Source organism: Lepus europaeus, chromosome 9, assembly GCF_033115175.1.
Source record: "Lepus europaeus isolate LE1 chromosome 9, mLepTim1.pri, whole genome shotgun sequence".
Lineage (NCBI taxonomy): Eukaryota > Metazoa > Chordata > Mammalia > Lagomorpha > Leporidae > Lepus > Lepus europaeus.
In genome coordinates this window covers 68,700,081-68,813,883 of record NC_084835.1, presented here as the reverse complement: position 1 = coordinate 68,813,883, position 113,803 = coordinate 68,700,081, and the positions used below count along the sequence as shown (strand labels likewise).

Sequence of the window (113,803 nt, the reverse complement as noted above, 5' to 3'; positions counted from 1 at the left end):
CAAATCTAACTGGAGTGAGGTGAACCCTCACTGTGGTTTTGATCTGCATTTGCCTGATGGCTAGGGATCCTGAGCATTTTTTCATGTGTTTGTTGGCCATTTGGATTTCCTTTTTTGAAAAAATGTCTGTTAAGGTCCTTGGCCCATCTTTTTATTGGGTTGTTTGTTTTGATTCTGTGGTGTTTCTTGATCATTTTATAGATTCTAGTTGTTAATCCTTTATCTGTTGTGTAGTTTGCGAATAACGTCTCCTATTCTGTTGGTTGCCTCTTCACTTTCCTGACTGTTTCCTTTGCTGTAAAGAAACTTTTCAATTTGAGGTAATCCCATTTGTTTATTTTATCCTTGATTACCTGTGCCTCTGGGGTCTTCTCCAGGAATTCTTCGCTTTCAACATCCTTCTAATACGATATTTGGGTTATGTCATCAATAGTGTTTAGTTACAGCCATGTAAACAGTGTTCAATGATGAGGCACATAGGAAGTGAGTACTTTTCCTTCTCTATATTTTCTGTTTAAATTTCATTTAGTTTTTGTTGTACCTTTCATTAATTTAACTGTGGCCTTGCCATTCAATTTCTTTCTTTCTTTCTTTCTTTTTTTTTTAATTTTTGACAGGCAGAGTGGACAGTGAGAGAGAGAGAGACAGAGAGAAAGGTCTTCCTTTGCCGTTGGTTCACCCTCCAATGGCCACTCCTGCTGGCTTGCTGTGGCCGGCGCACCGCGCTGATCCGAAGCCAGGAGCTAGGTACTTATCCTGGTCTCCCATGGGGTGCAGGGCCCAAGCACTTGGGCCATCCTCCACTGCATTCCTGGGCCACAGCAGAGAGCTGGCCTGGAAGAGGGGCAACCGGGACAGAATCCGGCGCCCCAACCGGGACTAGAACCTGGTGTGCCGGCGCCACAAGGCGGAGGATTAGCCTATTGAGCTGCGGCGCCGGCCTGCCATTCAATTTCTTTTTTTTTTTTATTATTATTTATTTATTTATTTATTTTTGACAGGCAGAGTGGACAGTGAGAGAGAGAGACAGAGAGAAAGGTCTTCCTTTGCCGTTGGTTCACCCTCTAATGGCCGCCGCGGTAGCGCGCTGCGGCCGGCGCACCGCGCTGTTCCGATGGCAGGAGCCAGGTGCTTCTCCTGGTCTCCCATGGGGTGCAGGGCCCAAGCACTTGGGCCATCCTCCACTGCACTCCCTGGCCACAGCAGAGAGCTGGACTGGAAGAGGGGCAACCGGGACAGGATCGGTGCCCCGACCGGGACTAGAACCCGGTGTGCCGGCGCCGCAAGGCGGAGGATTAGCCTGTTGAGCCACGGCGCCGGCCCTGCCATTCAATTTGTAAATCTCACAAGATGCACTAGGTATTTATATTCCAATCTAATATTGACCCTTAGTAAGTTAACTGGTTTATTTATTTACTTTTTCTGGGAAATTTGTAACATCTTTTTGTCTCCAATTTCCTAATTTTCACAATGATGTACCACTTCAGGGTTTTCCAGAGAAACCAAACCATCTAATATAGGAGTATACAAAGAGATTTAAAAAAAAAAAGTTTTATTTATTTATTTGAAAGGCAAAGTCAGATAGAGGGAGAGACATCGAGAGAGAGGTCTTCCATTCGTTGGTTCACTCCCCAGATGGCCGCAATGGTTGGAGCTGGCCGATCTGGAGCCAGAAGCCAGGAGCTTCTTCCCGGTCTCCCAGGGTGCAATGGCCCAAGGACTTGTGCCATCATGTGCTGTTTTCCGAGGCCCACTAGCAGGGATCTGAAATGGAGCATCCAGGACTTTAACTGGTGTCCATATGGGATGCTGGCACTGCCCAGCCCCCTTGTAGTAGGTTCTTAGGGCATGCAGAAACCATTGAATGGAGACTTTACAGTTTAGGATTTCTGTTGGCCAGATGAGGAGGGGGATAGACTAAGTAACAAACTGTACGTTGTTCACCATCCAAAAACCTGGTATTTGACCACACTGTACAGACCTAGATTAACTTAAAAGTTAAATCCATTTAAATGGAAGAGAGAGACAGACTGATCTCCCACCTGCTGGCTCCCTCCCCAAATGCCTGCAACTGCCAGGGCTGGGCCAGGCTAAAGCTGGGAGCTGGGAACTCAACCCAGGTTTTCCACGTGCGTAGCAGGGACCAAACTACCTGAGTAATCACCATCACCTTTCAGGCTTTGAGCTGGAATTGGGAGTGGGGCAGGGACTCGAACCCTGGCACTCGGACACGGGATTCAGGTATCTCAAGCAGCATCATAACTGCTGCTCCAAACACCAGCCCCTAAATTAATTTTTGGAGGAAATGCCAGCCCCTAGATTAACTTTTTGGGGTTCCTCCTATGCATGAATTTCAAAAATTTTTACAACAAAATAAACCTATATTCCTCAATCTTTAGGCTTTGTTTACTTGAAAGATTTGCTCCATAGATGACTTTGCAATATATTTTTCAAGACATATATTATAGAAATATATTACTGAACATGTGCACAATGGATAATAAGGCTACCCACAGCCTGCTACTTTAGCTGCACGTTACAAAACCCCTTTATAAGTTTTTAGCGTGTGACGTAGAATAGCTATCATGCATTGCATGCTAAGTGTACCAAGTGTCCTCTATACATTTGGTTTCGAACCAATGATGTACATACTACTACCTCCATTTTACAGGTGAAGAAAGCGAGGCTCAGCGGTACCACTCAGCTTTGATCCAAATCACGTCTAGTAAATAAGCACTAATTAAATATACTGAAAAACCGCAATGCTCACTAAATTTTAGTCTCCTCAATAAATTTCCCAAGTCCCATCTCTTCCACTTGGTACATTAACAACAAACCACCGCTTCAAAAAATAAAAGGAAGTAAATCAGTTTTTCCAGAAAAACACAGCCTACAATTACTAGGCTCCCTCTCCACCTGTAGAGGAGGTGGGGGCGGCGCCAAGACCACGCGGCCCGAGTACGCGCGGGGCGTGGCGGGCGTCCAGTGCGCAGGCGCGCACCTGCTCAGGGCGCTCGGGCCACGTGCTGGCCCGCACCTCCTCCTCCCAGCTCCTGCCGCGCTCTCGCCCCGCCTTTCCCTCCCTTCCCCGCCCTTCCTCTCGCCACCCTCCAGGCCCCGCCTCCACCCCGCGCGCGCAGCCTCCACCCCGTAGTCACCCTCTAACCCCTCCGGAGGGCTGCGTGCTGCTGCGTCATCGCCAGTGGCCGGTTTGAATGAGACGCCTCGTCGCAGCGCAGCCGCCGCCGCCGCACCTCTGCCTCGGCCGCCCTCAGAGCCTGCTCGTCCGTCTCCCTTCGCCGCCCTTGCCAGGCCCGGCTCTCCTGCACCGCCGCCTTCTCCCCGCTCCGCCATGCCACTCTACTCTGGTAAGCTTTTCGCCCCGCGCCCGCCCCCCGGCTCGACGCTAGGCCTCCGCGTAGGCCTGGCCTTGCTGAGGCGGGCTCGGGGCGCGGGCCGGGCTGGGTCAGGGTGGGGTGTGCGGGGTGGCCGCGGCGCGGGAGTCGACCTTGACACCTTTCCTTTTGCTTCCCGGGTCGGAGGCCTACCGGCGTGGGAGCGCTTTCGCCCGGGCCCGCGGATGGTTGGGGTGGGAGCGGGAGTGGACATGGGAAGCGGCTCGGAGTCGTGACTCTGCAGAATGGTTTCTGTCGCTGCCCTCGTGGGCTGGGAATGGTGAGGGTGTATGTCCTGGGAGGCCAGGGGTCGAGCTGGAGGTGCGGTGCGATCCGTGTGGGCTGCACTGTGGAGACTTGGAAGGGAGCGCCGAGGGGTGGGGGGACCAGGGTTGCGAGGTTTGCTTTCATCTCTCTTGCGATGGCCCTAGGAGAGCTGTCCTTCGTCCTCGGCTTAGTCCTTGCTACCCCTTATGTAGCAGTTTCAATTCTATCCCGTGGCGGGTTGCAAACCTCACTTTGGGCTTCGTTTTCGTTTTATCATCATTGCATTGGACTTCTGTATCCGCAGCTTAGTGTTAGCTTTGGGAGGTAGAGGAATTCGCAGACATTCTGGCGGGCGTCATTGCTTTTTGAGTGGCGTTTGACAGAGTCATTTACTTTATGGCAACCTGAGGTAATGGTGAGGGGTCACATTTTTTTCTTAGTTAGGGAACCTGAAATGTGTGTGGTGGCTCCAGTTGGCTAAGATGTATGATTCATTGACCACCTCCTGACTCTTCACTCTGTCCTAATTTCTGTATTGAATATTCTGCGTTTTCAAATAATGATATGAATCAAAAGGAAGGTGCGTTCTTGATGGACTCGAATCTCGAATTTGATGCTTTAATGATGATTACCTAAGTAAGTGAGATAGTATGCTAATACTTAAACACACTGGTAGATTCCCACAAAGACAACAAAACCTGCCCCTCTCTTTGTTCCCTTAAGACATCCCACCACTCACCAAAGCTCTGTCTTAAAAAAGTTGAGTTTTTATTTTATGTTTTTAAATATTTTGTTTGTTTATTTGAGAGACAGGCCCCAAATGGCTGCAGAGGCCAGAGCTGGGCCTATCCAAAGCCAGGAGCTTCTTCAGGTCTCCCATGTGGGTGCAGGGGTACAAACACTTGGTCCATCTTCAGCTGCTTTCCCAGGCCATAGCAGAGAGCTGGCCTGGAAGAGGGGCAACCGGGACAGAATCCGGCGCCCGGACCGGGACTAGAACCCGGTGTGCCGGTGCCGCTAGGTGGAGGATTAGCCTGTTGAGCCACGGCGCCGGCCCGAGTTTTATTTTTAAAAATTTTTATTTGAGCGGCTGGTGCTGTGGCTTAGTGGGTAAATCCATCGCCTCTAGCGCTGGCATCCCATATGGGCACTGGTTCGAGACCCAGCTGCTCCACTTCCGATCCCGCTCTCTGCTATGGCCTAGGAAAGCAGCAGAAGATGGCCCAAGTCCATGGGCCCTTGCACCCACAAGAGAGACCGAGAGGAAGCACCTGGCTTCTAGCTTCAGATTGGCGCAGCTCTGGCTCTGGCCATTGTGAGCAACTGCGGAGTGAACCAGCAGATGGAAGACCTCTCTCTGTGTCTCTCCTTCTTTCTGTGTGTAACTCTGACTTTCAAGTAAATAAATAAACCTTCAAAAAATTTTTTTATTTGAAAGAGAGATCCGTTGGTTCATTCTCCAAATGACTAAAACAGCCTAGTTTTTGGCCAGGCCAAAGCCAGGGGACGAGAACTCAGTATGGGTCTCCCACATGGGCAGCAAGGACCCAACTACTTGAGGCATCACTTGCTGCCTCCCAGGAAATGAATTGACAGGAAACTGAAATCAGGAGCCAGCCTGGGACTTGAACCCAGGCCCCTTTATAAGGGAAGCGGGTGACCCATGCAGCATCTTAAACGCTATGCCAGATGCATATCTGAGTTCATTTTATCAGATCTTCCTCATCTCCAAAATGAAGGAATTTAAGTAGCTTTCCAAGGTCCCTTCCTTTGACATCTCCATATTGAGAATGTTTATTTTCAGGATCAGCAAAAAGCCCTGTATTAAAATGAAAAGAAATTTTAAGTATCACTTTGTAAGTTTGAGTAAAAAATTAAATATCTAGATTCTTTAATAGTTGAGGGTAAGTACAGTAAAAATTATTGAACACTTACAACAGTGTGTTTGGCAGAGAGGTAGAGTTTTGTTTTAGTCTTCATCATAATCCTGTGATAACTGAGAAGGTTCATTTTTTATGGATAAGCAGAAAGTTTAAGTAGCTTGCCCTTTATGCCACATCTACATTTAGGTGGATTCTCTTTCATTTCAGAATATGGTTTGGCTCAGCTGGTCTTTAGCTTGTCTGTGATTATAGTTGTGCCCCCTTTAAAGCCATTTTCTCTGCTGCAGCTAGAGTGATCCAATGTTCAGATGAGACCAAAGTGGCCTTTGTTTATTTATTTATTTTTTTGACAGGCAGAGTGGACAGTGAGAAAGACAGACAGAGAGAAAGGTCTTCCTTTTTCCGTTGGTTCGCCCCCCAAGTGGCCGCTACGGCCAGCATGCTGTGCTGATCTGAAGCCAGGAGCCAGGTGCTTCTCCTGGTCTCCCATGTGGGTGCGGGACCCAAGCACTTGGGCCATCCTCCACTGCCCTCCCCGGGCCACAGCAGAGAGCTGGCCTGGAAGAGGAGCAACCGGGACAGAATCCGGCGCCTCGACCGGGACTAGAACCCAGTGTGCCAGCACCGCAGGCGGAGGATTAGCCTAGCGAGCCACGGCGCTGGACCAAAGTGGCCTTTGTAAAAAGACTGTTAAAGGATTATACCTTTCCTACAAAACAAAGCCTGCATGTATGAAAGCACTTCAAAGAGTTTGGGGGAAAATGGAATTAAAAGAGAAGTTTAGTGGAAAAACATTTTTTGAGTAGTTTTTTATGACATGTTTTCCATGATTTTTCTGAAGATCTCTCATGTGCATGGATTTTAGAATTTGTTGCACCAACATAAACTTCTAAAATTCCATTTTCCACAAACATTTTGAAGTTCTCTTGTATGTTTTAGCATAACTTGTTGTCTTTGACTTGATTCTTAGCCAGGTACCAGTTTTCACCTGCTTTTTCTTTTTCTTTTTTTAAGGTTAATTTATTTATTTGAGAGGTAGAGTTACAGACAGAGGGAGAGACAGAGACAAAGGTCTTCCATCTGCTGGTTCACTCCTAAATGGCTGCAGTGGCCAGAGCTTGGTTGATCCGAAGACAGGAACCGAGAGCTTCTTCTGGGTCTTCCACGACGGTGCAGGGGCCCAAGCACCTGGGCCATTCCCAACTGTCTTCTCTGGTCATAAGCAGAGAGCTGGATTGGAAGAGGAGTAGTTGGGATTTTAGCTGGCACTTGCAAGGGATGCCGGCGCAGGCTTAGCCTACTATGCCACAGCACCAGGCCCTCTTCTACTGCTTTTCTTTCACTTTGGAAATTACTTCCATCTCAGAACACACCATGCTGCTTTATGCCATTGGATGTTTCTCTTGTCTTCTTTTCCAGGAACACTTTCATTCTCTGATTTATACTTTTCTTTGAGATACAACCCAAAATTGTTATAATTCAAAAGTTAACACTTCTCCGGGAAATCCTTCACTACTCATCAAGCATTCCTCTGTTCTTCTGTAGCCTGTAAAAAACACATATTGCTATTTGTTTTAACTTTTATTCTCCATTTCTCACTTATTAGACCTTAAGTTTACCAGGCATCCCCTGATGCTTGGTACTGTGTCTTTAAATGAATGCCCAGCACATTCATTGAACTGGTAATGCAATCAGGATTCGAAGTTAGGGTCATTTTTTTCAGGTTCTGATTTCAGAAGTTGGAAATAAGACAACTAATTCATGTTAACATTCTTACCTTAAAGATAGATGGTCTAAACTTTTCAGTGGGAACAAGGTATATCTTTGAATTTTATTTGTTTTGTTTATTGTATTCCAAAGTGAGTTATTAGGAGGTAATTGAATTTTTTTTTATTTTGGCAAAACATGCAATAAAATTGACTATTTAAGCCATTTTAAGTGAGAAGTTTTGTGGTATTAAGTATATTCACATGGTTGTATAACCATCATTATGATCTACTTCCAGAACTTTTTCATGTTCCGTGATGTAGGTATATATTTGAATTCTTAATATATTTGAGCACTTCTAGTGGAGGGACAACTTTCTCAGTTCTGCTATACCTACCTTCCAGATCTGTGTTCTTTAACCTCTTATAAATGTTTTATTCTCTCAAAGATTATTTTTCTTCTCTTCAGCTATCTATGTTCTTCTCCCTGTACCCTTCTATTGATTTAAGTGATTCTTTAATTAAACACATAGTGAAGGTTATGAACCTCTTTATTATAGGAATTCAATGTGATCATCATATTTTGCAAAGGTTGTTGGACAGGAATTCAGAAGACTTTGGTTTTTACGAACCATATTTGTGACATTGGGCAAACCAGTCAACCTGTGTTAATTCACTTATTTATCAGGTGAAAAGTTTGATTAGATCTAGTAAAATTTTATAAGAGGCCTGTTGTGTTCATGTCACTCTTGTAGGTGTTGAGGGCATGGAAAATGAAGGACTCATTTAATTGGTAACCCTTTAAAGATCTTTTAAATATGAAGTCTTGTTATTTTGTAAATGAAAAAAACTGTGATTTTGTTTGCAGTTACTGTAAAGTGGGGAAAGGAGAAATTTGGAGGTGTAGAATTGAATACTGATGAACCGCCCATGGTGTTCAAGGCTCAGCTTTTTGCACTGACTGGTGTCCAGCCAGCCAGACAGAGAGTTATGGTGAAAGGAGGAACATTGAAGGTAAAATTTAGTCTACATTTTCATGACTTATTATTATTGTGTAGTTAGAGGAAATATTTAACACCAGAAATTGTGTTTAGTGTTCATGTAGCATTTGAAGTATTTTTTATATGCTGAGAATATACTTGTATGTGCCACAGGGTTAAAACTGTTTTATTCACGTTGGTGTAAGGGAAGAATGTTGGTATCCATCTCAAAACACTATTTTATGAAAATATCATTTAAAATTTTATTTACATTTAAAAAAATTTATTTGAAAGACCAAGAGAGACAAAGACAGACAAGCCCTCCATCTGCTGGTTCACTCCCCAAATGTTTGCAACAGCCACAGCTGAGCCAGGCTGAAAATAGGAACCTGGAACTTAGTCTCGGTCTCCAATGTGGGCGGCAGGAACCCAACTACCTGAGCCATCACCTGCTACTTCCCAAGGTATGCCCCAACAGGAAACTGGAATTAGAAGTGGAGCCATAACTCAGACTCAGGTGCTCTGATACTCATGTGGACATCCTAAACAGCATTTTAAGCACTATACCAAATATGGAAGTCTTTAAAATTATCCCTATTGTTTCACTTTTTTCCTATGAGGATATATTGAATGTATTAAATGTTTTGATTAGTATAAAATCTATTTTTATTTCCTGAGTAATAACTATTACGGTGCTGGGAAAAATTTTTTTTTAAAGGTTTATTTATTTGGGGCCAGTGCTGTGGTGCAATGGGTTAACGCCCTGGCCTGGGGTGCCAGCATCCCATATGGGTGCTGGTTCGAGTCCTGGCTGCTCCACTTCCGATCCAGTTCTCTGCTGTGGCCTGGGAAAGCAGTAGAAGATGGCCTAAGTTCTTGGGCCCCTGCACCCGCATGGGAGACCTGGAAGAATCTCCTGGCTTTGGATTGGCGCAGCTCCAGCCGATAAGGCCAGTTGGGGAGTGAACCAGCGGATGGAAAACCTTTCTCTCTCTCCCTGCCTCTCCCTACCTCTCCCTGCCTCTCCCTGCCTCTTCTCCTCTTTCTCTGTAACTCTTGACTTTCAAGTAAATAAATAAATCTTAAAAAAAAAAGATTTATTTATTTATTTATTTGAAAGTTACATAGAGAGAGGGGGAGAGACAGAGAGAACTTCCATCCACTAGTTCAATCCCCAGATGGCTGCAGTGGCTAGAGCACTGGGCCAGGCAGAAACTGGCGAGCCATCTTCCGCTGCTTTTTCCAGCCATTAGCAGGGAGCCAGATGAGAAGTGGAGCAGTAGACACACAAACTGGTGCCCATATAGGATGCTGGCATTGCAGGTTGTGGCTTTACCCACTATGCCACAATTCTAGCCCCCAATGCTGGAAAATTTTATTTCTTAAAATATGCAACTATATGGGTAATTTTTTTTTATTTGTAAACAAAGCAAAACAAAACTGGGGCTAGTATTGTAGCACAGCAGGTTAAGTTGCCACCTGTGACATTGACATTCCATATGGCTGCCGGTTCAAGTCCTGGCTGCTCCACTTCCAATCTAGCTCCTTGCTACTGTGCCTGGGAAAGCAGTGAAAAATGGCCCAAGTGCTTGGGCCCCTGCATCCTGTGAGAGACCTAGAAAAGGTTTCTGATTCCTGGCTACTAGCTTTGGCCTGGCCCAGGTCTGACAGTTGTAGACACTTGCAGAGTGAACCAGTGGATGGAAGATTTCCCTCCCTCCCCTCCCTCCCTCCCTCCCTCCCTCCTCTCTCTCTCTCTCCCTCCTCTCTCTCTCTTTCACTATGCTTTTCAAATAAATACATTTTATTTAAAAAACCAGGAGAGGGAAGGTAATTTTGCTTCAAGTTTGTTTGGAATGATCACACTGACTATACTTAAGTGTCTAAGCTTACCAATTTCATTGATAAAGGCCAGAAAAAATAATAGAGATGTCTTTCTGTGTTTGTGATATGCAAGTCCACGTTAAAAAAAAAAAGTACTTTATTTAAGGGCTGAATGTGAAATGCTAAAGAGCTGTGGTTAACTTTAGAGATAAGTACTGTCTGCTGTACAGTGAAACACATGTTGGTGAACAGCTTTCTTCACATTGCTGTCTGAGCCTTTGGAGTTTATTGAACTTCATAATCTAGTTTGTGCTAAGCCATGTAGTAGTGGTATATTATGGAGAATTAAAGAAAAATTTTAATTAAATTGACTATAACTACCAATAACTACCATTTGAATATTTGTGCCAGGGTTTTTATTTATTTTCTCAACTGTGTATTTTCCATTTTTTTCCTCTATTTATTTGAAAGAGTTATAGAGAGAGTGTGAGAAACAGATCTTGCATCCACTAGTTTACTCCCCAAGTGGCTACAGTGGCCAAGTTGAGCCAGGCTGAAGCCAGGAGTCAAGAGCTTCATCTAGATCTCTCATGTAGGTGGCAGGGGCCCAACCACTTGGGCCATTTTCACTGCCTTTGCAGGCCATTAGCAGGGAATTGGATTGGAAATGGAGCAGCCAGGACTTGAACCGGCATTCGTATGCGATGCTGGTGTCGTAGGCAATGGCTTTATCTGCTATACCACAATGCCAGCCCCCATTATTATTATTTTAAACATTTATTTGTTCATTTATTCAAAAGGCAGCATTAGAGGAGGGAGGGTGAGAAATCTTCCTTCTGATTCACTTGGCAAATGCTGGAAAGAATTGGGGCTGGGCCAGTCTGAATTTAGTCTGGGTCTCCCACTTTGGTGGCAGGAACTCAAGTACTTAGGACCACCATCTGCGCTTTCCCAGGTTCATTAGCAGGGAGCTATATCAGAATTAGAGTAGCTGAGACTTGAACTGGCACTCAGATATGGATATAGATACCCCAAGCAATGGCTTAACTCACTGTCCCACGACGCCATCCCTATGATATCCAGGTTTTATGAATGAGGAAATTGAGTATCAGAGAGTAACACAGTGAGGCACCAAAAGAGCATGGGATTTACAAATCAAGCAGATCTGAGCGCCATTCCCAACTTTGTGTGACCTCTGCTAAGTCATCTGAGGGAGCATTTTATATTTACATTTCCTTGTGATTAGAGTGGTGTCAGTCCTATGATTAGCGTCTCTAAGCTGAGAAGGCTTTTAGGAAGTTCATGTTCTACTGTGAAGCAGGGTGTCCAAAGAGATAACTAGTGCACCAATGAGGGGAGACAGATATATTGAGCCCCTATGCCTTCTGTGAAATGAAAGTAGTTCTGTGGACCTGACTTTATCCTGTGAAGTAAAGAGCTTAGCTTCAGTTAGTTCAAATATCTGCTGGGCCCAGCATTGTGGTGTAGCAGGTAAAGTCGCTGCCTACGATGCTGGCATCCCATTTTGGTTCGATTCCCAGCTGCTCTGCTTCCGATCTAACTTCCTGCTAATGCACCTGGGGGAGCAGTGGAGGATGGCCCAAGTGCTTGGGCTCCTGCCACCTACATGAGAGACTCAGAAGAAGTTCCTGGCTTTAGCCTGGCCCAGACCTGGCTGTTGTGGCCATTTTGGAGAGTGAACCAGTGAATGGAAGATCTCTAACTCTGGCTCCCTGTCTTTTGTCTCTCTCTCTAACTCTTGACTTTCAAATAAATAAAAAAAATCTTTAAAACAGAATGTGTTATATGATCAGGACATAAAAACAAAATTTTTTTTTAGCGAACACACTGAAGTGAAAGCATTTGTTAATTGCTTTGCTAATTGGGACTTGAGAAGCATTTGTGGACATGCAAGTATTAAGAGTTTGCCTTGGATGGGCTGGTTTGCTGTCCTGGTATAATTTGTAATAGCACTTGCATTCTCAAGAGTTTCCTTGTTTGGATGATAAATCAGGTAGAGTCATCCTAATTAAGTAGATCTAATTTCACAAGTTACTTTTTAAAATTCTTAAGCTAATGAATTAGCTCTGCTAGTTCCAAACATAAAAAAATTAGTATATGTCATTTGTCATCTGTGAAGTGCTTTTTAGTACTTGCTAAAAGTGTTTTTAATACTTAACTATTTTTTAGTGCTTGGTGCTATTGATTTTATTGTCTGAGACTGTGTTGCCATATTCAGTTTAAGCAGTTGTTAGGCTTCTTGACTTTAGGGCTATATGTGCTTAACAAAAAACTGTTTTTGATCATAATGATTATAAATTAAATCAAAATACAGAATAAATTTCTATTTTGAAATAGCTTAATTATTAGATTTTGTTGAGCTTGTACAGAGATGGTTAAATATATTGTTTTTTGCTTGTCTTTGAAATAGGATGATGATTGGGGAAACATCAAAATAAAAAATGTAAGTATTATGGACAATTATATAGCAGTAACCTATTAACTAAATCAAAATAAATTCGATGCCCTTCTTTTTGAATGTGATCCTGTTCTAGCATCATCTGCTGAAAATGCTTTTTCCATAACTTGTTTCTTTCACTGATATAGTTGATTTAAGTTAATATTAGTACCACAAATCTTGATTACTAAAGCTTTATAATGTCTTTAAGATAGTATAAGTTCTTCAACTTTTTTATGAATACTTTAGCTCCTTTGCATTCACTTAAAATTTTAGAATAGCCTGTTGGTTTCTATTTTGTTTGAGATTACACTGAATCTGTGGCTCAGTTTGGGAAGAATGAGCACCATTACAGTATTGAGTACTAAAATCCTTAAGTATGATGTACTATTTCAGTTATTGAGCTCTTTATTTTCTCTTAGCAGAGTTGTAGTTTTCTAGTATGAAAAAGTTAGATTCTCAGTGTTTCTTCTATTTAAAAAACTTTTGCTGTTTATAGGTTCATGGCTAGATTATAAAAGCACATGGAATTTTTTCTAAGCTTATTTTCATCTTGTGGCCTTGCAGTTGGTTCACTAAATAGTTGCACATAATTTTTGGGTGGATTCCATTTAGTTTTATATGTATATAAGCATGTTATATGCAAATAATGACAATTTTATTTCTTTTTTTTTTTTCTAAATTTATTTATTTGACAGAGTTAGACAGTGAGAGAGAGACAGAGACAGAGAGAAAGGTCTTCCTTCCCTTGGTTCACCCGCCAAAATGGCCACTACGGCCAGAGCTACGCTGGTCTGAAGCCAGGAGCCTGGTGCTTCCTCCTGGTCTCCCATGCAGGTGCAGGAGCCCCAGCACTTGGGCCATCCTCCACTGCCCTCCCGGGCCACAGCAGAGAGCTGGACTGGAAGAAGAATAGCTGGGACTAGAACTCGGGGTGCCAGCGCTGCAGGCGGAGGATTAACCAAGTGAACAATGGTGCCAGCCCCGACAATTTTATTTCTTCTCAACTTTTATGATTTCTAATTTTTTAAAGTTTTATTGAGGTAATTTGATAAACAGATGACTTGTAATTTGTGTTGTTAGGACCTCTAATGCAGTGTTAAAGAATGGTAAGAGTGGATGTCATGTTTTTTCCTAGTTTACTAAGATTTAAAATTATGAATGGCTACTCAACTTTGTTTTGTGCTTTTTGTGCTTCTTGTTAAAATGATCATATTTTTCTTTCTTATTATGGTAATGTATTTAGTATCAGTCATTCAATATATATATATTTTAATGGTTAAACTTTGCATTTTGGGATGGGTAGTTCTCAAATTTCTTCATCTTGTGACCTCCTTCTGTGCTTAGAAATTATGATTGACCCTGAAGAGTTTTGTATATGTGGGCCTGATTTATCAGTGTCTACCACATAAGAAATCAGAACATTTTTATTTAAAAACTTTAACAAGTACATTATATTAATTAAATTTTAAAATATTTTCCTGGGCAAAATTAAATTTAGTAAAAAGACTGGCATTTTCCTACATTTTTTATTAGATCTTTGTCTATCTAAATAGGAAATAGTTGAATTTTCATGCTTCTGTTTTCAGCCTGTTGCAGTATGTTCTTTGGGTTGAATTATATGAAGGCCTTATTTTTTTTTTTTTTAAAGATTGATTTTGTTTTTTTGAACAGCAGAGTTAGAGGGAAAAAGAGAGAGGGAGAGAGAGAGAGAGAGAGAGAGAGAAAGAGATACAGAGATCTTCCATCTTTTCTGGTTTGCTCTCCAAATGGCTGCAACAACCAAGTCTGAGCCGGGCAGAAGCTGAAAGTCAGGAACCCCATTCTGGTCTCCCACATGGATGGTAGTGGCACAGTTGCTGGGGCCGTCATCCATTGCCTTCCCAGGTGCATTAGCAGAAAGCTGGATTGGAAGCAGAGCATCCAGGACTTGATCTGGTACTCCAGAATGGGATGCTGGGATCACAAGCAGTGGCTTAACATGCTGTTCCACAATGCCAGCCCCTGTGAAGGAAATCTGATCTCACCTAGTTATATAGATTTTTTTCAAACAAAATTGTGAAAAAGTTATTTTATAGTGCGCCAAAGCTCAACACATGGTATTTTAGTTTCCTTGTAGGGATAGAATCTGAAACTATCGGTGATCTTGTGTACATTTAAATTTATTGTTTTGTGCTTAGAATGAGTCTCATACCCATGTTTGCTTTTGTATTAATCATTCATTTTTTTGTATTGGTGATTCAGGTTAGTTTCCTGCATTATTTAGATCTTACATGTATTGATGCATTTCATTATACAGTGTGAAAAAGTTGCATTCATTAGTATCACTACTGATCTCAACAGAAATATCTTTACTGGAAAGCTGCATAATGACAAAGTTTCTAACTTTTACTTTAAAGTTCTAAATATTTTCAGTTTTCTTTGAAGTGACTTGCCACTGTTTTTATTAATAAAATGTTGGCTAGTTGCCTATCTAAAAAAGCATGATTTATCAGTTATTATAAGTAAAAATGATTTTCTGTTAACAGAATTATCTAGTTCAGTTTGCAGTACAGACATTTGCACAAGTGCTTAAACAAGACAATTTTCATTCTCTGGTTTGCAGCAGAAGTGTTTTATTACTTCTGCTCAGTCCGTAATTTAGAATCTCTAAAGAAATGTATTTGAGGTGCTGGTATTGTGGAACACTTAAGTTGTGGCTTATGATGCTGGCATCCCATATGTCAGTGCCAGTTCAGTTTCCTTTGCTTGCTTCTGATCTAATTTTTGCTTGGGTCCCTATCACCCATGTGGGAGATGTTGCAGGAGTTCCTGGTTTCTACTTTGGCCTGCCCCAGCTCTTACTGTTAGTGTATCACTAGGCATGTTGGGACTGAAACCAGGAGCCAGGAACTCCATTGAGGCGTCCCACGTGGGTTTCAGGGGCCCAGGTTTTTGGGCCACCCTCTGCTGCTTTCTCAGGAAACAGCAACAGTGATTGAATTGGTGCTCCAATAAGGGATGGCAGACTGCTGTGCCACAACGCTGGTCCCCTGTGTTTTTGCTTGTTTGTTCATTTTTGGATGTCTCTTTCTACTTTTTAACTATGTTGAATAAACTCCTGGAAAACTTCATTTTCGTACATACATACTAAATAGCTAGGAATGAAATTAATTGGTCATAATGGTAAGCTTAAGTTAACTTTATAAGAAACTGCCAAACAATTTGCAGAGTGGTCATACCACTCACTTTACATTCCAGTGAGCAGTAATTGAGAAATCTAATTATTCTGCATCATCACCAGCATTCATGAGAATTTAGTGATACTTGTTTTAATTTGCATTTATCTAATTGCTAATGCTGAATGTTATTTCATGAGTTTATTGGGCACTTGTTTATCTTACTATCTATTCAAATTTTGTACCCCTTATAATATTTTTTATTTATTTGAAAGAAAAAATGACAGTGAGAATCTGCTGGTTCAACAGCTGGTGCTGAGTCAGGCTGAAGCCAGGAGCCAAGAACTTAATCTGAGTCTCCCATGTGGGTGGCAGGGACCCAACTCCTTGAAGCATCCATCTCCTGCTGCTTCTCAAGTTGTGCGTTAATAGAGTGCTGGAATCAGGAGCCATGCTGGGACATAAACTTAGGCGCTAAGATTTGGGATACAGGTATCCCAAGTGACATCCACACTGCTACACTGAACCCTGACCCTGAGCCAGTGTTTTTGTTGGGTTATTTGTTTTATTTTAACTAAGTTTTGAATATTCTTTTCACTGGATACAAAAAAGTCCATTTGTGAGGTGTCTGTGCTGTGGATATTTTCTCTTAATCTGTTGCATTTTAGTGTTTATAATTTTGTTAAAAGTTTTGCATGTTTTTTTTAAATATCAATTTTTCTTTTATGGCTTATACTAATTTGTATGAAGTCTTTGCCCATGTCATGGTCACAGGAGACTTTTTTGTGTTCTTTGTGTTTTAGGTTTTTATTTTTTTATTTTTTTTTGAAGATTTATTTGTTTATTGAAAGTCAGAAGTTACACAGAGAGAGGAGAGGCAGAGAGAGAGAGAGGGGTCTTCCATCCGATGGTTCACTCCCCATATGGCCGCAGTGGCTGGAGCTGTGCCGATCTAAAGCCAGCAGCCAGGAGCTTCCTCCAGGTCCCCCACGTGGGTGCAGGGCGCAAGGACTTGGGTCTCCTGTACTGCTTTCCCAGGCCATAGCAGAGAGCTGGATTGGAAGTGGAGCAGTCGGGTCTCGAACCGGTGTCCATATGGGATGCCGGTGCTTCAGGCCAGGGCATTAACTTGCTGAGCAACAGCGCTGGCCTGTGTTTTAGCTTTTATATGTAGATTTATCATCTGTTTAGAGTAGATTCTTAAGTTTGTTGTGAAGAAATGATTCAGGTGTATAAATACCATTTGTTGAAAAGACTCTTTTCCAATTGTACCTCAGCACCCTCATTGAAACTCAAGTGATTGTACACATGTTGGGCTGTTTTGGATTCCCATCCATTGATTTGTCCGAAGATACTTAAAATAATTTGTGAAATATGGATTAGGACAGGTTCGGTGGTGGGTGTTTAGTGCAGTGGTTAAGCTGGTGACTGGGAATACCATATTACAGTGCTTGGGTTCAGATCTCACTGATGCTCCTGATTGTATCTTCCTGCTAATGTGAACCTTGGGAGGAAGAAGGTAAAGGTTCAAGTAGTTGGGTGCCTGCTACCCATACGGGAGAACTGGATTGGGTTTCAGGATCTTGGCTTTGGCTCTAGGTAGAGAATGTTGTGGTCATTTGGGGAGTGAACCATCAAACAGATGATCTCTTTCTCTTTTCTGTATCTCTTTTTGTCTCTCTGCCTTTCAAACAAAGAAACAGCCAAAAAATAAATACATAAAGTGAATAAAAAGTTAGGGGCTGGCATTGTGGCACAGTGGATTAACTTGTCAGTTGTGACGCCAGCATCCCATATTGGAGTGCCGGTTTGAACCCTGGCTGCTCTGTTTCCATTTCAGCTCCCTGCTAATGTACCTGGGAAAGCAGTGGAAGATGGCTTAAGTACTTGGACCCCTGCCACCACTCATGCGGGAGACTTGGATGTAATTTTGGGCTTCTGGCTTCACCTGGACCAGTCCTGCTGTGGTGGGGGCCATTTGGGGAATGAGTCAGCGGATTGATGTGCTCTGTCTTTCTGTTACTCTTCCTTTTAAATAAATAAATAAGTCTAAAATTTTTTTCTTTTATTTTTTATAAAATCTATGCATCTGAGTAGTCCTCAGAGTTTATGGAAGATATATATTATGAAAAAATTATGCATGGGCATGAAATTTTTTGCTCTAAAATAAGCTAGTGTTCTGATTCTGTTTTTGTGAACTTTATGAAGTACCTTGATATATGTATGGTTGCACCAATGTGCACTCTCCACTGTCATTGTTAATCAGGCCGTGAAATCCAGTAGTGTAAGTCCTCCAATGTTTTTTCTTTTTCTTTTTTTCTTTTTTAATAGATTTTATTTATTTAATTGAAAGGCAGAGTTTCAGGGTTGGGGGGAGATAGAAAGGTCTTCCATCTGCTGGTTCACTCCCCAAATGGCCGCAACAGCAGGAGCTGGGCTGATCTAAAGCCAGGAGCCAGTAGCTTCTTCTGGGTCTCCCACACTGGTGCAGGAGCCCAAGCATTGGGCCATCTTCCACTGCCTTCCCAGGTCGCATCAGAGCTGGGTTGGAAGAACAGCAGCTGGGACTAGAACTGGTTCCCATATGGGATGCTGGCACTGTAAGAGAGGTGCTGTACCACAGCACCAGTTTCCAGTGGGAATACTTTTTAAAAACGCTTTTTATTTGAATGACAGAGACGTGGAGAGACCTTCTGTTTGCTGGTTTACTCCCCAATTGCCTGCTATAGCCAAGGCTGGGCCAGGCTGAAGCCAGGAGCCAATCATGTGGGTAGCAGGGACCCAAGTACTTGAGCCATCATTTGTTACCTCCTTGGATGCCTAAACATTAGTAAGAAGTCGAATTGTTTGAACTGTAACCAGGCACTCTAATACATGGGATGCGGGTGTCCCAAGTGGTATGACCTTAATCACTACCACACACTTGCCCTGGTGACAATACTTAGATGTTAGTATCTTTGGGCCTGGTGCTGTGGCATAGTGGGTAAAGCTGCTGCCTGCAGTGCCAGCATTCCACATGGGCTCCGGTTCGAGTCTCGGCTAATCCTCTTCTGATCCAGCTTTCTGCTATGGCCTGGAAAAGCAGTAGAAGATGGCCCAAGTCTTTGGGCTCCCGTGGTCACTTGGCAGACCCGGAAGAAGCTCTTGGCTCTTGGCTTCGGATCGGCACAGTTTTGGCAATTGCAGCCATCTGGGGTGTGAACCAACAGATGGAAGACCTCTCTTTCCCCCTCTGCCTCTGCCTCTCTGTAACTCTGCCTTTCACACAGCGGTGGCTTAACCTGCTACTCTACAGTGCAGCTCCTGTCTTTTTTTCTGTCTAACTGCCTTTCAAGTAAAATAAATATTTAAAACTAAGAGAATAAGGTAATGTTCATTCAGTATTCAATATAACCATTTGTTTAATGTGTATAATTATAAAATCGAGTATTTTGAAATAATTCATGTGTTTGGTGTGTTTTCCAATAATGGAGATTTCAGTTCTCTGAAAATATGTGCAGATGGAAATAGTTGTTAAAGAGTAAGCATTCAGAGAAAGAATTTTATCAGTGATGGATTTATTAATGGAGAAGTGATGCCACTAAATATTCATGAGTAATTCTCTTGCCACTATTGTAGACATCAATTTTTTTTTTTTATTTGACAGGTAGTTACAGACAGTGAGAGAGAGAGAGAAAGGTCTTCTTTCCATTGGTTCACTCTGTAGACATCAATTTTTATAGCACTGTTTAGTTTTTCCTCCCAGCTGTGTTTAGATATAATTTTCATACGATTAAATTCATGTATTATAACGTGTAATTCAAATTTTATGTGACTATAATTTTACATAGTCATGTAGCCACCACAATGAGGATTTAGTAGTTTTATCACTCTCTGTGTTCCTTTGTAAACAGGTGACCCCTTAGCTCCAAGCAACCAACCCCATATTTTAAAAGTTTTTTAAAAAAAAATTTAGTGAAGTAGAGGCAGAGAGAGAGAGATGTCTTCCATCTGCTGGTTCGCTTCCCAAATGGCCGCAACAGCAAGGGCTGGGCCGATCTGAAACCAGGAGCCAGGAGCTTCTTCTGGATCTTCCACATGAGTGCAAGGGGCCCAAGGGCTTGGCCCATCCTCTAATGCTTTCCTAGGCCATCACAGAGAGCCGAATCAGAAGTTTAGCAGCCAAGACTTGAATTGGCACCCATATGGGATTCTGGCACTATATAGGCAGTGGCTTTACCTGCTATGCCACACTGTCAGCCTCTGATTTATAGATTTCTGTAGCCTTCATTGCAATTCGATTTTTTTAAAAATAGAGGTTTATTTATTTATTTGAAAGGCAGAGTTAGAGGGAGAGGCAGAGAGAGAGGTCTTCCATCTGCCAGTTCACTCTTCAAATGGCCACAATGACCAGGGCTGGGCCTGGCTGAAGCCAGGAGCTAGGAGTTTCTTCTGGTTTTCTCATGTGAGTGCAGGGGTTCAAGTACTTGGGCCATATTTTGCTGCTTTCCCAGGTGTATTAGCGTGGAGCTGGATCAGACGTGGAACAGCTGGCAGCTTTACCCACTGCGCCACAGCGCTAGCCCCTACAATTTGATTTTAAAACACTATGATTACCTCTGAAAGAAACCCATTTAAAATCACTTCTTCCCACCTCTAGCCCTGTATAACCACTCCTTCTTTTTGTATAGATTTGTGTTTTTTGGGTGAAAATATAGTCATGGAGTGTATGTTCTTTTGTGTCTCTTTCATTAGATGTAACTATAAGCAATTCTCATGATTTTTACAAAATTACTTTTTTTAAAACAGGGAATGACTATACTGATGATGGGGTCAGCAGATGCTCTTCCTGAAGAACCCTCAGCTAAAACTGTCTTTGTAGAAGATATGACAGAAGAACAGTTAGCATCTGCCGTAAGACATACCATGTTTTATGTTTGAAAAACATTGTAGAAGTAGCAGCTAAATGTTTTGAAGATTTAATCACTGACCCATGTATTTTTTAGTTACTTGTTTTGTTCTTGAAATTAACTTGAGTAAGTTCTTCCATAGTCAGATATCTAATTCATAAAATTAGGTTTTGTGATTTTTTTTTTTTTTTTTTGCTATGGTGCACTTGGATTATTTTTGCTTTCCTAGCTTCCAAGTGAATTTATTTACATTTAACATTAAACATAAGATTGTAATTGAGAGCTATTAAAAGCCTCAAAGCTATGAGATGTTAAAGACTATAATGAATCTTAATTTACAAATGAGGGTTGTTGTATTGTGGTGTGCAGGGCTCCTGGCAAGGCTTATTGCAGATTCTTTCCTCCACTTGTGAAAGAATTCAAAGGTGGAGGCATAAAAGTGTACAGGAAAGCAGGATCTATTTAGAGCAAAGCAGAAGTTAAAAATTCAAAAGCTAAATCAAACCAGTTAGAACAAGCATGAACAAACAGCCATAATCAAAATGGCTCCAAAGAAAAATCCCTCACCAAAGAAGAACTTCTAATATGGAAAAAGCCCTCAAAAAAAGAATGTTTCTCTGTCTACCAGCAAGATTAGGCCTCCCCTTTATATCAACCAGAGGCACTGGGGATGATATCTGGGGTGGAGCCCAATTGAATACTCAAAAGAGGGCAGAGTTTGGGGTAAGGGTTGAGAATTTCCATGCCCTTTCTGGAAATATCCATAGTATCATGGCCTCAGATACATAATGGGGATGAAAGGCCCCCACCATGGTAATTTTATTACTTCATTGTAATGACCTAAAGGTCACGGGAGGATGGGATACATCCTGCAACCATATTGGATATTTCTAGCTAGTGATGGTTCTACATTTGCAGCTTTGTGCATCTTGCAGTTTCTTCTAAACTGAAAAGATAACGGGCTTGGTGGTGCATGGGAAGTAGGCAAAAGAGGGAGGCTTGGATTATACACAGAAAGGGATGAGATTTGGATAGTGCACAGAAGGGTGCATGTCATGCAGGCTACGCCTGATTGTCATATGGGCCAGCCAGGGCTGTCAACCATGGATTATCTGGAGCTGTCAATCAGCGGCCTGCATAGGTTGGCAGAGAGTTGTCCAACTGCAGTTTGGCTGAATCTGTGAGACCTCAGTTCTTTCCCTAGCTACCTACATTCACAATAATAAGATGCACACACTTAATAGAAAATAAAGTCAATGCTTATAATCTGTGTCTGGCAGATAGCATTATTTAAATGTTTACTGTTGTTTTATGAGAAAGCAGTTTCAAATAATAGTTTAAATGCTGGGATGTGTAAATTTTTTTTTTTTTTTTTAAGATTATTTATTTGAAAGGCAGAGTTAGAGAGAGAGAGAGAGGTCTTTTTACAGAGAGAGAGAGGTCTTCCATCTGCTGTTTCACTCTGCAAATGGCTGTAGTGCTTGGAGCTGAGCTGATCTGAGCCCAAGGACTTAGGGGCTATCTTATGTTTCCCCAGGCCATAGCAGAGATCTGGTTCGGAAGTAGAGCAGCCGGGACTCGAAACTGGGGCCTATGGGATGCTGGCACTGCAGGCAGCGACTTTACCCACTACAGCACAGTGACAGCCACTGAGTGTTTAATTCTTAAAACCAATGTGGAAAACACATAAAGCTTATCTGAGTTTAAATACAGATTTGGTTTAGAAACTGGACGACACATATGTGTCAAATATTACTATTATGTTTCAACATCTGACATTTATGTAGTGTCATTTTCTCATTGATTTTTTTTTTGAAGTATTTCTATGCATGTTTTGCTATCCTGTTCTCATAATACATTCACAAAGAAGGCGAGACTGAGATGATATTTCAATATTTTCAAGAAGGGAACTAAAACACAAAATGATTGCCAGCCCGATGCAAGTAAAATTTTTCAAATTTACTTATTTGAGAAACTCTGGATGGAGAGAGGGAGAACAAGCGCCTATGAGTGAAATCTCCCACTTGCTGGCTCACTCCCCAAAATACCAGCAAAATCTGCATTCGAGGCAGGGGCAGGGTAGGCAGGCAATCAACTAGTAAAACATTTTTGATGGAAAATGAAACATTGTTATATCAGGGTAAATGTATACTATCAATTGGTTGGTGCTAGTAAATGGTACTTGATTTTTCTTTTTTAAGAGATTTATTTATTTGAAAGGCAGACTTACAGAGAGCGAGAGAGAGAGTGAGTTAGAGTTCTTCCATCTGCTGGTTCACTCCCCAGATGGCTGCAATCGCCAGAGCTATGCTGATCCGAAGCCAGGAGCCAGGAGCTACTTTCGGGTCTCCCATGAAGGTGCAAAGGGCTCTAGAACTTGGGCTGTCTTTTTTTTTTTTTTGGACAGGCAGAGTGGACAGACAGAGACAGAGAAAAGTCTTCCTTTTCTGTTGGTTCACCCCCCAAATGGCCGCTATGGCCAACATGCTGCACTGCTCCGAAGCCAGGAGCCAGGTGCTTCCTCCTGGTCTCCCATGCGGGTGCAGGGCCCAAGGACTTGGGCCATCCTCCACTGCTCTCCTGGGCCACAGCAAAGATTCTTAAAAAAGTCATAGCAGAGAGCTGAATCAGAAGTGGAGCAGCTGGGAGGCGAACTAGCACCTTTATGGGATGCCAGTGTTGCAGACCGGAGCTTTAACCTGCTGACCCATGGCACCAAAGATACTGTATTTTTTTTTTTTTTTTTTGTGGTACTTGATTCTGAGTGTGAACTTTAGTGATTATACAAGGATATGCCATGTCATTTCATTAAAATGATTTAATTCCCCCCCATCAGATGGAATTACCATGTGGATTGACAAACCTTGGTAACACTTGTTACATGAATGCTACAGTTCAATGTATTCGTTCTGTGCCTGAACTCAAAGATGCCCTTAAAAGGTAAGACTGAAGGGGAGGTGTTTTAAATCTTTAAGTAAGGGAGGTTCATATTTGATGAGTATTTCTTTTTAGCATCTTTATTTAGTTCTGATTCGTTTATCATTCGTTTTAGTCTCTAAAAGTGTTTGGTGGTTTTTTCACAAGGCTGTGTACCCATTACCATAATTTTTATTTTGGAATCTTTCTTCCCCACTAAAAGAGACTTCATACTCATTGATAATCACTCCTTATACCCTTCCACCCATCTCTAACTCTAGGAAACCATTAATCTACATTCTGTCTTATAAATTTGCCCAAAAAGGGCATTTCTTATAAATGGAATCATTCAATATATTTTGTGAATGGCTTCTTTTACTTAGTATCATCTATCTCCCTCATTCCCTCCCTCCCTCCCTCTCTCCCTCCCTCCCTCCCTCTCTCCCTCCCTTCCTGATTTTATTTATTTGAGATGTAGAGTTAGAGAAAAAGGTCTTCCATTTTGCAAGGGCCCAAGACCTTGGGCCATCTTCTGCTGCGTTCCCAGGCCATAGCAGAGAGTTGGATCAGAAGAAGAGCAGCTGGAACTAGAATTGGTGCCCACATGGGATGTCACTGCGGAGGTTTAGCCTACTATGCCACCTTACCGGCCTCTTAGTATAACATTTTCAAGGTTCATTTCTATTGTAGCATGTGATAATTCTTTATTCCGTTTTTGTGAAGGAATAGTATTCCGTGGTACTAATATGCTGCATTTTGTTTATTCATTCAGTCTGTTGATGGTCATTTGAATTACTTCCATTTTCTGGCTGTTAGGAGCAGTGGAGCTATGAATGTGTGTTCACATTTATTTTACGTTTTTAAAGATTTATTTTATTTATTTGAAAGAGTTACAGAGGGGGCCGGCGCTGTGGCTCACTTGGTTAATCCTCCGCCTGCGGCGCACGCCGGCATCCCATATGGGCACTGGGTTCTAGTCCCGCTTGCTCCTCTTCCAGTCTGCCTCTCTGCTGTGGCCCGGGAGAGCAGTGGAGGATGGCCCAAGTGCTTAGGCTCCTGCACCTGCATGGGAGACCAGGAAGAAGCACCTGGCTCCTGACTTCGGATTGGCACAGCACTGGCCATAGCTGCCATTTGGGAAGTGAACCAATGGAAGGAAGACCTTTCTCTCTGTCTCTCTCACTGTCTATAGCTCTACCTATTAAAAAAAAAAAGTTACAGAGAAAGAGAGGTCTTCCATTCACTGGTTCGCTCCCCAAATGACCCAATGATTGGAGCTGAGCCGATCCGAAGCTTAAGAGCCCGGAGCTTCACCTGGGTCTCCGATGTGGGTGTAGAGGCCCAAGGACTTGGGCCATCCTCTGCTGCTTGCCCAGGTGCATTAGCAGGAAGCTGGCTTGGAAGTGGAGCTGCCGGGACTCAAATGGGTGCCCATATGAGACGCAGACATTGCAGGCTAGGGCTTTAACTTTCTGTGCCACAGTGGTGGCCCATGTGTACACATTTTGTGTGGATGAATTATTTTCAGTTCTTTTGATTATGTACCTAGCAATGGATTACTCAGTGAATTTATACTATGTTTAACATTTTAAGGAACTATCAAATTGTTTTTCAAAGTAACTACACCATTTTATATTCTCACCAATGATGTAAGGACCTTTCAGTTTCTCACTTCTGTGCTGATACTTGTTTTTATTTGACTTTGATTATAGTCATCTTAGGCATGTGAAGTGATAATTCATTTTGTTTCTGATTTACATTCCCCTAGTAAATAATGAACATTTTTTCTTATCCTTATTAGCTATTTGTCTTTTAAATGTCTGTTCAAATCTCTTGCCTCTATTTTAGTTGAATGTTTTAAACATGCATTTTGGATGCAAGACCCTTATCAGATAATTTTTAGTTTTTTTTTTTTTTTTTTTTTTTTGCATTTTGTGAGTTGCCAATTCACTTTGATTATCTGTTTGGAGCACAAAAATTCAAAATTTTGATGTACTTAATTTTAGTTTTTTGTTTTGTCACCAGTACTCTTGGTATCATATATAAGGAACCATTGTCTAATTCCATAGCTAATTCTATTGTCTAATTCCAAATCATAGCAATTTACTGTTTTATTATTTTTTGAGAGTTGCATGTTTCCAACTTTTATATTGAGGTCTGTGATCCATTTTCATTTAACTGTTATGTATGGCTGGAGATATGCATTGTACCCCATTATTTTGCCTTTGGATGTCTAGTTCTGCTAGACCATGTGTCGAAGACTGTGCTTTCCCCATTGAATTGATGTTGCACTTCTGTTGAAAGGCAATTGACCATAATGTATTAGTTCATTTCTGGACTCTAGATTCTGTTTCATTTAGAAATAGTGTCTGTCATTATACCAATGAACAGTAGTTTTAAAAAAGAAAACTGGTTTTCCAGGAGCCTGGAACTCAATCCAGCTCTCAAACACTCTGGCCTTCCTAGGATATTAGCAGGGAGCTAGATTGGAAATGGAGCATCCAGGACTGGACCTGGCATATATTTGGGATACCAGTGTTGCAGGCAGTGGCTTACTTGCTGCACCACAGTGCCAGCAGCCCTTGCTGTATGTCTTTATGTGCAGATTCCTAAATCAGTTTCTGAAAGTGAATTTGCTGGGTTAATATGTTAGAGTTAACACTTTTAGCTGTTTAGATATTGTTAATTATTATTCCAAAAGGTAGAAAAATATAAACGTGACATCCTGTACATATTCCTCAAAGTTAATAGGGTAAAGAGCCCCTGATTACTGGTAAGATAGAACTTTGATTACAGATGAATTTATTGGTAATTTGTGTTTCTCTCATGTTAAGAGGTTCTGATCTACCTTTCTTTTTCTTTTTTTTTTTTCTTTTTGACAGGCAGAGTGGACAGTGAGAGAGAGAGAGAGAGAGAAAAACAGAAAGGAAGTCTTTCTTTACCGTTGGTTCACCCTCCAATGTCTGCTGCGGCTGGCGTGCTGCGGCCAGTGCATTGCACTGATCCGAAGCCGGGAGCCAGCTGCTTCTCTTGGTCTCCCATGTGGATGCAGGGCCCAAGCACTTGAGCCATCCTCCACTGCACTCCCAGGCCACAGCAGAGAGCTGGTCTGGAAGAGGGGCAACCAGGGCAGAATCTGGCGCCCCAACTGGGACTAGAACCCGTTGTGCTGGCGCCGCAAGGCGGAGGATTAGCCTATTGAGCTGTGGCGCCGGCCTACCTTTCTTTTTCTTAAGCACCATTTATTGTATAGTCAATAATTTAATTAATTTGAAGTGACAGTTTAGTAAGCATTCTTAAATATTTTTAAAAAATTTTTCTAGGGCCAGTGCCGTGGATCAATAGGCTAATCCTCCGCCTGCGGTGCCGGCACACCAGGTTCCAGTCCCAGTCGGGGCTTCGGATTCTGTCCCGGTTGCCCCTCTTCCAGGCCAGCTCTCTGCTGTGGCCTGGGAGTGCAGTGGAGGATGGCCCAAGTGTTTGGGCCCTGCACCCGCTTGGGAGACCAGGGGAAGCACCTGACTCCTGGCTTCGGATCAGCACGGTGCGCCGGTGGCCATTGGAGGGTGAACCAATGGCAAAGGAAGACCTTTCTCTGTCTCTCTCTCACTGTCCACTCTGGCTGTTAAAAAAAATTTTTTTTCCTATATTTCTGTGTTTTTTTTTTTTTTAATTGAATCTTGTCTTTTAAAAAATTTTAAAAGAGATTTATTTATTTGAAAGAATCACAGAGAGATAGAGGTCTTCCATCTGCTGGTTTACTCCCCAAATGGCTGCAACGGCCGGAGATGAGCCTATTTGAAGCCAGGAGCCAGGATCGTCTTCCTGGTTTCAAATGTGGGTGCAGTGGCCAAGGACTTGGGCCATCCTCTGCTGCTTTCCCAGGGCGCATTAGCAGTGAGCTGGATTGGAAGTGGAGCAGCTGGGAATTGAACTGGTGCCCATATGGGATGCTGGTGCTGCAGGCGGGGGCTTTATCTCACCATGCCATAGCACTGGCCCTTTGTTTTTTTATTTTTAAGAATAAATAACAGTTTTTTTGAGAGGTTGAGTTCCTGACTTCTGGCTCCAACCTGACCTTGCTCAGACTTGGCTTTCATAGGCATTTGGGGAGTGAACCAGCATGAAGGCCTAGCTGTGCCCCTCTGTCTGTGTTCCTGTCTTTGTGTGTCTTGTCCATCTTTCTGCCCATCTCTCTGTCTGACGGTGCCCACTTTAACTCTGTTCTCCTTTCCGCCTTTGTGTTTGCCTCTCAAAATAACAGTTTCATAATGCTTATCTAAGCTTAAGGGTTCAGCCTAGATGTTAATATGTCCATGATGCTTGTCAGAGTAGCTGGGTTCCTTCTCTGACTTCGCTTCCAGTTCCAGCTTCTAGCTGACAGGTACCCTGGTGGGGATGTGGCAGGTGAAGGTTCAAGTACTGTGTTCCTACTACACACATGGGAGATCAGGATTGAATTCTGAGCTCTTGGTTTTGGCCTTGCCCAACCCTGGCTGTTGGAGGCATTTGGAAAATAAGCCAGGGGATGGAGATCTCTGTCTTTGTACTTGCAAACAAAAAGAGAAGTTTATTCTGGTTAAAAAATTTTGAAATGTTTCCAGTTTTTCATAATATGCATTTTTCATGAACTTCTTGAAGAACCCATATTCTCATGAAAATAAGCGATCCATTTGGTCAGTTTTTTTTTTTTTTTTTTTTTTGACAGGCAGAGTGGACAGTGAGAGAGAGAGACAGAGAGAAAGGTCTTCCTTTGCTGTTGGTTCACCCTCCAATGGCCGCTGCAGCCGGCGCGCTGCGGCTGGCGCAATGCGCTGATCTGAAGGCAGGAGCCAGGTACTTATCCTGGTCTCCCATGGGGTGCAGGGCCCAAGCACTTGGGCCATCCTCCACTGCACTCCCTGGCCACAGCAGAGAGCTGGCCTGGAAGAGGGGCAACCAGGACAGAATCTGGCGCCCCGACTGGGATTAGAACCCGGTGTGCTGGCCCCGCAAGGCGGAGGATTAGCCAATTGAGCTGTGGCACCGGCCCATTTGGTCACTTTTGATGTATACAAATCATATGTAATCCATTTTTCTGTCAAAGTATAGAACATTTTCATTGTCCCAGAAAGTTCCTTGTGTCTTTTTGTAGTTAATCCTCATCCCCTTTACCCCGTTCATCAATTTCTGATTTCATGTTGATTTGTACATTCTGAAACTTAACTATAATTATATAGTACATGCTTTTTTTTTGTTTGCTTCTCTGAGCATAAAGTTTTTAGATATTTCTGAGATTGTGTTATTTTTTGTAATTATTGGATATTTTTATTTTTCACTGTATTTTCAGAATTTTTTGTTAGGCATAGGGAACAAGAATTTAATGTAGGCTTCCTCCAAATTCCTTTTCCTTAGCCTTTTTTTCTTTAAATTTTATTTGTTTAATTTTATTTGAAAGGCAGAAACAGATCTTCCATCTATTGGTTTACTCTCCAAATGCATGTAACAGTGAGAGTTGTGCCAGGCTGAAGCCAGGAGCTGGGAAATCAATGTGAATCTCCTATGTGGCTGATGGGACCCAGCTACTTGACCGTGACTATTGTTTTCCTGCATGTTAGCAGGAATAGGGACTTGAACCCAGGCATTCCTGTATGGGATGTGGGCATTCCCAAGCAGTGTCTTAACTGCTACAAAACCCCTACCACAACCTCCCACCCCCTTTTTAAAATGCAAATGATACCTAAAGGAGCAAGACCAGAAGAGAAAAATGGATAGGTGGGAACAACTCTGAGAAATTTGTGGTTGAGGGTGTTATTTATAAGTCTGTTTTGCTGATTTCTTCACATTTGAGTTTCAGAATGAATTGCGTCCTATTTAATTCTGCCTTAATGTTCCTAGGTATGCAGGTGCCTTGAGAGCTTCAGGGGAAATGGCTTCAGCACAGTATATTACTGCAGGTCAGTATGATAGATATACTAGTTTTGGCTAGTATTGGTGTTTCATAAATGTTATTTTTTTAATTCACAATCTGATAGAACCTTTTTCAGTATATGAATTGTATTTTATAAAACATACTCATTAAGATTGGAGTACTGGGTTGGTGCCGTGGCTCACTTGGTTAATCCTCTGCCTGTGGCACCGGCATCCCATATGGGTGCCGGTTCTAGTCCTGGTTGGTCCTCTTCCAGTCCAGCTCTCTGCGGTGGCCCAGGAAGGCAGCGGAGGATGGCCCAGGTGCTTGGGTCCCTGCCACCCGCATGGGACGCCAGGAGGAAGCACCTGGCTCTTGGCTTTGGATCGGCGTAGCTCCAGCTGTAGTGGCTATTTGGGGGGGTGAATGAATGGAAGGAAGACCTTTCTCTCAAAATTATAAACCACATTATAAATCCAAATTATAAACCCATGATGGCTTTCCTTTTTGAAAAATAATCTTTGAGTTGTTTGGATTAAGTGATAGTATTGGCTTCAGGCTTTGTTACATAAATGTAATATATCTTTGAGGATGCCTTTGAAGATAGGCAGAGATAGGTTTCATTATAGGTGACCTGATCGTTTCAAGAGTCTTAGTGTAAAGAAATAATGTAAATGAAGAGAAAGACAAATTCTTACAGGGTAGAATTAACTTGTTTCTTTATTACATGAGAACTGTATTCCACCCCAATCATAGACATTTGCTTTATTGAGATATATTGCACAATTCACCTATTTGAAGTATGCAGTTAATTGTTTTTTAGTATGAGTATTTCGATTTGGGCAGTGTCACCAGTCAGTTTTAGAGTATTTTCATCACTCCAGAAAGCACCTCTCTAGCCTCCTTTCTTCCCTTCCCATTAGACTGTTTCTTCTTTTCCCACTCTCAGCCCTCCCCAAACCGGTTTTTTTTTTTTTTTTTTTTTTTTTTTTTAGAGATTTATCTTATTTATTCGAAAGAGCTACAGAGAGAGGTAGAGACAGAGTGAGAGAGGTCTTCCATTTACTGATTCACTACCCAAATGGCCACAATGGCTGGAGCTGAGCTGATCTGAAGCCAGGAGCCAGGAGATTCTTCCAAGTCTCCCATGTAGGTACAGGGGCCCAGAGACTTGGGGCATTTTCTACTGCTTTCTCAGGCCATAACAGGGAGCTGGATTGGAAGTGGAGCAGCTGAGAATTGAACTGGTGCCCTCATGGGATGCCGGTGCTGCAGGACGGGACTTTAACCCGCTGTACCACAGCACCGACCCTCCCCAAACTCTTAACCTGCTTTCTGTAAGATTCATCCACATTGTCAAATGTGCCAGTACTTTCCAGGCTGTTATTTCTAAACAGGCTTCCATTGTGTGGACATACCACATTTCATTTATTCATTTATCAATGGTGGACGTTTTAGTGTTTCTGCTTTTTGACTTCTAAATGTCCTTTTGTGACTTACATTTTCCTTTCTTTTGGGTATATATCTAGGAGTGGAATTGCTGGTAATTTTATATTTCATATTTTAAGGGAATGTCAGCCTGCTTTCTAAAGGGGTTTGCACCATGTTACATCCCCTCCAGCAGTGTATTAGGGTTCTGATTTCTCCATATCCTTGCTAACAGGGTTGTACGTCTTTTTGAGTATAACCACTGTGAGGATGTGAAATGCTATCTCATTGTGGTAAACTATTGAGTTTTAGTATAATAAATGGTAATTTCTTTGCATTATTTGAAGGTAAATCTTTTGCTCTTGAAAATACGTTGATTTCATTTGAAGTGTTTAAGATGAAATTGTGATCACTTGTATCTAGGTTATTTGATAGCTTGTGTTTGAGTGAATCAGAATTTGAGAAACTTCAGCATCATAGAGCGGAGAGTTATACTGTTGGTGAGCTAAACAATACTGTTCTTTACACTTTCACTTTTTGACTTTTTAGCTTTTTTTTAAGTAAATTTATATGACAATTGCAAGAAGTCATCCAACTTTTTGTAACATTGTTTCTCAGTTTTCTGTATTGCATATAATTTTTTTTCTGAACCGTTTTGGAATAACATGCCAGGCATCATGTGTTTTATTCAATATATCATAAGAATAAGGACATCTAGGGGCCAGCACTGTGGCATAGTAGGCTGAGCTTCCACCTGTGGCATCTACATGCTGTATGGGCACTGATTCCAGTCCCAACTGCTCCTCTTCTAGTCCAGCTCTCTGCTAAGGCCCGCATCTGCGTGGGAGACCCAGAAGAAGCTCCTGGCTTCAGATCGGCCTGGCCGTTTGGGAAGTGAACCAATGAATGGAAGACCTGTTTGTCTCTCCTTCTCTCTGTCTGTATCTCTCAAGTACATAAAATCTTAAAGAGGACATCTGGAACCACAAGACATTTACCAGTTTGCAAAATTCGGAAGTTTAACATTATTAGTTTTGTTTAGTACTGTGACATACATTTATTTATTCATTCATTCATTCATTCAAAAGGCAGAGCTAGGAAGAGATGGAGAGAGAGAGTGAGCATCTTTTTTTTTTGTTGGTTTACTCCCCTACACAGCTGCAATGGCCAGGGCTAGTCCTGTAGGAGCCAGGAGCTTCTTGGGGGTCTCCCATGGAAGGGACGCAAGCATTTGGCCCATCTTCCACTGATTTTCCTAGGCCAATTATGCAGGGAGTTGGATTGGAAGTGGAGTAGCTGGACACAAACCAGTGCTCATGTGGGATGTTGGCGTTACAGGCAGCAACTGTATGCTATGCTGTAACGCCGGCCTTATCTTGAATTATTTGTCTCTATCTAGATTATATGTCTTCACCTTTTTCATTTGAAAGAATAAAACACTTTGATGATGCTCTGTTGATGGTTTATACTAAATCTTAAATTGGCTTTATTTTATTTATTTATTTATTTATTTTTAAAGATTTATTTATTTGAAAGAGTTAGAGAGGTAGAGATAGAGATCTTCCATCTGCTAGTTCACTCCCCAATTGGCCTCAACGGCCAGAGCTGCGCCGATCTGAAGCCAGGAGCCGGAGCTTGTTCTGGGTCTCCCACGCGGATGCAGGGGCCCAAGGACTTGGGCCATTTTCTATTGCTTTCCCAGGCCATAGCAGAGAGCTGGATCAGAAGTGGAGCAGCCGGGTTTTGAACCGGCGCCTGTATGGGATGCCAGTGCTTCAGGCCAGGGCATTAGCCCACTGAGCCACAGCACTGGTCCCAAATTGGCTTTATTTTTTGAGTCGGGTGTACTTTAATACAGTACGAAAATTTCTGTTATTTAATGAATAACTAGCTTGATGCCGATGCCCAAATTTCAACCTTTTCTCCAAGTTAGGTTTAGATGTTTTATTCAAGAACATTTTATTGAATCCTTGCTTTGTGCTCAGATGCTGTCATATTTGCTGATTATTTAGTCTGTTATCACTGATAAATGACAATTCGTATTTTAGCTGTTAAGGTAAGTTAGATTAACACTTTGTTGTTCATGAAGTAAGGGCAAACTGTGATCGCTCAGAAGTCAGCAGACAGCAGAGGAAGACACTTTTGAACTCCAAGAGCACAGCTGAGCCCATGACCATATTTGTGCTGGTAGGAGGAGATAAGCAGAGGAAAGGTTTTGAAGAAGGCAAATTAGGTGAAGTTCCTTGCTGTTTGGTATGGTAGAATCAGGAAGTATGTTTAAGGAGCCAGGTTTCAATATCCAGGATTTTAGTACATGAATATCCACAAAGAGATGTTGGGTATGGTGACCTGAGGACCTGAACCTGGCAGAGTGGCACAGCAGTGACATCGTGCCTATTTGATCCCTAGGTGGGAGTTATGTGTTCTCTGTATTAATACAACCTCGTTTGGGAAGACAAGAAAAAGAGGCGGGGCTGAGGTTTTTATAAAAACTGATTGTATTGTAATACCCTCTGGTGAGTTCTTTAAAACTTAAAATTTTTTTGTTCTTGTTTTTTGGTGGTCCAACAATTGTGAAAAGATAGATACACTTTAAATAGTTAAGTAAGACTTTTTTTTGTTTTAGGAATTCTCAGTAGCATGCATAAAATATATCACTGTTTTACTAACACAGTGTTTGCTTTGTTTTTAAGCCCTTAGAGATTTGTTTGATTCCATGGATAAAACTTCATCTAGTATTCCACCTATTATTCTACTGCAGTTTTTGCACATGGCTTTCCCACAGTTTGCGGAGAAGGGTGAACAAGGACAGTATCTTCAACAGGTAATCAGGACAAGGTCTTTTCATTCTGCAAACATAAACTTAGATTTCCTGCACTCATAATACTTTCTGGGATGTATTTAAAAATGCTAGTATGAGTCTGTTTTGGCTCACATCACCATCTGGTTTCTGCTCCCTCTGCAGTGTTTCTCCTCATGGCCCCCAGTGTTCTTTTTAATATATAATAGTAAGATTATGTTGGTCCCCTGTTCATTTCTACACTAGTCCTAAATTCTCTGGCTCCTGGATGCTTCTCTGAGCTTGTCCCAGATCTCTCCCTTGCTCACGTTTGTCTAGCCACCTGGTTTCCTTTTCCTTATGTCCTTGAAGTACCTTCTTATCGCAGGGTCTTTGTTCTTGTTCTTTTGGCTGTCAGGTAAGTGCTTCCTTCAGGTCTCCTGACTCCATGGCTTTCTCTGATTACTTTATTGAAATAGCACATTTTGTTTTCCCCTGGTCACCTGCTCCCATAACATTTTTTTTCTTCATGGTCTTTTTCGCTATCTGAACTTAGAGAATTTTTCCTGTTTTTCACCACTATGTATTCTAGCAGTGTTTGGCACAAGTAGGAGCTCAGTAAATAGCTGTTCAGTGAATGAATAAACTCTTGTGGAATTCTTTATTTTTTTTGAAGATCATGTAATTCCTAATTTAGCATTTTTTTATTTTGAGTCCTGCACATTTTTTAAAATCTTTATTTGAAAGGCAGAGAGTTAGAGAGGCAGAGTCTCAGAGAGAGAGAGAATGAGAAGTCTTCCATTCAGTGGTTTACTCCCACATGGCTGCTACAGTCAGAGCTGGGGTTGTTGGAAGCCAGGAGCCTCCTCCAGGTTTTCCATGTGGGTGCAGTGCCCCAAGGACTTGGGCAGTCTTCTACTGCTTTCCCAGACCATAAGCAGAGAGCTGGATTGGAAATGGAACAGCCAGGACTCGAACCGGTGGTCATATGGGATGCCAGTACAGTAGGTGGTGGTTTTATCCACTACGCCACAGTGCTGGCTCCTAGCTTAATGTGTTTTCAAAAGAAAGCTTTCTCCCCCAAGGTAGCAATAATTTTAGAAGGATTTTATAACTTACTTAGTATGTCATTTTAAAAATTCTAGGATGCTAATGAATGTTGGATACAAATGATGCGAGTATTGCAACAGAAATTGGAAGCCATAGAGGATGATTCTGTTAAAGAGGTAATTGAAGTTAATTTGTAATTATAAACTTTTGTTATACATTTTTGTTGTTTTATTTGCCCAAAAGTTTGAAATAATTTCATCTTAATGAGTGTGTTGGAATACTTTGGGTACTTAATTTATAGTCAGATTTGAGTGCTTGATTTGACATTTGAATATAATGTATTATTTATTAAGCTTAATCTTGCGTGTTTTAGGGCACCTGTTATCTTTGATAGTGTTTTTTGAATTTCAGAAGGATTTTACACATAGGGACTATATTAAAAACAAAAACCTTATGTATTACTACACTAGGTTGTGGGGAAGAAAATAGGCATTAATATCTATATAAAGTAAAATTGAAATTTTTGTTTCATTTTAATTTTTTACAGACAGATTCATCTGCAGCAGCAGTGGCACCTTCTAAAAAGAAAAGTTTAATTGATCAGTTCTTTGGTGTTGAGTTTGAAACTACGTATCCTTATGAGCAAAGATTTGTGTGGACTGTATTCATAACTTATTAGAAGTAAATTGGTATAGAGTAGTTGGCTCTTTGACATGATTGTAGTGGGTGGGGTAGAATAAAAATTCCTCAGAAGTTTTCATGCCTGTAAAAGTATAATAATAGAAATGAAGAATTTAGAAAAATATACCCATTGGAATGCTGTTGAAGTTTACTTATATTTATACTTTAAGGATATTCATTATATTTTCCTAAGAAGATTTTAGCAGAGTCTACCTCATTAATTTCACTTTCTAGAAATACTTGGTTATATGAAAAATATGTCAACTTACGTATGAGATTAAACCAATTCATCAGATATGATCATACTAATTTCCAAGTCATGGGTAGAAACTTAGAAAGGAAATATCAGTGAATCTTAGTTTTTAATGCCGTTAGGATAATTTATTATATTCAGGATTTTATGACAAATTTAATACTTGTTGGCATGTTCCTTATCTTATTTGTAAAGCATGAAATGTACAGAATCTGAAGAAGAAGAAGTCACCAAAGGAAAGGAAAATCAGCTTCAGCTTAGCTGTTTTATCAATCAAGAAGTCAAGTATCTTTTCACAGGACTTAAGTTGGTAAGGACTATTAGTTGACTCTCATTACATGTGGATTCTATATGAAGACACCTGCTTGCTGAAACTTACTTGGAACCTCAAAGCCCCTACTTATGGTTTAATGGTTGTTTTCATACATACACAGTTATACAACTTTGAGTTGCCTGACACAGACAGTCCCAGCTGAGGTCAAACAAGGAAAGCAGTACTTTGCCTTTTTGTTTCAGTTCTCATAGTGTAAACAAGTGTCTTTTTTTTTTGCAGTGATTTCAGTGCCCTTTTTTCTGCCTTATTCTTTGTGCCTTTTGATGGTGATGTTGCTGTTTAAATTGGCCTGCAAGCATAGTGGTGAAGTCCTATCCGTTATTCCTAAGTACAGGGGATAAGTTAAGTTGCTTTGGCAATGAGTTGAAAGTTATATATGATATAATGTATTTTTAAGACAAAAACACTCACAGGGCCCAGGATTTGATCTAGCTTTAAACCACCAGTTAGGAGACCCTTATCAAAGTGCCTGGTTCATTGCCCACCTCTCTGGCTCCAGCTTACTGCTAACACAGACCCTGAGAGGCAACAGTGGAGTCCTATATAATTGGGTTCCTGCCACCCACATGGGGACCCTGGATTGAGTTCCCTCTTGTGGCTTCACTCCTTAGCCTCACCTTCTGAGCATTTGAGGAGTGAACCAGGAAATAGGGGAATGCTGTTTTTCTCTCCCCAGGAATTGAAAAGCAAAATAAAAAGCACTATATAAAAAAAAGAAAACCACACATGAAACAAGGTTGTATATTGATTGGTCAGTGAACATACTGTGAACAGAGGCTCATGGGAACATAACCTCCCTTTTCCCTGGGAGCACTAGTTTAGTATTTACAAATTCAGTGCTCATGATGACATTGCATAACATAATTACTGTGACTAACAAGAATCAGCTGTATATTCACAAGTCAAACTTCAACTTTGTGTTTCATAGAAAAAAAATCATTATTAACTAGATATACTAACAGATTCTGGTATAATCTGAATCAGTGTGGGTGTTCCTGTGTTAATGCTGTTAAGTGATAGCACCCAGTGCCTTTTGATAATGCCTTGCTCTACTTTGGCACACTCAATAAATGAGAAAGAGCATATTTAATTTTCCTTAGGGTTGTTTCCATGGGCCCTGTAATGTACTTGGAGTATTAACTTTAAGGAAAGTTACTGAAACTGTCTAGCTTCTGTTTTCCTCTCTCCTCTCCTCTCTCCTCTCCTCTCTCTTCTCTCCTCTCTCCCTCTCTCCCTCTCTCCTCTCTCCTCTCTCCTCTCTCCTCTCTCCTCTCTCCTCTCTTCCTCTTTCTCTCTCTTTCCTCCCTCCCCCCTCCCCTCCCCTCCCCTCCCATAGTTTGGGAAAAAAATGGAAAGGTAGTCTTGGTAGTGAAGAATATACAGTGGCTATAGGCTTTCCCACAGCCTTTAGATCAACAGAACTTTTCTGTATTATGCCTTTTCTTATTTTTTCATTTTTATTTTTTTAAAGACGTATATTTATTTGAAAGTTGACTTACAGAGAGAGGAGAGCCAGAGAAAGATATTCCATCCTGTGGTTCACTCCCCAGATGGCCACAATGGCTGCAGCTGGGCCAGGCTGAAGCCAGGAGCTTCATCTGCGTATCTTAAGTGGATGTCAGGGGCCCAAGCACTTGGGCCATCTTTCACTGCTTTTCCAGGCTATTAGCAGATAGCTAGACTAGAAGTGGAGCAATAGGGACACAAACTGGTGCCCATATGGGATACCAGCACTGCAGGTGGAGGTTTAGCCTACTACGTGACAGCGCTGGCCCTTCTTACTTTCTTTTGATTTTCCTCTAATATAAATATATCTGATAATCCATAGAATAATGAAAGAAGGCTTTGTTATATAAAATACAGTATAAATTCTTTAAATTTGGATCATAACTAAAAAACTTCAAACATTTATACTCAGATGAGTTCATACTAATGTAATTTATTTGATGCCTCATAATAATTTAAGAATATTTAAGAGCCAATGCTGTGGTGTATTGGGTTAAACTGCCACCTGTAGCACTGGCATCCTATATGGGTGGTAGTTTGGGTCCTAGCTGTTCTGCTTCGGGTCTAGCTCCCTGCCTAAGAAAGCAGCAGATGATGTCCCGACTCCTTGGGCCTCTGTATCTACAGAGAAGACCTGGATGGAGCTCCAGGCTCCTGGCTCCTGTAGCCATTTGGGGAGTGAACTAGTGGATGAAAGAGATATTCTCTCTCTCTGTCTCTGTCTCTGTCTCTCCTTTCTGTAACTCTGACTTTGAAATGAATAAATAAATCTTTAAAAAAAACAATATCTAAAAGCCTTTCTATATTGTCTTCATTTCAAATTCTTTCTTGATGGTATAATTCCACACACATACTCTATGTTACCTACTAAATAGTCATATGTTTTAAAAGAATTAGCTATGATTCTGTATTGCAGAAAAAAATATTTAAAGCTAACATTTGGTCATCTTTTATATGTTCTTCTTTCAGCGACTTCAGGAAGAAATCACTAAACAGTCTCCAACATTGCAAAGAAATGCTTTGTACATCAAATCTGTAAGTTGTGCAATTCCTTTTGAATTTGAATTGAATTTTGTTGGAAAGTTTCCAGTGAGTTCATTTTATCCAGCATTTGTTTTTGTCTTTCAGGAATTAAAAATGTGTTTGATAATTGGATGTAAAGAATTTCTTTTTTTTTTCTCTTAGTCCAAGATCAGCCGGCTTCCTGCTTACTTGACTATTCAGATGGTTCGATTTTTTTATAAAGAAAAGGAATCTGTGAATGCCAAAGTTCTTAAGGTTAGTGACAAACCTTAATTTGTATATAAAATACAATCCTTTGAAGGCAGTTCCTTACTTGTAATTATTTTCTTTAATTTCTTTAGGGTATTTAATCTTTGAAACATTTAGTGGAATTATTGACTTTAGAAAAGTGTCCTAAATTAGAGTATATATTGAAACTATTTGATATTTATTTGAGAGGCAGAGAGACAGAAAGCTAGCTCTTATCTGCTGGTTCACTCCCCAAAAGCGTGTACCATTTGGGGCTGAGTTGATCAGGGTCTAGGAGTCAGGTACTCATCCAGGTACTCATCCCATGTGTATGTGAACCATCAGTGCTGTTTCCTGAGTTTTGTATTAGTAGGAGCTGGAATCAGAATCTGGAGCTGGACTTCAAACTGAGGCACTCTAACATGGGATTTTTTTTTTTTTCTACAAAGATCTGAATCCTGAGACTGACCAACAGACTGACTGACCTACCTATATACCTTTCTCCTTCTCTTTTCCTGCTTTATTTATTCGAGAGGCAGAGTTAGAGAGAGGGAGGGGCAGAGACAAAAAGATCTTTGATCTACTGGTTCACTCACCAAGTGACCACAATGGTCAGGGCTGTGTGAGGCTGAAGCTAAGAGCCAACAACTCTATCCAGGTCTCCCACATTGATGATAGGGTCCCAAGCACTTGGACCATCTTCCACTGATTTCCCAGGCCATTTGCAGGGAGCGGGGTCAGAATTGGAGCAGCTGGGACTTGAACTGGTGCCAGTATGGGGTGCTGGTATCACAGGCTGTGGTTCAACCTATATGCTATAATGTACAGCCACAATTTTTCTTTTTTTAAGGACTTAGTTATTTGAAAGGCAGAGCAAGAGACAGATCTTCCATCCATTGGTTCATTCCCCAAATGGCAACAGTGACCAAGGCTGGGCTAGTTCAAAGCCAGGAGCCTAGAACTCCATCGGGGTCTCCCATGTGGGTGGCAAGAACCCAAGTACTTGGGCCATCTTCTAGTGCTTTCCCAGGCATAGTGGGGAGATGGATTGGAAGGTGAGCAACCTGGACTTGAACCAGCACTCCATTATGGGATGCTGACATTTCAAGGGGTAGTTTAACCTGCTTTGCCACAATGCCAACCCTCTAGAATTTTATTTCAAATGTTAAAAAATTTGTAAATGAAATCCTGTTGTGGAAATCCATTTTTTCACAGCAACTGGTTTAATATTTCTAAAACACTTCTTTTTGTATGTTTTGATAACTCCTCTGTGGTCACTTTTGTGGGTTACAGTAAGCAATAGAAAATCCACTTAAAAGGTTTTTTACCTTAAAAAAGCTGATGCTTATTTTTAAGGATTTTCTGATTTTTAAATTTTCTAAAGCAGAAATTTCCAAGTGATTTTCAGAGATTTTATTTTCCTTTTATTTGAATTATGAATGCATTATGTTGACAGTGTCATAGGTAAATAACTACTTTTTAATTCTTTTCACAAATTTCTTTTCATTCTGGCTTATTCATAGGATGTCAAATTTCCTCTTATGTTGGATGTGTATGAATTATGTACACCAGAACTTCAAGAGAAAATGGTCTCTTTTCGATCAAAATTCAAGGATATAGAAGATAAAAAAGTGAATCAGCAGCCAAATACAGTAGGTTTTTATTGATTTTCTAATTTTAATATTTTAATCTTCAATGAAGACTTAGCAGTTACTTTGTATTAATCTATCAGTAAAGATGGATGAATCTGTATTTCAATGAGCAGATATATACATCTTAAACATAAAGGTGTATTTTAGCCTACAGGAAACAGTAAATGAGTCTCTGATGGTGAATAACCTTAGTACTTTCTTTTTCCCCATGATCTTCAGCTTATATTCCTTTTGTATTTATTTGCTAAAACAGTTCACATAAAATCTTACCCAGTATGTTCAGCACATGTTTTTATTTTCTTTGCGAGGCATGAAATTAGTGCCATCTTAGGTGGAATTGGTGGTACAGAATGTTGATTTGTTTATGCCCACTGCACCCACTAAGCCACATCCTTTAATATGTGCTGCTGGCATTTCAATGGCTGCCAAAATCGTAACTGTAGCAGTTTTATATTTAAGTTCAGATAAGGTATAATTAAATTATATGTTGAATTTTTTTCTTCAGAATGAAAGAGATTCCAGGTGACTACCAAGTATTTCAGGTTTTCAAATTACAATTCTGCAGGTCACCATTTGCATGTATGTTAAAAATAATATACAAAATTTATGTTGAGAATATATAATCACATGTGGTTTTAAGAGATTACAGAGATCCTGATCACTTTTTATCCAGTTTCCCCCAAGTGGTAACATCTTACAAAAGGATAATTCCTTTTTTTTTTTTTTTTAAAGATTCATTTCTTTCTTTATTTTTGAAAGGCAGAGATAGGAGGAGAGAGAGAGAGCACGCACGAGTGAGTAAGCACTTCCATCTGCTGGTTGACTCCCTAACAGGCTGGGCCAGACCCAAGCCAGGAGCTAGAAGCTTCTTTTGGGTCTCCCATATGGGTACGGAGTCCCAGGGGCTTGGGCCATCTTCTGCTGGTTACCCAGATACATTAGCAGGGAGCTGGACTGGAAGTAGAGCAGCCAACACTCAAACCAGTGCCCATATGGGATGTTGGCACAGCGCTGGCCCCACAAAAGAGTAATTCAGTATTGCAACCAGCATATTGACATTTTTGTAGTCAAGATAGAGTACATTGTCATCTCCACAAAGAGCCACATAATTTCCCTTTGAGGCCATAGATTCACTTCTCTCTTGCCCTACCCCTTCTTTAATTCCCAGCCATCACTAATCTGTTTTCCATTTCTTTAATTTTGTCATTTTAAGGAGCTCATATAAATGAAATAAAATACTTTTTAGGGATTGACTTTTGTCACTCCACATAATATCTGGATATTCATCCAAATTCTTATGGAGCTCAGTAGTTCATTCATTTTAATTGCTAATTAGTATTCCCTGGTAAATATATACCAATGTTTGCTTAACTATTCTCCTATTGCAAGACCTCTCGACTTTTTCCAGCATTTGTCTATTATGAATAAGGCTGCCTTAGACATTTGTGTACTGGTTTTGATATAAGTATTTATTTCATTTCTTTGGAACAAATGTCCAGGGGCACAGTTGCTTAGGTTGCATGTTTAGTTTTTCAAGAAACTCTCAAGTGTTACCTAGAAAGGCTGTACCATCCGTTGTACATTCCGATCGGCAGCATGTGACTGATGTGGTTTCTTTGCATTTTGCCCAACATTTGCTGATGTGTTTAGTTTTTATTTTAGCCATTGATAGGTTTGTAGTAATATCTGATTGTGTTTTGGATGTGCAGTTAGTTCCCTAGTGGATCTTGGTGTTCAGCATGTCTTTTTTTTTTTTCCTGGTCAAACACTTTATTTAATGTGCTTAATAAAAACCTACATTTTCAGACCACAGTATGTCAGTACATTCAACAAAAATTTATATTATCTTACTGCTTTGAATTTGCAGAATAGTAATACAGATACATTTTGATTACATGTTTGAAATACCCTTTCCTGGTTACTCCTCATAGACATCACAAATCCCTTCAAATAATATAAGCAAAGTAACTTTGCCCTGAAGGGTAAGCCTAGGAACTTCATTCCATTCTTTCAGGACTTGTACTTCCGTGTGAACCGTCTGTATTTCCTCTTTAGAGAAATGTCTCGTCTCTGTTTTTGACAAAATAAGTTTGTGTTTTTGCAGAATTTTTCCATTTCCATTAGGTTTTAAGATTCAGTTTAATTTATTTGAAAGCCAAAGTGAGAGAGAGGGAGAGACAGAGAAAGAGATATTCCAACTGCTGGTTTACTTCCCAGATGACTGCAATAGCCAGGACTGGACCAGGCCAAAGCTAGGAGCCAAGAACTTTGTTCAGGTCTCCCATGTGGGTGGCAGGGACCCAAGCACTTGGGCCATCTTCCTTTGCTTTCCCTAGCATGTTAGCAGGAATCTGGATTGGAAGCAGAGCAGCCGGGACTCGAATCGGCACTTAGACATTGGGCTTGCTGTGGCTTAATCTGTGCCTCAGTGCTGGCCCATGCGTTTCAGATTTGTGTGTGGAGTTGTTCCTAGTATAGTTACTGTGTTGCTCAACAACAGGGCTATTTTCTGATCCAGTAATTTTGTGGTCATGCAGTCATCATAGAGTGTACTTGCACAGACCTACATAGTATAGGCCATCCACTCTATGTAGTTTCTTGATGTAATCAACACAGGCAGTATTGGCTGCTGTTGATGTTACAAGACATACTGTATTTTTTTTACAGTAGCATTTTCTTTTTAAATTTTTTTGAGTGAATGTTTTTATTTAATGAATACAAATTTTCATATATACAGCTTTTAGGGATATAGTGTTTCTTCCTGTACCTGCCCTCCCACCCACACTCCCATCCCGCCTCCCACTCCCTCTACTATTCCATTTTCCATTAAGATTTTTTTTTTTTTTTTTTTGGACTGGCAAAGTGGACAGTGAAAGAGAGAGACAGAGAGAAAGGTCTTCCTTTGCCGTTGGTTCACCCTCCAATGGCCGCCGTGGCTGGCACGTTGCAGCCGGCGCACAGCGCTGATCCGAAGCCAGGAGCCAGGTGCTTCTCCTGGTCTCCCATGCGGGTGCAGGGCCCAAGCACTTGGGCCATCCTCCACTGCACTCCTGGGCCACAGCAGAGAGCTGGCCTGGAAGAGGGGCAACCGGGACAGAATCCGGTGCCCCGACCGGGACTGGAACCCGGTGTGCCGGCGCTGCAAGGCGGAGGATTAGCCTGTTGAGCCGCGGTGCCGGCCAAGATTCATTTTTGATTGACTTTATATACAGACGACAAACTCTTTACTAAGGAGAGATTTCAACTATTTGCACCCACACAGACACAGAAAGTATAAAGTACAGTTTGAAGACAAGTTTTACCATTAATTCTCATAGTACAACTCATTAAGGACAGAAGTCCAGCATGGGGAGCAAATGCACAGTGACTCCTGTTGTTGATTTAACAATTGACATTCTTATTTATGATGTCAGTGATCACATGAGGCTCTTGACATGAGCTACCAAGGCTATAGAAGCCTTTTGAATTCACAAACTCCTTCAGTTTTTAGACAGGGCCATATGCAAAGCAGAAGTTCTCTCCTCCCTTCAGAGGAAAGTACATCCTTCTTTGGCCCCTTCTTTCCACTAGGGTCTCACTCACAGAGATCCTTCATGCAGAACCATTTTTGCCACTGTGTCTTGGCTTTCCATGCATGAAATGCTCTCATTGACCTTAGAGGCCGATTCTGAGGTCAGAGTGCTGTTTAGGGTGTTTGTCATTCTATGAGTCTGCTGTGTGGACTGATTTCTGTGTTGGAACTTTCTCTCCTTTGTAATTCTATCTATTGTTATTACTAGGCACTTGGTCTTTTTTATGTGATCCCTTTGACTGATGGTCCTATGTATATGATCAGTTCCATACTTAATATGATGACTTTATCATGTAACATGGGATTAGTGCCACCCAGCCAAATGGGATTTGGAGTTCCATGGCAAGTTTTTAGTTTCATCCTTAGGGGTAGGTCTGTGGGAATGTGTGCTGATTTGTACAGCTCCTCCCTCTCTCATTCCCACTCTTATTTTTAATTGTGATCTATTTTCAATTGACTTAATACATCTATGATTAATTCTATGTTAAGTAAAGAGTTCAGCCAATGGTATTAAGTAGAGAAGAAAAAAAGAGTAAAAAAATAGATAAAGTGAAGTAATAAAGTGTTCAACAGTCCAGACAAGGGCTGTTCAAGTAATTGCTTCTCATAATGTCTGTTTCACGTCTACAGGTTTCCTTTTAGGTGGTCAGTTAGTTGTCATAGATCAGGGAGAACATATTATATTTGTCTCTTGGGACTGGCTTATTTCACACAGTATGATATTTTCCAGATTCATCCATTTAGCTGTAAATGACCAGATTTCGTTTTTTTAAACTGCTATGTAGTGTTCCATAGAGTACATAACCCATAGTTTCTTTATCCAGTCTTCTGTTGATGGGCATTTGGGTTGATTCCATGTCTTGGCTATTGTGAATTGAGCTGTAATAAACACAGAGGTGCAGATGTCTCTTTTGTTTGCTGATTTCATTTGTTTTGGGTAAATTCCAAGGAGTGGGATGTCTGGTCATATGGCAGGGCTATATTCAGATTTCTGAGGTACCTCCAAACTATCTTCCATAGTGGCCTTGCCAGTTTACATTCCCACCAGCAGTGGCTTAGAGTACCTTTTTTGCCACATCCTCGCCAGCGTTTGTTGTTTGTTGATTTCTGTATGAAAGCCATTCTAACTGGAGTGAGGTGAAACCTCATTGTGGTTTGGATTTGCATCTCCCTGATGTCTAGTGATCCTGAGTATTTTTTCATGTATCTGTACGCCATCTGGATTTCCTTTTTTGAGAAATGTCTATTTAAGTCCTTTGCCCACTTCTTGACTGGGTTGTTTGCTTTGCTGTTGTTGAGTTTTTTGATCATTTTATATATTCTGCTTATTATCCTTTATCAGTTGCATGGTTTGCAACCCATTCTGTTGGTTGCCTCTGTACTGTTTCTTTAGCTGTACAGAAGTTTCTCAGTTTGATGTAATCCTACTTGTTAATCTTGTTTTTTATTGCCTGTGCCTCTGGGGTCTTTTTCAGGAACTCTGTGCCTAGGCCAATGTCTTGTAGGGTTTCCCCAATGCTCTCTAGTAATTTGATGGTATTGGGTTGTAGATTTAGGTCTTTAATCCATTTTGAATGGATTTTTGTTTAAGGTAGAGGTCTTGCTTCATATTTCTGCATGTGGAAATCCAGTTTTCCCAGCACCATTTGTTGATCCATTTGTTGAAGAGACTGTTCTTGCTCCAAGGAATGGTTTTAGCTCCTTGGTCGAATATAAGTTGGTTGTAGATGCTTGGATTGATTTCTGGCGTTTCTGTTCTGTTGTTGGTCTATCCATCTGTTTTTGTACCAGTACCAGGCTGTTTTGATTATAACTGCCTTGTATTATGTCTTGAAATCTGGTATTGTTATGCCTCCAGCTTTATTTTTGTTGTATAAGATTGCTTTAGCTATCCTAGGCCTCTTATGTTTCCAAATGAATTTGAGCATCATTTTTTCGAGATCTGAAAATATTTTTGGTATTTTGATTGGTATTGCATTGAATCTGTAAATTATTTTCAGAGGAATGGACATTTTGATGATGATTCTTCCGATCCATGAACATGGAAGTTTCTTCCATTCTTTTTTTAAAGATTTATTTATTTATTTGAAAGTCAGAGTTATACAGAGAGAGGAGAAGCAGAGAGAGACAGAGAGAGAGAGAGAAGTCTTCCATCTGATGGTTCACTCCCCAATTGGCCGCAACAGCCAGAGCTGTGCTGATCTGAAGCCAGGAACCAGGAGCTTCTTCTGGGTCTCCCATGCGCGTGTGGGGGCCAAACCAGGCCACAGCAGAGAGCTGGATTGGAGGTGGAGCAGCCAGGTTTTGAACCGGCACCCATATGGGATGCCGGCGCTTCAGGCCAGGGTGTTAACCCGCTGCTCCACAACGCCGGCCCCTCTTCCATTTTTTTTTTTATGTCTTCTGTTTCTTTAGAGTTTTGTAATTCTCGTCATAGAGATCCTTGACCTTCTTGGTTAAATTTATTCCAAGGTATTTAATTTTTTTTTGTATCTATTGTGAAAGGGATTGATCTAAGAGTTCTTTTTCAGCCATGGCATTGTCTGTGTATACAAAGGCTGTTGTTTCTTGTGTGTTGATTTTATATCCTGCTATGTTACCAAACTCTCTTATGAGTTCCAGTAGTCTCCTGTGTAGTCTTTTGGTTCCCTATATATATAAAATCATATCATCTACAAATAAGCATAGTTTGACTTCATCCTTACCGATCTGAATCCCTTTAATTTCTTTTTCTTTTCTGATGGCTCTGGCTAAAACTTCCAGGACTATATTGAATAGCAGCGAGAAAGTGGGCATCCTTGTCTGGTTCCAGATCTCAGTAGGAATGCTTCCAGTTTTTCCCCCTTAATAGGATGCTGGCTATGAGGTTTTTTGTAAATTGCCTTAATTATGTTGAGGAATGTTTCTTCTAGACCAAATTTGCTTATAGTTTTCATCATGAAAGGGTTTTTCATCATGTATTTTATCAAATGCTTTCTCTGCATCTATTCAGATGCGTATGGTTTTTCTTGAGATTATATGGTTTTTCTTCTGCAGTTTGTTAATGTGATGTATCACATTGATTGAATCTAGAATGTTGAACCACCCCTGCATACCAGGGATAAATCTTACTTGGTTTGTGTGAATGATCTTCCTGATGTGTTGTTGAATTTGATTGTCTGGGATTTTGTTGAGGATTTTTGTGTCTGTTCATCAGGGAAATTGGTCTGTAGTTTTCTTTCTTTGTTACATCTTTCCCAGATTTAGGGATTAAGGTGATGTTGGCTTCATAGAAGGAATTTGGAAGGATTCTGTCCCTCTCAATTGTTTTAAATAGCTTCAGAAGAATTGGAATTAGTTCTTTAAATGTTTGGTAGAATTCAGCAGTGAACCCATCCGGTCCTAGGCTTTTCTTTGTTGGGAGGGCCTTTATTACTGATTCGATTTCTGATTGGTTATGGGTCTGTTTAGGGTTTTCTATGTCTTCATAGTTCAATTTAGGTAGGTTGTATGTGTCCAGGAATCCGTTTCTTCTGCATTTCCTAGTTTGTTGGCATACAGCTCTTTGTAGTAATTTCCGATGATGATTTTTATTTCTGTAGTATCTGTTGTTACATTTCCTTTTTCATCTCTTAATTTTGTTGATTTGGGTTTTCTCTCTCCTTTTTTTGGTTAGTTGGGCTAATGACATGTCAGTTTTGTTTATTTTTTCAAAAAACCAGCTCTTCGTTTTGTTGATCTTTTGTATTTTTTTTGTTTGTTTGTTTCAATTTTGTTGATTTGTCCTTCTTTGTCTCTTGATGGTTTTTGTGTTAAAGTCTATTTTGTCTGATATTAGGATGGCCACACCAGCTCTTTTTTGGTTTCTGTTGGCCTGGATTATCTTTTTCCATCCTTTCACTTTCAGTCTGAGCATCTTTGTTGGTAAGATGTGTTTTGTGTAGGCAGCAGATAGATGGGTTTTCTTTTTTAATCCATTCAGCCAGTCTGTGTCTTTTAACTGGGGAGTTAAGACCATTTACATTCAGTGTTACTATTGTTAAGTACCAACTTTGCTCTGTCATGTTTCTGTAAATAGTTCTGGTTATGTACTTTGGATTTCATTTGTTCTTTTGCTGGGTAATTATCTACTTTTCCAGTGATATTCCTGTTTTTGTGTTTGTGTGTAGCATGTTTTGTTTGAGCATGTTTCCTAGAGCTGGGTGTGTGCTTACAAATTCTTTCAGTGTGTTTGCTGTGGAAGATCCTTATTTCTCTTTCATTCATAAATGAGAGTTTTGCAGGGTACAGTAATCTGGGTTTTCAGTGTTTTTCTCTTAAGACTTAGAGTGTGTCTCACCATTCTCTCCTTGCCTGAAGGGTTTGTGATAAGAAGTCTGGGGTGAGTTTATCTTTTTTTTTTGACAGGCAGAGTGGACAGTGAGAGAGAGACAAAGGTCTTCCTTTTGCCATTGGTTCACCCTCCAATGGCCGCCGCGGTAGTGGCCACCGCGGTAGGCGCGCTGCGGCCTGTGCACCGCGCTGATCCGATGGCAGGAGCCAGGTGCTTCTCCTGGTCTCCCATGGGGTGCAGGGCCCAAGCACTTGGGCCATCCTCCACTGCACTGCCTGGCCACAGCAGAGAGCTGGCCTGGAAGAGGGGCAACCGGGACAGGATCGGTGCCCCGACTGGGACTAGAACCCGGTGTGCCGGCGCTGCAAGGTGCTGGGGTGAGTTTAATCGGGTTTCCTCTGAATGTGATTTGGCGTTTCTCTCAGGCACATTTTAGGATCTTTGCATGTTACTGGGGAGAGCTTTGCCACTATGTGTCTAGGTGAGGATCTTTTCTGGTCATGTCTACTGGGAGTTCTTTGGATTTACTGAACTTGGATGTCCCTTTCTTTCTCCAGAAGGGGAAGTTCTCTGCTATTATTTCATTAAGAAGCCCTTCTAATCCTTTCTCTGTTTTGATGCCTTGTGGAATTCCTAGGATCTGAATGTTGGGTTGTTTGATAGAATCTTGCAGATCTGAAATGTTGATCCTTGCTTTGGGGTGGGGGGTGTGTGGCAGAGTGGCTTCACAATCGATGGGCGTGTGCACGGAAGGCGGTAGCACTGTGTTTACGTTTGGAGTTGTAAACAGACAATATGACTTCTCCCAGCCGGCTGCAGGTCTGATTAGGGGGATGGGGAGATGTGGATGGGTGGGGGTATGCCCTAGTTCGTCTTTTCCGTGATTCTTCCCTCTTGGAATTTCAAACAGTTCCCTCACTTCTCCCGCCCGCTGCTAATGGCTGCTGCTAACCGCAGCTCCGTGAACTCCCGACCTAGCGTCTCACCTGGTCCGCCCAGGGAGCTGGGAGGCGAGGGGTGCCGTCCCCCCCCCCCCCCCCCCGTTCTGCTTCTCCACGGCACCTCTGCTGTGTCTCAGTGACTTTTTGCTCCCCCTGTGTGGGCCTGCTCAGTCTCTGCTGGACTCCCGGATTTCTCTGGCTCTGTCACCAGCCCGCATCTCCTTGCCTTATTAACTATCTATACCCATAGAATGTCCTGTTGCTATGCTGCCGTCTTGGCTCCTCAAAGTAAATTTTTCGTAAGTAGAGGAAGTACACTCTAAAGTAATGATTAAAAGTATAGTAAATACATAAGCCAGTAATAGTTATTATCATGTATCATGTACTGTACCTATTTGTTTTTATACCACTGGCAGCACAGCAGGTTTGTTTTACACCATTGCCACTACTAACACGTAATGCATCGTGCCATGACTTGATGACATCTGTGATATCACTGGGGAATAGGAATTTTTCAGCTCCATTGTGAAATGTTACATGTGTGGTCCAGACTGTATTTTTCTGTCGGTTTCAGATCTGTGCTCTGTGTAGTGATATCTGTCCTTTGTTTCATTCTTCCTTACTCTTGCTACCTTTTTGACCTTTACAAAAACTAGCTCTATTTCACTGATGTTTTTTCTCTATTTCCTTTTTTAATTTTACTGGCTTTTGGGCTTATTTCCTTTCTTCTGCTTGCTTTGGGTTTATTTTGTTCTTTTTCTGTTTTTGAGGTGGAGACTTAGGTTAGTGTTTTCAGAGTTTCTCATGTGGCTTTAGTGCTATAAATTTCCCTTTCAGTGTAGTTTTGTTGTGTCCCAGAATTTTGATATATTGCATTTTAATCTTTGTCCTTTGTAATTTTTATTTAATGTTTACTTATATATTATTTGAAATGCAGAGTGACAGAGGAAGGAGAGAGAGAGAGCTTCCGTCTGCTAGTTCACTTCCCTGATATTTGCAACAGTTAGTGGTGGGCCAGACTGAAGCCAGGAATCTGGAACTCAATCTAGGTCTCCCAGATGAATAGCTGGGGCCCAAGTACTTGAGCCATTATTTGAGACCTCCCAGGATGCCTGTAGCAGGAGCTGGATCAGAGAGAAGTAGCCGGAGCTCAGATGGGCACTGTGATATGAAATGCAGGTGTCTCAGGTGGTAGCTTAACCTAACCTGCTGTGCCACAATACAGGCCCCTCCTTAAATTTTTTTTCATTTGAGACTTCCTTTTTGACCATGCATTATTTAGAAGAGTCTCTGTACACTGGAGAAAGGACAATCTCTGTAATAAATGGTGCTGAGAAAATTGCATTTATCCAAATGCAAAAGAATGAAACTAGAGTTTTCTCACTGAATATAAAAATCAACTCAGAATGGATCAAAGACCTAAAATTATGAAACAAGCAGAAGAAAACATAGGGGAACTACTTCAGACATTAATATAGGCAGTGACTCTTTGCATAAGATCTCAAAAGCACAAGCACCAAAAGCAAAGGTAAACAAATCAGATTATATTGAACTAAAAATGTGTACAGCAAAGGCAACCACAGAGTGAAAATAGCCTGCAGCACAGGAGAAAAATATTCATTTGACAGGTTTCAATATTCAGAATACATTTGTTAAAGGCTGTAGAAACAAAACTCAGTAGCAAAGCAACAAATAATTTGATTAAAAAATGGGGAAATCACCTGACTGGGCATTTCTTTTTTTGTTGTTCAATATTTATTTATTTGAAAGCAGAGTTAGAGAGGTAGGGACACACAGAGAGAGAGGTCTTCCATTCTCTGGTTCACTCCCCAGATGGCTGCAATGACTGGGGCTGAGTCAAAGCCAGGAGCCAGGAACTTCCTCCAGGTCTCCCGTATGGGTGCAGGAGCCCAAGCACTTGGGCCATTCTCTGCTGCTTTCCCAGGTGCATTAACAGCTGGATCAGAAGTGGAGCAACTGGGCAACCAGTGCCCATATGGGATGCCAGTGCTGCAGGCTGGGGCCCCAACCTGCTGTACCCCAGCACTGGCCCAAGATAAACATTTCTTAAAAGATACACAAATGGCCAGCAAGTATATGAGAAAATGCTTAACATCACTCATTAGGGAAATGTTCAGCAAAATCATAATGAGATGTCATCTCCAAATATAATCCAATAGAAAAAAAATTTGCAAATGCTGATGAGGGTGCATAGAATGGCAGAACTCTTACATACTGTTGGTGGGAATGTAAGTTAGTATAATGGAAAAATGTAAGTTAGTATCATGGAAAGCACTGTGGAGGTGCCTCAGAAAATTAGAAATAGAACTATCATAACCCAACAGTTCCACCACTAGGTATTTATCCAAAAGAACTGAGTTCAGTACACCAGAAGAAACACATGCTCTCCTGTGTTTACTACAGCACTATTCATAATAGCCCAGATGTGCAATCAACTGGATGTATCCTTAGTGGCTAAGTAAATGAAGATATATCACTGTAAAACCATGTCAGTTGAATAGTGCTGTCAACTGTTAGGTTATGTAAGTGTAGGTAAGGTGGAAGTGAAGAAAGATGAGCAAACAAAGGAAAAATCTTAACACAGAAAGGAAAGAAATAACAAGATCCCTCTTTTTGAAGTGGCTTGTTGTGTGCCCAGAGTGGTTACCTAAACCATGCCTTTCACCAGCCTGCTCTGTTCCGCTGTGTAACAAACCCCTTATAATCCCAGCATCACTTGCTTGCTTGTCCTTGTCCTGAGCTTGTCAGAGGTGGAGGCATGAGGGACAGGGCCACTACCATGGATTAGATAGAGTTGCTCTCTCAGAGCATGGAATAATTGATACTTTAATCCAAATTTATTGAGTAAGTACTTGATGATTCTGTCCCTAAGTGTCATTAATACTACCCATCATCTTTGCTTTGGTCAGTGGCAGGGCTTGATGGGGAGGGGCATGGGAATAGAGGTTACTTCAATTTGATGTTTCCATTTCTTTATTCACGGGTCCTGCAGTGATGTCTGACCTATTGCCATTTTGTAGGAGACAGATCTCGTGGTTTCTTAACTTTAGAGAGCAAGGGCACTGATAGCTCTTCTGTTTTTTCTAAATTCTTTTCAAGGAAGTTTGAGTACTAAACAGCCTGAGAGTACACAATGTGTTCCTTTTCAGCCAAGAGTAGATTTCCTGCCCTGTATAATAAAGATGACGTCTCCCTCAGGGTCTGAGAGCAGGTTTGCTTTAGAAGATTATTCTAAAAAGATGGAGGATTTAAGTTGTGTCCTTCAGATGTGACACAGACCAGATATGTAGGAAGCATCTGTCTGGCACCCCAGGCCTTACACATGGCCTGGAGGGATGTGGGGACGGGGAGAATAGGTATGAATTTGAAGCTCATGCTGCCTTCTGTACCGTGGATAAGAAAGTCCCTTGTCTGGGTGGGGAAAGAACTCGTTGACCTAATTGCCATTTTTGGGCCAGGCCAGAGCCAGGAGCCTGAACCCCGAGTTGCCCACGTGGGTGGCAGAGGCCCAAGCACTTGGAACATCTTCTACATTCTTGGGTGCATTAGCAGGGAGCTGTAATCTGTGAGGTAGATAGTTATTTACCTCAGTGCTTTGCATTGTAAATAGTAAATATTTGCGAAATCAGAAGCTCATTGAGAATACAAATTTTACTTCCAATAACAGAATATGATTTTAAATTCACAATATTTTTCCCCTTAGAGTGACAAGAAGAGCAGTCCCCAGAAAGAAGTTAGGTATGAACCCTTTTCATTTGCAGATGGTAAGTGTGAAATTGTCATTCCGATTGAGTTATCCTTGTGTGAGCTTGTATGTTTTTTGAGGGGAAATTATTGGCACATATCTATTTGGATCTCATGCTGTTTTTTAAAAAAATATTTATTTGAGGGGCCGGTGCTGTGGCACAGCGGGTTAAAGCCCTGGCCTGAAGCATCCGCTTCGAGTCCCAGCTGCTCTTCTTCTGATCCAGCTCTCTGCCATGGCCTGGGATAGCAGTGGAAGATGGTTCAGGTCCTTGTGTCCCTGCACCCACGTAGGAGACCTGGGAGAAGCTACTGGCCCCTGGCTTCAGATCAGCTCAGCTCCGGCCGTTGCGGCTATCTGGGGAGTGAACCAGCAGATGGAAGCTCTCTCTTCCTGTCTCTACCTCTCTCTGTAACTCTGACTTTCAAATAAATAAAATAAAAATTAAAAAAAAAATTTTATTTGAAATTGAAAGGCCAAGTTAAGAGGGAATCATCCATCTGCTGATTCACTCCCTAAATGGCTGCAAAGGCAGGGGCTGGGCCAGGCCGAAGCTAGGAGCTTCTTCCAGGTCTCCCACGTGGGTGTTGGGGCCTAAGTACTTGGACTATCTTTCAGTGCTCTCCCAGGCACATTAGCAGGGAGCTGGATCAGAAGTAGAGCTGTGGGGACTTGAACTGGCACCCTCCTAGGATGCTAGTGCTGCAGTTGGAGGTGTAGCCTTCTATGCCACGGCTCTGTCCGCCCGCGGGCCCCCTCCCCCCCTTTTTATTTTGTTAAGTCAGGTTTCTTGAATGACCTTAACATGACATACAGTAAAATTAGTCTTACCGTACACTTCTGAGTGATACACTTTAAATTTATTTTCATTTTGTTTGAGAGAGAGAGGTATCTTTCATCTACTGGCTGACTTCCCAAATGCCCACAACTGCCACGGCTGGACCAGGCCAAAGTCAGGAGCCTGGTCTCACTTGAGTGACAGGGACCCATCTAATTGAGCCATCACTGATTGCCTTCCAGGCTGCACATTGGCAATAAGCTGGAATCAGAAGCAACTACTGAACTTGAATCAGGCACTCTGAATTTGGGGTGTGGGTGTCTTAAGGGGTCTCAGCCACTGTGACAAATGTCTGCTCTGAAAGGCTGTTTAACATGAAGCCTTAATTCTGATTGGATGTGGTAACTTATGCATTCTAATAAAGCAGTGCTTCTCTAATCTAAAGCAGTTATTTCTGATTGTTAACTTAGCCAGAGAAAGTACATGTTTGAGTATTTATTGTCCAGTGTTAATAGAGTTCCATCTTTCTTTAGATATTGGCTCCAATAATTGTGGATACTATGACTTACAAGCAGTGCTGACACACCAGGGAAGGTCTAGTTCTTCAGGTCATTATGTATCATGGGTGAAAAGGAAACACGGTAAGTGCTCATTCTTTTTAACTACTCATAATAATTTATCATAAATTGTATAGTTCTGAGCATTTGTGTGCATGTGTGGTCTCATTCCTTATATCCTTATTATTGAGGTCCCGAGGAGCTTTTGTTTATGATGCTTAAATATTTTAATGCAATGTTAGCAGTTATAATTGAGAAATTAAAAAATTTTGAAAATGACAAGCACACATTTTTATTAACATAAATAACATTTTTAAAATGTCATTAAAAAAATAGCAAGAAATGGTATTTACAGTTTTGGGTTTTTTGTGTGGATTCATCTATTTGTTGGTAGTGTTGAAGCAGTTGGGACCTCATGCACCCCTCATACTTGTCTGGACACCCCCATCCTCTGAACCACTAATTGTTGGTTCAGACGGAGTGCTGTAGAGCCCCAGCTTACTCAGTACCTATCTTGAAATGAGACTTTGAAAAGATTCCTGGGTAATGTTAACTTCCATTTTCTTTTCTGTGGTTTAGATGAATGGATTAAGTTTGATGATGATAAAGTCAGCATCGTCACACCAGAGGATATCTTGCGGCTTTCTGGTGGTGGAGACTGGCATATCGCCTATGTTTTACTCTACGGGCCTCGCAGAGTTGAAATAATGGAAGAGGAAAATGAACAGTAATCTTCATGTAGCTATTTATGCTTAGGTGTGAAATGCTATTTGTTGATCATTTCTATAATCCAGAGCTTTAGAGAAAGACATTTAGGTGGTTCTATCTGTTTCCCCTCATGTGAAACGAGGGCAGAAGCAGACCTGCTCCAAATTTCAAACTAAAAAAATACAGAAAAAATTTTCTTTGGGTTGTGCTGCCATGTATAAAGGTGGATGGAAGACATTTTTAAAAAGCTAATTTCTTGCATTAATTTTTAAAAATTCGAGTTCAAATGCTTTTCAACCATTACATTGTGGTAATTTTCCTCCCTGCTTTTTTCCCTAAGCCGATGGTTTAGCAATCCGATGTTTATTGCACTTACTACCTATTATTTGTTGTTGCATGGTTCAAACCATCACTCAGTAGCTGCCCATCCTTTGCCTTATCTAACAAAATTTTTCCAAGAAGGTGGAAAAAGAAGTGTTGCTCTCCTTGTGTACTTCAGTGCTGCTTTTCACATCCCATGGGAACATGGGTACAATCAAGTATTTATCCAGCCGGACTCTTGCTGGCTTTTCATGACTTTAAAATAAATTGTGATCAGTAAGAGTACATTTGATTATACATTTATTATTGTGTCTCTCTCCAATGTACTATGGCTTGTACATGTAACTTTGCAATGGTTTTGTAGTAATCAGCCTTAAATGTTGACAAGCTCTGGTGGCTTATTTTTAGAAAATGAGGATATTTAATAAAAAAGGGGGATAAACAGCTTTTGATCTCTTGTCTTCTGAGTGTTAGAGCTTGGCTAAAGATTGATATGTTTAATACTATATAATTTCTGCAGATGGTTAATATTACTGTACTGTTAATGTATCCATTTAAAAATATTTATCTTCTTTACCTCTTCAGGCAGAGTTGTAAAAGTAATAGATAACTTTGGATGCTGAATGTAGTGATGTTACTGGTCAGAATCGTTCCTTGGCTCAGTTATTTATTCTCCTGTTAATTCCCAAAATCTTGTGTCCACCTCAGGATTTAGTACTAGTGGTTTTTTTAAAGTAATGGTAGAAAACACCAGGAATATGAGGTATGGTAAGTTTCTTAGATTTTGATACTTTTCTGTGTTTCAAGAGCCTTGGTTGATTGCTAGGGAAGATAAAGGATTGAATAGTAGCTGTGTCGGACATTGACTTAGGTATTTAAAGCTTGGGGACTATCACGATGTTGTTTCAGTGCTCAGTAGAGCATCACACTGGTAAAATGTTAGATTCTTAAGAGAATGATGGTCATTTTCCTCTCACATCTGAGCAATGTAATCTGAGAACATTAGGGGATAAAATAAGCTTTTCAGGGAAATTTCTTTAACAGCTTCTTCATCTCAACATTGACTTGGCAATCAGTTCTTTTATTGGGGGGCAGAATAGAATGGAGGTGATGATACTAAAAGTTGTAATGATTAGTGTTTGTATGATGCCTGTAACTTTATAGTCTTTTTCTTTGTCATATTCGGTCAGGATAGTTTTGTTAAGGATATGAATTTAGCAGTTAGAATGCAGATTTTCTCACTTGCTGGATGTTGCAGCTCCTAGGCCAGTGAGGTAGGTTTAAAATGAAGTACGTAGTAAGCCTCGTATGGAATGTATTCGAGTTTTAAAAAATGTAAATTCCTTGCATCATTATGAAAAAAAAACTTGGTTTCATTTATTTGATCTTAAAAAAAAAAAAAAAGCACTATTCCAAAGATACCTTTAAACAATTGGATTTACACCAGTAGTATTTTAAACAAATAGGGCTGTGTTAGATTTCAGCCTTGCATGTAAGGTCTTTAAGAGCAAGCAGGCAAAAAAGTCTTGATTCCTGAATGTGCCTTATATGCTGTGTGCCATGAACACTGAGGCCATTGCCCCATCAGAGCTGTGGTGGATCCCTGCTTGGGCGCTAGCGACGTTGAGTTCTAAGCCAAGAGCACTGACAGGACAGATGCTCATGGCAGCCTTTTTTCAGGACTAATAGCAAAGATCTAATCCTACAGCCCTAAAGGATGGCTTATATGGGAACAGGAAAAGCAGAGGGTACCATCTTAGCCATTACCATGTACTGCTTTCACATATATCTCATTTGAACTTCATAATCTCTGAGGTAGACTTAAGAGGTCAAATCTTTTTTTAAGGTTAGAAGAGTAAGGTTTTTAAAGGTGGGAGTTGGCAAACATTTTCTGTAATGGGCCAGATGGTATATATTTGAGGCTTTACAGGCCATAGGTGTCTGTCTGTTGCAAATACTTGGTGTTGTAGGGCAGCAGGGGCCATGGCCAACAGGAGTAGGCACAGTGAGTGCCAATACAATTTTAATCATAAAAACATGAAGTGAACAGATCATTTGCTCAGTTTGTGCTGTAAAGCATGAATAAAGTGGAAGAGTGGTCTTGGTTTCAGCAGGTGTTATTCGGGGATTTCAGAGCCCTACATTTTATAATAGGATGCAGGAAACTAATTTGGTGTATGAAACAACATATCCTTAAATATCACTTAACTTCATTACAAATACATTTAACAAAAAATATATTTTGTGATCTTGAGGTCACCTCATTTTTGGTCATTTTTCCCATTCCCTACCCCCTCCAACCCTGAAGTTTGAGCCAATGTGTGTTCTATGGTTCTTGGAGCACCAGCCAACTGTACAACAACTGTTATAAAAATGTTTATTGTTTACCAAAACCAGTGGACCTCTTATCAAATGCTGCTTGGTAACAAAATCTTATCACAGTTTTAATAAAAAAAGAAAAAAGAAGCTAACTATTTGTCTCATTGTCATTAGTTAGACTTTCTGCAAGGTCACTTAATCCAGACTTGTTCAGAGCGTTAATCAGATTCTCTGGTGTTGCATGCACTCCCTCTTGATCTTGCCAGGCAACTAGGAGCTGCCTAGCTCTCATCTTCACATCTTCACTGTCACACTCAATCTGCCTAATTTCTGAGTCTTTCATTTCCAAGTAGGGAGCCAGAATCTTCCATTGTTCACCGAGCTTGTTGGCAAATATCTCTATTTGTTCCCCTGTTACAGGTTTGTCTCGCCGAACATCAGGACCTAGAAAAGAGAATATTGTATAATATATATAAAAAACACCTTAACTATACAGAATTGGACAGCTATGGGGCCACTGAATTACCACCTTTAGTAAGCTTTCTTCTAACATTTTTCACATTTTCCATGGGTGAATACTGCTCTTATGATGGTTATCAACAGCTGTCCCCCTCTAGTAATTAACAGGTATCAGTTACAACTCCACTTCTCTACATTAAAAATACCATCACTTCCAAATTTTATTGCATAAATGTATTTTTTGTTGTTAATTCCTGTCAGAAGACAGTATTGAGATAAAGAGGCAGAAGTTGAGAAGTGGTTTGGATAAAATAAACCTACTTCCCCACGAAGAACCCCAATCTTTTCCAATTTTGTAAAATAACTAAGAAAACTGAATTCTTACTTTCATTTTCCTTCAGTAAAGCATCATTATCTTCCTCATCTTCATCTTCACCTGTTTTTATTTCTTCAGAAGGAGGCTAAAAATGAGAAAGGATGTTTAAAAGAATACTACCTTGTGAAGTAAGATAACTGAAGATGCTTTTTAAATAAAGAGAGGTTTGAGCATCTAAGTACAGGACCCCAGAACCTTACCCTCAAGAGTGCTAAATGTGAATGTCAGGTGAGGATTACAGGTAGGAAGATTCCCCCTGTCCCCAGCCTGCACTGAAGGGAGGCAGTGAAAAGCATGGGAAGCTGATGTGCAGAGACTAAAGGTTTGGTAGAGAAGGCTGGAGAGCAACAGTGTCCTTAATATTTTTTGAAATAATTTTATTAGATTTCAGTCATATGGTATTATCTAATATAATCTAATGGTAATCCATGCTGTGATATGGTTAGAAAACTGTATTGGAAAAGAGAACAGGAACAAAGGGCAAATTCTCTACTTTCTACCCTTAGCCCCTGTTTTTGATGAAAGACAATACCAAGCAAATGGGAAAAATTCATGTCTGAGTTTAATGGCTGGATAAATAGCTTACCTAAAATATTGTGGACTCGTATTAAGTTACATGCTACAGAAAACTATCAGCTACTTTATTTCCTGGAAGTGTACATATTCAAATTATTTATCATTCTAAACAGGGAAGTTTGTGTATTACTATTTTTGACATGATAAACAGATCTGCTCAAATTTTGCTCATTTCTTTGCTCACACAGTGACAGTTTTTAAAAAGATGTCAACTACAGAGTTCGAGACAATCTATATTACTTACTGGCAATTCCTTGGCTAGCTTTATTACCATGTTCTCAAGATACTCTGGCAAACTTTTAAACTGCTGGTTGGTTGGCTGGAAGAAATGAGGGCTTCTCCGCGCTAACAGTCTCAGGGCTCTCCAACCGTAATTTGAATTGTTCACAGCCCTACAAAGAGAGATGTCAATTGTATAGCTTAGTGTTTTCTATTTGTATATTCTCTTCTATTTAATTCTGCCACATGACATTCTGTAAGGTAAACAGAGCAAAACAGCCATTCTTCTCATTCTGTCCTACTCCTAAAGACCATCTCTGTATGCAGGGCACATGTATGTAATAGAAACCAACTGCATGAAGAGTCAGCCTCAGATGCAAGCACATTTAAAATGTTTACATATATTTTATTTGGTTTTTCTATTTATAACATGTAAGCTTTAACTTGCATTAATGCCCACTTGAAAGAATAAAAATGGTTCAAGTACTAAAAGTAACAGCCAACACAGAGCTGGCAAGAACAGCCATGAACGTCCCTACTAAAGCCCAGCAGCAGCAGGTGGTTCCAAACAGTCTAAAGATACTGCTCCAGAAGCAGTAGAATGCAGAGGAAGCCAAAGCTCTAGCTCCATTTATGAGCTTATCTCCCCCACCCCCAAATTCAGAGTAGCATCTACTTACTTGACCATCTCTAATAAATGGTAATAATAAGATTACTGTTGAGATGTTCTGGTCCACTGGAGACCTGAAAATTACAGCAGGAACGCTACACCTGTGCTTAAACAATTTGTTTTTTTTTTTTTTTTAAGATTTAATTTATTTATTTGAAAGAGTTACACAGGGAGAGAAGGAAAGGCAGAGACAGAGAGTGAGGTCTTCCATCTGCTGGTTTACTCCCCAGTTAGCCGCAACAGCCAGATCTGAGCCAGGAGCCTCTTCCGGGTCTCCCACGTGAGTGCAGGGGCCCAAGGACTTGGGCCATCTGCTTTCCCAGGCATACCAACAGGGAGCTGGATCGGAAGTGGAGCAGCTGGGTCTCGAAATGGAGCCCACATGGGATGCTGGCACTGCAGGCAGCGGCTTTACCCGCTATGCCACAGTGCCGGTCCCCCAATTTGGTTGTTTTAAACCCTCAATATTCCTTACACTGAGAACTTCAGTACGTGATCTGACCTCGTATCTGCCCTCTAGCCCTCAGTCTCCTCAGCTGTGACACAGCGTAAAGCAAGTACTTACAGTGCTGTGGAATGTGTTGGCAAGCAGCACTACTGGTTAACACAGGTTTATGACAGTAAGACAGTGGTAAGGATAAGAAATGAGAATTCCAGAGGATGCTAAGTGGTGGGAAATACACAGCTCAGGAAAGGCAGCTGGGCAGAGCAGGAGCTGAGGGAGTGGGAAAGGCACTTCATGCGAGCAGGACAGCAAGCCCTGAGGTCCAAGGGGAGAGACCTCTGAGGCACAGGAGAGAGTGGATCTGGTCTGACAGAGAAAATGACACAGAGCAGATGCGGCAGCCAGACCAAGGAAGGAGGTCCTCAGGTCCTGGGAAGCAGTTGGGAACAGGCATTCACTCTTAAGACCTGGGCATTTATTTTAAGGATTATTGGCTGATGGGTGGGGAATTGACCAAGGTCAGACTAGTAGTCATGGTAGTCACACTAGTCATAAACACTAGGTGCTAACTACATGCTGTGGCATGGTTTAAAGTGAACCACTCCATTTAATTCTCAACATTCTGTGACATGGGTACCATTACTATTTAACAGATGAGGAAGGGGGTTTAGGGGTTAAGTCATCAAGTTAGCTTCAGTCCCTTGGCAAGTAGAAGAGGGGATTGGTATCTGCATACTGACACCAGGGCCCTTGTCCTTAAATTGCTACTCTATTGCTTACTTGACTTTAATATCACCTAGAAGATTCTGTTTAAACAGGTTGACTCCTGAAGTTATTCTAAAATATGAAGAGCCAACAAATGCTGGTGAGAGGTCAGGAAAAGAGATGGCCTTGGTACCAGCTCCTTTAGTAGAGCGACAGGGAAGACAGCCTGGTTGGAGCGGGCATGTATGAGTGGAAATGAGGACATGAAGGCAACAGTCAACAGTTCCAGGCAGAGACAGCTTTGAAGGGGAACAGGAAAAAGGGGGAAGTTAGGAGGTATGGGATCAGGGGAGGATTCTTAGTCAATGGGGTAATTCCTGAAATCAGCAAGTGTAATGATGTGAACTCTATACACAAAGTCACCTACAGAGTTCCTCCCTCAACGGCCTCCCTTACTTACTCAATCTACCCACAAGTGCTAAGAAAACAAGTGAAGTGGGCTCAGGAGAACATTACTTACTTGTACTCATTTTCAACCATGTTTTCAGGGTCTGCTTGCTCAATGGCTTCTTCAAAGAATTCCTCCAAAGTTGGCATGTATTCCCTGGGCATTACAAGTAACCAGTGAGGTTCATGTACATTAATACTCATAAAATGGTGGCAATAAGCGATCCGAATGGTACCGATACTTCAGTTATCACTAGATTACTTAAGAACACAGAATTTTTAGGAGGTAAAAAACACTAAAAGGGGACAATAAAAGGGAGGGCAGTCTGAAATATACAATACTGTATATGATATGTATATTATACATAATAATTTTTGGATATGCTGCTATTCCAGATGGGTTTTAAAGCATTTGAATTTAACCAGCAAATGTAACATGCTCACATTCTGTTTCAACCCATGTATACTTTTTTTTAAAAAAAAAAAAAAAAAACAAACTAGAACTAACAGCCAGACAATAATGAGATTTCTTTTTTTTTTTTTTTTTTTTTTTGGGGAGTGGATAGTGAGAGAGAGAGAGAAAGGTCTTCCTTTTTGCCGTTGGTTCACCCTCCAATGGCCGCTGCGGCCGGCGCATCTCGCTGATCCAAAGCCAGGAGCCAGGTGCTTCTCCTGGTCTTCCATGCGGGTGCAGGGCCCAAGGACTTGGGCCATCCTCCACTGCCTTCCCAGGCCATAGCAGAGAGTTGGCCTGGAAGAGGGGCAACCGGGATAGAATCCGGCGCCCCAACCAGGACTAGAACCCGGTGTGCCAGCGCCGCAAGGTGGAGGATTAGCCTGTTAAGCCACGGCGCTGGCCTATAATGAGATTTCAACAGTAACTTCTAGCTGTTATTTTAGATTATTATTGTAACAGCAGGATGGGCCTGCCCCCCTGCTCCCATCTTTTATTTATCTGAAAGGCAGAGAGAGCTCTTTCATCTGCTGGTTCACTCCTCAAATGCCCGCAACACCTGGGCATGGCCAGGCTGAAGCCAGTGGCTGGGACACCTGGGCATGGCCAGGCTGAAGCCAGTGGCTGGGACTCAGTCTGAGTCTCCATGTCGTGGCAGGACCCAAGTTCTTGAGCCATAGCTGCCTCCTAGGACACACATCAGCAAGCAGGAATTGGGAGAGAGCTGGGACTTGACTCCAGGCAGTTTGATAAGGAATGTTGGCATCCCAAGAAGTGTCTTAATTGCTATGCCTGACATTACCCCACTAGGTTTTTTGCTTTTATTTTAAAATCATTTTATTTTTTTGAAAGGCAGAGAGAGCTACCTCCCATCTGCTGCTTCACTCCTCAAATGCTACAACAGCCAGGGCTGGACTGGACCAAAGCCAGGAGCCAGGAACTCAATCTGGCAAGGATCCAATTACTTCAGCCATCACCTGCTAACTTCCAGCGTTGTGTTAGGAGGAAGCTGGAATGGAGAGCAGAACTGGGATCAGAACTCAGGCACTCCAGTACAGTACAGGATATGGGTATTCCCCATTGTGCCAAACAAAATGCCCACCTCAGGTTAGTTTTTAATTGCACCTTTGTTGAATTTGTTTTTTTAGAAATAAAGCTTTTGTAGAGTCAAGCAAAAAACAAGATCTAAGGATCAGAAGACATCTTTGACTAAAACTAGGAAAATCTGCTTGCTAAACAAAGTTCAAGTATGCAGGCTTATGACAATATTCCATTACAATAACCTGCTTTCTAATAAATCCCATGCTAATGCAACATGCATCCTAACCAGTAAACAGTACAGTTACTAATCAATAAATGTAAGTGAGATTACCATCACTCTTCTACATGAAGACAGACCAGAGAATACAGAATTCACAACAAAACCTGGCCAGAGCTGACTATTGTTCACAAATGTTTTGTTTTGGAACTGTTTGCTAGTGTAAAATCCTACATTTCCAGGAATCAGGACCAATATATTAAATATACCTGTGTCCACATCCTAGGCTTGTGGCATATTTGCTTCAGATTTTCCAAATATTTTACAAGTACAACTAAATCTCTCTGTATCTCTCCCTAGTTTCATTCTCCTTTTTCCACAGAGGTAGCCACCATTCAGAATTTGGGAGCTAATCATTCTTTGTACATTGTTTCCTAAAAAATATATATCATTTGGAATATTCAAACTTTCTATTCATGTAACCTGGCTTGTATTCTTCTACACCTGATTTTTCTGAATTCTGCCCATGCTGATACAGTTCTCATCCATTTATTTTTTAATGCTGTGTATTTGAAATTCTACTTTATGGACAGGTAAAAAGCTATCCATATCCTGTTTATAGATAATTAGGTTCTTTTTCCCACTTATTGCTCTGATAATGCTAAACAAACATCCTATACCTGTCACATTGTGTGAACTACTTTTTATTTTTACTTGCAAGTCAGTGTTACACACACACACACACACAGAGAGAGAGAGAGAGAGAGAGAGAGAGAGAGGAGAGAAGAGAGAGGTGTCCTCCATCTGCTGGTTCACCCCCCAAATGGCAGCAACAGCCAGAGCTGTGCCAATCCAAAGCCATGATCCAGAAGCTTCCTCCGGGTCTCTCATGTGGGTGCAGGGCCCAAGGACTTGGGCCATGGGCCATCCCCCACTGCCTTCCCAGGCCATAGCAGAGAGCTGGATCGAAGTGGAGCAGCTGGGTCTTGAACTGGCGCCCATATGGGATTCTGGCACTGCAGGCAGTGGCCCCACCCACTATGCCACAGAGCTGGCCTTGAACTACTTTCTTTTCACGGCAAACCCACACTAAGAAATGCATTTTATATTGCAATCCAATATAAGTGAAACTAATGTTTGACAAAAGCATATTTTTTCACTAAAAAGATGCTGGCTGAAACTGCTAAATTGACCTGTGACCAGTGGTTCTGAAAAGCTTTAAAAATGCTACTTTAGAATCCATATACGCAGGGGTGGAATGGCTAGGACATAGGGCATGCACATCTTTAACTTGCAGTCCTGGCCAAATGTCTTCAAAGTGGCTGGACCATCTGATGCCCCAACTAGTAGCAGTATAAAACCTGGGTATTTAACAATCACTCAATTTCTTGGCCAAGACACTCCTGTGCTTATTCACTACTCTTGATTACTAGTGAAGCTGAGCATCTCCTCAGAGGTTGGCTTGAGTTTCTGCTTCTGAAACTGTTCCTTTTATGTTTTTTCTGCAGGGTTGACTTATTCTCACAGACTTTGGAAAAACTTTGTTAGTTTTGCTAGAAGTTAATCTATTTTCTTAGACATTATTAAAATCTTCTGGTTTGTTCTGTTATTTTATTGATTTCAAATGTTATTTTTCTTTGAGTTTACTATGCTTGACTGACTCTCAGTGCTGCACTCTTAAGTTTCAGGGCCAGCAGTGTGGCATAGCAGGTTAAGCCCCCACCTGTGATGCCGGTATCCCATAGGGGTGCTGGTTTGAGACCCAGCTTCTCCACTGTTTCAGCTCTCTTCTAATGCTCCTGGGAAAGCAGAGGAAGATGCCCCAAGTGCTTGAGCCCCTGCCACCCAACTGGGAGAGCTGGAAGCAGCTCTGGGCTCCTGCGCTAGGCCTGGCCCCAGGCTTAGCTATTGTGGTCATCTGGGGAGTGAACCAGCAGATGGAAAATCTGTCTTTCCTCCTCTCTGTGTAACTCTGCCTTTCAAGTAAATAAAAAATAAATAAATCTTTAAAAGAAGTTTCCAGATTTTATTCTTTTAAAAAATATGATTATAAATACTGAAGGCTGTAAATTTCTTTCTTGTGTTCTACAGTTAGATCTCCGTGTAGTATTTTCTTTTTTAAAAAAAGATTTATGTACGTATGCATGTATATATATATGTATGTATGTATGTAAATATGTGAAAGGCTGAGTTACAGAAAGGCAGGGGCAGAAAGAGAGATGTCTTTCACCCACTGGTTCACTCCCCAAGCTGGAGCTAGGCTGATGTGAAGCCAGGAGCCAGGAGCTTCCTATGGATCTCCCACATGGATGCAGGGGCCCAAGCACTTGGACCAGCTTCCAATGCTTTCCCAGGGGCATCAGCAAAAAAACTGTCTTTACATTTGATCAAGCTTTATTTTTAATAATCTGCTTTTAAGACCCTTCTATTATTTGATAACAATGCCTAGTGCATCTTTTATTCAACCTTTTCGAATCTTTTTTTTTTTTTTTAAGATTTAGTTATTTACCTGGAAGGCAGTTACAGGAGAACATGCACAACAGAGAAAAGACTGTTTTAACTCTTTTGCTTTGTATTACTTGTTTCTTGTGTTTTTTTACTCCTTTCCTTTGATTACTAAAATTCTCTATTTACCTTTTTACTCTCAATTAGTTTATTATTTATTTATTTATTTTTTAAACATTTACTTTATTTATCTGAAAGAGTTACAGAGAGAGGCAGAGACAGAGAGAGAGGTCTTCCATTCACTGGTTCACTCCCCAGATGGCCGCAATGGCTGGAGCTGAGCCGATCTGAAGTCAGGAGCCAGGAGCTTCTTCCAGGTCTCCCATGTGGGAGTAGGGGCCCAAGGACTTGGGCCATCTTTCACTGCTTTCTCAGGCCATGGCAGAGAGCTGGATTGGAAGAGGAGCAGCTGGGACTAGAACCAGCGCCCATATGGGATGCCTGTGCTTCAGGCCAGGGCTTTAACCCGCTGCGCCACAGCACCAGCCCCTACCCTCAATTAGTTTAAAAATATTTTTCTTTTTGAAGATTTATTTATTTGAAAGGCAAAGCTACACAAAGAGAGGGAAAGACAGAGATCTTCTACCCTTCGGTTCACTTCCCAAATGGTCACAACAGCTGGGGCTGGGCTAGGCCAAAGCCAGAAGTGTCTTCTGGGTCTCCTACATGGATGCAGGGGCCCAAGGACGTGGGCCATCCTCCACTCCTTTCCCAGGTGCACTAAAAGGGAATTTGGTTGGAAGTGGAGCAGCAGGGACTCAAACCAGTGCCCATATGGGATGCCAACACTGCAGATGGTGGCTTAACCCACTAAAGCACAATGTCAGCCCCATATATTTCTTTCACATACTTAAAAGTTTAGTTACTTGAGAGCTGTCTTCATTCTTCACATTCTTCAGTTCTGATCACTCCCCTCCTGTCTTACATGCCACTTGGAGTCCTACCCTATTAAATAATTACTATCCTAATTAGTAATTACTACTACCACTAATAAAAGTAGTATACTAGTATATTAGTATAATAAATAATTATTACTATTTTATACAGTGAATTTGTAACAAGATCTATTCTTTTTTACCACTGCCTTTGCAAAACAACCCTTCTTGCAATGTCTTCCTCCTTTTGGGATTTAATCTTCCTTTATCATAGTTTTAGTAGGAACTGTTGATGATAAACTCACAGTATACTATGAAAATAAATATTTCTTAGCCAGTCAACTAACCACGACTGTTATAGAATTATGGGTTGTTGTTTTCTCTTAACACTTTGAAGTTCTCCTTCCACTGTCTTCTGACTTCTTTTGTTCTTGAAGTTGGCTGTTTAGTTTTTTTCTTTTGGAAATTTCATTTTTTCTCTTTGGTGACTCTATTATGTGTATAGATAGAGATTTACTCAGTTTATCCTACATAAGGCCTGTACTTAAAAAGTTTTTATTTATTTGACAGGTAGAGAGAGAATACGAATGAATATGAATGTGTGCTCCTATCCACTGGTTTATTCCTCACATGCCTGAAGTGGCCAAGGCTGGGCAGGCAGGATCCTGGAACTCAAACCACCTTTCTCATGTGGGTGGCAGGAACCCAATATATGAGCCATCACTGCTGCTTTCCATTTTCTCCGTGGCAGGAAGCTGGAGTCAGGAGCCAGAGCTGGGTATCAGATTCAAGTACCCTGAACACAAGATGTGGGCACCTTAACCACTAGGCTCAATGCCCTCCCCAGGTCGATACATCCCTGAACCTAAGAATTACTGCCTGTCCTCAGTCATCATCTCAGTGACTGCCTCATTCCCATTCTCTGTGGTTTCCTTCTGCCATTCTATGTTTGTTGGACCTCCTCGTTCTTAACTCTTGTTCTTCCTGTACTGCTTTCTTAATCATTACTGTGTATAGTCCCCCACTTAAGCTAAGTTTTGTAATTTCAATGACTATATTTTCTCATTTCTACAAATATTACTTGCTTTTTCATGTTTACCCATTCCTTTTGGAAAGGACTTTGCCTTATTTTATCTTTAACCATCTGAAATGTAAGTATTTTATAGCTCTTCGTCTGACATTTTTGTTTTTTGAACTGCCTGTTGCTTGATCTACCTGATATTTACTCATGGTAAATGAACTGTTTCTTAGGATTTTTTAATATGCATGGTGAACTTATTTTTTCCTGCTTTCACCTGTTGGAACATTAGGTGGCATAAGGTGAAGGTACAACCTCCAGGAAGAGGGACCTTTTATTTATTTATTTTTTTTATTTTTTATTTTTTGACAGGCAGAGTGGACAGTGAGAGAGAGAGACAGAGAGAAAGGTCTTCCTTTTTGCCGTTGGCTCACCCTCCAATGGCCGCCGCGGTAGGCGCGCTGCGGCCGGCGCACCGCGCTGATCCGATGGCAGGAGCCAGGTGCTTCTCCTGGTCTCCCATGGGGTGCAGGGCCCAAGCACTTGGGCCATCCTCCACTGCCTTCCCTGGCCACAGCAGAGAGCTGGCCTGGAAGAGGGGCAACCGGGACAGGATCGGTGCCCAGACCGGGACTAGAACCCGGTGTGCCGGCGCCGCAAGGCGGAGGATTAGCCTACTGAGCCGCTGCGCCGGCGGGACCTTTTAGTTCACTGGCTTAGTTTGGGGGCTCCTTATACTTCTGGTAGTAGAAATTTAAACCCTAAGACTGTATCAGAGCAGGTTTCTAATCTCTCTCCCCTTACTCATACCCAAGTTACCTGGTTCCCAAAACTGGGATTCATCTGTACTGTTCCCTAACTAGGAGCAACCATATCAGCTCTTCTGGTTTTTAGTTCAGATTTTTTTTGGGTGGGTCTTTATTTTCTTGTGATTTTAAAAATTATTTTATTTGTGCTTCTGCTTTCTTATGGTAAGAAGTCCTATTCTTCACAGCCAAAAGTCAACCAAAAAAGCTTTTATATTTTTTTTGAGCTATGGTAACAGGTGAAAAAAGGCTCCATTCTATTCTACTTAACATCTAAGAAAAGCAACACTTTATTTGAAAAACTGTAAACTTACCTTGTCTCAGATTTACAGGCTTCCATATTATCAGGACAGAGATTCCAAAGTCTTGTTAATTCCTCACTACAAAACACAGATGCATAAATAAATATTTTATAGACACCTTCCTCAATATGCCTTAATACTGAACAGAAAAGCAAATAACAAGTGTTTTGGGAGGTGATAGTGTGAGTTTTACTTAATTTTTGGCATTAACAAATTTTCTAACATGAATATATATTTATTGATGACATAATTCTTTTTCCTAAAAATATTCAAGCATAGTATAAAGCAATGAATACTACATACTGGAAGGTAACAGAACTCACGCATTATGGTACCTTTAACATAACAAAAATTTTCTATATTTACCTTTTTGCCTCTTAAATGGCTTACAATATTTATTATTTCTTTTACATACTTTACAAGCATGCTTGACTTAAAAGTGTAGTCTCTTCTTCCCTAACATTCTTGAACTCTGATCACTCCTTCCTGTTTTACATTGTGACTTTTACCAAGGACTTACTAAATAAACCTTAATTAACAACTTTAACAACCAGAAGTGAGCTGTATCAATCTGAACAATTCCACTGTCTGTGACATGGGGAAAAAACGGCATAGCCAAGAGCCAATAGCCATGGATTCTAAAAGCCAGAGACAAACTGAAGGTTTATCTGCTGCATGAACGCACACAACAGACACTACAGACCAACAGGGTTTGATTTTGTTATCTGTGTAGGTACCAAATACAAATCCTTATTATATTTGCATGGGAACAAGTGGAGAATTCTTATAATAACATTTTCAAAATATACAAGAAAGAACATCCCACATACAAAGACAACTTAACCTACTTTCCCATAAGAATTTTCTTGTTGGGTCCTTTCCCTAGGAAGTCCTCTGGAGCTGTTCTCTTCCTTACTACTCTTGTGGGCTTGGCATCTGATGTTCTGTGGAGAACAAAATATGAGCTATTTTTGGAACTACAGATGGACAGCAGAGAAGGAATTAAAGAAAATGTAGTAATGCTGTTTTCTTCCTAAAGATGAAAACTTCATATTATGGTAGAGCACTCATCAGGAAGAAGGGCAAATACAAGGACTAGTTTATAGCATTTTTTCAATAATTAATATATCTATTTGGCCTGGGAACTTAATAAACCAAAGAGTTTTACATTTAATATGTGAAATGTGCATATGCATCTGTACATGATAAGGACTAGTTTATAGCATTTTTTCAATAATTAATATATCTATTTGGCCTGGGAACTTAATAAACCAAAGAGTTTTACATTTAATATGTGAAATGTGCATATGCATCTGTACATGATAAAAAATCAGGTCAAACTGTATTTTTCAATGATTGCCTCCTTTTTCACAAGATATGAGTATTTATTTACCTTTCTTTCACAAAACTTGGGCAGCCTTCATTTTTCCATGAGTTCCAGTTTTCTTCAGTGTTTAATATATGCTGATAAAAACAAATTATATTTGCATAACAGAACCCTATGAAATTCTACTTGGTATTAAGATGACTAAGTAAAATATAAATTACATACCTCTACCATCTTTGAAAATCTTTCTCCATCAGGGGGGTTTTCAGATAGTAGCTGTGATTAGAAAGAATATACTAAGCTTTCAACAACTTTCTGCATCATAGAAGTGGTTTGTAGGCAGAGAACCAAGAAGTGTTTGTGGTCTTGTACCTGAGCTTAACTTTATCCTTATTTTCCTATTTGGGGCTGAAACAAAGAAAATTCTAAATTTCCATTTTTTTCAATCATGGGTTTGTTGCATGTTGGACTTACTTGATAGACTGATTTTGTAGTATCTTCAATCCAGAGTGATTGCTCATCAGTTAAAACATAGTTTGAACTAGGGAACAAAGCAATAAAAGCCCTGCATTACAGCAATGTCTATTCAATTTCGATATTTATTTATGGTCTTGAGGAAACATAAGGTATATAACGTACAGGTTAGTGATACTGTAAATAAGTGTCAACACTGATGGACATTTTAAGAGAAAACTCTACATTTCATCCTCAAGAGGGTTAGACATGAGGATATAAGGGATATAAGGAATAATAAAACATCATATAATGACCAAAACAGATGTTTCTTAAAGTAAGTTTAAGGAAGGATGAAAGCCCCTCGGACAATATTAACATTCCTATAGATGATACACATTCAGACAGGCATGCTCTACTCCTTTAAAACTCATTCAAAATACAATGAATAAAAAAAGCCGAAACCTGAAAAAAGGCCACAAGCAAACCCATTTGTTATTACTTGCCATTAATTGAACTGTCATTGTGCATTCAGTGCTATACAGAAATTATGGATAGCCTACCATGTTGCAGGACTGAGCTCAACCATTGACTTCTCACAACTACTACAGTACTCACAAAGCAGAGACTATAGTGGCTCAATCATTTGCCCAGGCTACCCACGTGGGGGGCCCAGAAGGAGTTCCAGGCTCCTGGCTTTGGCCTGGCCCATCCCTGGCTGTTGTGGCCACTTGGGGAGTGAACCAGCAGACAGAAGACCTCTCTCTCTCTTTCTCAGTAACTCTGCCTTTCAAATAAGTAGGTCAGTCTTAAAAAAAGATTGTTAAATGTTACCATATACTACGTTAAAATTACAAGTCTGGGAGCTGGCATTGGAGTGCAGCCAGTTAAGCCACTGCCTGTGATGCTGGCATCCTTTGCTTCCAATCTAGCTGCCTGCTAATGTGCTTGGGAAAGCAGAGGAAGGAAGCCCAAGTACTTGGGAGATGTGGATGGAGTTCTAGGATCCTGGCTTCAGCTTGGCCTAGACCTGGTTGTTGTGGGCACTTGGGAAGTGAACCCAGATGGAAGATATCTCATTCTGCTAACTGCTTTTTGATTATTAAATGAATAAATTTTTTAAAAACTGAATATTTATTTGAAAATCGGAGTTAGAGAGAGATCTTCCATCTGCTGTTTCACTTCTCAAATGGCTGCAATGGCCAGGGCTGGGCCAGGTGCCAGGAGCTTCCTCTTGGTCTCCAATGTGGGTGCAGGAATCCTAGCACTTGGGCTGTCTTTCACTGCTTTCCCAGGCACATTAGTAGGGAACTGGATTGGAGGCAGAGCAGCTGGGACTCTTACTGGTGCCCATATGGGATACCAGCACTGCAGTCGGAAGCTTAACCTGCTGTGCCACAGAGCTGGCCCCAAAGAAATCTTGAAAAAAAAAAAAAAAAAAAAAAAAAAAAAAAAGCCTGAAGGCAATGTATTGAAGCCAGCAAGTGATAACACTGGATTGAAACCCAGGAAGTAGTAAAGTGAGGTCCCTTATATAATAAATACTGAATTTCTTTGTGTACTAAACAAAAATACTGTCACGAAACAGTAGGTTACAATTCCACATGGACAGGACAAAAGGAAATGGTCTGTTCTGGATGGAAGCATTCAGATACAGAGATCCTTATGAGGTTTTGTGACACACCAAGGAAACTAGAACCCCTCTTAGTTTCAAGCATTTTCTTTGCTTCTTTCAGTTTTAATGTCCTAAATGGCTTCACACCTTGTGAGAGATTAATGGCTTAGTTTGCAAGTTAGCTTAGAAGGAGGTCTGAGTGAGTTGAGAAGGGAATAATGGGAATCTGTAGCAGAGACCTCCATCCACCCAGGAATAAAGAATTCCCCAGAAGCACGAAGTTCAGTAGGAAAGACTTATATGAGAGTATGTGTGTTTAACACTTGCTCCTTAAAACAGATATCCTACTATCTTAAAAACCCCCAATCAGCTATACATTGCTGCAACAGAAGTATTACAGGGATGGAGCTCTTAATATCAAATGGGTGCGACACATAAAAAAATTACAACAAGTCCTTTTCTTTGCTGCTATTTATAAACTGCTTGCTACCAATATTAACTTACCTTTTGAATTTGACCTGCCCCTTGAGATATTGGAATAAAATGAGATACTGCAACAGGATGTGTCGACGAAAGTTACTGTCACTCAGCTGTAAATCCATCAACTACTCAAAAAACAAGCACATACACACAAAAAAGCACATTAAAATAAGTTTTGCCTAAAGATACACATTATGTTACTATAGAAATGGAAGTTTCCAATTCAACCAAAAAAATATTTTGAGAGTGCACTGCCTGTGAGGCATTACTGTACACGCCCAAGGCAGAGCAGCATAGGTGTCATTTTGATTCCTTATTTTATGCCGTGAGATATTCATGTTGGTGGCCAAACTGTCTTGCATATAAATAATGGCTAAAGGGGAGGTCCATTTGGAAAAACGCATTAACATCCAGGGTGACCCTCTTACAAAGTGCCTGCAACAGAGGTGCTCTCAACAAGGAATGAGAGGTGGAGAATCATCTGTGAATTAAACGGTCAGATTTCAGAGAAAACTGCATCATACTTGTACTGCCACAGACTGTGGATCAGAAAGGACTTGTAGGTCATTCATGAGGAAGCTTCTTCAAGAGCTCTGCATCTGGCTGGCCCTACTGTAACAACAGCCACCAGTGAGGAAGGGGAGTCATTCTGATTATGTCCATCAAGCACTGAAGGAAAGCTGATGTTTCTATTGACCAACTCGTGCTGGTTCTGCCTTCTAGCCCTAGAGCAACAGATGGAAGCCACCTTCTTCTGCATGAATCCTAACAGCTAGAGCCTTGGCACTAGCTTCAGGTTCAAATTTTCCAAGTTCCACTGGCTCTGCCTTAAGTGGTATGTTTCTATCTGTTTATACAGCCTAAAAGGCACTAACCATTTTAGTCACTGGAAACCCCTTCCTTACTGCTGCTGTTAGGACTCCTGCATGTCTTAAAAGATATGCTCAGCTTCTGGTCAGATTTCTTTCACCTTTAGAAACTGAATTTTTGATTCTCTTAGTTACCATATTAACTCTCCCACTGCTGGCAAATGTGAACAACATGCTATCAGTCTTCCTTTCCTCCAACTCCTGTGTGATTTTCTTGTTTCAATCGAGGCTCACATCAACTCCACTGTCACGTCCCCTCTGCTTTGGCCACCCACTATGTGGCCTCAGCTAGTCCTAGTGAGCATAGCCATCCCACCACTGAAGTTGTTAACTCACAAACCCAGCTCTCTACAACCTCCCATCTTTCCCACTATCTCATTCAGTTGCTCTCAATATACATAATATTTGCATATTAGGATATTACTGAGACCTGACATCCCCTGAACTCTATTCTCTGCCTGTTAGTCATATCTTTTCATTATAATCCTGTTTTAGTCTCGGTAAGAGGTCAACAGACTTACTAAAGAACCAAATAAATAGTAATGTATTTAGGCTTTGTTGGCTAAGAAGCATATTATGGATAGCATGCTGGTACCTCTGTAAGCACTTAGAATGTAAACAAATAATAATAATAAAAGAAACAGGTGGTAACCAGATTTGGCTGAGGGCTCTAAGTCTGCCTCCTCCTGGATTAGACTTCATGGTTCTCTCTTCAACCATTTTCTCTCCAACTTCCTCAACATTCTTGTCCCATAATTCTGTCCCATCTACTCAGCATATAGTAACTTTGGATAAAATGACAATCATTGCCACACCAACCCTAAGTCTTCCAATGTGGGTTGAAAGTAGAGGTGTCTGAAAGAATATACCAAATCACAGAGCTATGCAGAAGGTACAACTGCTATGTTGTTATCTTAACAAGCTTCCTATTCCCTAACTACCAACCTCTCTTTCTTCAAGAATATTCTCTCCCCATTCTCGACAGCAACATTTTCAAACCTTTTCTACTTACAGAACACTACTTACTACTCCCTTCTTACTTTCAGTAGGTAACTACCACTGTCTTCAATGAGGAGAACAATTCATTAAATTGGAAATCATTTATTTTCTTGATCCCCACAGCTATAAATCAGCTGCACCTTTACCTCTGTTTTCCTCATTTCCTTCTCTCACAATCTTCATTGCTACCACTAATCCTTCTTCGGGACATCCCAATCTTCTTAAGAACTCAGTTTCGTTAGTTATTGGGCAGTTCCTGCAGCTTCAGTCTCTTCTTTGAAATGCCTATTAGCATTACATAACTTCTCTCAAAGATATCTCACATCCTCACTTTATCCTCCCTTTAATAGCAAAATTTCTTGAAAAAAGGAGAAAAAAGGATACATTCATTGCTTCCAATTTGCACTACAATCTGCTTTGTTATTCACTAATTGCTCCAAATGTTTCTGCCAAGATCATCCAATGATTTGTTGTGAAATCCAATGAACACATTTTGTATAGTCCTCAGCCTACTTGCTAAGCTTGACTTCCATTAGTTCATGCTTTGCTTCTTTTCTTTGTAATTTCACTGTATTCAATCTTCCTCTCCCCTTCCCTCTTCCTCCTTTCTGAAATGTCTTCTTCAGGATTCAGTTCAATGCTTTCTTTTCTTTCCAATCTACACTTTCCTTCTTAGCTGATCTCATCTACCCTACAGCTTTAATTAGTACTTTCAAGATGGTAACTCCCAAGCCTCAACCTAGATCTCACCCCTGATCTCCTGATTTCTATACACAACAAGCTTTCACATCTTTAATTGAATGTTCAACTAACACTTGACCAGATTTCAAGAACGAAATCAAACATATTAATTTTCCTCACAAAGCCTGTTCTTCTCCAGTGTGGGCTAATTCCAATGAGAAGCTCCACTATTTAAATATCATAATGAAAGATTTCCAAAAGAAAGCAGCATCTAAATTAAACACAACAGGAGCAAATCTCAAGTTGGAGAGTACACAGGAAGAAAGAAAGAGACTGGGCCACCAAAAAACTTTTAAGTAGTTCAACAGGCCTGGAATGGTCTGAACGCCTGGCTTGAAGAGATAAGCCAAAGCGCTACCTTTGTCTTTATGTCCTCTTTACAACATTTATTTCTTATGTTAGAAGATACTTTTTCTTGATAGAAACAATGGATTAAAAGGAGTAAACAGACACTGAATCAGAAATGAGAAGGGACTGGTGTATTCATTCAAGTCAATCACTTCCCATTATACCTAAGGAAACTAGGCCCAGAGAAATTAAACCTCTTAAGTAGGATCACACAGGGTACACGGTGACAGCTGAGACTAAAACTGACATAGTCAAGTGTACTCTTTCTATAGTTTCAATTTTATTATTTTAAAAATTATACTATTTCATGTCATTGGTCAAGCACTTCTTTGTAAATGTCTTTGTTTCTTGAACGAAGGGCCTTTTATTGTTCTTGGCTTTTATTACACATCTTGCTCAGGCCTCTACATTCCTGATATTACTCTAAAGCTAAAAAAGGGTAAAACTATCCTTTTTATTCATTCTTATGTGCCTGTCAATCAATTTCACATGTAAACAATATTTCCGATGAAACTAAAGAAATCTTCCATTTCTATAAATACTATAAAAATTTGTGTTGGAAAACAGTATTCAGAGCATTATCATTAATTAAAATCTAATTGTCATCATAAATTATCCAATTTTTAAATTACAATGTTCAAATACTCAGAGGTATAGTTAAGTAATACAGCATTCATGTACCACTACCCAGTTACATGCCGGAAGATACTTCAAAAAGCTCATGGAAAATGCATAGTATGAAAAAACTGTTCATGGGTTTTGAAAATTTTTTGCACAAAAATAATTTTTTTAAAGACTTATTTTATTTATTTGAAAGACAGAGTTACAGAGAGAAGTCTTCGATTCTGCTGGTTCACACCCCAAATGACCACAATGGTCAAAGCTGTGTTGATCTGAAGCCAGGAGCCTTGAGCCTTTTCCAGGTTTCCCACCCAGGTGCAGGGGCCCAAGGACTTGGGCCATCCTCCACTGCTTTCCCAGGTTACAGCAGAGAGCTGGATTGGAAGAGGAGCAACAGGGACTAGAACCAGGTCCCATATGGGATGCCAGCACTGCAGGCGACAGCTTTAACCGCTCGCCACAGCACCGGCCCTTTAAAATAATCGTCTAATTCCATTTTCTACAAACTTTCTGAAGTACTCTCATAGATTTCTTTGTGTGTATGTGTAAATTCTCATTTTTCCATACCTTTGAAATGCCATTATCAGGTTTTTTAATTTCTGCCAATTTGATTAAGTGTGAAATGGTTGTTTGCGTATCATTTTATTTCCACCAGAGATGTTCAGTATCTTTTATAAGCCATTAAGGTTTCTCCATCTGTAGAAGTTACTTGTTCATATTATCTTTCCAGTTTTCCATTTGGTTGGCTTGCATTTTATCAATGGGATATTCTCAATAATGATCTTTTCCAGTAATATAATAGGCAAATGTCTTCCCCTACAATGTGGCTGGTCTTTTCACTTTGTCCATAGTATCATTTACTAGAGATTTTTACAATTCAGTACTACCTCTTATCTTTCCTCTCATGATTTATGCTTTTTATACCTCAATTACATATCACATTTTTTTTCTAAATGTTTAGAAGTTTTGCTTTCCTCATTTGGACTTTCAATTAACATAGAATTATCTTTGTTCAAGGTCTGATATGGACTGAATTTTAATTTTTCCATATTGATAAGTTATCTTAGCAAAATTAAGACTAATTCAAGGGGCTGGCACTGTGGCATAGCAGGTGAAGCTGCCGCCTGCAGTGCTGGCATCTCTTATGGCTGCCATTTGAGTCCCAACTGTTCCACTGCCAATCCAGCTCTCTGCTATGGCCTGGGAAGGCAATAAAAGATTGCCCAAATCCTTGGGCCACTGCACCCACATGGGAGACCTGGAAGAAGCTCCTGGCTTTGGATCGGCACAGCTCCAGCTGTTGCAGCCAACTGGGGAGTGAACCAGCAGATAGGGAATGAACCAGCAAATGAAAGACTTCTCTCTCTCTGCCTATTCTCTGTAATTCTGATTTTCAAATAAGTAAATGAATCTTTATTAAAAAAAAAAAAAAAAAAAAAAGACTGGGGCCACTGTTGTGGCATAGCTGGTTAATGCCCTGGCATCCCATATGGGCACTGGCTCAAGACTCAGCTACTCCACTTCTAATCTAGCTCTCTGCTATGGCCTGGGAAAGCAGTAGAAGATGGCCCAAGTCTTTGGGTCCCTGCACCCCCGTGGGAGACCCGGAAGAAGCTCCTGACTTTGGATCAGCACAGCTCCGGCCATTGCGGCCAACTGGGGAGTGAACCGTCTGATGGAAGACCGCTCCATCTCCCTCTTTTCTCCTTGTGTATACAAATGTCTCAGCACTGCAGTTGGTGACTGATATCCCTGGATTATCAGTTACTGGTATGCTAGCCAGGGAACTGTATCGTTGTGGACAGAGTTTGCTATCATACCCCAGGCAGCACAAAACAACAGTCCTTGAAAATTACAGTGCCACTTTGTTTCTGGGGGAAATGTCTTTAAGAAAGAAGGTATGGTAACTTCAAAACACACTGATTTTATTTGCAAAATCCATGTCTACCCAGTTGCTGCAACTGGCTAGTCTCTTAACTATAAAGCTGGATCATACTTGCCATTTGTCATCTCTTGGCCTTCCCTAAGGAAAAATTTGATAATATTCATATAAGCAAAACATAATGCTTCTGGATATTAACATTCTCATTAGACAGGATCACAGGTTGTCTACAGTGATAACCAATGAAATGACAGGCTATAAAATTATGCTCCAAGGACAGGCATTTAGCCTAGTGGTTAAGACACCGGCATCCTATGTTGGAGGACCTAGGTTCCCTACCTGGCTATGGCTCCTGACTCTAGCTTCCTACTAATGCAGGCACTGAAGGCAACAGTCATGGCTCAAGTAACTGGGTTCCTGACACCCATATGGAAAACCTAGACTGAGTTTCCAGATTTGGCTGAGCCCAGCCCCAGCCAGTGTGGGCATCTGGGGAGTAAACCAGAAGGGAGCTCCATTTGTCTCTCAAATAAATAAAATTTTTTAAAAAAATTTTGCTCCAAATAATCATTTAGATTTCACTTTAATAAGCTCTTACCAGCAAGTAATAAAGCACTTATGTCTCTGCAAATAATCAGCTTTCCCATTACTTCCTCAGATGAAAGTTAAAAGTAACATCGGACTAAAAACTGGCATGTAGTTTGGTAGAATGGCCATTTTGGGAGCCCTGAGATTTAAAATACCATAAAAGGTATTTTAAGGTATGGAGATGCTGGGTGGCTTCTTCCAGTGGAGCAGCACAGTTCATAAAATGCAGCATGTTTTTCATGCTGTGGGTAATGCATTCTAATTATTTTCACTTGGATATTAATTAGAAAACACTGAAAATACTTAGAAATATGAAAAATATACAAAAAGGGTTCTAAACTTAAAAGCTGTTGCTTAAGAGGCAACAAAGAATGAAACTGAATATGCAAAACACTACATGCCTCACAACCTCTTTAGTATAATTCTGAGCTTTCTTTTTCATATTGTGAATTTTATGTTTCTCCAAGCTGTTTTAATGTCCTCCAAGTCACTAATTAATAAATTCCAGCACTTAACTGCAAAAACTCATGCTCTCCAAACTGCTAGTGAAAGCTCACAGGATTTTGGCTAGGAGATACTATTACAAAGACATGTCTGATAAAATAAATGAAGAATGATATAGCAGCATTAATGTTACAATCCAATGTGAAGATATCTCTGAAAATGTTTAATCCTGTTACCCATTATTAAAACATCCTTTAGGAATGTTCTCTGTACAAAAAAAAAAAAAAAAACCAAAAAACAAACAAACAAAAAAAAAAACACAAAAAAAAAACCAAAAAAAAAAAACAAAACAACAACAAAACTTTTTAAGACACCCAGAATTTAGAATACTTGTCATGTTCTGAGAAATGCATCCTATAACTCATGTATATAACTATTACTGAGTGTTTTGTTTTATAATTTTTCTACCCTGATGACATATTTAAACTGACACTTCAGCTTTGATATTTTCTTCCCATTTTTTTTTTTTTGGAAATATTTATTTATTTATTTGAAAGGCAGAGTTAGAGGGGCAGAGGCAGAGAGAGACAGAGAGAGTCGGGGGTGGAGGGAAGAGGTCTTCTACCCACTGGTTCACGGCGAGAGCTGTGCCGATCCGAAGCCAGGAGCTTCCTCCGGGTCTTCCATGTGGGTGCAGGGGCCCAAAGACTTGGGCCATCTTCCGTTGCTTTCCCAGACCACAGCAGAGAGCTGGATCAGAAGTGGAACTGCCAAGTCTTGAACCACTGCCCATATGGGATGCCAGCACTGCAGGCAGCGACCTTAACTGTTATGCCACAGTGCTGGCCCTGTCTTCCTATCTTCTACATAGGGTAAAAATTTTGGATTTTTTCTTCAACCAATAATAAATAAATATATCTGAAGTTTTAAAGATCCAATCTGATGATCTCTTTTATTACATGAATTAAATCAGTCTTAGGTGATATTACTGACATGTTTGACACTAATTCTACCTTACTTTCTAGTCCTTTTCTTCCCCTTTTGCTGATATTAGATTTTGAAAGCACTCTAGATCCCCCCCAAACCCCACCCTTTTAGTCTCTGCTGAGAATTACAGGTTAGTTTCTTTTAGTGGTTACCCATTTAACATACATAAAAAGTCTGAAGTTATTCAGATTCCTGTCTTCCTTGAAGATCACACAGAATGCAGTGAGTTTAAATTACTCATTAAGGCTGGCGCCGTGGCTTAACAGGCTAATTCTCCACCTTGTGGCGCCAGCACACCAGGTTCTAGTCCTGGTTGGGGCGCCGGATTCTATCCCGGTTGCCCCTCTTCCAGGCCAGCTCTCTGCTATGGCCTGGGAAGGCAGTGGAGGATGGCCCAAGTCCTTGGGCCCTGCGCCCGCATGGGAGACCAGGAGAAGCACCTGGCTCCTGGCTTCGGATCAGCGAGATGCGCCGGCCGCAGAGGCCATTGGAGGGTGAACCAACGGCAAAAAGGAAGACCTTTCTCTCTGTCTCTCTCTCACTATCCACTCTGCCTGTCCAAAAAAAAAAAAAAAAAAAAAAAAATTACTCATTAAATCTCTGCTTTCCCTCCTCATATTGTCATCTAGCTGTTTCACATTAAATTTAAAAATCAGTTAATAGGCCGGCGCCGCGGCTCACTAGGCTAATCCTCCGCCTTGCGGCGCCGGCACACCGGGTTCTAGTCCCGGTCGGGGCACCGGTCCTGTCCCGGATGCCCCTCTTCCAGGCCAGCTCTCTGCTGTGGCCAGGGAGTGCAGTGGAGGACGGCCCAAGTACTTGGGTCCTGCACCCTATGGGAGACCAGGAGAAGCACCTGGCTCCTGCCATCGGATCAGCGCGGTGCGCCGGCCGCAGCGCGCCAACCGCGGCGGCCATTGGAGGGTGAACCAACGGCCAAGGAAGACCTTTCTCTCTGTCTCTCTCTCTCACTGTCCACTCTGCCTGTCAAAAAAAAAAAAAATTTAAAAAAAAAAAAAAAAAAAAAAAATCAGTTAATAAACTTGCTATTATAACAGTAAACTCATCACAATTTTCAATTTTTATGCTCACCACTGCTTTCTGTATCCCACTCCTTTCCTATGGATTTAATTTCCTTCCTCTTGAAGAACATCCATTAGTAGTTTTTTCAGATTTTTTTCCCAGCCTTTGAAAATAAATGTCCTTCTTATATCCAGAGTCTTGAATGCACTTAGCTGGGTAAAAAATTCTACACTGATGGTTATTTTTTTTCAGCACTTCATTTCTCTGCAGTCTTCTGGTATTGATGGCTGTTATCAGAAATCTGGCAACAAACTGCTATTCCTTCCCAGGATGTGTCTCTGTTTACCTTTGGGGACTAAGGTTTTCCTTCTTCCTCTGTATCCCTGGAGCTACAGCATGAAGTACTGAAATGTGTGTTTAACTTTCTTTATTCCTCCTGATTAGCTGGAGCACACTTTTAATCTGAAGGACTGATATTTCCTTGAATTATTTTCAGTGCAGTTTCTATACCATTCCCTCAATTTTGTTCTTCAGAAAACTTACTAGAGAAATGCACCACGGCTTTTAACTGCTTTTTCACTAAAACATAAAACTATTTCTATGAGATACATGCTGAATGATGTTATCACTATCTTCAATTCAGTAGTTTTCTTCATCTATGTCCAATCTATAGTTTAATTTTGGGTGTTATGCTTTGGTTTCAATGATTTCCAGGACTCTCAATTAAAAGGCTATTTCATTTCTGCCTGTTTGCTGTATTTCTTGCTCTTTTTCAATAGGTGCTATCTCAATTAGCTCTGAGTACCCACAACATACACAAAGTCTTGATCAGGCTGTATAGTTCACCAGGAATAGATACACATATATCCCAATAGCCGATTCTGCTGAAGTTCCTTCACTGGATTTCTTTATGGATATTTGAACTTTAATTTATCAGAGAGTTTTGAGCAGGAGGCTTTTCTTTTGGGATGTTTGCTTACTTCCTCCTTTTCCCTCTGTACATCCTTCCCTATCTAGCAGCTTTGCAACTGCCTTCACCAGGGCCCTAGACTCAAGTCTAGAAAAATCTTATGATGACTTGTTGGAGCGTCTCTTTCATGAGCACCCAGAGGAGACTACAATCTAGACACTGAACAAGCAGATGGACATAAAGCTGGGTCTTCATTAACTTCAGGTCTTCTTATAAAAGCACAGCCACTGGAAAAGGACTGGCAGTATTTTTATGTTAAGTGGGTAAAGTTTCACCCAGTCCCTGGTTTCGAGCAGTGAATCTGGCTCTGGCCCCTTGTTCCACATGGAGCACATCTGATTTCCATTATTTGTAGCCAAACTCTTGGTGCCTTCACCTACTCTGGAAAGAGTTCAACAGGCCACAGCTTCAGTTTCAATTACTACTTGATATTTCAGGTCCATGAAGACATTTATCTTGTTTCTGGAAGCCCAGCTTTGCTTTTTTGGTTTTCTTTTTTATATTTTGCCTGTCATGGCTATGTATTTGGAGCAAAGGAAGTGAGCTGAAACAAACTCGGTATGCCATCTTGACCAGAAAACTTATAAAACCCTTTAAATCTGAACAAAATATACTTATTAAAATGTATAAATAAGATTAACAGGGAACTTTCAAAATCCTTATCTGTACCTAAATGATAAATTAATCACAAAATATTTTCACAAGCACACACTGAATCCTAATCAAGTTTAAAATATATACACACTTGAAATTAAACTACAGGTATTCTAAAGTATGTCTGTAAAACAGATTCACTGTAAAACCTCTTTAACCTTTGAAATCATATTAGTCCTACTTGTGCAAGGAAGAAATGGGATTCGCAAACTAACATTTATCAGTTCCAATTAAAAGAAACAATTCTATTGCCCTTAATTTGAAGAGGCCATCAAATAGAAAAAAGGAGAAAATTTCTTATTATGCTTAGTAAAAAAGAAATATTTATACCTTTTCACTTGTTAAAAATTTTGCAAAATATACATGTTCTCCTCCCGTTTTCAATTCTTCCATCTTTTTCCTTGAGGCCTGAGTATCATCTAATTTATAACTTTTAAAAACCGCTAAAACTTCTTCAGAATACTGCAAAGTAAAAACATCAGTTAGTTCTATTTAGTATTGGTACCAAAAATTTGTTTAGTACTTTTCTGAAAATATCTAGAATTTACTCTCAATGAATCAAAGATGTATATTGTGAGGCATATTAAACAAGAATCATCATAGCAAAAAAGTAGTAACAACGATTTAGTATGAGATTTTATCGTACTGTAAAAGTAGGATTAAACGGTCTACTCCAGAGGAAACATGCTTTCTTTTCTTTTTTTTTTTTTTTAACAGGCAGAGTGGACAGTGAGAAAGACAGACAGAGAGAAAGGTCTTCCTTTGCCGTTGGTTCACCCTCCAATGGCTGCCGCGGCCGGTGTGTGGCGGCCAGCGCATCGCGCTGATCCGAAGCCAGGAGCCAGGTGCTTCTCCTGGTCTCCCATGCAGGTACAGGTGCCCAAGCACTTGGGCCATCCTCCACTGCCTTCCCGGGCCACAGCAGAGAGCTGGCCTGGAAGAGGGGCAACCGGGACAGAATCTGGCAACCCGACCGGGACTAGAACCCGGTGTGCCAGCGTTGCAGGCGGAGGATTAGCCTATTGAGCCACGGTGCCGGCTGAAAACATGCTTTCTTATACAGTTTGTAAAGGATACAGAGAATGGAATGTTTTTGAGAAAAGAGCTGTTCCTTGGTATCTGCTGGGGATGGATTCCAAAATGCCACCCAGATACCAAATCTGTGAATTCTCAAGTACCTCATGTAAAATAGCACCATTTTTGAATGTAACCTATACACATGCTCCTATAAACTTTAATTCACCTTCAGATAACTTATATAGTGCCTAATACAACGTAAATGCTACATAAATAGTTACACTGTATTTTAAGGGAGTAGTAACAAGAAAAAAAGTCTATACCTATTCAATACACATTCAGTTCCTTCCCCCTCAGTATGTTCTAGTGCAGTTGGTTGAATCCACAGATGTGAAGGTATAAGTTCCTGACTTTCAGCTGTGTCCTGGACCTCTACCTGCCATTGCAGGTGTTTGGGGCTGAACCAGCATATGGGAGTTCAATCTCTTTTTCCCTCTTTTTCTTAATAAAAATTGTTAAAAAATTCAACTTAGAAAACATAATAAACATTATGTTACATTTTGAAAAATAGTTTTTTGAAAGGCAGAGTTACAGAGAGAAGCAAAGAGAGAGATCGATCTTCTATCTGCTGGTTCACTCTCCAAACAGCCACAACAACGGGCCTGGTGAAATCAAAGCCAGGAGTCTGGAACTTCATGCAGGTCTCCCATGTGAGTGGCAGGGGTTCAAGGACTTGGGCCATCTTCCACTGCTTTCCCAGGCTATTAGCAAGGAGCTGGGTTGGAAGTGGAGCAGCTGGAAGCTCATATGGGATGCTGGTGTTGTGTGTGGAAGCTTAACCCACTGCACCACAACAGCAGCCCACACTATGCTACTTTATGAGCCATCTGTTTTTCTGGGATTTTAATTATGATGAAAAAGATAACAACTGCTCAAGAAAAATGAACATAGAGGACTGTTCTAAAACAGGAGCTGACAAACTTTTTGTAAAATATAAGTATTTTAGACTCTTTGGCCCACATAGTCTCAACTTCAACTATTCAACTATGTCATTTGGATGGAACACAGCTGAAGATTAAATGAATGGTCATGGATGTATTCTAATAAACCTTTTTTTACAAAGTTTACAAAGCAGCAGGTTGGATTTGGCAAGGCCAGTTTGCAGACCCCTGTTTTAATAGGAGAACAAAAATAATTTTGTGCAAATAGAGAATGTATTTTGCAGAAAAAAAATCACCAATTTATGTTGACAACAATCACTATAATATTAAAAAAAGGGCTATAATCAATTTTTAAATCCCCAAGTTACTTAGAAAATACTCCATAAAATTATTGGTTTAAATATTAATTTACAATTTAGCTTTGTATATTATAAAATAGATATAAAAATTTAAGGTGGACAAGAATTTAGTTTTTAGTCTGCCATTAGCTATCTATACTGGGTTTCTGATAGTCTGTGATTGGCAACTCACCTTAAGAAAAGTTTTCCATGAAATCTTCTCATAGCATTGCACAGGGTTCCTGAAGTAATCCTGAAGTGACCAGAATTTTCGATACAGGTTGTAATCAATTGGGATGGAGCTAATAAAATAAAAGTTACATTAAAGATATCAAATATCAAAATATTCTTATTTTTAAAAATTTATTTGACAGGTAGAGTTATACACAGTGAGAGAGACAGAGAGAAAGGTCTTCCTTCCGTTGGTTTACTCCCCAAATCGCCGCTATGGACGGTGCCGCACCAATCTGAAGCCAGGAGCCAGGTGCTTCTTCCTGGTCTCCCATGCGGGTACAGGTGCCCAAGCACTTGGGCCATCCTCCACTGCCCTCCCGGGCCACAGCAGAGAGCCGGACTGGAAGAGGAGCAACCGGAACTAGAATCTGACGCCCATATGGGATGCCGGCGCCGCAGGCGGAGGATTAACCAAGTGAGCCATGGCGCCGGCCCCTCTAAATATTCTTAACTTTTCTTGGGTCACAAACTCTTTTCAGTGAATTGTGAGAGCACTGCCTTCTTTCTCTAGAAAAGCGCACAGTCACAAATAATTACATAAATTTTTACATGCAATTTCAGGTGACTCATAGATTCCAATAGAGGCTCTTTAACTATACTCATGGAGTCCCTGAATTCTGGTTGCACACATGGTTACTAAGAATTAAAGACTGTCGGAGCCAGCACTGTAGCGTAGCACGTAAAGCTTGCCGCCTGCAGTGCCAGCATCCCATATGGGCAATGGTTCGAGTCCTGGCTGCTCCACTTCTGATCCAGCTCTCTGCTATAGCCTGGGAAAGCAGTAGAAGATGGCCCAACTCCATGGGCCCCTGCACGGGCGTTGGAGACCTGGAAGAAGCTTCTGGCTCCTGGCTTTAGATGGGCATAGCTTTGGCCATTTGGAGAGTGAACCAACGGATGGAGGACCTCTCTCTGCCTCTCCTCCTCTCTGTGTTTAACTCTAACTTTCAAATAAATAAATAAATCTTTAAAAAAATTAAAGACTGTCTCCCAACTTCTACTGCTGCCAGATATGGCCATGTGATTCAATTCTGACCATTCAGCTTGGGAGTAGAAGTCATATGTGCAACTTTTGGGCCATGTTTTACCACTTGCCCTTTTCTGTTCCTGCTGACCAGCATGCAGACATGAGAGTGAGCCTTCTTGCAGCACAGTAAAATGCCAAACAATGAGGTACAATGGAACAAAAATTTAGGAGGGGCTGACACTGGGATGCTGGCATCCTATTTGAGCCCTGGTTTGAATCTCAGCTGCTCCTCTGATCCAGTTTCTCTGCTATTATGCCTGGGAAAGCAGCAGAAGATGGTCAGAGTACTTGGACTCCTGCCACCCACATGGGAGACTCCTTAATAGAATTCCAGACTCTTGGCTTTAGCCTGGCCCAGCTCTAAGCACTGTGGCTATTTGGGGAGTGAATCAGCAAATGGAAGATCTGTCTTTCCCTCTCTCTCTCTCTGTGATTGTCTTTCAAATAAATAAAATTAACTAATTAAAAAAAAGAAGAAGAAAGAAAAGAACTTGGGTGCCTAGAAAATCTCACTGAGTGGGAGATTAGCTCCTCTAGTCCTGGACTGCTTGTCTCCAGATTTTGACATGAGAAGAAATAACTTCAATGTTATTTCAAATCAGGTTAATCTGATAATATGTTAAAAGCCCCAGGAATTGGGGCCAGTTTTGTCGTGTTGCTGTGATGCCTGGGAAAGGAATGGAAGACGGCCCAAGTACTTGAGCTCCTGTCACCCATGTGGGAGACCGGGGTGTAGTTTCAGGTTCCTGGCTTTGGCTTGGCTGAGCTCTGGCTGTTGTGGCCATTTGGGAGTGAATCAGCCAATGGTAGATCTCTGTGTCTCTTGCTCTCCTTTGCTTTCTCACACTCTGCCTTTCAATTAAATAATTCTTAAAAAAAAAAGTCCCAGGAATTATAACTAGTACACCAGGGTAAGAAACTCTAGTATGAGATAAATATATTACTTATCAAGTTAGTTTCACACACACAAAAAAACCCATTCTGTAGTGACTTTATTAGCTTTATTTTTTAATGTCAAAACAAATAGTTTAGACTTCTTCCAACCCAAGTGATTGCTATTTTTAGATCTTTCTACTTCTTTTTTTAAAAAAGATTTATTTATTTATTTGAAAGACAGAGTTACAGAGAGAGGCAGAGGGAGACGGAGAGGGAGAGGGAGGGAGAAGAAGAGGGAGAAGGAGGGGGGAGAGAGAGAAAGGAGAGAGAGAGAGAGGTTTCTGTTATCTGCTGGTTCACTCTCCAAATGGCTGCAATGGCCAGTGCTGGGCTGATCTGAAGCCAGGAGCCAGGAACTTCTTCAGGGTCTCCCATGCAGGTGCAGAGGCCCAAGGACTTGGGCCATTTTCTACTGCTTTACCCGGCTATAGTACAGAGCTAGATTGGAAGTGGAACAGCCAGGACTTGAACCAGTGCCTATATGGGATGCTGGCATTGCAGGTGGTGGCTTTACCCACCAGCTCCCTGCATGGGAGACCTGGAAGAAGCGCCTGGCTCCTGGCTTCAGATTGGTGTAGCTTCGGCTATTGCAGCCAACTGGGGAGTGAAAAATTGGATGGAAGACCTCTCCCTCTTTGCCTCTCCTCTCTCTGTGTAACTGACTTTCAAATAAATAAATAAATTAAAGAAAAATACCTTAGTTTCCTTGGATTTAAAATAGTATAAAATAACTAGTTGAAAATATAGTTTTTACAAAAAATTTTAAAGACATGTGATTTCAGATAGAAAAAAGAATTTTTTTTGTTTTTTAAAGTTTATTTATTTCACCTTCTGTTGCCCTCCCAGGCCACCAGAAGGGATCAGAAGTGAAGCAGCCTGGACATGAACCCATGCTTATGTGGGATGCCAGTGCAACAGGTGGTGGCTTTACCAGCTATGCTATAACGCTGGCCCAACGAAGTATTTTTTTTTTTTTTAAGATTTATTTATTTAATTATTTGAAAGCCAGAGTGATAGAGAAAGATCTTCCATGTGTTGGTTCACTCCCCAAATGGCTGCAATGGTGAAGCCAGGAGCCTGGAATTCCATCTGGGTCTCCCTCAAGAGTGACAGGAGCCCAGCTACTTGAGCCATTCTCTCTCCACTGCTTTTCCAGGAATACCAGCAGAAAGTGCGACTGGAAGTGGAATAGCCAGGACTTGAACTGGTATTCTAATATGGTGTTAAAATCAGCAGTTTACTCTATTGTGCCACAATGCCAGCCCGAGGAAAAGTATTTCAGTAAAACATATGAAAGCATATTTGATAAAAAATCTCCATCTAACAATCTAATTCATATTAAGATCACAAACAAAGGGGGCTGGTGTGGTGGCATATGGGGTGCCAGCATCACAAGCTGCAGTTTCAATGTTACAAAACGCCAGTCCTTCAAATACATTTCTTTTAGATTCTAAAATATGGACTGAGCTGAAATTATAAACACTTGTGCTGCAAATCAGAGAATGAAAATTGTCTTGCTTAAGCACTTGTGCAAATGTCTGTACTGCAAACTGGACTAGTTAATTCCGTTAACATAAAATCATTCTTACTGACAAATCATGACTTTAGATAGGCAATTAGTCAACATTTTATTAAAAATAAAGTGGGCATGTCACTTCAAAGAAAACAACATAATAGTCAGAGCTTTAAAGTGAAAATTAGAGGGGCCGGTATTAGTGGGTAAAGCCACTGCCTGCAGTGCCAGCATTCCATATGGCTGCTGGTTTGAGTCCTGGCTGTTCCATTTCTGATCCAGCTCCCTGCTAATGTGCCTGGGAAAGCAATGAAAGATGGTCTAAGTCCTTGGACCCCTTGCACCCATATGGGAGATGTGGAGGAAGCTTCAAGCTCGAAGCTCCTGGCTTTGGATTGGCCCAGCTCTGGCACTGTGGGCATCTGTGGAATGAACCAGCACATGGAAAACCCCCCCATACCTCTGTAACTCCATCTTTCAAATAAATAAGTAATAAATAAATCTTTTTAAAAAAGATCACAAACTACAATTCAATATCCTAAAATCTTTTTGAAGAATAATTTTTTAAAAATTTATAACAATTGGCGTATAAATTCAAGAAAAAATACACATGTTTATAGCAGAGCAACCTATCGGGTATCGCACATTTCCATTTTTGAGAACTTCAACCACCTGCAACAAAACTGTGATCTTGGAAGTAACTGAAAAATTTCCTAATCTGCAATGAAACAATTGCCACAAAGATCTGTGCATTTTATTTTTCAAAAGTGACTTGCGATCATGTAGTATCCACCTAGATTGCAATGGCAGTCAATTATGTGTAATGTCAGATAACTCATTTAGAAAGCTTAATAAAGTATGCTAACTTTGCTGGAGTAACAGCTACTACCTGAAGCATGTTAATCTTGCTACAAATAAGTAATGAATAACAACTTTTAAGTGACTGAAGTCAAGCTTTTGCTACGTTTTATTCATAATGTCTATGAATAGGTTGCTAAAAACATACTAACCATAGTTAATAATAGTTATCTACTGACACTGAATAAACACTAAGTGTTTACTATTACATATAAAACCAACAACTACAGCCGGTGCCGCGGCTCACTAGGCTAATCCTCCGCCTTGCAGCGCCGGCACACCGGGTTCTAGTCCCGGTCAGGGCACCGATCCTGTCCCGGTTGCCCCTCTTCCAGGCCAGCTCTCTGCCGTGGCCAGGGAGTGCAGTGGAAGATGGCCCAAGTCCTTGGGTCATGCACCCCATGGGAGACCGGGAGAAGCACCTGGCTCCTGCCATCGGATCGGCGCGGTGCGCCGGCCACAGCGCACCTACCGCGGCGGCCATTGGAGGGTGAGCCAACGGCAAAAAGGAAGACCTTTCTCTCTGTCTCTCTCTCACTGTCCACTCTGCCTGTCAAAAAATAAAAAATAAATAAATAAAAAAAGACGACCTTTTTTTTAAAAAAAAAACCAACAATTACAGTAATAACTAACAAGTGCCTTATTAGATCATTTTTGATCATCTTATTTCATCTTTTAAAGAGCTATAATGAATAGGTGACATTATCACATTTTAAAGATGGTAAAACTGAGTTGTACGGAGTTTAGAACTTGTTCAATCCTATCACTGGGAAATACTAGAACTAAACCTGGAGACATACTATTTCTTTTCTTTCTTTTGGGGAGATGTGTTTGAATTTGAAATCTGAGATGCTAGGACTACATCTCCCTATACACACAAAGGAATCTGCTCTTACCTTCTGGAAGAGAGTAATGGAAATTCTTTCAGCAACAACCAATGATAACTTTCATCCCCTCAAAACATTTGGAAGAGTACTAGTGAAAAAAAGTATACCTTTATACCTTCCTTTTTTCTTCCGTACTGCTTTTAACTAGCACAGAGGAAATTATTCGGAGAAAAAGCACAAGGCTAAAGAAGATGAGATCAGAAACAGTAATAAGAGCAAGAGGGAAGAGGAAATGGAAAGGAGGTTTCTTATTATTGCTACTTCATTAAAAGTTAGTCTAATACCCACAGGTAAGAAGTCCACAAGTTTAATGAAAGGGAGAAGGGGAGGAGCTCAAAAGATTGCCTGTAGTTGGCTTTTCAAACACTGGGATTATGCAAAAGTTAAACTATATAAACAATGAAATGTCTGCACTATCAGTGATTTGGAATTTATCATTTACTATACACCAAAGTTACAAATGAAAGAAAGCTATAAGCATGATTCCTTCCTCCTTGTCTATATCCTTACTTCAGAACTTGATGACTCATTAAAGGACTATTTTTGTAAATCAAAAAACCGTAAGCTCTAAGAATTTACCAAGTTGTTGGAGCTTCATCATCTCCCATTTCACCTTCTTCTACATCCATTCCTTCTTCTCTATCCTCTGTGTGCTAAATTGAAAAAAATATACAGCTAGTTATGAAGCAGTCATGAAGCAGAAGATGAACACTAAAATAATATGTCATTTGCACACTGCTAAGCAACTGTTTTCAAAGACGTCTAGTCATAGTAACTACCTATAGTTAACCTTTAAGGCAATAAGAGTTCTGTGACAAGGATCCAAGAACTCATGAGCAATATGACAATGAAATAATACATGTCACAAAGATACAGTTTCTCAAAACATGGTCAATGGATTCTCTCTGGGAATAAAGGCTCTACAGCTATTTGTTTTGAATATATATACAATGACAAAAGCAATCCAATAGTAAAATGGGCAAGTGATATAAATAGGAAATTCACAAAAGAAAAAATAAATTCCAGTTACTAAAAAGTCCTTCAACACTATTAATAATCAAGGAAATGTGAATTAAAATAAGACTTTTCCAGTATTTATACTAAGCCAAGATTTAAAAAAAACTTGATAATTCCTAGTGTTGGTTTGAGGCTGCAGAAAACGGGCAGGCATTCTCTGTCACTGGTGGTAGTATTAAGGTACAATCATTTTGAAAAGTAACCAGGCAATAGCTATCAAAATCTGAAATATGCACACATACCCAGCAATTCTACTTGTTGGAATGTACCCTAAGGCGATAACAGCATATTTTAGTAATGATTTATATAGTACTATCCCACTGTAATGTTAACAATCTTTCATGATTACAGAATATCTAAATATCCATTGAGAGGTGACTGTGATATATCTATTCAAAGACAGAGGAGACAGTAAAAAACCCAAGATTAATGCACCACTGCAGAAATACATCAGTTAAAAGAAGAAAATGCATTTAAGAGCAGTATGCATTGTATGATCTCACTTGGGGAAAAAAATGACCTATATCTGTACATAGACACAACAAGTTCTAAAAGGTTGGATAAATAATGCTATGCATGACTACAGTAATGTGTATTTACAGAAATGTGTTTTGCATGTGAAAATGGTCAATGTTAGAAAGGACAGCTACTCCATAATTTACATTATGATTATTACTGTTAAATTTTATTTATTTGAAAGGCAGAGCAACAGAGAAATGGAGAGACAGAGAAAGATCTTACGTCTGCTGATTTACTTCCCAAATGCCAGCCAGGGTTGGGCCAGGCCCAAATCAGAAGTTGGAACTCCATCTAAGTCTTCCATGTGGATGGCCGCAGGGGGTTAAGCACTAGAATCATCATTTGCTGCTTTCTCACATGCATAGCAGGAAGCTGGATTGGAAGCAAAGGAGCTGGGACTTGAAGCAGCACTCCAATATGTGATGTGGGTATTGCAAGTGGCAGCTTAACCCACTGCACCATAATACCCACCCCACAGCTACTCTCTTAATTCACTTTAATAAAAGAATAGCTATTCTGGGGCCAGCATTGTGGTTTAGTGGGTAAAGCTACCTGGAGTGCCGTCATTTCATATGGGTGCTGGTTTGCGTCCTGGCTGCTCCACTCCCTATCCAGCTCCCTGCTAACGTGCCAGAGAAAAACAGTGGGGGATGGCCCAAGTGCTTAGGCTCCTGATACCCATGTGGGAGACCTAGAAGAAACTGGCTCCTGGCTTTGGCCTGTCCCAGCCCTGGCCATTGTGGCCATCTGGGAAGCAAATCAGCAGATGGAAGACTTCTCTCTCTCTCTTTCAAATACATAAAATCTAAAGCAAAACAGAACAGTATAGCTACTCCAAAATATTTTTTTTTTTTTTACAAAGAATACATATTATGCCTGTAAAAAGAAATAACCAAATATCTTTTAATTTTTTATCATTTAGAGGCCCATTCATACGAATTATCTTAGTAACAAAAGTACAAACATGTTTTGTGGGAAGATTTCATTTTCAGTCTCACCTTCTGACCCAGGGTGCTTTCCTGTTCATTGGTATTGAAAACAGTGACATTTTCCAGGTTAAACTGACTCTGCAGGTTAAGACCTAGTTTTAAAAAAAAAAGATTTCAAAGCAAATTGACACCTAAACATGTAAGAATATAATTGGTGTCATATAACCCAAACACATAAAGTCTAAATCTGTGACTAAACAAAAGACCAAGTAAGAAATCATTCTACACTTGATTTTCAAATAGTTTTACGTCTTCAATATGCCCTTTAGAATGCACAGTATTCTACTTACATTATGTAACAAATAGTTGATCCTTGTTATTCATAATTAGTTAAGAACAATTCTAGAGAATGCAATAAGGAGTAACTTAAATTTGCTAAAGCACAAATATAAATTATACTTATCAAAAAGAGAGGGTGCTTTAAAAAATTCGTTAGATATAGTTAATGAGAACCAGGTCACTGAAAGATATTAAAATAAACAAGTCGGCCGGCGCTGCGGCTCACTTGGCTAATCCTCTGCCTGTGATGCTTGCACCCCGGGTTCTAGTCCTGGTTGCTCTTCTTCCAGTCCAGCTCTCTGCTGTGGCCCAGGAGTGCAGTGGAGGATGGCCCAAGTGCTTGGGCCCTGCACCCGCATGGGAGACCAGGAGGAAGTACCTGGCTCCTGGCTTCGGATAGGCGCAGCGCGCTGGCTGTAGCAGCCATTTTGGGGGGTGAACCAACGAAAAAGGAAGACCTTTCTAACTCTGCCTGTCAAAAAATAAACAAACAAATAAACAAGTCTACTAGTGCTGGACAAAACTCAGAGGTATCTGTATGCTCTTACAGTTTTTGCTGCTGTTCATTTATAAAATCTATACAGATACAGAAATATAAATATGTACATGGGTTAGTATACATACATCTTTCCTAGTTGTTCACTTTTTTTTTTTTTTTTTTTTACAGGCAGAGTTAGACCATGAGAGAGAGAGACAGAGAGAAAGGTCTTCCTTTTCCACTGGTTCACCCCCCAAGTGGCCGCTATGGCTAGTGCATTGCGGCCGGCGTGCTGCGCTGATCTGAAGCCAGGAGCCAGGTGCTTCCTCCTGGGCCCAAGGACATGGGCCATCCTCCACTGCACCCCCTGGGCCACAGCAGAGAGCTGGACAGGAAGAGGAGCAACGGGGACAGAATCTGGCACCCCAACCGGAACTAGAACCCGGGGTGCCGGCGCCACAGGCGCAGGATTAGCCTAGTGAGCCGCGGTGCTGGCCTCCTAGTTGTTTACTGAGGGAGCCTAGAAGTAGTGATATTCTAGAAGCACTGAGCACTTTAAGGCCTAGATCTTGGTTTCAACTATCATTCTTTAAAAAACAAAACAAAACAGAAACTAGGCTCTTTAGAAAACTGGATGATTCTAACAGTAGGGAAAATAAAAGATCTGCCTGAATAGTCTTCTCACACCAGGAAAATCAAAGAACTTTGCTATGATTTGTTTACTATCTATTTATTTAAACTTATCTGAAAGGCAGTGTGAGAGGGATGGAGACAGATATTCCATCTGCTGGTTCACTCTCATATGTTTGCAACAGCCCCAAACCAGGGGCTAGGAACTCAATTTAGGTCACCCATGTAGGTGGCAAGGACCCAAGTACTGGAGCCATCTACTGCCTCCCAGAATGTGTATCAGGAAGCTGGAATCAGAAGAGGAGCTAGGACTCAAACCCAGGTATTCTGATATGGGATGTAGGAGTCCTAAGCAGCATCCTAACTGCTGTGACAAAAGCGTGTCCCTCTGCTATGCCTTGAATGTTAAATATTTCCCAGAGGTCCCTGTGGTAAAGGCCTGGTCCCCAGGTGGTAGAATCTTTAGAAGATCCTTAGTTCACTGTGAATGTGCCCTCAGAAAGCATTCTCAGGAGTTGGTTGTTGTAAAAGACTGAGTTTGGGGTCAACTACTCTCCTCCATAGTTTACCACAAGGTCCTTTAATCTACCATGGAGCCCTGCAAGGGTCAAAGCCTGCATCATGTTACTTGGACTCTGAACCTTCAGAATCGTGAGCTAAAATAAATCTCTTTACTCATTAAACGAGCTTTCCTAAGGTATTTTGTGATGGTGATGAAAAGCTGACTGAAACAACTTCCCAGCCAATAAAACAGGAACAGTTTGAGCAAAAATAATGAAACTATAGAATTATAATCCAGAGAATAAAAGAAATACCCGTGACTTCATTCACAAATAGTTGACTAATCTAAAAAGTAACTGAAGAATAGAGAATTCTTCCTTACAGAAGAATCCCATTAATAAATACAGAAGGAATGAGAGGGATAGAAAATTAACACCAGGACACCCTTGTAATTATTATAGGAAAAGATAGACTGATGAAAACTAAAATTAGCAGGCAGAAGTTTAAGGGGAAAAAGCACTTGCACAGCCCCAAATATTTATTAATTACAAAGAGTAAAATAGTAACTTTACAGCAGAGAAATACAGGATTTGTCCACTTAAATCACTTCATCCAAGATATTGCCAGTAGGAAGATTTACAAGGACCACACCAAAATGGTGATCTGTGAAGGGTACATCAGCTCCCTCTGTGGTCTTCTCCCCCAAATCCATAATCTCAATCATGAAAAAATATCTGATAAATCAAAACTGAAAAACAGCTTGCAAAAAAGCCTGACCAGCACTCTCTGGAAGTGTCAAGTCATGAAAGGAAAGCAAAGACTGAGGAGCTATTTCTAACCGGGGAGACTAAGGTAATATGACAACCAAATTCAACACAGATGCCTGGAACAGAAAAGGGAAGGCAGTGATAAAACTGGTAAAATCCAAAAATTGTCTGTAGTTAACAGTGAATGTGGTTCCAATGCTGACTTCCTAGCTTGGTAAGTGTACCACAGTTACATAGGATGTTAAGTGTAAGTGAAGGGTGTCTGGGTCCTCTCTAAACTATCTTCACAATTTTTCTTTAAGTCTGAAACTATTTCAAAAGGTTTTTTTTTTTTTTTTAAAGCTAGGCTGCTACATCAAGACATTGAGAGAGTAAATGAGCTTGTTTGGCTAACCAGTCCATGCTGGCTACATAAAATACCCCTATTTTCTATTACTTAATATAGCACACACTATAATTCTATCCTTAGTAGATTTTCATTGAGAGTTCAAAATCTCAGTCACAGTGTACAAAACATTTAATGGATAAATTACATATAAAATGGCTCTTTCTTGATCTTAGAGTATACTGCAGTCAATGTTAAAGATCTACGAAGTGTTAAGGGGGGGGAAGAAAAGGAGAAAAAAAAGTTAAAAGACTTTAAGAAAATATACCTAAATTCCAATCTGGTTTGTTAGAGTAGTGGTTACAACTAAAAAATAACTTTCTGAAGGGTAGAGTGACAGAAAAGAGGGTGAGAGAGGTGGGGAGAGGGAGAGGGAGGGGGAGGAGGAGAGAGGAAGAGTGAGAGCGAGAGAGCGGGATCGATCTTCCATCTGCTGGTTTACTCTCTAAATGTCTGCAACAACCTGGGCTGGGCCAGGCCAAAACTGAGAGCCCTTAATTCAGTCTCAGTCTCCTAACTGGGTGGAAGGGATCCAAGTAATTGAGGTATCATATGCTTCCTTCCAGGTGTGCACCAGCAGGAACTCTAAATGGGAAGCAGAGTAGCGAAGACTCAAACCAAGGATTCCAATATGGGATGTGGGCATCCCAAGCAGGGGCTTAACTGTGACACCAAGCCCCTACCCCTAAAAATAAAACTTAAAAATATAACATTAATATATAAATATATATAAAGCTATCTTTAGTGATATATTGTTAGTCTTTCAACAGGTACTAAGGATAAGAAAAATGTGTTTTCACTATATCTTGCCAAGAGACAAACAAATTAAAGTACATAAAGAGTAATAAATTAAGAAACAGAGAACACACTGAGATGGTATACTGGATGTTTAACTGCAGATCTGGAAAGAGGAAAAAAAGGCATACATAATATTTGGAAAGAAAATGGTTGAATTTTTTGCCAACTGAATGAAAAATACTAATCCAGTTTGAGGATGCCCACATGATAAAAAGAAATTCATGCACAGATACAGCACCATAAAACTGAAGAAAACTAAATAAAATCTTAAAAGCACAGAAAAAAAAAATCGGATTATCTTTAAAGGAGTTAGAGTTTTGGTTTGTCTATAGAATAATGGAAGAGAGAAAGTAAAGATTATTTCTGGTGAGATTAACTCCTCTATCTGGTATCAACACAGAAGCTTTTGTCTGCTGAAAACATTCTTTAAGAATAAAGGAGGGCAGGTGACGCAGCTCACTAAGCTAATCCTCCGCCTGCGGCGCTGGCACCCCGGGTTCTAGTCCCAGTCGGGGCACCGGATTCTGTCCCGGTTGCTCCTCTTCCAGTCCAGCTCTCTGCTGTGGCCGGGGAAGGCAGTGGCAGATGGCCCAAGTGCTTGGGCCCTGCACCCGCATGGGACACCAGGAGGAAGCACCTGGCTCCTGGCTTTGGATCGGCGCAGTGCGCCAGCTGTAGCAGCCATTTGGGGGGGTGAACCAACGGAAAGAAAACCTTTCTGTCTCTCTCTCTCACTGTCTAACTCTGCCTGTCAAAAAAAAAAAAAAAAAAAAAAAGAATAAAGGAGAAATAGACTTTGCAGGTAAAACATACACCTGCAGGGTAACATAATAATAGATGGAAGGTCAGGAACACAAGTAGTAAATCTGTGTTAATACCAATTACATAAGATAAGTGGGGAAAAAAAGCCAGACTTAGATTAACAAAAAGAAAGCACGTAAAAACCACTAACACGGCCGGCGCCGCGGCTCAATAGGCTAATCCTCTGCCTGCGGCGCCAGCACACTGGGCTCTAGTCCCGGTCGGGGCGCCGGATTCTGTCTCGGTTGCTTCTCTTCCAGTCCAGCTCTCTGCTGTGGCCTGGGAGTGCAGTGGAGGATGGCCCAAGTGCTTGGGCCCTGTATCCGCATGTGAGACCAGAAGAAGCACCTGGCTCCTGGCTTCGGATCAGCGTGGTGCGCCAGCAGCAGCGTGCCAGCCATGGCGGCCATTGGAGGGTGAATCAACAGCAAAAGGAAGACCTTTCTCTGTCTCTCTCTCTCACTGTCCACTCTGCCTGTCAAAAAAATTAAAAACAAAAAAACAAAACAAAACAAAAAAACAAAAAACAAAAAAACAAAAAAAACCACCACTAACACACAAGGCAAGTCTTCAAAAAGTTCATGGAAAACGTGCAGCCTGGTTTAATTCCATGAATATTCTAAAGTCCCTTCACATACTATAGGTCTTGCTACATGGCTCTTCACATACTTTAATCTTCACAACAGATGGAAATATGAGCTCAATATTCAGAAAGGGAAAAGTGAAGCAAAGTGATATTAAAATCTGGCATATTTGAACAAATTAGGGAAGAGGAAGGCTCTGGAAAGTTGGCAACATTCCATATCTGGGGCTAGACAGTGTTTACACAAGTGTCTGCTAAGTAATTACAGGACATATTTGATTATGCGCTTTTTTATAGGAGTACTCCATTTCATAGTAAAAATCTGTAAAATAAATGAAAGGAGGTAAATATGGCTAAAAAAGCAGTGATTGAGAAAAAATGAAAACAGAAAAATTTGCTTATGTTATGAAATAAAAAACAGACCTCATAGTTCACATCTACATTATTTCAGAGTAACTCAGCTGCATATTAATGAACTTTAAACAATCAGTGATTCTGCTTCAGAATTAACTAATATATCCTAGGATAAGTAAAAGGAAATAAAGTGGCCATTTTGTATAACTTTCAACTTTTTAGGACCATTTTCCTCATTATGACAGATTTTAATCCATTGAGATGTGGAAAAGAATTTATTTAGTATATAAAAGCTTACCTGATTTCTCAGATAGAGGAAAAAGCCTGGCCAAAAAGAGCTGAATTCGTCCACAGAAGACCGTATTCTGAGATTTAGATAATCTTCTTAGGAGATCTAACAATATATGGAAACCAACATTACAGAGGAAAGATCATTCAACATTTATTAAAACTACATCTAAGCTTCTTAATGAGTTTGTCAGGAGCATTTGCCACATAAAAGTACTAAAAAGCAGTAATAAAAAACACTCAGCATGGGGCCAGTTTGTGGCATGGAAGGTTAAGCTGCTGCCTGCAACATCTGCATCCCTTATCACAGTACAGGTCTGAGTCTCTCGGTTGCTCCATTTCTTATCCAGCTCCTTTTTTTTTTTTTTTTTTTTTAAGTTTTATTTACGTATTTTGAAAATCAGAGTGAGAGAGAAAGAGAGAGAGACAGAGATCTTGCAACCACTGGTTCACTCTCCAGTTGGTGGCAATGGTCAGGCTGAAGCCAGGAGCTTCATCCCATCTCCCACCTAGGTGCATAGGCCCAAATGCTTGGGCCATCTTCTACTGCTTTTCCCAGGCCATTAGCAGGGAGCTGGATGGGAAGTGGAGCAGCTAAGAAACGAACTGGTGTTCACATGGGATGCCAGAGTCACAGGCAGTGGCTTTACCTGCTATACCACAATGCTGGCTGCCCAGGCTCCCTTCTAATGTGCTTGGGAAAGCAGTGGAAGATGGGTCAAGCAGCTTAGCTTCTGCCACCTATGTATGAGATGCAGATGGAGTTCTGGCTACCGGTTTTGGGTTGGCCCTGACCTGGCTGTTGTGGCCATATGGGGAGTGAACCAGTAGATGGAACGTTTCTTTATCTGTCTCTTTCCATCTCTGTCCCTCTGCCTTTCAAATAAACAAACAAAAAACAAACAAACACCTTAAATAAAAAATTCAGGGGCCAGTGTTGCAGTGTAGCTGGTTAAGCCATTGCCTGTTTCGATGGTATCCCATATTGGTGCTGGTTCAAGTCTTGGCTGCTCCATTCCTAATCCAGCTCTCTGCTAATGACCTGGGAAAAGCAGTAGAAGGTGGCCCAAGTGCTTGGATCCCTGCCACTGACATGGGAAACCTATTTGAAGCTTTTGGTTCCATGGCTTCGGCCTGGCTCAAGCCACGGCTGTTGTAGCCGCTTGGGGAGTGAACCAGCAGATGGAAGTAAACTCTCTAACTCTGATTTTCAAATAAATAAAATCTTAAAAAAAAAAAAAAAAAGTTCAGCATAAGAAAACTTTACTAAATTTTTCTAATTTTCATTAGCTTTATACCTCAGAACTTGAACAGTTTAATTTTTCTTAGGAAAGTAAATAATCATTAATAAATCAGGTTTTTAAAAAAATATGTTATTTTATCTTTATACTGTTATCACTGGTACTAATTTTCCTAACCTTCTGGCCACATTTAAAAAAATTTTTTTGAAAGGCAGAGTGAGAGAGAGAGGGACAGCCACGGAAACATATCTTTAATCTGCTAGCCTGTTTCCCAAATAGCTGCAACAGCCAGGAACTCCATCCTGGTCTCCTACACAGGTGGCAGGGGCCCAAAGCATGTAGGCCATCTTCTGCTGGTTTTCCAGGCACATTATCACTAAGGAAGCTGATTCAGAAGTGGAACAACCAAGATCCAAACTGGCACTTTGATACGGGATGCTGGAATCGCAAGCTGTGGCTTAACCCACTGTGCTGCAACGCTGGCCTCCATATATACATTTTTTTAAAAGAGTTATTTATATACTTGAAAGTCAGAGTTACACACAGAAAGAAGCAAAGGCAGAGAGACAGAGAGAGAGGTCGTCCATCTGCTGGTTCACTCCCCAGTTGGCTGCACTGGCCAGAGCTATGCTGATCCGAAGCCAGGAGCCAGGAGCTCCTTCAGGATCTTCTGTGTGGGTGCAGGGGCCCAAGGACTTGGCCCATTCTCTACTGCTTTCCCAGGCCATAGCAGAGAGCTGGATGGGAAGTGGAGCAGCCAGGACTTGAAATGGCACCCTTATGGGATGTCCACACTGCAGGTGGTGGCTTTACCCGCTATGTCACAGTGCTGGCCTCCCCATGTACATTTTTAAAAACAATTATTTATCATAGAATTACTTACCATTGCACATACGCAGTAGATAGTTTTTCCCAGCGGAATAAAATGTATTCTGAAATCAAGAAGGAAATTATTATTTTTCAGGAATTCTTGTACCCCTTTGACAACAAGTCATAGGAAGTTAAATGTTAAAGAACACTAACTTAAACCAAGAATCTACCAAGCCACTTTTGTTTTCAGTGGTTTTTCAGTGAAATATTTCCAGATTTTTAAGAAAACATGAAGTAGCTCGTTTAAATTTGTGAAATTATGTATTTTTAAATTAATTTTTACTACTCAATCAAAATGTGCATGTGAAGTTCTTCTCTACACATGGCTCTTATTTGGTTCTACCGAGAAAGCACAGTATATAATTCTTTCACAGTGACAAACTTTTTGGTAATAAGCAATATTAGAAATATTAGCAAAAGATCTTCCTTCAGAACTCTGGATCTACAGAAAAGTGTCAGCAGGAAAAGAAACCAAGGCACTTACTGATTTCCAAGTAGCAACATTTTTTTCCACAAAAGTGAATATTGTGTCACATTGATCCAAAGGAAGACAATCCAAAACATCTCCCAATAATACAAAAGGTGTAGATGCAGTGCAAATACCTTCAAGTGGAGCACAAGCCAATTTAAAAGTTTTTAAAACTGTAAATAGACTATGAAAAAGAATTCTGAAGATTATCTTAAATGAGGCACTTTGTCAATCATAATAAGACTTTAGAAGAAAACAAAAAAGCAATCAGAAAGTTCCAAAATGGGACACTTACGTAATTTCAATATGCACACTAAGTAAAAATGATCTAATTCTTGGTAACATCTAGAACATTTACTGAAGTTAGTGCTTTTTTTTTTTGTTTGCTGTGCTAAGTGCTTTACATATAGTTATACATTTAATCCATATAACCCTATGAGGTACATCCTATCATTATCTTTATTTTGTAGAATGGGGAAAAACAGACACAGAGGTTAAATAACTTGCCCAAAATTACAGAGCAATTATGTAGAAGAGCTAGAACACACGTCCAGACAGTTTGGCTCACAGTCTGTTTTTGTCATCACTGAGTTATTTAAAAGAATATAATGCAGCCAATTAAAAACAATGATTATGATAATCATAGTAACCTGGAAAACTGCTTATGTTAAGTGAAATTATGGCAGGCAGGCAGACAAGACCAGAGATGAGATTGGACTAGATGACCTCTAAAGTCCCTTACAACATTGAGATTCTTTGATACCACATCTTTGGCATTCAAATTATTTGAGAGGCATAATCCTTGCCCTTAGTCAAAGTACAGTCTGGCATTTTATGCACATTTAATAATTACAGAGCTGAAGGAAATTCTCTACATTTCATGCAAAACATCCTGAGTCAGCAGACTTAAGCGAAGGCATGGGAATCGCCTTTAAAAATAGAAACTCACTGGTCATTGTGATGAGCTGGCAAATTTGGGAACCATGGAGTTACAGCACAATCCCCAAAACTCACAACCTGCATCCCAGCTTCCACAATGATCCCTCTGCTTACCTTAACCTTAGCTGGATGTCCCTCTTAGTTCCTGAATACTGTGCTATACTCATACTTTGTTTTGTCTACAACGCTTTTTCTGCCTCAAGTGTCTTCCTCCTCTTTATCACAGGGTAAATTTCAAATCATACAGTAAACGTCAGCCCATCTGAAAAACCTCCCTGCTATCTTTGAGCACCGCACCTATCTATGCTTTGGAATCACAGCTAGCATAAACCTAATGTAGCATTTAGCATATTCTAATTATCTTTGCAATGCAGACTGTGAACTTTTCAAGGGTTGATCTTATTGTATATTTTAACTATAGGAAGTGCCTGACACCAAACAGAAGCACAATAAACATCTCCTGAGTTCAACCTAAAAATAAAAATGAACAATTTGAAATTATGTCCCATGTCTCTCCCAAGAAGGAACTTTTCCAACTCAAAGTTCATTCATGTCTTTATTTATAGTTTAAGTTCATAAATTCTCATCTTTCTCAATTAAAGTAAAAGTTCTAAATGTAGACTTTGCACAGCTTTAAGTGTCAAAAACATCACCTTTATAACAGTAATATAGCAAGGTACTCAATGAACTAAACACACTGTAAACTGAAAGGAACTGGGCAAGGAATGCTGCATTGTAAAATTCATTTAAGTATGCTTATTGAATGGATGAATTATTATGCAGCTTGTATAAAAATCTAAAGGGGCCAGCCCTGTAGTGCAGCAGGGTAAGCATCCATCTCCAGCACTGGCATCCCATAGGGGCACCAGTTTGAGTCCTGGCTGCTCCACTTCTTTTTTCTTTTTCTTCTTTTCTTTTTCTTTTTTTTTATTTTTTGACAGGCAGAGTGGACAGTGAGAGAGGAGAGAGACAGAGAGAAAGGTCTTCCTTTGCCGTTGGTTCACCCTCCAATGGCTGCTGTGGCCAGTGCACCGTGCTGATCCGAAGCCAGGAGCCAGGTGCTTATCCTGGTCTCCCATGGGGTACAGGGCCCAAGGACTTGGGCCATCCTCCACTGTACTCCCTGGCTACAGAGATCTGGCCTGGAAGAGGGGCAACCGGGACAAATTCCGGCGCCCCGACCGGGACTAGAACCCAGTGTGCTGGCACTGCAGGCGGAAGATTAGCCAATTGAGCCGCGGTGCTGGCCCTGGCAGCTCCACTTCTAATTCAGCTTCCTGTTAATGCACCTGGGAAAGCAACAGAAAATGGTGGAGACTAGATTGAAGCCCCTGGCTCCTGGCTTCAGCCTGGCCCAGTCCTGGCTGTTGCGGCCATTTGGGGCTTGAACCAGCAAGTGGAAGATCTCTCTGTCTCTCCTCTCTCTATAACTCTGACTGCCAAATAAATAAATCTTTAAAAAATGCAGTCAGAATTTATGAACTTAAGTTCACAAAACAGCTTGCAGCTTCAGTGGGAGACCAGTTTTACCATATGTGATCAAATTTTAGTAGGAATTAAGTATAAAATAAAATGGTATGTAACACTATAGATTAAAAGGAACTTTTCAGGGTCGGCGCCATGGCTCACTTGGTTAATCCTCCGCCTGCGGCGCCAGCATCCCATATGGGCGCCCGATTCTGTCCCGGTTGTTCCTCTTCCAGTCTAGCTCTCTGCTGTAGCCCAGGAGGGCAGTGGAGCATGGCCCAAGTACTTGGGCCCCTGCACCCACATAGGAGACCAGGAAGAAGCACCTGGCTCGAGGCTTTGGATTGGTGCAGCGCTGGCCGTAGTGGCCATTTGGGGAGTGAACCAACGGAAGGAAGACCTTTCTGTCTGTCTGTCTCTCTCATTGTCTATAAGTCTACCTGCCAAATAAATAAACAAAAAAGGGTACTTTTCATATATATTATCTGAATTAATCAAGTATCTTACCCAAACTGGTTAAAGAGAAATGTTGCTGAACGTTCTTCTCATTTCTCTCTGAAAATATCCAATGAGCTTCTACAACATTAGGCACTGTGTACTTACTATATGCCTCTTAAAACTGCCCCACAATGCCACTGCCCCATTTTAACAGACCTCCGTCTAGTTTTCCTGCCAGTAGTCTCTCCCAATTCACTTTCCCATAGCTGCCCCTTATTATAGCACACAAGCTTTTTACAACAGATCTTACTCCACCCTCATACTTCTTTCCTCACCATTCTCTTTTTTCCTCTCACCCTTGAGGCAGGAGACACCTAAAGGTTAAATGGGGAAGCTGAGAAAAAGAAAGGCCAAAAGCCATAGCTTAGAGGCTGTTTGTATAAATAACAACGAAAGAGGCTGGCACCGTGGCTCAACAGGCTAATCCTCCACCTTGCGGCGCCGGCACACCGGGTTCTAGTCCTGGTCGGGGCACCAGATTCTGTCCCGGTTGCCCCTCTTCCAGGCCAGCTCTCTGCTATGGCCCAGGAGTGCAGTGGAGGATGGCCCAAGTCCTTGGGCCCTGCACTCCATGGGAGACCAGGAGAAGCACCTGGCTTCTGGCTTCAGATCAGCGTGGTGCGCCAGCCGCAGCGCGCTGGTCACGGCGGCCATTGGAGGGTGAACCAACGCAAAGGAAGACCTTTCTCTCTGTCTCTCTCTCTAACTGTCCACTCTGCCTGTCAAAAAATAAAATAAAATAAAAAAAATAAATAACAACCAAAGAAACTCCAAAAATTTTAGAAGCCTAACTGCTTGTTTGAAAAAACCTTCTCTTATAAGCTGTATGCACAGATACAGTAATAACCAAACAACTCACAAAGCAGGTGTTTTCAAAGCCACGCTAAAGGGTCCCCTACCCAATAACCACCCTTATAAAAATCCAACATTTTTCACATTTGGGGTCTCAAGTCTCAGCCTCAATTTGAGGTCTGGCTTTTGGCCCATCTCTACTCCCTTAAGCACACTTTTTTTTTTTTTTTTGTCTTATAATACATCCTTGCTGTTATACTTACTGTCTGTGTGAGACTTGGTAAGTTCATTGTCTCAGATCCAGAAGAATCTGGTCCCCGACATTCTCCTCTTGACTTCCACAACACTCCTGCTCCCCACAGTCCTCTAGCTATGCTGAACTTGGCCTTTGCATAGCTATTCCCTTCTCTGTCTGATAAACCTTTCATCCCTCACATCCCAGCTCTCCTGTTAGAGCTTTTCTGATTACTCTAGATTCTGAGATTTAGAAAGTCACTTTTACTCTATTGCCTTCAAACACATTTCATTCACACTTCAACTACAGTATTTACAACACAGTTAAGATATTCATACATTTGCTTCCTCCATTAGACACTAGGTCCTTACAGGTGAGAGTTGATGGTTTTATTTATCACTGACTCTCCAACTGTTAGCTCAGTATTAGGCACACAGTAGATGCTCAATGCTTACTGAATGAATCAAATAACTAGTGAAAAAATGAAAGCACCAAATGTGCACTGTGTAATAGTGATGAGAAATAAGTATGACCTAATTTGATTGGGACAACTTCATGGCCTGAAGAGTGAATGAAATCAGATAGGTAGAGAGAAAAAGTTTTAAATAAAGCATGTTATATCCAAGATTACTTAAAAAAAAAAAACATTCTTACCTTCAGTTACTCCCCCAATAGCAAGAGAAATAATAGCTAAAACGTTTTCACATGACGAATGATTTATCTACAGAGAAGAAACAATTTGATTTAGGGGCAAAAGTTCATGTTACTGACAAAAAATCCTGACATTAACTTTTTACAAATATAGGATAAAAATATTTCTTACAGAAGGTAAACACTATTTCCTACGATAAAATATAAAAAATGAACATTAACATATCAGTAACTGCAGAAGTATGACAAGTAAGTAAAAATCAGGTGATTAATTCAAAACCCAATGGTCTCAGGAGAATGGTTACCTTAGCAAGATAATGAAGCACAGAAGTGCTGAGACCCTAACTCAATTAATAGCACCCAGTAAAGGCAAGGCTGGTGGAATTAATGTACCAGGGTATCAACACCTGTGAGAAAGGGTTTTAATGGGGATGAAGGAGTGTGCTTAGGTTATAAAAAATTATAAAAACCAGCATTTGGCTGGTGCCGTGGCTCAATAGGCTAATCCTCCGCCTAGCGGCGCCAGCACACCAGGTTGTAGTCCCGGTCGGGGCGCCGGATTCTGTCCTGGTTGCCCCTCTTCCAGGCCAACTCTCTGCTATGGCCCGGGAGTGCAGTGGAGGATGGCCCAAGTGCTTGGGCCCTGCACTCCATGGGAGACCAGGAGAAGCACCTGGCTCCTGCCTTCGGATCAGCGCGGTGCGCCAGCCGCAGCGCGCCGGCTGCGGTGGCCATTGGAGGGTGAACCAATGGCAAAAGGAAGACCTTTCCCTCTGTCTCACTGTCCATTCTGCCTGTCAAAAAATAAATAAATAATAAAAAAAAACAGCATTTATTGAGTGTTCAATCGCGTTGTTTTATACAACAGTAAAATAGTAGTTCCCTTCTTACAAACTAAACAAACGCAAAGTAATTTGTCCAAAGTCTCACAATGAGAATGTATATCTGAAGAAAAGGAAGGAACGTGTCTGATCCAGACTTTTCTGAGAGAAAAGAACACTGCATTGTGGTCATTAGAAGAGAATTTAGCTTTCTGGCCACTGACCTTTACTTGAACAAGAATAAACTTGAAATTTTTTCTTTCTTTCAAAAGTCCCACTAATTGTAAATAAAATCACATTTTTCACGGTTAATTTCTTTATTGAGGTTGGCGAAGCCTCAGTTATTTATGCATGCTTTCTGATGAGAAGGATGCCACAGGACAATGATGGCTTGGAATCCCAGCCTCTAAGGCTGAATGTCCTTGATGAGACCAAGATCTGAAGCATCACTGTTTATGTAGCAAAGTGAAACAGACTGCCTTTTCTTGTTTTATTAAGCCAAAACTTTGAACTGCACCTGTGCTACCAAAATTCTTAATTAGGATATAAACTCCTGTATCACTATCACAAGGCAGCAAGCTCACTCAACAAAAAGAATCAAATATTCAATCTAAGAAAAAACATTTTTAAATAACATGGCTTATTAATTTGCTAGCAAAATTTTAAGTGAATAAAGAACAATATACTTACAATTTCTTCTTCAAGAACACCTCTGAAAGCCTGGTCAAGGGTACATTTTTTTTCATTTTCACTATCGGATACAAAAGATACCCTCGTTTCAAAAATAGTTCAGATTAAGTACAAAGAGATAGCTAAGTAATTTTTCAAGGTAATAATGCTTACCTTCCAGGTAACTGACCAAAAGTACTCAACAATGGCTTGATATTTTTGTTGTTCAAGGCCTCTCTGGTAGATTTCTAGACAAATAAAAGTGGCAAATAATTGGAATTTTGATTTTTGATTATTTACTGAAAAACAGTGTTTTGGGCCACTGTGAAACCAGATTCTGTCCTGTCCCAAGAGGTTGGATCTCACTATCCTCAAACTTCATGCCCCTACACCTGAAGCGCCTCAACAAAATCGCTTGTATAAAAGAGAAAAACATACCATTAATCAAAAATAAGTCTAAAAAAATACTTATACCTGGAAAAAAATACCAATTTTTCTTTCAGTAATTTTTATTCCAAATGCCACCGAATGATACATATCCTCTAAATTTAGCAAAAGCTTCCTAGCTAGATTTTTTCATCTTAGACTCTCCCTTCTACCTTTTTTAAAATATCACCTTCACGGGAGTATTCTGCTTTAAAAAAAAGTTAACAGTGGCTCCTTACTTACATGTTTCAGCTTTTGAATTTCATAGCACTCTCAAGGTTCCTGTTAATGTCAGTTCATCCGAACTTACTTCCCACTACTTCCTTCAACTTCCACTGAAGTCCAGTTATTTCTTCACTGTCTGTCAAACTCTACCTAATGTATTCACACATTCATGCCACTTTTCTCACTGGCTCATCCAAATTCAACCCATTTTTCCAAACCCATCTCAAGTTCTACCTCCTCTGGACTGCTGACAGTCTTACACATAGTAAGCACTGAATCAATACCTGCTGATCAGATTCATATATACATGGAAAATCATCTTATCACCTCAAAGGACTTGGATCTAGACTGGAAAGTTCCACTCCTGGTTTTTGTGACTAGTAGGCTTAGTAGCTTGGGGCTTATCCCATTGTCTCACTGTTTCATTATCCAAACGTATTAAACATGGTGGTTGTTATAGATCCTTACTAACAGCAGCTCTGGCATCACCTGGGAATTTGTTCTACGTACAGAACCTCAGGCCTCAGTCCAGATTTACTGAATCATTGTCATTTAAGAAGATTTCCAGGTGATCCCAAGACAGGGATGTTTGAGAAGCACTAGATGAGATCGTCTCTAATTAAATGGTCTGTTTAAGGACTAATAAGATCTTGAATAATCCTAAATTTTTGCAGAATTTCAAAGCACCAAGGATTATAGCAAAATGCATACAAAGAAAAAGATTCTGAAAATGTAAACAAGTTGTAATCTGTTAAAAAACAGATGGAGGCAGGCACTTGGCCTAGCAGTTAAAACACTGGGGTACCGACATCAGAGTGCCCAGAATTCCAGTCTGGCTCTGCTCTCCCTTCCAGTTTCCTGCTGATGCACTATGGGGGGCAGCAAGTGATGGCTCAATTAGTTGAGTCCCTGCCACTAACGTGGGAGATCACCTGGTTGAATCTGTGGTTCCACACTGTTACAGGCATTTTGAGTGAACCAGTAGATGAGAGATTACTCAAAGAAATCAGGCTTAAAAACAACATAAGAAAATGAACATTGTATGGACAAAAACCTGGCAGACAAGAAAACTACTGAATTTACAAAGAATCAATTTTTGCCCCCACAGGATTTTCATTCTTCATACCCAATTGAGCAGTTAAATATCTGAGTAGTTAAGTCATGTCTTGGAAATATGGGTGTGAGTGCTAGAGACGAGTACAGTCCATTTACAACAATGTCTTCATACAAACTATGATGGGAACACAAACAGGGGCTCTAAAATCAGCAACATCAGTCCAGTCACTTAACTTTTTTTTTTGTATGTTTGGTGATGGGGGGAGCGTCTCAGCTTCTCTCTCACACACCCGGGCCATAAAATTTAGTCAGCTTCACAGTGTTACTCCAATAGTTACGTGTTTCCCCAAAGTTCAAACTACCTCCCGCATTTGGTCAAGAATAAGATAGCGCCTGGTAACCCTCTCCAGGGTGACCTGTTTGCCTCTTCCCGCTTATGAGCGCCTTACCTCTCTGCTGGGAGATCCCGAAGGTTAAAAGCTTGATGAACAGGCAGCTGGAATCACCACCTGGCCCTTTAGGAGGCGGGGCGGGAGCCGGGTCTCCCGGCTGAAAGCTCTCCCGCCATCCCCCTCAGCGGTTCCCCTCCCACTTCTGGAGACACCTGCCCGGCTAAGCGAGCAGAGGGGCTGCACCCGACCGGAGGTCGTCGCCAGGTAAGCTCTCCACGCGCCGCTGAGGGCGCCCAGAACGCCGGGTCGGGGGCCCACGGGCGGGAGGGCGTAGGCGAACAGCGGCGGACGCACCATAAGGACAGGTAGTGCACCTTTTCCTCCCTCCCAGCCCCCGACGGGGCCGGGAGCGAACGCCGCGGAGGACACACCTCTGTCTCGCTTTATCAAGGGGGCAAAACTCCAGTAATTTCGGAGAGAGGAAGGGGAAAAGAGTAGCCCAGAGTCACGCTCGCGTATTCCCGACAGTGGCTCACCGTAAACCGCGTCCGCGCTTCGGGCAAACTGAAGAGCGGCGGCGTCGGAGACATCTTCCCGGCTGCGCGTGCCCGCCACTGCGCTGCGGCGCCTGCCGATGACGTCAAGCCGGGAGCAACGAGATTGGCTCCGCGCGCGGCTAGAGTGGCCTGTGGGCGTTGGGGCTTGAGAGCTCGCGGTTGGGAACTTCCGAGGAGACTGAGTCACCGCGCAGTGCTTCGTGCGGGTTCTTGGTTTGTCCTTGGGGTGAGGGGACTTGGGCAGCCTCATTGCTCTCCCCAGTGCAGAAAAGGCCCGAGGCGCACTTGAGCTTGGGTGGTTTTCCTAGGTTTTGGGAGGCGGTTGAATGGCGGCTGATTGCGGCGCCGGTGGGCGGCGCAGGAAGGTGGCCGCTGCCCGGGAGTCTAAGGCACATGCCTTATCTGGGGAAAGCTCCAAGCCGGGGAGGTGTTGGCGGTGGTCCTGTACCGCCTGCTCGCGTCGTCCCCGGATCTTGAGGTTGGGGTGGAGGCGGACTCAGATGGCGCGTATCGGCCGTGTATAGCGCATGGGCCCTGCAGCTCACGGAGCGCTGTTCCTTCTTCGAAATAAAGTGGTACTTGTCTCCAGGACTGTTGACTAATAGCTTGAATGAAATAATGCCTGGAGGTGAGGAATGCCTTTACCCTTGGAGTCAATTCTGTTTACTGGCACAGGGAGGTCTCTGCTGAAAGAGAGACCTTTCCCAGGGGAAACTTGGCCTGTGAGGAGCCAAGTGGCGGTAATTCTGAGTTTATGCGGTGGGGAAGAAAGCCGTGACGCAAACTTGGACTTCCTACCAGGTCCTACCCTTCACACCTGTACCTAATGAAGAAATCCAGGCGGCGCCGAACTTCCGTCACTTCACTGACATCCAATAAGAACACAGGAAGCTAAGGCAAAGATAGTTGTGCAGGGTCCTGCTCCTAAGTGGAAATTGTGGACAATGAATACCTGGAGCATTACAGCCTTCCCAGAATCCAGTCATGCAGATTTGATTATATACGTTGAGTTTACAAATTGGCAAAACAAAAATGATTAAATCAGAAATGTGCTTTGTTAGTCCGATGGTACCTGTTGTAATAGAATTATTGTTCTTATTACAGATGATTAATGCTCAGGAACACAACTAAAACCTCAGAGGTGAATTATTTGTAAAAGAAATCCAGACAGAAGAGCTGGAGTTCATTGGCTTAGCAAAACCCAGTCACTTAGAATTGCTTATTCTACAAACACCTGTTGAGCACTTGAATTGGTTGAATGGGTAACAAATGATTGGATGAACGAAATAATAAAGTGTAGTTCCTAATTTGAGGAATTCTTAGTTTGGTTGACATAAAAGGAACGTAGCTATAATTTTTACTTTTTTTGGACAGGCAGAGTGGACAGTGAGAGAGAGACAGGTCTTCCTTTTCTGTTGGTTCAACCCCAATGGCCACTGTGGCTGGTGCACTGTGGCTGGTGCACCGCGCTGATCCAAAGGCAGGAGCCAGGTGCTTCTCCTGGTCTTCCATGCAGGTGCAGGGCCCAAGCACTTGGGCCATCCTCCACTGCACCCCCGGGCCACAGCAGAGAGCTGGACTGGAAGAGGAGCAACCGGGACAGAATCCGGCACCCCCACTGGGACTGGAATCTGGGGGGCTGGTGCCACAGGCGGAGGATTAGCCTAGTGAGCTGTGGCGCCGGCCTCCTGCTCCTTTTTAATGTGCACTCTGGGAACAGCAGGTGATAGCTCAGGTGCTTGAGTCTCTGCCACTGGTGTGGGAGACCTAGATTGAGTGCAGGCTCCTGGCCCTGCCCTTGCCATTGCAGGTGTTGAGGAAATGAGTGAGTGGATAGGAGCTTGGTCTCACTGCATATGCTCGTATATGTTCTCACTCTGCCTTTTACATAAATAAAAAGAAACAAGAGAAATAATGCTGAAAAGTTAAATCAGAACCAAATTATATTACTATTAGAGGCCAAAGAATGTTATGGATTAAAAGATGGTATTTATAGTCCCTACCAAATTGTAGCTGGCGGTACGTTGTAGGTGAGGGAGAGAGATGAGCTGTTGTGCTGCCGAAATGAGTGAAGCAACACAAGATAAAGGGAAGGGAAAAAGCAGATGTCGGGGTTATAGAGTTCTAGTGTCTACTGGATATGCAAAGTTTCAGTTAGGGATGATGGGGAGGTTCTGGAGATGGGGTGTGGTGATGGCGCACAACAGTGTGAATGTACTTGATGCCATTGACTTGAACACTTAATAGTTTTTTTTTTTTTTTTTTTTTGACAGGCAGAGTGGACAGTAAGAGAGAGAGACAGAGAGAAAGGTCTTCCTTTTGCCGTTGATTCACCCTCCAATGGCCGGCGCGGCCGGCGCACTGCGCTGATCCGAAGCCAGGAGCCAGGTGCTTATCCTGGTCTCCCATGCGGGTGCAGGGCCCAAGTACTTGGGCCGTCCTCCACTGCACTCCCTGGCCGTAGCAGAGAGCTGGCCTGGAAGGGGGGCAACCGGGACAGAATCCGGCGCCCCGACTGGGACTAGAACCTGGTGTGCTGGCGCTACACGGAGGATTAGCCTGTTAAGCCACGGCGCCAGCCAACACTTAATAGTTAAATATTATATATAGTCACAAAATATTTTTAAAACTATTATAAAAAGGGAGCAATTTGAAGCTAGATAGTTTATATAAGGGGCAAACACATCATATGATCTTGAGTACGCCCCTCCACCCCAGGTCCTATTCAGTAAGGCAAGGAGGCAGGTGATGCATTTGAAAAGATGTCCATCAAGGCCGGCGCTGTGGCTCACTAGGCTAATCCTCCGCCTGCTCTGCCAGCACACTGGGTTCTAGTCCCTGTTGGGACACTGGATTCTGTCCTGGTTGCCCTTCTTCCAGGCCAGCTGTCTGCTGTGGGCCATCCTCCACTGCACTTCCGGGCCAAGTGCTTGGGCCCTGCACCTGCATGGGAGACCAGGAGAAGCACCTGGCTCCTGGCTTCGGATCAGCGCGGCGGCCATTGGAGGGTGAACCAACAGCAAAGGAAGACCTTTCTCTCTGTTTCTCTCTCTCACTGTCCACTCTGCCTGTCAGAAAAAAAAATAAATAAAAAACCTGAAAAAATATCAAAAATCACTATAGTAAAATACATTAGCATTTAGATGAGATTAATGCTTTATAATTCATAGTATATTTAACATGCTCAGTTGATATTCTAAATGATATTTTGAAGCAACAGTATAGCTATTATGCCCATTTTACACATAAAAAAACCTCAGGGGCCAGAGTTGTGGCATTAAAGCAGGTTGAGCTGCCACTTCCACCACTGGCATTCCACATCTGAGCACTGATTGAGTCCTGGCTACTCTGCTTCTGTCGCAGCTTCCTGCTAATGTGCCTGGGAAGGCAGCAGGTGATGGCCCAAGTGCTTGGGCCCTTGCTGCCCACTTTGGAGACCCCAATACAGTTTCTGGCTCTTGTGACCACTGGGTGAGTGAACCAATGTGTGGAAGAGCTCTGTCTCTTTTCTGTCACTCTGCCTTTCAAACAAATAAAAATAAAGCAAAAATAAAAGAATAAAAATAATAAAAAAGCAGTCTCAGAGAAATGATTCTTGTTAGATGTAATTGTTAAAAATGAGACTACCCAGGGATTTTTAGTACAAAGTTTGTACTTTTTACTGTT

The 113,803-nt window shown here is 41.2% G+C and overlaps 2 protein-coding genes across 2 annotated transcripts; one reads left to right on the top strand and one right to left on the bottom strand.

The window, feature by feature from the left end:
* The first annotated feature begins 3,190 nt into the window (after positions 1-3,190).
* Positions 3,191-55,699, top strand: USP14 (ubiquitin specific peptidase 14). The gene is made up of 16 exons (XM_062201439.1): positions 3,191-3,368; positions 8,120-8,265; positions 12,487-12,519; positions 20,460-20,564; positions 23,397-23,500; positions 29,354-29,412; positions 33,488-33,618; positions 34,719-34,799; positions 35,171-35,253; positions 35,753-35,867; positions 38,367-38,432; positions 38,583-38,675; positions 40,172-40,300; positions 52,849-52,909; positions 54,202-54,309; positions 54,805-55,699. The coding sequence occupies exons 1-16, from the start codon at positions 3,353-3,355 to the stop codon at positions 54,954-54,956; spliced, it is 1,482 nt and encodes a 493-aa protein (XP_062057423.1). The 5' UTR covers positions 3,191-3,352; the 3' UTR covers positions 54,957-55,699.
* Positions 55,700-57,617: 1,918 nt separating this feature from the next.
* Positions 57,618-110,199, bottom strand: THOC1 (THO complex subunit 1). The gene is made up of 21 exons (XM_062201438.1): positions 110,117-110,199; positions 107,656-107,729; positions 107,503-107,563; positions 105,995-106,061; positions 101,425-101,543; positions 100,954-101,002; positions 98,840-98,935; positions 92,975-93,057; positions 91,020-91,093; positions 85,179-85,287; positions 83,020-83,151; positions 72,588-72,688; positions 70,490-70,556; positions 70,241-70,291; positions 70,082-70,152; positions 69,537-69,632; positions 68,701-68,766; positions 61,544-61,627; positions 59,229-59,376; positions 58,418-58,493; positions 57,618-58,017 (listed from the first exon to the last, which is right to left on the bottom strand). Exons 1-21 carry the CDS (start codon positions 110,168-110,170, stop codon positions 57,722-57,724), a joined length of 1,974 nt encoding a protein of 657 aa, XP_062057422.1. The 5' UTR covers positions 110,171-110,199; the 3' UTR covers positions 57,618-57,721.
* Between the last annotated feature and the right edge of the window lie 3,604 nt (positions 110,200-113,803).

Bases quoted from the DNA above. Each gene is read 5' to 3' on its own strand.
- THOC1 (XM_062201438.1), bottom strand. From the start codon at position 110,170: ATGTCTCCGACGCCGCCGCTCTTCAGTTTGCCCGAAGCGCGGACGCGG. The intron at 85,288-91,019 runs GTAAATTCTTAG...TTATTTTATTAG, and splicing joins GATGAAGCTCCAACAACTTG to CTCCATCCCAATTGATTACA. The intron at 70,153-70,240 runs GTATGTAATTTA...TGTTTTTATCAG, and splicing joins GATTTTCAAAGATGGTAGAG to CATATATTAAACACTGAAGA.
- USP14 (XM_062201439.1), top strand. The intron at 29,413-33,487 runs GTCAGTATGATA...TTTGTTTTTAAG, and splicing joins AGCACAGTATATTACTGCAG to CCCTTAGAGATTTGTTTGAT. The intron at 38,676-40,171 runs GTTAGTGACAAA...GCTTATTCATAG, and splicing joins TGAATGCCAAAGTTCTTAAG to GATGTCAAATTTCCTCTTAT.